At 36.7% G+C, this 144,179-nt stretch overlaps 2 protein-coding genes across 2 annotated transcripts; both read left to right on the top strand.

The window, feature by feature from the left end:
• Nucleotides 1-34,921: 34,921 nt before the first annotated feature.
• LOC131162718 (uncharacterized) lies at nt 34,922-35,308 on the top strand. Its single transcript, XM_058119322.1, has one exon. The coding sequence runs from the start codon at nt 34,922-34,924 to the stop codon at nt 35,306-35,308; it is 387 nt and encodes a 128-aa protein (XP_057975305.1).
• A 26,291-nt stretch (nt 35,309-61,599) lies between these two features.
• LOC131161273 (xylulose kinase 2) lies at nt 61,600-115,728 on the top strand. The gene is made up of 11 exons (XM_058116916.1): nt 61,600-61,889; nt 62,204-62,858; nt 63,064-63,152; nt 66,111-66,175; nt 107,285-107,340; nt 109,545-109,665; nt 109,763-109,837; nt 109,922-109,975; nt 114,612-114,706; nt 114,806-114,980; nt 115,280-115,728. The coding sequence occupies exons 1-11, from the start codon at nt 61,813-61,815 to the stop codon at nt 115,510-115,512; spliced, it is 1,695 nt and encodes a 564-aa protein (XP_057972899.1). The 5' UTR covers nt 61,600-61,812; the 3' UTR covers nt 115,513-115,728.
• Nucleotides 115,729-144,179: the final 28,451 nt, after the last annotated feature.

Below are 144,179 nucleotides of genomic sequence, written 5' to 3'. Positions count from 1 at the left end.
TGAGAAAGATGATGTCGCAGATGGGAAAGAATTGCTAGGTAACTAAGGAATGATGGAAACAATGCCAGAGCTGTTGCGGGTACCGAAATTGAGAGTTGCAACTGAGAGATAGCAGAATGGACGGAGAAGAAGAGAGTCTGCTAGAGATGTTTGAGAGATGACGAGCCGAGAGAGAGGATGAGATACTATAAGCGTCAGGAAGGAACCAGCCGAATGGAACTAAGAACAGAGAGCTGCGAGAGAAGATGCCAGAACAAAGAACGACGCTGCCGTGACTGCAAGACAGTCGGGATGGCCAACCAAACAGCTGGAAAAAACAGGGAGAGAAGAGAGCGAGAGGACCTTCAAAGTAGAGAGAAGTGGCGAACTGGAAAGAAACAGAAAGGAAGGTGGTGCTAGTGTTGCACACCTGAGAAGACAAACAGATTGCTGAAAAGAGGAACTATGTAGATCTCTGCCAACCTGCTCATAGGGTAGCTAATTTTAATAGGCAGAAAATAAGTCGTCCTTGTCAGCCTATCAATAATCATCCAAATGGTATTCTGACCATGCATTGTCGGTGGTAGCCCAGTAACAAAATTCATGGATACGTGGTCCCATTTCCACTCAGGAATAAAAAGTGGCTGCAACTGCCCAGCCGGCCTCTAGTGCTCAACCTTAACCTGCTAGCATGTCAAGCATTGTTGTACAAATTCTGCAATCTCCCTCTTCATGCCACTCCACTAGAAATACTCTTGCAGATCCCTATATATTTTCATACTGCCAGGGTGAACAGTATATAGAGATATGTGAGCCTCTTCTAGAATTGTTCTCCTAATGCTATCATTCGTAGGCACGCACAATCTAGTGCAAAATCTCAAAGCCCCATTGTCAGAAATGCTGAATTCCTCTCCTTAATCATCTTGTATTCTGGCTATTACTTCTGCTAATTTTGGATCATTCCCTTGAGCAGTTTTAATTCTTTCCTAAAGTGTAGGCTATACAACTGGACTTGAAATAAACGCCTGAGGATTATCTTCAACTAATTCCACACCGAGCCTTTCCAAATCCATCTAAATTGGGACTGAATCACTGCCGCTGCTAACTGTGTTGTATCCTCTAATTTAGGACTCAGTGCATCAGCTACCACATTTTCTTTACCTGGGTGGTAACTGATGGTGCAATCATAATCCTTGATGAGTTCCAGCCATCTCCTTTGGTGCATATTCAACTCTTTTTGTGTAAAGAAATACTTTAGACTCTTATGATCAGAAAATATCTCACACCTCTCACCATATAGATAATGCCTCCAAATCTTCAGTGTGTGAACCACTATAGCCAATTCCAGATTGTGAGTAAGGTAGTTCTTTTCGTATTTTTTCAATTTCCTGGAAGCATATGCTATCACCCTACCATGCTGCATCAGTACACAACCGAGCCCTTTCAAGGACGCATCAATGTAAATTACAGAACCATCCCCTCCTAATGGAATCGTCAATACTGGTGCAGTTACGAGCCCCTGCTTTAATTCCTGAAAAATTTGCTTGCATTCTTCATCCCACACAAATTTGAAATTTTTCCTGGTTAAACGTGTGAAAGGCCCTGATAAAGCAAAAAAATCCTCGACAAATCGACAATAATAACTGGTCAATCCCAAGAAACTTCTGATTTCCTGCACATGCTTCAGCCTGGCCCAATTCACCACTGCATCAATCTTGCTGGAATCTACTGAAATACTATCTCGTGAGATTACATGGCCTAAAAATGCAACCTTCTCAAACCAGAACTCACATTTACTAAATTTAGCATAAATCTTTTTCTCCCTGAGCATCTGCAGTATCTGTCTCAAATGCACCTCATGATCCTCAAAACTCCTCTAGCACACTAGTATATCATCAATAAAAACCACTACAAACTAATCTAGATAATAGTGAAAGACTCTATTCATCAAGTCCATAAACACAGCTAGAGCATTCGTCAGACCAAACGGAATAACGAGGAATTCATAGTGCTCATACCTATCCTAAAAACTATCTTCACAACATCCTTTGCTTTTACCCTCATTTGATGATAACCTAATCTGAGGTCAATCTTGGAATATATCCATGTACCCTAAATCTAATCAAACAAATCGTCTATACGGGGTAGAGGATATTAGTTCTTAATAGGGACCTTGTTTATCTCCCTATAATCAATACACATCCTCGTAGTCTCGTCCTTCTTCTTTACGAACAACACTGGAGCTAGAGCATTTGTCAGACCAAACGGAATAACGAGGAATTCATAGTGCTTATACCTATCCTGAAAACTATCTTCGCAACATCCTTTGCTTTTACCCTCACTTGATGATAACCTGATCTGAGGTCAATCTTGGAATACACCCGTGTACCCTGAAGCTGATCAAACAAATCGTCTATACGGGGTAGAGGATATTAGTTCTTAATAGTGACCTTATTTATCTCCCTATAATCAATACACATCCTTATAGTCCCATCCTTCTTCTTTACGAACAACACTGGAGCTTCCCACAACAATACACTAGGTCATATAAATCCCTTATCCAGCAAATCTTGCAACTGATCCTTTAATTCTCCCAATTCAACTAGAGCCATTCTGTAAGGAATCTTAGAGATCGGTGTTGTCCCTGGAGGTAAATCTATAGCAAAATTCACCTCGCGTTCGAGAGGAAGCCCTAGTAGCTCTTCTGGAAAAAAATATGGAAATTCTCGTACCACCGAGGTACCATCAAACTTCAATTCATTTTCTGTCGCCTCTTTTAAAAAAGTCATTAACCTCTGACTTTTTTCTAGGAGCAATCTGCTTGCCTGCATAGCTGACACCAACTGCGACGGAGCACGTATATGTGAACCAACGAATCTGAATTCCTTCTCGCCAGAGGGTCTGAAAATCACTTCTTTTTTATAACAATCAATACTAGCGTGATTTACTGTCAACCAGTCTATGCCCAGTATTACATCAAATCCACATATATCTAACACGATTAGGTCAGCTGGTAGCACTCTCTCCTGAATCTCTATTGGATAATCTCTTATTACCCTTTGACATCTCATCATTGACCCTGACAGTGTAGCTACTGATAATTCTATATCTAATGTCTGGGTCTCACTCTCAGATAATTTGATATAGGATGCAGAGACAAAAGAGTGAGTAACACTTGAATCAAATAAGACAATAATTGGATATGATAAAACAATAAGAGTACTTGTCACCACATCCGTGGCAGCCTCCGCATCACCTAGCGTCAAAGTGTAAACCCTCGCCCGGGCTATATTCCTTTGCTGGCCTCCACGAGGCATCTGGTATCCTCCCTGATGGGGCCAGGGAGCTAGAACCTAGTCTGGCGGTCCTAGACATGCATGTGCCATATGGTCAGGTCTCCCACAATGGTAACAAACATCTCTCCCTACCTGGCACTCCCCCAGGTGACGTCTCCCGCATGCCTGACATACTGGGAAGGTCTGCATACCTTGATTCTCCCAAGGTCCTGTCGTCCACCTCTGATCTCCCCTATCACGGCCTCCTCTCCATGGGCCCCTGCTAGAACCAGCCTGAAAACTCTGAGGCGTAGGCCTCTTCCTCTGACTCTGGGCTGGTATACCTCTCTGTATACCACTCTCGATAATAACAACTCTGTCTACAACCTCTACAAATGTCTAAGCCTTGAAACTAATCACCTGCTCAAACAAGATCTACAGCAAACCCTCTTCAAACTTCCTTGCCTTTTTCTCTTCATCTGGTGTTAGATGTGGGGCAAAACGCGACAACTTGATAAATCGAGTTACGTACTAAGATACTGTCATCTGCCCCCATACCAAATGCATAAACTCTATAGCTTTCGCGCTCCAAACAATAGTAGGGAAATATCGCTCAAAGAACAGCTCCTTGAATTAGTCCCACGTCACTGGCACTGGAACTGGCCTCTGCTCCTCTATTAAACGTGCTGATCTCCACCAGCGCTTCGCCTTCCCTGTTAGTTTAAATGCGGCAAATACCACTTTTTGCTCATCCGTACATAGAAGCACAGCCAATGTCTCTTCAATATCCTGAACCCAATTTTCAACTATAACTAGGTCATCTCCTCTAGCAAAAGATGGGGGCTTCATCCGCGTAAACTTCTTGATCGTGCAGCTACGCTCCCCTAAGCTCCTGACCATCTTAGCCATCACCTGCTAGGTGACGCTACGCAGTACGGCATCAGTATCTCCACCTCCCATACTAAAAGGTCTTGGTTTTTCTTCCCCAACGTTCGTGCCACTGCTTCTTGGATCCATCCTGAAAAACAAAGGACACACTTTAAAACCTTATCTCTCCTGCAAACCTATTCTATTCCAATTCATAATTAATTACCTTCCCTAATCTTAATTCAAAATCCAGTTCTGCAACCTAGACACACGACCCGATAATAGTTTACTATGATTTTCTTGAAATCGTCGCCATGGGAAAAACATAGAAACCACCACGGAAATCCTATATCCCGACTACAGAACAAACCTTAAATCCTTTCCTATACTCTGGTATTGCTTCTTCTGTACTCTAAAGTCTACAAAAAATAACAAACTAGGCTCTAATACAAAACTGTAATGACCTACTTCCTACTATTTTTTTTATATATACTAAAATTTACACTGCTCTGATACAATTTAATCCAAATAAAATCATCAACCTAGCAGTGAGAAGCTGAATTCATAAAACTGAAACCATGTATATACAATACCAGAGTGCCGGAATATCCCCAAAACGTACATAAAAATAATTCTCAAAAATACCCTCAACTGAAACTGGGGCTATACAAAAAAAGCTCCAAAAAATACTCACCCTACTAATAGGGCAGTACAGTAGCCCCTCTACCTGCCAGTCCGATCCGCTCACCTAACTGGTTCACTTGAAAAAAAAAATGTTAAAATAATGGGGTGAGTCAACACTCAGTAAGAAGAAATATACTATCGCTAGTGTGTGGCAAGTGAGTTACATGCTTGCAAATTCTGACTAGGTAAATGCCATAACTAACAAAGCTAAGTCAAATTCGTATACTTGTTGCAATATAAATCATACCTATGTTGCTTAACATAAATTGATTTTCTTGAATATTTATTCATAATACTGCTAATATCTATAGGTATGACTACTTTCTGTAAATCTGATCATACATTTATACAATAACTAAAAAGGTTCCCTGGATGGATAACTAAGAGTTGTGATTTAACCCCTCATAATAGGGTTGTGCGGCCCGAAGGTGGAACCTAACCTGGCTAGCCGACCAGGGTAAGTCAATTGGATTCTGACAGTCAGATCGGCCCCCTCAACCCATATCTGATGGGGAACCTGTCCACAGCATAGGCACGATCGACTTCTGAATGCCATATACTATCTAAGTAGTGGTTGCACTCTGAACTGAATATAGCTAGAGTACCATGCTCTGCTGGCTGAATATGGTCCATCAGGGTCTGATACTATATATATAACTGATATTTCTAAAATACTGGTTTTACCATGATTTCATAACAACTGAAATAATCATAACATTATATAAACTGATCTGAATAAACTGTAATAACTGAATATTTGCGATATCTGCATAGCTGAATAACTAAAATATCTGGTTAATTGTATCTGAATGTTATGATTCTAAGGTTTGTATATCATAGTATTATGAAAATACTGTAAAATACAAGCTTCTGAATGTTTACTATAAATCATGGTATTCTGAAAATTACCTAAATTATGTGTTGATCTAATATTGAACTCATGCCACACAACTAAATATCAATATTATCAGGCTCTGAAACTATACATATGGTCTGAATAATAATTTGCTAAAAACATATAATTAATACTGAATCATAATAGAATTACCTAGCATAGCATATTTCCCTTACATGTTCTTGCTAAAATCCTCTACTATGATGGGTCCTACACCTGCAGTGTTCCCCACTCAACACCCTGAAAACAATATTTACCTGAACGAAATATCACTATTTATTCGACTACTACATTTCCTACAACTGTTGGAAAGCCAAATATTGCATAAAAAACCATACCCTTAACTTGGGATGAAATTCAACTCCGTCCCACCAACGATCCGCTCCAGCAAACTTGGAGAGAATTTTCCCAAGAGAGTCGTGGTGGCCTTAAATCGTCGATCCGGCGACTAACAAGGCCAAAATCGAAGAGGGAAGAGGGAGTAATCATAGAGGAGAGAGAGAGGGTTTTCTGCTAAAAATTTCTGCGTAAAATCTGAGTTTAACACTATTTATACACTGGCCTTCATCGACAAACCACGTTACCTCGTTGACGACGTCAAGAAGGCAACTCGTTGATGAACTCCCCCCCGCCCTCATCGGCGAAATTCAGAGTCACCCAAGTATCCTCTCGGTATCGACTCGTCGACGAAGCACACCCTCGTCAACGAGCCCAAAGTGCAACGTCGACAAAGTCTGTTGCCTTCTTCTGTTTAGTTTCCATTTCCCTCTCTCTTTATTATTTAAATACAATTAATCTTCAGGTCATTACATTACACTTCCAACATCTTTGCTAGTTATACCTTACCTTTCAGGCATAATCATGAAAAGCCACCAAATAGGTACTCTCCATAAATTGAGGAACGAAGGTCAAGGTATCCAATTGCCAACTATGTATCTACAAAGAAACTATCTTAACCCATTAAAAAATTTGCACACGAACTTTCCTCGTACCATGTTCCCACTGATGTTCAGGAAGCTCTAACAGAGTCTAAGTCACCCAGACTATAAAGGAAGAGATAGACGCATTACTAAAGAACAAAACATGGGCTCTTGTGTCATTTCCTAAAGGAAAAAGGACGGTGGGGTGCAAATGGGCGTTCTCCATCAAACACAAGGTAGATGGATCTATTGAACGATATAAAGCAAGACTGGTGGCAAAGGGCCATACACAAACATATGGCATGGACTATCAGGAAACATTCTCACTAGTAGCCAAGTTGAATACAGTTAAGGTCTTGTTATCTCTAGCAGCAAACCTCGACTGGCTGCTGCATCAATTTGATGGAAAGAATGTCTTTCTTCATGGTGATCTTGAGGAGGAAGTGTATATGGATATTCCACCAGGCTATATGGCAACCTCATTGACTAAGGTTGTGTGTAAATTACAGCGCGCACTGTATGGACTAAAGCAATCATTACGAGCATGGTTTGGGCAATTTAGCTTGACAATAAAGAAATATGGTTTTCAACAAAGCAACTCAAACCATACACTCTTCCTGAAGCATCAATTGGGCAAGGTAACAGCATTAATAATCTATGTATATGATATGATCATTACAGAAGATGATCTAGAAGAAATAACAAGACTTCAAGAGCAATTGGCGACAGAGTTTGAGATGAAAAATCTAGGAGGACTCAAATATTTTCTTGGAATTGAAGTTGCTAGGTCTACATAAGGCATATTTCTTTCCCAATGAAAATTTATCCTAGATTTATTATCATAAGTTGGGTTACTAGATTGTAAGCTCGCAGATACACCAATAATCCAGAATCACAAGCTTGGAGAGTACCCAGACCAAGTGCCAACAGACAAAGGAAGGTACCAGAGATTGGTTGGGAAACTTATTTATCTATCCCATACACAGCTTGACATTGCCTATGCAGTAGGTGTAGTAAGTCAATTCATGCATTTTCCAAGTGAAGATCATATGAATGCTGTGATTCGAATTCTTCGATACCTAAAGTCCTCCCCTAGAAAAGGACTTATGTTCTCAAAAAACAACCACTTAAGGGTTGAAGGTTATACAAATGCAGACTGCGCAGAAAATATTTTAGATAGAAAATCCACCTTAGGCTATTTTACGTTTGTTGGAGGGAACTTGGTTACATGGAGAAGCAAGAGGCAAAAGGTGGTAGCATTATCAAGTGTTGAAACTGAGTTTCGTGGGATGGCTAAAGGTCTGTGTGAGCTTCTTTGGCTTCAAAGACTATTAACTAAAATTGGCTTTGCATCAAACAACGAGATAGACTTATTTTGTAATAACAGAGCTACTATTGACATTTCTCATAATCCAATTCAGTATGATCGGACCAAACATGTGGAAGTAGATCAACATTTCATCAAACAAAATTTTGAGGCCAAGACAATTCGATTTCCATTTGTTAAGTCCGAAGACCAGTTGGCAAATATTCTTACAAAAGTTGGGTACAGCAAGAGCTTCTACAACTCACTTGGCAAGTTAGGCATTAGATATATGCCCCAACTTGAGGAGGAGTGTTGGCATGATTGTAGGAGGAAATTTTGGATAAGTAAATATTGTAATATATATTCATTCATCTTGTACAAGAAAAATTGAAGAAGAAATATACAAAATTTTATTTTCCATTTTCTGTCAAATACAATAAAAATTTGTTTTAATATGACTAAAAATAAAGAAAAACTAAATATTAATGATGTGTAAAATCAAAATTTTGTTCATAAATATGATATATTTTTTGTTTTCTTTCCCACCTTCTTTGATAACAAAATATGAAAATTGGATTCTTTGATATTTTCCTTTCATTTCCGTAATATTTTATGAGTTTTAAATGGAGCCAATGAAGCTGTAATTCCCTTGCCCATTGTGTGGCAAAATATGCTATGGTTGTGCTCAAAAACTTTGTTGGACACCCCGGCTTTATATTTTTGTTTGTAATGACAACTTTAACCTTACCTTATGGGTAAGGATTGTATCTCTTTGTACTTGTAATGAATTCCCCTATTTTTCTAATGTCCATTTTGGAACTTGAAAAGTCTTGAAAAGGAAAGGAAAATATGATGAAATCTACATTTTCATGGTTATCAAAAAAATAAAAAATAAATAAAAAATATATCAAATTAATTAATAAAATAAAAACTAAATTAGTTTTTTTTTTTTTTTTTTTAAGAGATCTAATCACCACTCAATTCTAACAATTAAGGCTGTGTTTGAAGGATGAATTTCAAGACTTTAATTTTAATTCGTGTTAATTTATTGAATTTTAATATAATTGTGTATTGTATAAATTCACTAAAATTCAAAGTTTAGGTTTAAATTTCAAACTTATAAAAGGGAAATGAAATCCTCATAAAAGGTTGATGGAATAGATGCAGTTAATTTAATTAGATACGACGAGTTCATTTATTGCTGAACGAAGATCAGCTTGAACTAATCAATATAAAAACAAACCAGATCAATAGCTTTTGCTTGATTTGCCCATCCAAGTCAAAAGAGCTTACGGCTTCCTTATTCACGCGGGTGCCTGGGAGGAGGGAGGCTGTACTGCGTCTAGTTCTCAATTCTGCTGTATGCTTTGGTTTAGGAGTGTTCAACAACTTGAACAATCTGTGTCAATCCAAATCGAATTGACCCGAAAGATCGATTTGAAATTGTTTACGAGTCGGTTAGCGGTTTTCCATGTTGCATAACCTGATTATATGATTTGATTTATGGGCTTAGCATCAAATCAAACTGCACTCTCAACAATTAGAACTAAACCAGACTGCACTTTCAACGGCTTAACTTACGATTAGCTTCTTACCAAATCATTAGATGGACTGAAATTTTAGTTTGAACCCAATCCAACTCGATCCATGAACACCCTACTTTGGTTTCAATTCAAATTTGGCAGCCATGAACTGAAAATGACCAAAGGAAGAGAAAAGTACTGGTTGCTATGGTTGCATGCCTTATGTTTTAGTTTCAGCTTATGGGATGTATTGGCTATGGATTCTGCTTCTATATATACATGGTCTTTGGATTTGGAACATAAAAAGTCTCAGGCATTGGTATAAAGCCCAGAGTCCACCTTGGAAAACGTGTAGTCCACTCTGCAAGATGAGTTTTAGTAATGAATTTGTAAAGTCCAAACAAGTAGCATATGTGCATCTGTAGTAGCATATTCAGGATCTTTTGCGCGAGAAATTATTAGCTAGATTGAGCCTACTATGTCATAAATAGACAAATCTAGTAAAGTAATGACAACACATACAATAGATCGTATAAATAAAATATAATTATCTATCTTTCCAAAACAAATGAAAAAAAAGATCATGATTAATTTCCCTTCAAATAAAAATTAAGTATAAGAAAATTCATCATTAATTTCTCTTCTTAAAACAAATTACAAAGAAATCATGGTTAATTCATGGCTAAAAATTTAAAAAAACAACTCATAGTTAATATAATTATTTAACAGAAGGATTTGAGATTTTAAGTATTAATTTCATTAGTAGTTTTAGTAGATTCATTGATTGCGCATTGAAATATTTGTACTTTATTTAATAGAAATGTTATAAAGTTAGTATGCTAACTTTTGTTATAAAAAATTACTGAATTTATTCAATTTTCATAAATTTTAATCATATGTTTATTTTGAATATATTTTAATTTTTTTGGCCTAACCATAAAATTTTATAAAATATAGATAAATAATAATATTATACTTTTCATACAAAAGAAATATAGTCTTTAAAAATATAGATAAATAATAATGTTATAGTTTTAATACTAAATCTATCATTCATAAACTAGTGGCAATTCTTACACTAGACCATATAAGTAGAACAAAATTAACTTTCATTTCAAAACAAATAAAAAAAATCTATAATTAATTTTCCTTCCCATAAAAATTAAAAAACAAACCCATAGTTATTTTTTTTTTCCCAAAACAAATTATAAAGATATCCAAATTAATTTATGGTTAAAATCTACAAAATGAACGACATAGTTAATTTTATTTTTTAAATAAATATTTTTTTTCTATTATTCATTTTTGTCCATACAATTTCATATTAAAAAAATAAAATGTGTTATTATTTAACAATTATTTTACCATTATTATTTAGAATGAAATATACTATTATTTATCTATATTTTATAAAATTTTATGGTTAGGCAAAAGAAAATGTTAAAAATAATTAAAATAATCATATGATCAAATAATTTTTTAGATGTCAAAAAATTAAATAAATCCATTAATTTTTCTATTAAAAAAATTAGCTTAGTAACTTTATAACATTTTTTGTTAAATAAAATGTAAAAGTTTCGATGAACAACCAATGAATCTACTAAAATTACTAATAAAATTAACACAAAATCTCAATTCATAATTATATTAAATATGAGTTTTTAAAAAAAAAAATTAACCATGAATTAGCTACAAATATCATTGTAATTTGTTTTAGAAAGAAAAACTAATTTCGGATTTTTTTATACTTAATTTTTATTTGCAGAAAAATTAATCATTTTTTATATACTTTTTTTAAATAAAGTTAATTATGTTTTACTAATGTGGTCTATTGTATGTGTTGTCTTTATTTTATTGGATCTATTTATCGATTATTTATAATAATAAATTATTATAAGTAATATCAATTTAGACATAATATTAGAGCTCTAATGAAAGGAAAAAAATCCAAACTTTCATTACATTGGATTTCCTCCTTTGCTTCTTTATTTTTTGTTTAAATTTTGAAATAGCTCCCCCAAATTTTTTTTATTTAAACTTAGAAAAAAATAAAATAAAAAAATAGAACGTGCTTTGAAAAAAATAAAATGATTAAAAAGACAATTAAATTTTAATTTTTTTATCTTATATCTATAATATTATATTAAAATAGGATCATGTGATTCCCTTTTAAGACTCCCACTGAAATTGTATGATAATTTTGACCTTTTAAAATAAAAAATTTCAGTTGGCATTGATTTGTTGGTTCTTAGTGATTAAAATTAATAGAAAACCAAATGAGAAGAAAGATTAATTAGTTTTTGATACTAGAAAACATTAATTTATTTTTAGTTCATTTTTCAAAATTATTAGGGGTGGAACTTAGCCAAGATAAAATTAGAGACTCAAAGGAACAAGTTTGCTTTGGGCAACTCGTCTATGCTCAGGTCACATGAAAGAGATGGGAAGAGCTTGAATAGCAAGCATGCCTTGTGTAACTTACTCATGTGAAGATTGTAAGCAAGAGCGGGTTGGGTATGGGCAACTCATCCAGATACAAGTCACATGGATGACTTGGAAGAGTAGCTAGGTTGGTTTTGCACAACTCACCAACATGCAAGTCATGTGGGGAGTAGGTCTACTCTGCATAGTTTTGCGATGCCTAACTTTACTTTGTATGACTCAACTATGCTCTTTACTTCCTACTTCTACTTGATGCAACTCTACTCTACGTTGTGTTGTACTACTTTATGGTTCTTGATGCAACTTTGTGTTGCTCTACTGCTTTAAGGTGCTTGGTGTAGTTTTGCAGCTCTACGACTTTGTAATGTCATAGCTTTGCAGTTTTGTGATGCTCTACGACTTTGCAGCTTAGCGTTGCTTTATGCAGCTTAACTCTAACTCAGCTCTGTGTTGTTCTACGTTGTATTGCTCCACACAACTCACTAATGTGAAAGTCATATGGCAAAAACATATTAGCTTTGTGCACCTTGCCTATATGATGGTCATGTGGATAGCAACTCAACTCTAGAAAATGTGAAGAAACCAACTATTGGCCATGATCAAAGTAGTTATAACCTCACACACAAAATAATTGCGTATGAGTAGTTATTAACTCACAAGTAACCATCCACATTAGGAATGGAATGCCCACATATAAGTGGCAGTTATATCCTCTTATGGGAGCGAGCCACGTAGGGAAGGACTAAACTATAAGAATGGGAGGAACTCTTTCCTTCAAGGTAAGTAAACTCAAGGATACTCATGGATTTCTCTCTTTAAGAAGTGTTTCATTTGATCAATTCTCCAAACAAATCTACTTAGGAATCGAGAAGATCCCTTAGAAGCTACCTGGGACCTTCCAAGAACCTTATTTCATCTTGTAGATGTTATATATAAGTGATGACAAGTTTCACTAACCACTCAAATCACCCATCTCATCAACCTTTAAAGTGATAATCCATGTTTTGGCATCAACAACCATTATTTTTCCTTTTTCTTCCTTTTAATTTTGAAGTTTTTCTTGCACAAAAAATTTCACATGTATACGGTGATGTCTTTCTTTTAGGATTTTTGCCATCCAAAAAGCTACCATTTTTAAATGAACACCTTTCATTAAAAAATTAATTAGTATGTTGAAAAAGAAAGAAATGACATGTGATTTTTTAAAAAAAATAATATTAAAAAGGAAAATTAAATTATAAACTTTCCTCTTATGTACGAAAAAATAAATTCATATCATACTAATGCATTTGGTTATTAAAAAATTAACTATTTAGACTATAAATATTTATTTCAAATCTTGGTTCTCTTTTAATATACTCTTGGTCCATAAAAGTATTAAACAAGGCAACTCAGAGATTCGAGCTATCATCGATTAATCAACGTAACGTGTGGTGATTAACTCAGCAAATTTCTCTCCAACAGACACATAGTTTCCTTTCATGATTGTATCTCCTTTTTTAGAATACGTCTATAGCTAGCATGTTGTTGCGCTTAAAGACTTTCCTTGTATGTCGCGCTTATCAAGTCTTTCCTTGTATAGTTTTCGATTACTACACCGTGTTTGCACAATCTTTCATGGTATCAGAGCCTACAGGCCAACACTCTTTCCTATGTACTTGTACACTTCTGCAAAAATGTCTTCCTCGTACACCACTTGTAATCCCCCAAATATTGGACAACTAATTTCGGTACAGATGGATGGAACGAGACACGCCTCGAATCGAACAAGGTCTAGGGTGTTACTTTCTACAAATAATTCACAACAGAAGTAAATAATCCTCAAATATTTTTATACTAAAGCACTAATTAACTTCATTACAATTGTATCTCAACTACAAAAATTAACATTCTTAAAAATTCTAAAATATACAAACATAATCAATTGATTTAATACTAATTTTGAGATCTACTCTATTCTTTCTATTTCTCGCTCATGCACTTGCTACGCCTGATCTCTGGTATGCTCCTCAAAATTTTCTGTAATGTAAAATAATATTTGGGGTGAGACGACGCTCATTAAGTAAATGAGATTATTATTAGTGTGTGGCCAAGATAGTTTACACAATATTACAATTTCGTAAAATAACTTTTAATATTGTAACTTCAAAACTGCATTTAAAATAAAAGTAAATTTAGAAATTACTGCATACAACTTTTACCATCTACTATACCAGTAAAATTTTATAACCATACACTATAACTATTAAACTCAACTTGTTATCTTTTAAAACTATAACTATAATACTTACTTATATATATACACTTTCCTTTATGTCTTTCGCATAAATCATCATTCATGCCCTTTTAAATATAACCATGTTTTCATAAATATTCACATATATTTTCTTTACTTGGTAGAAATATCTCTTAGGCTTGTTAGATGTAAGTCATTTTTACCCCCATGACAGGGTTGTGTGGTCCGAAGACTGGACTTAACTGGCTGGCCAGTCAAACTAAATCAAATTGTAATCTGTAAGTGAGATTTTCCCTATTAAATCCTGACCCGGGACCAAGTGTGCACTCAAGAGAAATCCACTATTTTGTACCACACTATAAACAATGTGAGTGCACTCTGATCCCTTTAAACTTTAAGTTACGATATCGAGCATTTGTAACTTTGAACTTTCTTAACCATAAAGGTTTTTAATACATACTACTATATAATTTGTACATATCAAAGCACTCACTGGAGTGGTTGTCCAAGACTCATTTGCCAAACTAGTAAGCCCCTGGGGTAAAGTCTCGAGGATTGGGGCTATCCAAGACTCATTTTCCCCTTTACTCTGATACTAACAAATTTACTAAAACAAACATCCTTGTAAATATACTTTATGCAACTAAAACAACATCATAAAAATTTTACCATATCTTAATAGTTTGTAAAACATGCAACTTAATTTAACAAGTTCATGTCACATGATTTTTATGTTAAAAATATTTTCTTGAGTAGAAAATAATAATGATATAAATTACTCGAGGGATTAGAACATTTTTTAACCCAAAAGTAAACGCAAGTGTGTTAAAAATAAAATCAATCAAATATACATAAAAATAAAATCAGGTCAAATTTAATAAAAGTCTAACATAACGAAATTTACTTACTCTAATTTAACCTTATGAAATGGTTACAAGAAACTTTTAACTAATGAGATTAGAAAAAGTGGAGGAGTAAGAATTTTAAGTATAAAAATTCTCTTTCTACCACTAATCATTTCATTCACTTTTTCTTTTAAAAATATTTTTCACGTAAAAGTTGTGAGATTTCAGTAGAGAGAACATTTTTATTTATAGGCAGCGGGGAGGAACCAATTTGAAATTTAATTTTTCTGGTGAGGGGGCGGCTGCAAAATTGCAAAGGGGACTACGGAAAATTGAGTAGAAGAAGACAACACAATTAATGGGTATGAGGAAATTGATTGGAGGGGAGTGAGGAGAGATGTGTTGTAGGAGAGTCACGGGAAACCAAAAAAAGAAGTGACTGGAAGGTGTTTTGTCCCCTTCCTTATTATTATTATTTTTTTTTATTTTTTTTATTATTATTTTTTTTTATTTTTTTCCAATAAGCTTTCCTTCATATTATATTCTATTATTAAATTAATATATTTAATTCACTCTTTAGCCACAAACTTTGACTCTCTCTTCTTCTTCTTCTTCTTCTTCTTTTAAAAAGAAAAATTATAGTATATATTATATTATTTTATATTATAAATACATAAGTTAGCCAACAACTCATACATGCATACCTACAATTTATATATATACATATATATATATATATATTAAAATATTATTATTTTATTATTTTCTTAAAATGGTGCATGAAAAACTAAAAGTGGTAATAGGCTTTTAATAAAATTATTATTATTATTATTATTATTATTATTATTATTATTATTATTATTATTATTATTATTATTATATGTGTATGTGTGTGTGTGTGTGTGTGTGTGTGTGTGTACTTATATGCACTCATTGTGTCTACTCTGTTTATTTTATAAAATCCACTTTGACCAGGTCGACCTCTAGGGTGCGATTGAACCGCAATAGTCTTTGAGCATTCACTTAAACAAGGTCTTTCTTATGCATCAAATTTGAACTCAAGAATCCTAACAAAAAAGCACCTTTGTATAAGTTTACATATTTTGTACATTTAGGCTTCTACTCATAATATATTTTTGGGGTCATTACATCCTCTCATCCTTATAAAACTTTTGTCCTCGAAATTTGTTAGATAAAATTCTTAATTAAAATGAGTACCTTACAATATGTTGCGCTCTTAGTCTATCCTTTTATCGTTGAAAAAGTGCGGGTATTTTTGACATATCTCTCTTTCCAGTTCCCATGATGCTTCCTCAATGGCATGGTTATGCTAGAGCACTTTCACCAATGAATCTTCTTTGTACGTAATTTTTTATCATTCATGTCTAAAATCTGGATTGACACCTCTTCATATGATAGAGTATCATTGACTTCCAATGATTCATAGCTTATCACATGAGAAGGGTTTAGAACGTAATTCTTCAACATTGAAAAGTGGAATATGTCATGAATTCTCGACAGCGCAGGAGGTAGGGCTATTCTGTAAGCGACTGGACCAATCTTCTCCAATATCTCGAATGGTCCAATATACCTGGGGCTTAGTTTACGTTTCTTCCCAAATCTCGCGATTCTTTTCATTGGAGCAACTTTTAAAAATATATTATCCCCACTTCAAACTCCAACTCACACCGATGGGTGTCGGCATAATTCTTTTGCCAGGTTTGAGCGATTTTTATTTTGTCCTAGATGAGCTTAATTTTCTCAGAGGTCCTTTGTATCATCTTAAGACCCAAAAGTTTCCGTTCACCAACCTCATCTCAATATAATGAGGACCGACACCTCTGACCGTATAATGCTTCATATGGTGTCATCTCTATGTTTGATTGATAACTGTTGTCGTAGGCAAACTCAACCAACGACAAATATTGAATCCAGCTCCCTTTGAAATCCAGCACATATGCTCGTAACATATCTTCCAATATCTGAATGGTTCTCTCCAATTGTCCATCAGTTTGAGGATGAAATGTCGTGCTGAAAGTAAATTGAGATCTCAAGGCCCTTTGTAAACCCTTCCAAAATTAAGATGTGAATCATGGATCTCAATCCGATATAATAAACATTGCCACGCCTTGTAGACTAACTATATCCTCAACATACAACTCTGCAAGCTTGTTCATAGAGTAGTTAACTTTGATTGGAATAAAGTGAGCAGTTTTTTTTAGACAATCAACTATTACCCAGATGGCGTTTTGCTCATGGAGTGCTAGTGGTAACCCGGTTACAAAATCCATAAAGATGTGCTCCCATTTCTACTCAGGAATATGGAGTGGTTGTAGTGGCCCTACTAGCCTTTGAAGTTCAGCCTTCACTTGTTGACAAGTAAGACACTGTTCCACAAATTATGCAAACTCCATTTTCATATTATTCCACCAAAAATATTTTATCAAGTCCCAATACATCTTCGTGCTTCTCGGATGCACCATATAAAGAGATCGATGAGCACCATATAAAGAGATCGATGAGCCTCTTCCAAGATTGTTCTTTTGATATCTTTGTCATTGAGCACACACAATCTGATTTGGAATCTCAAAACCCCATTATCTGAAAGGTCGAAATCCTCCTTCAGCCCATTCTGTACTTTATCCATAATCTTTACCAACTCTGCATCTTTCATCTATGTAGCTTTAATTTTCTCGATCAAGGTTGGTTGGATTACTAAACTTGTAATAATAGCCTAATGATTTTCTTCCACTATTTCAACACTTAACCTTTCAAGATCTATTATGATTTGATACGGAGTCACGATTGCCTAAATTGAAGCTTTCAATGAATTTCGATTCAAGGCGTCTGCTACCACGTTGGCTTTTCCAGGATGCCGGTTGATGGTGCAATCATAGTCTTTAATCAGCTCTAACCATCATCTCTATCTCATGTTCAATTCTTTTTATATGAAGAAATACTTAATACTTTTATGGTCCGTGTAAATATCGCATTTTTCACCATATAGATAATGTCTCCAGAAGTTTAGCGCGAACACCACAACTGCTAGTTCCAAATTGTGCGTAGGATAATTCTTCTCGTACTCCTTGAGTTGTCGAGAAGCATATGTGATGACCTTTCCATGTTGCATTAGTATGCACCCAAGCCCTTTTTAGATGCATCATTGTAGATTGCAAAACCACCTTCTCCCGAAGGAATGGTTAGCACCAAAGTGGTAATGAGTCGTTACTTTAATTCCTGAAAGCTCTCTTCACAATCCTCGATCCACTCAAACTTGAATTTCTTTCTTGTCAACATCATTAGTTAGACCGATATTTTGGAGAATCCTTCCCTAAATCAGCAATAATATCCGATAAGACTTAGGAAACTTTTGATCTCATAAATACTATTCGGCCTTGCCCAATTTGCCACAACCTCTATTTTACTTAGATTTACCAAAATACCCTCTTTGGATACCACATGTCCTAAGAATGCAACTCTCTTTAACCAGAACTCACATTTCTTAAGTTTGCCATAGAGTTTCTTTTCTCGTAGGACTTGAAGTCCTTAAATGATTTTCATGTTCTTTTATGCTCCTTGAGTAGATCAAGATATCATCAATAAAGACTACAACAAATAGATCTAGATATTCACGGAAGACCTTGTTCATAAGGTTCATGAATACGGCAAGAGCATTGGTCAACCCAAATGGCATGACCGAAAATTCATAATGGTCATATCTAGTTCTAAATACGGTCTTTGGAACGTCCTCCATCTTTATCTTTAGCTGATGGTACCCTAATTGAAGATTGATTTTTGAAAAGACTTGTGTTCCTTGGAGTTGATCAAACAAGTCATCTATGAGCGGTAGTGGCTACTTGTTTTTAATTGTCACCTTATTTATCTCCCGATAATCAATGCACATTCTCATTGTCCCATCCTTCTTTTTGACAAATAAGACTGATGCTCCCCATGGTGACACACTAGGTCTAATTAACCCTTTGTATAGCAACTCGTGTAACTGCTCCTTCAGTTCTTTCAACTCTACTAGTGTCATTCTGTATGGAGCTTTGGATATCAATGCCCTCCCTAGTAGTAGGTCAATAGCGAACTCGATTTCGCAATCAAGGGGTAGCCCAGGTAAATCCTCAAGGAATACATCCAAGAATTCCCTTACTATTGGGATATCCTCAAGCTTTAATTCTTCCTTTGGTACCTCCAGCACGTATGCTAGATACCCCTAACATCCATCCAAGAGTAATCTCTTCACCTGGATGGCTGGAAGTATCTACGGTGTAGAGCGTACATAAGTTCCATTGAACTTGTAATCTTACTCTTTAGGAGTTCTAAACACCACCTCCTTATTATAGCAATTTATACTAGCGTAGCTAGAAGCTAGTCAGTCCATTCCAAGAATTACATAGAGCTCGTGCATATTGAATACTACCAAGTTGGCAGGTAGTATTCTTTCCTCAACACAATTGGGTAACATTTAAGTATTTTTCTACATATTACCGAGGTTCCCGTTGGTGTAACCACAAATATCTCAATTTCTAATGGTTGAGTCTCAACCCCACACATTTTAACATAAATCATAGAGATAAAGGAATGTGTGACTCCAAAATCAAATAATACTACTGCTTTTTGGAGAACATGGGAATAATACCTATCACCACATCGTTAGCATTTTCAGCATCTTCTGGAGTGAGGGCAGAGACACACGCCTGAGCGGTATTTTGTTGATTGTTGCTCCTATGTGTCTGGTTGCTTCCCCTATAATGACAGGCTTTACCACATTGATAACATACCCTTAATCCGGCCTGACACTTACCCCAATGCATTTTGTTGCATTTCGGACAAGGGGTGCCTCGTGCATTGTTCGGATTTCTCGTTACTTGTCTTTGCCCCAAATTATGGTTGTTATTATTGTTCTACCAAAGTGAAACCCTTGAAGCATGGGCCTCTTTCTCTAGTAAAACATGTCTGTACTCCATTATAGACTTTTCTTTACTATCGTTGCTTTGTCTACCAACTTGGAGAAGTTTTTGACTTTGAGTACCACCACCCATTCATAAATACTCGGACTCAAGCCTTATTCAAATTTTTGAGCTTTCTTTGATCGCTCAAAGAAGATCTCCTTGAAGCTTTCCAACGTAAGAGTTGTTGGTCCTCACTTTTGATTTAAAAGAAGTTTCATTGAATTCCACCCGTGTTTAGCCTCATCGGTCATTTTAAAAGCAACATACAACACTTTCTGCTCGTCCGTGCAGCGTAACACTTCTAGCAACTCCTCCATTTCCTGGATCCAATTCTCCCCGATGATTGGATCAGCTTTTCCTTCAAAGGTTGGGGGGTTCATACGATTGAACTCTTAATTAATTATACAACCCTCATTATTGGGTGGACAATTCCGTCTCCTAGAACTTTGCAGAATTTTTGCCATAATTTGTTGTGCTACTTCTTATAGCACCAATGTAGTGTTGACATCTTCTTCATGAAAGGAATCCACAATATCCTGGTTTCGTTTAGTATGCACTTTGTTGTTCATGCCTTCTTCGTGGGAGGAATCCACAATATCCTCGTACACGTTGTTGTTTATGTCTTCTTCATGGAAATTATCCACAATATCCTTGTTTCCTTCAGTATGCACATTGTTGTTCATGGGGTACACTTTGAAAAGGACCAAACTTGTTTCAAAACCATAATTTTATCCTAAAGTTTAATCAAAGTAATAGGCACAAGAAAAAAATCTTAACCTACCCGATCCTACCCACCTTATGTTTAATGCCTATGCTCTGGTAAAAATTATTTACTAGAGTCTACAGAATCTATAACATATGCTCTGATACCAAGCTAACACGCCCTGAACTCGACAGGGTCTAAGGTGTTACTTTCTAAAAATAATTCACAACGAAAGTAAATAATCCTCTAATATTATTATACTAGAGCACTAATTAACTTCATTACAATCATATCTCAAATAGTAAAATTAACATTCTTAAAAATTCTAAAATATACAAACATAATCTAATTGATTTTATACTAATTTTGAGATCTACTCTGTTCTTTCTGTTTCCTGCATATGCACTTGCAACGCTTGATCTCTGGTATGCTCCTCGAAATTTTTTATGATGCAAAATAATATTTAGGGTGAGACGACGCTCAGTGAGTGAATGAGATTATTATTAGTGTGTGGTCAAGATGAGCTTATACTATAACTTCAAAACTGCATTTAAAATAAAAGTAAATTTAGAAATTACTGCATACAACTTTTACCATCTACTATAACAGTAAAATTTTAAAACAATACACTGTAACTGTTAAACTGAACTTGTTAACTTTTAAAACTATAACTATAATACTTACTTATATATATACACTTTCCTTTATGCCTTTCTCATAAATCATCATTCAGACCCTTTTAAATACAGCCTTGTTTCCATAAATATTGACATATATTTTATTTACTTTGTAGAAATATCCCTTAGTCTTATTAACTGTAAGTCATGTTTACCTCCATTGTAGAGACCCGAAAAATAAAATAATAAAACAAATTGGGAAAAAAGAGGTTCTTGGCTAGGAGAGGAGAAAACTGGCGACGGTTTTTTCTGGAGTGGATAGAAAACCGTCAACGGTTATGGGGATTTACCATGGAGCGGTAACAGGTAAATGGTAAAAAATGAGCTGGTTAAATAGAAAATCGGCGATGGTTTTCTGATGGTCAGAGAAAACCATCGACGGTTTTCTTTATAGTGAGCGAGATAAGAAGTCCCGCAAGCTCATTTTTCTTATAACAAAACAAAAAACCTTCTCTCTCTCTCTCTCTCTCTCTCTCTCTCTCTCTCTCTCTCTCTCTCTCTCTCTCTCTCTCTCTCTCTCTCTCTCTCTCTCTCTCTTTCGTAAACCCATGGCTCTCTCACCCTTCTCTCTACAATTCCGCTTTGATCGTAGTCCGAATCAACGATTCGGAACCACCACGAGGTTCCTGGGAAGATTCTCTACAACATAGACAGAGCAGATTTTCAAGTTGGGGTTCTAGGGCACCACTCCAAAACGAAGGTAAGGGTGTTAAATATTAGTTCTAATGGTTAAATTGGAGTGTTTGGGGCCTAGGGAATATTCAATTAAATATATTTTGGGATTTTAGTTGAATGATCTGGTGTTAATGCAATTTCAGCGTTTTTGTGTTGCAAATGCCATGGAGCATTGGAATTTGGGTATTTTAGTGAAATCTCAATAAGCCAAGTAAGGGGAATAAATTATAGCAATCTTTTCTGAAAAATTATTGGTTGAGAAAATATGAGAAAATGAAATATGATATTTTACCTGAAATTTATTATGATATGAATATTAGATGAAAATTTGTGTGGCATATGATTTATACTGAAACGTAGTTAAAATTGAGTTGAATGATTTACATTAAGAACAATGAAGTTATGAAATTTGAATTGAGATATGAGATTTGAAATGTGAAAGATAAGGAAAAGTGATATGTACTAAAAAGTACCTTTTAAGAAATGATGACATATGAGATATGGAAATGTTTTATTGAGAAATGTGAACAATGTGAAATGAGATATGTATATGTTATTATGAGATAAAATGAGTATTGAATTGATGAAATATCAATGAGAATGATGAAACGTGAATATTGAAATGTGAACATGAAAATGTGAACATTGCAATGATAATGCTGCAATGAGAATGATGAAATGTGAGTACTGATATATGATTATGAGAATGTGAATATTGCGATGTAAATACTGCAATATGGATATTGAAATGTGATTATGAGAGTGTAATTATTGCAACGTGAATACTCCAATATGATTATGAAATGAGAATACTGGAAATGTGAAAAATTGCATTGTGAAATACTGTAATTGTGAAATATTGAAATGTGGAAATGAAACCTTGATGGATGGATGTGTTATTGAAATGAGCGTGGTACCATTGCTAATGATGATTAAGTGCAACCACATGGGCTCATGAAACGTATGGCATGACAGTTCGAATGAGCCAGTGAGAAGGCTTGTTTTGCCCTTGAGTCCGGATCAGGGTATATGGCAGGTCATTCGTACTATAGACGAGTATATGGTATGATTATTTTGATCTAACTGGGTAGGCCAACAATGGTTAGGTCTAACCTTCGAGCCACACAACCTTGACCATGGGGCAAGCATGGCATGGAATATGGAGAGCGACCTCACCCATGGGGTGAAGCATGGCATAGGAAATATCATCAGAGCAACCATGAGTTACAGAAGCGGATGTAACCGAGGATACTCATGAGCTAGTTGTGAAATGAAAATGGAAATGAAAAATATCCTCAGGGCAGCCATGAGTTATAGACGCGGATGTAACCAAGGATACTCATAAGCTAGTTATGAAATGGAAATGGAAATGAAAATTGATATGAAATGGAAATGAGAAATGAAATAGCGTAAGTTAATAATATAAATAATTAAAGCGAACTAAAAGACTTCGCCTGAGGGCTTACTGAGTAAGGTGAGTGCCTTGATAAGTATCAATTGTAGCCGAACCCGAGTTAATGGTGTTGGATTACAAACAATATCAGAGTAGAAGGGAGCTACATGTATGAGCGTGTAATCTCCCCTATTCTCTTCGCTGGTAAACATGGGTTGCGTGAGTATGGATCTGAGAATGAAGTTAAAAGCTTATGAAAACTTGTGTTTTATATCTATATGATTATGAATGTGGAATTGGTATATTTTTCTCAAAAGATATTATCACTGAAATGAATATATGTTATGATATAATGAAACTCATACTGCCACACACTATAGATAATGTATTTCGTCTTATTGAGATGGGTCTCACCCAATCCTTTTAAATATTTCAGGAAACTGAGATAGACCTAGTAACAGAGCTCTGAAATAGAGGGGAGTTGATACCCTAAGTAGACAGGGTGAGTGTTCTAAACTAGAGATGGAGGATTCCCCTAGAGTATTTTGTATTTCTTTTTGGAAATGTGTTAGACCTGTATTATGGATGAAATGGTACTCTGCTATGTGTATTCGCTATGGTATGTATGTATATATGATGACTTCCGCTGTTAGATTTGTGTACATGAGAATGACAATGTACCCGGTACCCACTTCGGGTCGGGTTATGTTTAAACAGTATGAAAGATGTTGACATGGCCGATGTGTAATTTGAATATTGTTGATTTATTAGAAAAATGGTATGAAAAATTAGGGTGTCACAGTTTGGTATCCGAGCCTAGGTTGTTAGGTCTTACAGACTTTAGTAAACAGCGAAATACAATACCAGAGTATAGGAACGATTTTGATGAGATATGAGTTAGTTATTGTGAGAGGATGAGATTGGAATTTAGGGTTCTATCTTGCGACGTGGAGGTGGGAATTCCGTGGTTGTTTTTGTGTTTTTCTTGAGGTGATGATTTTAGGAAAACCATAGATACTATCACCAATTCTTGTTTCTAAGTGGTAGGATTGAATCTTAAATGGGGATTGAGTATGTTAAGAGAAATGTTTGTAGCAGAATATCTTGTGAATTTTAGTATGCTGGGTGTGTTAGTGGGTTATGATGAAAGAGTTCTAAAACCATTTGGTTTTATACCATTTGCAGGATGGATCCAGGGAGTAGTAGTGCACATGCTGGGGGTGACGATGCAAGGTCTTGCAGTATGGGTGGCGGAGATCCTGATGTTGTACTACATAGTGTCACTCAGTAGGTGATGGCAAAGATGGCTAGAGGTTCAGGGGAGCAGAGCTACACAATTGAGCAGTTCACGCGTATGAGACCTCCATCATTTTCTGGAGAAGTTGACCCACTTGTGGCTGAGAACTGGGTTTAGGATATAAAAGATATGTTGGCAGTTCTTTGGTGTACGGATGAGCAGAAAGTACTATTTCTGACATTTAAGTTGATAGGGGAGGCAAAGCGCTAGTGGAGATTAACGAAAATGTTAGAAGAGCAGAGACTTGACCCTATAGTGGTGACATGGAGCTATTTCAAGGAGATCTTTTTCAAGAGATATTTCCTCGTTACTATCAGAAGTGCGAAGGTACTGGATGAGGAAAGGAAAGAGAGGAAGTTCGAGGAGGGCCTAAGAGAGAGTTTGTTTGAGCAGGTTATAGGTTTTTAGGCCCAAACATTTGCAGAGGTAGTGGATAGAGCTGCAGTGATTGAGAGTGATCTTCAAAGAGGCGCTGCAGCACGGAGTCAGGGGAAGAGGTTCGTGCCTTCAGATTTTTTAGGCAGGGTCCAATTGAGGGCCTTGGAGGAGGCATGACAGTAGAGGAAAACAAAGACAGGTAGTGGGAGATTGGACAGTGTAGGGCACACAGATGCCCCCTTCTTGTCTCATATGCTATAGGAGACACCCAGGAGAGTGTCGGGTCAGGGGGATGATTTGTTATCAATGCCATCAACCTAGGTATATGGCAAGGGACTGCCAAGCACCGCTAGTTATTGCGCCTGCTTATAGACCATATCGAGGAGGTCATCAGGCACACCGACATGAACAGTAAAGGAATACTGCCCCAACACGAGTTTACATGCTAACACTAGGGGATGCTGAGGCGGCAGGAGATGTTGTGATAGGTACAATTTCAATTTTATCATTTACAGCTACTACTTTGTTTGATTCGAGGGTGACTTTTTTTATCGCTCAAGAGTTTGTTAAATTTTATAGGTTAGAAACATAGAAGTTGAGTGTCAGTTGGTCAGTGGCTATGCCGACAGGGGCTGTGGGGATGTGTAAAAAGGTACTCGAAAATTGTCCAGTATGCATTTAGGAGAGGTCTTTATTAGCTAATCTAGCGGTATTGGATATGCTTGGGTTTGAGGTGATACTGTGGATGGAGTGCAGATTTGTGGGGTCTTGTGTGCGCACCCTACCACAGTTGTTTTCCACCATTCAGGCAAAGCTATTGTTGTTAGAAGGTTGTCAGGGATATGTGACTTGTGTGAAGGAGATATCATAAAGGGAGTTGAGGTTAGAGGATATCCCGATAGTGATGGATTTTCCTAATATTTTTCTTGAGGAGTTGTTGGGACTACCTCCTGATCGTGAGGTAGAGTTTACTATTGATCTAGTTCCAGGGACAGCGCCAATTTCGAAAGCACCATACAGAATGGCACCAACAGAATTAAAAGAATTGAAGGACCAACTGCAGGACTATTAGACAAGGGATTTATTTGGCCCAACGTGTCACCTTGGGGAGCACCGGTATTGTTTGTGGAAAAAAAAAAGATGGGTAAATAAGAATGTGCATCAACTACCAAGAAATTAACAAAGTGGCTATTAAGAATAAGTATCGCTTCCCCGCATCGATGATTTATTTGATCAGTTACAGGGGACACAAATTTTCTCGAAGATAGATCTGCGGTCTGGGTATCATTAGGTGAAAGTTAGAGCAAAGGATACTCTAAAGACAGCATTCAGAACTCGGTATGACCACTACGAATTTTTCGTTATACTGTTTGGACTGACAAATTCTCCTGTAGTGTTTATAGATTTGATGAACAAGGTTTTCCACCAGTATTTAGATCGGTTTTTGGTGGTGTTTATCGACAACATACTGATGTATTCAAAGAGCCCAGAGGAGCATGAGGAACATTTGAGGATAGTACTACATGTGCTGAAAGAAAGAAAATTGTATGTGAAACTCAAGAAGTGCGAGTTCTGGTTAAAGCAAGTGACCTTTCTTGGACATGTGATATCCAGGGATGGTATTTTAGTAGATCTAAGCAAGATTGAGGTGGCAGTAGACTAGGTACGACCGAAAAATGTGCAAGAAATCAGAAGTGTCCTGGGATTGGCTGGATACTACCGCATGTTTGTTGATGGTTTTTCTAAATTGTCGAGTCCTTTGACTAAACTGATCAGGAAAGGTGTAAAATTTGAGTGGACTGATGAATGTGAGCAGAGCTTCCAGGAGTTGAAGCAGCGGCTAATCGCTGCACCAGTGTTGACAATTCCTTCAAGTGAAGAGGGTTTCGTAATTTACAGTGATGTGTCACATAAAGGATTCAGTTGTGTTATGATGTAGTAGAGGAGAGTGATAGCATATACCTCTCGACAGTTGAAAGAATATGAGAATAATTACCCTACCCATGATTTAGAGTTAGCAACAGTGGTTTACGCGCTGAAAATTTGGGGACATTATCTCTATAGAGGTAGGTGTGAAATTTTCACAGATCATAAGAGTTTAAAATACTTTTTCACACAGAAAGGGTTGAACCTGAGGTAGAGGAGATGGTTGGAGCTGATAAAAGATTACAACTGCACCATTAGTTACCACTCGGGAAAAGCTAATGTTGTAGCTGATGCCTTGAGTTAGAAATCAGTGGGTGCATTAGTATTTGTAGTGGCGATTCGACATTCGGTCCAGATGGATTTGGAGAGACTTGGGATAGAACTTAAGAGGGTGATCATCAGGCATATATTGTCAATCTAGTGTTGTAGTCGACTCTACAGGAAAGAATTAAAGTGGCTCATAAGAGTGAGGCAGAGTTAGTGGAGCTTATAGAGAAAGTACAAGATGGTTAAGAGGCAAATTTCTATATCTTAGATGATGGAGCCTTAAGGTTTCATACCAGACTGTGTGTACCTACTGACTCTGAGATTAAGAAAGTGATTCTGGAGGAAGCGCACTAATCCCTGTATACGGTATATCCTAGTAACACTAAAATGTATAGAGATCTTCTGGAGTCTTTTTGGTGGAGTGGAATGAAAAGAGAGATTGTCGAGTTTGTAGCACAGTGTTTGACATGCTAGCAAGTGAAAGCTGGGCATCAAAGACCGGTGGGGTCATTGCAGTCGTTGTACATTCTTGAGTGGAAGTAAGAACATATAGCCATGGATTTTGTCACAAGATTATCGCCGGAACTTCATGGACAGGACGTCATTTGGGTAGTTATAGATCAATTTATGAAGATTGCCTATTTTTTTTCCTATCAAAGTTAATTATTCCTTAAACAAATTGGCATAATTGTATATACAAAAGATAGTTAGAATGAATGGCGTGCTAGTGTCCATAGTTTCAAATCGTGACCCACGGTTCACCTCCCATTTTTGGAGGAGTTTGTAGGAAGCCATGGGTTCTCAGTTGTCATTTAGTACAACATTTCATCCTCAAACTAAATGACAGACGAAGAGGATGATACAGATATTGGAAGATATGCTACGTGCATGTGTGCTGGACTTTGGAGGCAGTTGGATACAGTATATACCACTAGTTGAGTTTGCGTATAATAACAGCTATCAAGTCAACATTATGATGGTTCCATTTGAGCCATTATATGGCAGGAGGTGTCGGTCCCCATTATATTGGGATGATATTGGGGAACGTCAGATTTTAGGTTCAGAATTGATACAGCAGACTCAGGATAAAGTCAGACTCATCAGAGACAAGATCAAAACATCACAGAGTCGCAGAAGAGTTATGCAAATATCACCGACGAGAGTTAGAGTTTGACACTGGGGATCACGTATTTCCGAGAGTGGCACCACTGAAAGGAGTTACGAGGTTTTGGAGGAAGGGTAAACTGAGCCCTAGGTATATTGGATCATTCCAGATTCTTGAAAGAGTTAGACTAGTTGCCTACCGGTTGGCTTTACCGTCGATTTTATCTAGAATTCATGACGTATTTCACGTTTCCATGTTGAGGAAATACGTCCCAGATCCCTCCCATGTGATCAAATATGAGGCACTGGAGTTGGGTCATGCTTTGTCATATGAAGAAGAGCCAATACAGATTTTGGATCGGAAAGAGTAACAGCTACGCATGAAATGCATACCACTGGTAAAAATTTTGTGGTGCAATCATGCAATAGAGGAAGTTTCTTGGGAATTAGAGGAGCAGATGCGCCAGAGATACCCACACCTATTCAGTAGGACTCAAGGTTGAGGTATGTATTTTGATTTAAATAAATATAGTATAGTATAGGTAGTGTTTGATTTAGTTTATGAATGGTTTTGGGAAAGTTTATTTGGGTTATTGTAATCTCCTAGAACTATAAATGTAACTACGGTATTCATCCTTTTTTTAAGTGAGGGAAATTAATAAAATGGTGGTATTTTTCTTTAAGAATGGAAATTTGATGAATGACAAATTTGGAGGACAAAATTTTATAAGGAGGGGAGAATGTAAAGACCCAGAAAATAAAATAATAAAAGAAATTGGGAAAAAGAGGTTTTTGGCTAGGAGAGGAGAAAATTGGCGATGGTTTTCTAAAGTGGATAGAAAACCATCGACAATTATGGGGATTTATTGTGGAGCAGTAACAGGTAAACGGTAAAAAATGAGCCGATCAAATAGAAAATCAGCGACGATTTTCTGAGGGTCAAAGAAAACCATCGATGGTTTTCTCTCCAGTAAGCGAGATAAGAAGTCTCGCGAGCTCATTTTTCTTATAACAAAACAAAAAACCCTCTCTTTCTCTCTTTCATAAACTTGTACAACTCTCTTTCCCTTCTCTTTACGATTCCGCTTTGATTGTAGCCCGAATCAACGATCTGGAACCACCACGAGGTTTCTGAGAAGATTCTCTATAACTTAGTCGAAGGAGATTTTCAAATTAGGGTTTCGGGGCACCACTCCAAAATGAAGGTAAGGGTGTTAAATATTAGTTCTAATGGTTAAATTGGGGTGTTTGGGATCTAGGGAATATTAAATGATAATATTATGTGAGTTTAGTTAAATGATCTAGGGTTAATACTGTAACGACCCGAAGAATAATGGTATTTAAATAATAAATAGGGAGAGAAATGGAAATAGTAATAGAAGGAGGCAGCCAACTTCGTCGATGACGTTGTACTTTGGGATGTAATGACTCGAGAAAATTTATCATGTCCTCGTCGACGAACACAGGGGATTCGTTGATGAGGGCACAAGAGGGCCTCGTTGACGAAGACAAGTTTAGTCGACGAGAAGATACCGAGAAAGGATTCTTGGAAGTATGAAATTCGTCGACGAGAGTGTAGGTTCGTCGACGAACTTTCTACAGGACTAGTTAACGAGGTGACGTGTATCGTCAATGAATTCGGCTCTATAAATAGCTAAAACTCAGATTTTTACGCAGAAAATTGACAGAAACTCTCTCTTTCTCTCTCTCTCTCTCTCTCTCCTCTCTCTATAGTCTCTCCTTCCTCTCTCTTCAATTTTGGCCATGTTAGTCACTGAATCGATGATCTAAGGCCACCACCACGCTTCTGAGGAAGTTCTCTCCAAGTCTGTTGGAGCGGATCGTCGGTGGGACGAAGTTGGATTTCATCCCAGATTCAGGGTAAGACCTTGTGTTGAAATGTGACTTTCCACCAGTTGTAGGAAATGTTGTAGATGTAGAAATAGTAATATTTTGTTCTGGGATATATGGTTTTCAGGATATTGAGTGGAGAACCCTGCGAGTGTATGACCCATCATAGTAGGGCATTTTTAACAGGAATCGAGTAAGGGAAATATGTTATGCTAGGCAGTTCTAGAATAATTTTTAGTATGAAATGTATATTTTTACCAGATTATTATTCACAGCAGAACTTTATACAGTTTTTCAATTATGTATAATATGTTTTAAATTACTGTGTGGTTTGAGAATATAGATGTAATACAGAAACATGCTTTACAGTATTTTTCAGAGTTATGTTTTATAGAATATACAGATAGTGGATATGCTTTATAGTAATTATAGAATACCATGATTATACAGTTTTACAGTTCATTTCAAAAACACAATTGATATAGATACAGTTTACTACAGCGTCATGGTTAATACAGTTATTACAGAATCCTGGTAAAGCAGATAGTTGTATATAAAGATGTATTATATAGTATCAGACCCTGATGGACATTACAGATACAGTTTACAAAGCACGGTACTGTAACTATATACAGTATAAAGTGCAATCACCTATTCAGATAATACGTGGTATGTAAGTCAATCGTATAGAGCCCACATGTAGACAGGCTCCCCATCAGATATGGGTTAAGGAGGGCTAATCAGACTGACGAAGTATAGTGGTTTATCCTGGTCGGCCAGCTAGGATAGATCCCGCCTAAGAGCCGCACAACCCTGTCATGAGGGGTTAAATCATGACATACAGTTATCCATCCAAAGAAGTTTTCAGTTATTATTATGTATGTATAGTTTCACAGATACATGGAATATACGTATATATATTAAAAGTATTATATATAGAAACCTAAAATACAGATATGTTAAGCAACATGGAAAAAAGGGGGTGGTTTATATTATTTGTACTGCATTATAAATTCAGTTGTTCATGATTATATAGAAATAGATTTTCATAGTATTGTAACTCATTTGTCATACACTAGCAATAACATATTTCGTCTTACTGAGCATCGTCTCATCCCATTAAATTAATATTTTTCAGGTGATCCAGCTAGGCGAGTAAATCAGGCTCGCAAATAGAGGAGGTTACAATTCAGACCTGTCAGTAAAGTGAGTAATCTAGGAAGATTACTCAGTTGAGGGTATTTTGGGAAACAGTCGTATATGTATATTTTGGGAACATTTTTTCACTCTAGTATTGTATATTTTCTTGATTGTGTTTATATGAGTTCCGCTTCCCGCTACTTAGGTTGATGGTTTAGTTTAATTTAGTAGGTATCAGAGCATTATAAATTTCACAGTATATAAAAAAAAAAAAAAAAAACACAGATCTGAAAAATAAATAGTAGGTCGTTACAGTTTAGTATCAGAGCTTAGGTTGCTAGGTTCTGTAGACTTTAGAGTGCAGCGGAAGCAATACTAGAGTATAGGAAAGGATTTGAGGTTTGTTCTGTGGTCTGGGTACAAGATTACAGTGGTGGTTTATGTTTTTTTCCTAGGGTGACGATTTCAAAAAAATCATAGTAAACTATTGTTGGGTCGTGTGTCTAGGTTGCAGAACTGGAATATTGAGTCAAGGTCAGGAAAGGTAGTTAATTTTTAATCGGTATAGGATAGGTATGTGTAGGAGATAAGGTTCTTAAGTGTGTTACTTGTTTTCAGGATGGACCCGTAAAGCAGTGGCACGAATGTTGGGGAGGATAGGCCAGGTCCTTCCAGCATAGGTGGAGGAGATACAGATGTTGTACTGCATAGCATAACTCAGCAGGTGATGGCTAAGATGGCTAGGAGCTCTTAGGAGCGTGGCTGTTCGATCGAGCAGTTTACGCGAATGAAGCCTCCATCCTTTGTTGGAGGAGATGACCCAATTGTAGTTGAGAATTGGGTCTAGAACATCGAAGAGACGTTGGCAGTGCTTCTTTGTACGGATGAGCAGAAGGTGGTATTTGCAGCATTTAAGCTGACAGAGGAGGTGAAACACTGGTGGAGATCAGCGCAATTGATAGAGGAGTAGAGGCCAGTTCTAGTACCAGTGACATGGGACCGATTCAAGGAGCTATTCTTCGAGTAGTATTTCCTTGCTATCGTTCGGAGCGCGAAAGTAGCAGAATTTATGCACATGGTGCAGTGGCAGATGACCGTATCTCAATACGCGATTCGTTTTATCGAGTTGTCGCGTTTTGCTTCACATCTAGCACCTTATGAAGAGAAAAAGGTAAGGAAGTTTGAAGAGGGACTGAGGCAGAACTTGTTTGAGCAGGTGATTGGCTTTAGAGCTCAGACATTTACGGAGGTTGTAGACAAAGCTGCGATCATTGAGAGTGGTATTTAGAGAGGTTTAGCAGTTCAGAGCCAGAGGAAGAGGCCTGCGCCTTAGGGTTTCCAAGATGGCTCCAATAGGGGTCCATGGATAGGAGGTTGTGATAAGGGAGATCAGAGGCAAATGAGAGGACCTCGTGGGAATCAGGGTACGCCGATTGTCTCGGTATATCAGACGTGCAGGAGATGTCATTTGGGGGAGTGTCGAGTAGTTAAAGATATATGCTATCGATGCAGGAGACTTAGCCACATGGCACATGCATGCCCAGGTTCGCCACACCAGGTCTCAGCACCCAAGCCCTATCGGAGAGGATATCAGGTGCCTCGTGGAGGTTAGCAGAGGAATGTGGCCCCAGCGAGGGTTTAAGCGTTGACGTTAGGTGATGATGAGGCTGCTACGGATATGGTGATAGGTACTTTTACTATTTTATCACATTTCGTTATTGTTTTATTTAATTCAGCTGCTACTCATTCCTTTGTCTCTACACCGTATGTTAAATTATCTTGAAGTGAGACTCAATTATTAGATAGAGAACTGTCAGTAGCTACATCGTCAGGGTCAGTGATACGGTGTCAGAGTGTGCTCATAGGTTATCTAATAGAAACTCAGGAGAGAGTGCTACCAACATACCTGATTGTGTTTGAGATGTGTGGGTTTTATGTAATATTGGGTATGGATTGGTTGGCAGTTAATCACGCCAATATTGATTGTTATCAAAAGGAAGTAATTTTCAGACCCCCTGGTGAGCAAGAATTCAGATTTGTTGGTTCTCATGTACGTGCTCCATTGCAGATAGTATCAGCTATACAAGCGAGTAGATTACTACGACATAGAAAGTCAGGGATTTATGGCTTTTGTAAAAAAAGCATTAGAGAATGAATCAAAGCTCGACAGTACCTCGGTCATACGAGAATTTCCAAATGTTTTTCCAAAGGAGCTACCAGGGTTGCCTCCTGAATGCGAGGTGGATTTTCCTATAGATTTGCCTCCAGGGATAACGTTGATCTCTAAGGTTTCCTACCGTATGGCTCCAGCTGAATTGGAAGAATTAAAGGATCAGTTGCAAGATTTGCTGGATAAGGGATTTATACGACCCAGTGTATCGCTATGGGGAGTTCTAGTGTTGTTTGTAAAGAAAAAAGATGGGTCTTTGAGGATGTGTATTGATTACAGAGAAATCAAAAAGGTTACTATTAAGAATAAATATTCTCTACCATGTATAGACGATTTGTTTGATCAGCTCCAAGGTACACGGGTGTATTTCATAATCGACCTCAGATCAGGGTATCATCAAGTGAGAGCAAAAGTAGAGGACGTCGCGAAGACAGCTTTCAAGACCAGGTACGGGCACTATGAATTTCTCGTTATGCCTTTTGGTCTGACGAATGCCCCAGCTGTGTTCATGGACTTAATTAATAGAAATTTTCACCCATATTTAGATCAGTTTGTAGTAGTTTTTATTGATGACATACTGGTGTACTCTAGGAGTTTTGAGGATCATAAGGTGCATTTGAGACTGGTTCTGCAGACACTCAAGGAGGAAAAACTTAATGCCAAGTTTAGCAAGTGTAATTCTGGCTTGAGCAAGTTGCATTTTTAGGCCATGTGATCTCAGGGGATGGTATTTCAATGGATCCCAGTAAGGTTGACGTGGTGGTGAATTAGGCCAAGCCGAAGAACGTGCAGGAAGTCAAAAGTTTCTTCGGACTGGCAGATTATTATCGTCGGTTTGTTGAGGGGTTTTTAGCTTTGTTAGGGCCTCTCACACGTTTGACCATGAAAAATTCCAGATTTGGGTGGGATGAAGAATATGAGCAGAGTTTCCAGGAACTAAAGCAGCCACTCGTCACTGCACCAGTACTGATGATTCCATCAGGAGGTGATGGGAATGTAATTTACAGTGACGCGTCTTTGAAAGGGTTCAGTTGTGTACTGATTCAACATGGTAAGGTGGTGGCGTATGCGTCCAGGCAGTTGAAAGAATATGAAAAGAACTACCCTACTCATGATCTAAAATTGGCTGTAGTGGTGCGCACACTAAAGATTTGGAGACATTACTTATATGGTGAGAGATGTGAAATATTTTCTAACCATAAGAGCCTAAAGTATTTCTTTACACGGAAAGAGCTTAATATGCGGCAAAGGAGATGGTTAGAACTCATCAAGGATTATGACTGCACCATCAGTTACCACCCAGGTAAAGCAAATGTGGTGGCTGATGCTTTGAGCCGTAAATCAGAAAATACAGCACAGCTAGCCGCAGTAGTTTAGCACCCAATTCAGATGAACTTGGAAAGACTCAACATGGAACTAATGGAAGATGATCCCCAGGCGCTCATTGCTAGTCTAGTTGTACAGCCTACACTATATGAAAAGATTAAAGCTACTCAGGGGGATGATCCGGAATTAGCAGGAGTAACAGCCAGAATACAAGATCGTCAGGGAGAGGAATTTAACATTTCTGACAATGGGGCTTTGAGATTTCGCACCAGATTGTGTGTGCCTACGGAGGACAACATCAGAAGGACTATTCTAAAAGAGGCACACAGATCTCTATACATTGTTCATCTTGGCAATACAAAAATGTATAGGGATCTACGGGAGTATTTCTGGCGGAGTGGCATAAAGAGGGAAATAGCAGAATTTGTACAGCAGTACTTGACGTGCAAGCAGCTTAAGGCTGAGCACTAGAGGTCAGCTGGTCAGTTGCAGCCATTTTTCATTCCTGAATGGAAGTGGGATCATGTATCCATGGATTTTGTTACGGGATTACCACTGGCGCTGTATGGTCAAAATGCCATCTGGGTAATTGTTGATAGGTTAACAAAGACAGCGCACTTTCTGCCCATTAAGGTTAGCTATCCTATGAACAGGTTAGCAGAGATTTACATATAGGAGATTGTTCGACCCCATGGAGTGCTGGTATCCATAGTCTCGGATCGTGATCCAAATTTTACATCGTGGTTCTAGAGGAGTTTGCAGGAGGCACTGGGGACTCGGTTAGCATTCAGCACCGCTTTCCATCCTCAGACAAACTGTAGTGACCCGAAGAATAATAGTATTTAAATAATAAAGAGGGAGAGAAATGGAAACAGTAATAGAACGTGTAAGAAGTTGCATTTTTAGGCCACATGATCTCAAGAGATGGTATATCAGTGGATTCCAGTAAGATCGATGCGGTAGTGAATTGGGCCAGGCCGAAGAACGTGCAGGAAGTTAGAAGTTTCTTGGGACTGGTAGGTTATTACCATCGATTTTTGGAGGGATTTTCACCTTTGGCAGGACCACTCACGCGGTTGACTAGGAAAAATGCCAAATTTGTGTGGGATGAAGAATGCGAGCTGAACTTCCAGGAATTAAAGTAGCGGCTTGTCACTGCACCAGTACTGACGATTCCATCAGGAGGTAATGGTTATATGATTTACAGCGATGCGTCTTTGAAGGGACTCAGTTGTGTACTGATGCAGCATGGCAGAGTAGTAGCGTATGCGTCCAGGCAATTGAAAGAATATGAAAAGAACTACCCTACTCACGATCTGGAATTGGCTGCAGTGGTGCACGCACTAAAGATCTGGAGACATTAGTTATATGGTGAGAGGTGTGAGATATTCTCTGATCATAAGAGCCTAAAGTATTTCTTTACATAGAAAGAGTTGAACATGCGGCAGAGGAGATGGTTGGAACTCATTAAGGATTACGACTGCACCATCAGTTACCACCTAGGTAAAGCAAATGTAGTGGCTGATGCTTTGAGCCGTAAATCAGAAAGTACAGCATAGCTAGCTACAGTAGTTCAACACCCAATTCAAATGGACTTGGAAAGGCTCAGTGTGGAATTAGTAAAAGATGATCCTCAGGTGCTTATTTCCAATTTAGTTATACAGCCCGCACTGTATGAGAGAATTAAAGTGGCTCAGATAGATGATCCAGAGTTAGTGGAGGTACTTGCCAAAATACAGGATGGTCAGGGAGAGGAATTCTGTATTGCCGATGATAAGGCCCTCAGATTTTGCACTAGATTGTGTGTGCCTGCGGATGTCAGCATCAGAATAACGATTCTAGATGAGGTACACAGATCTCTATACACTATTCATCCTGGCAGTACGGAAATATATATGGATCTACAAGATTATTTTTGGTTGAGTGGCATGAAGAGGAAAAATAGCAAAATTTATGCAGCAGTGTTTGACGTGCCAGCAGGTTAAGGCTGAGCACTAGAGACCGGCTAGTTAGTTGTAGCCACTTTTCATTCCCGAATGGAAGTTGGATCACGTATCCATGGATTTTGTTACTGGGTTGCCGCTGACGCCGCATGTTCAGAATGCCATTTGGGTGGTGGTTGATAGGTTGACGAAGACAGCTCACTTTCTACCCATTAAAGTCAGCTACCCTATGAACAGGTTAGCAGAGATTTATATACAGGAAATTGTTTGACCCTATGGAGTGCCGATATCCATAGTCTCAAATCGTGACCCTCGTTTTATATCACGGTTTTGGAAGGGTTTGTAGGAGGCTTTGGGGACTCAATTAGAATTCAACACTGCTTTCCATCCTTAGACAGATGGCCAGACAAAGAGAACAATCCAGGTATTAGAAGATATGCTTCGTGTTAGGAATATACGAACAAATTCCCGAAACCTGTGAGAAACAAATAGAGAAAGAATAACGGCAAAGAAAATTTCAATCACACACACAAGACAATATTTACGTGGTTCGGCAATTTTGCCTACGTCCACGGAGTTGCAAGGATTTCAATATTATCAGGAAGAAAGCACCGAGAGTGCGGCGATACAATTCTCTCGCTCTCGCTCTTTCTCGCGGATACAACCACACAAACCCTAATCACCTGAAAGCACCCTTTTTATATGTTGCGCCTAGGGTTCCGTTCCGAATGTGCTCCAAAAAATTTTTCCTGGGGGCGTTGTCCCCGGACCCCCACGAGTACGGCTTGTACGGCCCAAGCCTTCGCTCCATGGACTAAGCCTTAGGATAGAAATCTCTAATTAAACAGAGGTCGGGTCATCATCCAAATTAAGACACAACTAGGCTCCACAAAAGCCCAACACTTCGTGCCTGTGTGCTAGACTTTAGAGGTAGCTAGATTCAGTTTTTGCCGCTAGTTGAATTTGCTTATAATAATAGTTATCAGATTAGCATCGGCATGGCACCCTACGAGGCATTATATGGTTGGAGATGCCGATCTCCTCTTTTCTAGGATGAAGTAGGTGAAAGGCGAGCTTTGGGTGCAGAGATAATTCAGCAAGTGTGTGATAAAGTCCGACTTATTCAAGACAGGATCAGTGCGGCGCAAAGTCAGCAGAAAAGCTACACGGATACTCGCTGCTGAGAACTGAAATTTGAAGTGGGTGATCATGTATTTTTGAGAATAACTCCACAGAAGGGGATCTTGAGATTTGGGAAGAAGGGTAAGTTGAGCCCTAGCTTTATTGGCCCATTTAAGATACTTGAGAAGATTGGGTCAGTAGCTTATCGATTAGCTTTACCACCATCTCTATTTCGAGTTCATGACGTATTTCATGTTTCTATGCTAAGGAAGTACATCCCAGATCCTTCCCATATCATCAGCCATGCAGAACTGGAAGTCAGTGAGGCTTTAGCATATGAAGAAGCGCCAGTACAAATTTTAGATAGAAAAGAATAGGAATTGTGTAATAAAAAGATACCACTAGTAAAAGTTCTGTGGAGGAATCACGCAATTGAGGAAGCCTCATGGGAGCTCGAAGATGAGATCAGACGGAAGTATCCCCACTTGTTTGATGAAGTATAGTATTGATGTATATGCTAGGATGTTAATTTTATTTTGTTGAGTCCAGTGTAATTGTAATGTAGAGCATAGGTTAGGTAGTATTTTGGTTTTGGGCAAAATTTTCTTTAATGGTTGTAATATCCCAAGACTACCCATGTAACCACGATATTCCTCCGCCATAAATAAGGGCAAGTAATAAAATAAGTAGACCATTTACCTTTGAGGAGGAAGGATCATATGAATAAGTGAATTTCAAGGATGAAATTTTATAAAGAGGGGAGAATGTAGTGACCCGAAGAATAATAGTATTTAAATAATAAAGAGGGAAAGAAATGGAAACAGTAATAGAAGAAGGCGGTCGACTTCATCAATGAGGGTACAAGAGGGTTTTATCGACGAGGGCAAGTTTTGTTGACGATAAGATGTCAAGAGAGGATTTTTGGAAGTTTGAAATTCCTCAACGAGGGTGCAGGTTCATAGACGAACTTTCTACAGGACTCGTCGATGAGGTGGCATGGCTCGCCAATGAATCCCGCAGTATAAATAGCCCTAAACTGATTTTAATCGCAGAAATTTCCACGAAGATTCTCTCTTCTCTCTCCTCTACAGCCCTTCCCCCTTCTTTCTTCAATTTCGGCTTTGGAAGTCGCCGGATCGATGATCTGAGGTCACCACGACGCTCCTGGCAGAGTTCTCTGCAAGTCTGCTAGAGCGGATCGTCGGTGGGACGAAGTTGGAATACATCTCAAATCCAAGGTAAGGTCTTTTATTTGGAATTTGACTTTCCAGCAATTGTAGGAAATGCTGTAGACATAGAAATAGTAACGATTTATTCCAAGATATATGGTTTTCAGGGTGTTGAGTGGAGAACCTTGTGGGTGTAGGACCCGTCTTAGTAGGGGGGATTTTAGCATAAATCAGTTAATGGAAATAAGCTATGTTAGGTAGTTCTAAAATGATTTCCAGTATGAAATGTATATTTTTACTAGGTTATTATTCACAGCAAGACTTTATACAATTTACTAATTATGAATATTATGTATTAAATTACTGTGTGACTTGAGAATATAAATATAGTATAGAAGCATGTTTTACAGTATTTTTAGGGTATGTTTACAGAATATACAGTCAGTGGATATGTTTTATAGTAATTATAGAATACCATGATTGTACAGTTTTTAGTACCATGATTATATAATTTTCAGTACAATGACTTACAGATTATAGTTCAGTTCAGAAATACAGTTGACACAGTTACAGTTTATTTTAGTGTCATGGTTGATACAGTTATTTCAGAATCATGGTAAATCAGATAGTTGTATATAGAAATATATTATATAGTATCAAACCCTATTGAACCATACAACAGAGCACGGTACCATAGCTACAGATATTCAGTTCAGAGTGCAACCGCCTATTCAAATAATACGTGGTAGTGGGTCGATCGTGCCCAGACATGGACAGGCTCCCTATCAGAAATGGGTTGAGGAGTGGCTGATCTGACTGAAGGAGTATAGTGGTTTACCCTGGTCGGCTAGCCAGAGTAGATCCTGCCTACGGGCCGCACAACCCTATCATGAGGGGTTAAATCATGACACACAATTATCCATGGGGAAGTTTTTAGTTATTATTATGTATATACAGATTTATAGAGATAAAGAATATACTTATGTACATTAGAAGTATTTTGAATAGCAACCTAAAATACAGATATGTTAAGCAACATGGAAATGGTGGTGGTTTCTATTATTTGTAATGTATTTATAGATCCAGTTATACATAATTATATAGAAACAGATTTTCATAGTATTGTAACTCATTTGCCACACACTAGCAATAACATATTTCGTCTTACTGAGCATTAGCTCATCCCATTACTTTAACATTTTTCAGGTGATCTAGGTAGGCGAGTAGACCAGGCTCGTAGATAGAGGGGCCTCAGTATTGCCCTGACAGTAGAGTGAGTATTTTTGTAAAACCCTAGCCAGTTGAGGGTATTTTAGGGAAACAGTCATATATGTATATTTTGGAAACATTTTAGCACTCTAATATTATATATAATTACATATGGTTATGTTTATTTGATTTATGCTTCTTGCTGCTTAGGTTGATGGTTGGGTTTAATCTAATTTGGTATCAAAGCATTGTAAATTTTACAATATATATATAAACCCAGTTAAATAGGAGGTCGTTACACAGACGATCAGACAGAGAGAACTATTCAGGTACTTGAGGATATGTTATGAGCATGTATATTAGATTTTGAGGGTAGCTGAACTGAATATATGTCATTGGTGGAATTTTCCTACAACAACAGTTATTAGGCTAGCATAGGCATGACTCCTTATGAAGCACTTTATGGTAAGAAGTGATGTTCCCCTCTATATTGGAGTGAGCTGGGTGATAGGCGAGTTTTGGGGTCAGAGATAATTTAACAGGCGTACGATAAAGTCCGACTCATTTGAGATCGAATCAGTGCAGCACAGAGTCAGCAGAAAAGCTACGCATATACTCGCTGTCGGGAACTAGAATTTGAAGTGGGTGATCATGTATTTCTAAAAATAGCATCGCTGAAGGGAGTCATGAGGTTTGGGAAGAAAGGTAAGTTGAGCCCTAGGTTCATTGGCCCATTTGAGATACTTGAGAAGAATGGGTCAGTCATCTACCATATAATGCCTCGTAGGGTGCCATGCCGATGCTAGTCTGATAACTGTTATCATAAGCAAATTCAACTAGCGGCAAGAACTGAATCCAGCTACCTCAAAAGTCTAACACACAGGCACGAAGCATATCTTCTAATACCTGGATTGTTCTCTCTGTCTAGCCGTCTGTCTAAGGATGGAAAGCAGTGTTGAATGCTAATTGAGTCCACAAAGCCTCCTGCAGACCCTTCCAAAATCGTGATGTAAAATGAGGGTCACGATCTGAGACTATGGATACCGGCACTTCATGGGGTCGAACAATTTCCAGTATATAAATCTCTGCTAACCTGTTCATAGGGTAGCTGACTTTAATGAGTAGAAAGTGCGTTGTCTTCGTCAACCTATCAACCACCACCCAAATGACATTCTAACCATGCGGCGTTGGCGGCAACCCAATAACAAAATCCTTGGATACATGATCCCACTTCCATTCGGGAATGAAAAGTGGCTATAGTAGACCAGCCGGTCTCTGGTGCTGAGCCTTAACTTGCTGGCACGTTAAACACTACTGCACAAATTCTGCTATTTCCCTCTTTATGCCACTCTACCAGAAATAATCTCATAGATCCTTATACATTTTCGTACTACTAGGATGAATAGTGTATAGAGATTTGTGTGCCTCTTCTAGAATCGTTCTTCTGATGCTGACATCCGCAGGTACACACAATCTGGTGCGAAATCTGAGGGCCCACCATCGGCAATACTGAATTCCTCTCCCTGACCATCCTGTGTTCTGGCAAGTACCTCCACTAACTCTATATCATCTCTCTGAGCAGCTTTAATTCTCTCATATAGTGTGGGATGTATCACTAAACTAGCAATAAGCACTTGAGGATCATCCTTTACTAATTCCACACCAAGCCTTTCCAAGTCCATTTGAATTAGGTGTTGAACTACTGAAGCTAGTTGTACTGTACTTTCTGATTTACGGCTCAAAGCATCAGCCACCACATTTCCTTTACCTGGGTGGTAACTGATGGTGCAATCGTAATCCTTAATGAGTTCCAACCATCTCCTCTGCCGCATGTTCAACTCTTTCTATGTAAAGAAATATTTTAGGCTCTTATGATCAGAGAATATCTCACACCTCTCACCATATAACTAATGTCTCCATATCTTTAGTGCGTGCACCACTGCAGCCAATTCCAGATCGTGAGTAGGGTAGTTCTTTTCATATTCTTTTAACTGCCTGTACGCATACGCTACTACTTTACCATGCTGCATCAGTACACAACCGAGTCCCCTCAAAGATGTGTCGCTGTAAATCACATAACCATCACCTCTTGATGGAATCATCAATACTGGTGTAGTGACGAGCCACTGCTTTAATTCTTGGAAGCTCTTCTTGCATTCTTCATCCTACACAAATCTAACATTTTTCCTGGTCAACCGCATGAGTGGTTCTGCCAAAGCCAAAAATCCCTCTACAAATTGACGGTAATAACCTACTAGTCCCACTAAACTTCTGACTTCCTGCACGTTCTTCGGCCTGGCCCAATTCACTACCGCATCAATCCTGCTGGAATCCACTGATATACTGTCTCCTGAGATCAGGGTTTCCTACGGGTGTAAGACTAGTATTATAGAGGGGCTTTTCAGTTGCTAGGTAAGGGGATAAATTAAAACAGTTATTTTCCTTTAAAATTATTATTATTTAATAGTTGAATAATTTTCAAAAAGCATGTGATTATATAGGAGTATAATTGAGGAAATGTATTTGGGAAAATACTGCAATTGTACAGGAAATGTGTTTTCAGAATAGAATATATGGTTTCATTAAATTCGTGTGGCATGAATATTATTATATATATATATATATATTATACCATGTTAAGTTAGATTTACAGAATAAAGCATGTTGACAAATATTTTCTAGAATAACATGATAAACACAGTAAATTATGATTTTAGAATATATGATATGTTCGACGCAGGGCCATAATTAATGATCAGCACAAGGCCACAATTACTCATGTTATTCGACGCAAGGCCGCAATTATTCATATTTTCAGCGTGATGGTGTAATTATTATGTTAATGTAGGATTCATAAATGCTATTATTTGATTTACGATAAATAGTGTATGTTTATGTACTATATGTTATCAGAACCCGAATGTTAGTTTAGTATAGTTTCAGGAGCACGGTACCATAGCTTATAGATCATATAACTATGATTAGATTGGTGCTAACCACCCCACGAGGGGGTGGGAGATGGATAGTCGATGTGGCTTTCAGTGTAGAGTTGTAGACGTTCGCCTGGCAGTCCAGACTAGAGTGTGGCGGGTCTATCATACTTACATACATTTTTAACTCAGCAGTGGTCAGCCAGCCATTGTCAGGTCTTGCATTCGGGCTGCATAACCCGTCATGGGGGGTAATACATGACACCAGCTAACTATACATCCTAGGTAGTTTTCAATATTATAGATTATATCAGATAATACATGATTAGTATGATTACTTGGAAGTATGAAATTATATGTTTATCTAACCATATTACGATTTATGTTTTATGGTATGTGAAATGTACAGTATATGTATTACAGCATTAAATATTCATGTTACCACACAGCTGATTTTAATTTATCTACCCTTACTGAGTGGTGTCTCACCCCCGAATATTAAATGATTTTTAGGAAACCCGGAGAGACCGGAGGGTCAGGGCTGCCATTGAGTGAGTTGAGCTTCCCTGCTAGAAGGGTAAGTTTTGATCTAGGATCAGGAGATTTTGTTGTAAGATCCTAGGTTTATTTCGATGTTTTGGAGATTGTATATAAACACAGTATCTTTGGGAATCTAGTAGACTCTGGAATTATGTAATTTATGGTTGATGAATGTAATTTACATTTACTGCTGCCTAGGTTCCGCTGTGTATGACAGGTGTCCCCGCTACCCACTGGTTCGGGTTGACTATTTTATTTGTTATGTTTTATTATATATTAAGATAAGCATGTCGTTACACGTGCGGTCTAACTTGCCTTAGCCAATAGGTATGCCTCACACTCCTGTTCTTACATTAATTACCTAAAGCACTAGTTACAGTCTTTAAATCAGGAAGGGAAAAATTGCAGGGAATATCTTCAAGATGCAAAGTTATGGGCAGATCAACTGGCTGTAGCTGAACAACCTGTAAAGGATGATGATTTAATTCATCACATTCTCAGTGGTTTGAATTCCTATTTTTCATCCTTTTTGATCTCCATGGGTGTTGTTTTGCGTGACAAATCAATAAGTTTTGATGGTTTTTCCTCTGAGCTATTGTCTTGTGAAATTCGAATTCAAAGCTAGAGACCTATGCACGTTCCACAGCTGCATGATGAGGGCACTTTTGCTATGATGGCTCATCGTCTTGGAGGCCAAAAGAAGCAAAACAAACCGTTTCAACCCATGTTTCCCAATCCTCCTGTACAAAATTAAAATCAAGGCCCTCCTCAATTCCAAGGCAATAATAATAAGCAGAAGAACAATCAATTTCAATTTCAAGGGAATTTTTCAGCCATTCAAAAACAATCAAAACCTAAATGGTGATGTTTTTAATCCCTATGCCTGCCAGATTTTCCAAAAGGAAAACCACACTGCCTTGGATTACTTTCATAGATTCGACTATAACTACCAAGGTCGGCATCTACCCACTCAACTTGCCGCCATGGTAGCTCACTCGAACTCTCTGCTGGAAGATTAGACTTGGTTGACTAATAGCAGGGCAAACAGGCACATCACTAATGATAGTGGTGATATGGCTTCTCTAGCGACTTGTAATGGTTCAAACACAGTTTCCGTGGGTAATGGTAATGGTTTGCTAATTTTCAGCACAGGTTCCTTTACCTTAAATACTCGTAGCTCCAAACTTTCTCTCAATCATGTCTTACATTGTCCCAATGCTCTAACCAAATTGATGTCTATTAACAAATTTTGTGTCGATAATGATTGTTATTTTATCCTAACCAGTTCCTCTTATTGTGTGAAGGATCGCAAAACCAGACGCACATTGCTGGAAGGGTCGAGTGAAGGAGAACTTTATCCCATTCGTTTGTCTTCTAATTCTGCAAATAAAACCCAAACTCCTGTTGCATTTGTAGGAATTAAAACTTCTGTTGATGTTTGGCATGCTTATCTTGGTCATCCATCCCTACAAGTCACCAAGAGCACCATCAATTCCTTTGATCTTCCCATTACCGACACTACTCATTGCGATTTTATTTGGTCATCTTGTAGGCTGGGCAAGAGCACTCAATTGCCCTTTGTTCTCTTGAGCAGGGTTTTTGAATTTCCTCTTGATCTCATTCACTCCGACATATGGGTATCACTAATTGTGTCTAATGGTGGGTGTCATTATTATGTTTACTTCATTGACGATTGTTCTAGATTCACTTGGTTGTGTCCTATTGCAGATAAATTTGAAGTTTTCTCTTGCTTCATTTGTTGGAATTGGTGTATTCCCAAGAGGGGGGTTGAATTAGGTATTTAAAAACTTCTTCCTAGGTTAAACCAGATATCAGTAATACACAACCTAGGGTCTTCTTATGTAATCCCAAATGCACATATAAGTATAATGTGCGAAAACCAAATCATGCGCAGCATTCACAATATTTCAAATATAACATACATGTGCAGGAATTTAAGAGTAGACACAAGATATGTTATTGGGGTTTGGCCAACTATGCCTACGTCCCCGCCTCGGCTCGCAAGCCCGAGGATTACCATTATTGCTTACTTAATGGGTGGAGTGACACCGGTTACATCCAGGTTAAATTACCAGGGCTGATCTCAACCTTTACACACTCTCCTTGCGGGGCAGAGAAGGCCATAACTCAGGACACGCCTGAAATACAACTGATCCTTACGAGCTAGATCAATACCCCCTCAGGCCACACCTGAAATACAACAATGAATATAAAATTTTGTACAAATAAAAGTGCTTCTAACACAAGTAGATTTGTATCGATACATACAAGCAGTAAACAATGCACTTCAAGATGATGGGAAATATAAGCTCAGTGCTAATATGTGAAACAACACTCAAGACAATGTCAATAAGCAATCAAGGTGTGAGAGTGTATTATCAATCTATCTTTGAAACAATATATAAATATATATCAACCACAAATAGGGTTTCAAAGATTTCCAAAAATATAACCAAAATATCTCAAAATGATTTTCTCAAAGTTTAAGCACAAGAGATATTTTCAAAGCAAGCTTGTCAAAAAGTTTTCTACAAAACACAAGATAAGCATAAGAGTCTTGCAATAAACAATGCAAAGACTCACAAACTAATGAAAGGTTTTACCCATAAAATGAATATTGATTAACTCAAGGGGGAAAGCTTTTGGGCTTAACTCTTAATAAAAAATCAACAAGAAATTTATGAGTATGAGAGTTTGAGCAATAGTAGGACTAGTAGGATCACTTAGAATACTCAATCAAAAATAGTTTGCAATAGGATAAGTAAAGGAAGAGTATATGGCTTATGTGTAAAGAAAATGCTCTCAAAATTTTAGAGGAAATTTTTATTAATAAAATTGCTAATTAGGTTGTTAATCTTAGTGTTGTTACGTGTAAGGACCTAGGGTCTATCTAAGGTCATTTTGAGCTTAGAGAACCTACCATCCATGCTATGCATTAATTATTACAGAACTTGAATAACTAATATTACAGACCTGAATGAATTGAAATATAAATTACAACAATAAACACTTTGGGTCTTCATTTCCCTTTAAGTCCATGTGCACCATATGATACTGCAATTGATCCTGCACACAAACTCAAAATACACAGATGAGATAATGTGGTTTTTCATAATCAAAATAGAGATCGGACTCAAAAAGTCAACATCATTCATTTTAAATTGCTTGTTGAAAAATTACTTTCTTGCAAAATCAAAAAAATTCAAATTGATAATGGGGGAGAGTACATATCCGGGCAGTTTAAAAATTTTTTAACTTCAAATGGGATTCATCATCGACTCACGCGTCCTCATACTTCCCAAAAAAATGGTATTGCTGAAAGAAAGCATAGACATATAAAGGACATGGGGCTGTCAATGCTAGGTCAATGTAATCTTCCTAAAAATTTTTGGGTCGATGCTTTTTACATCAGTGTTTCTAATAGATCGTTTCCCAACAACTGTGTTACAAAATAGATCTACTTTCTATGTCCTTTTTGACAAAACACCTAATTATACTAAATTTCGTGTTTTTGGATGTGCCTGCTATCCTTTGCTTCGTCCATATGCTCATGACAAATTAGTCTACAATAGAAAATTATGCATTTTTCTAGGCTATTCATCTTAGCATGATGGATATAAATGTTATGATCCTATATCCAAAAAAATCTATTTTTTTAGGCATGTCGTATTTGATAAGAATGTCTATCTTGCCTGAGAGTCCTCTGTCACCCGATCTTAAAGCAGTGTTGTAGCTAAACAAGATTTGTTACTCATTCAACCTCAATATGAACCAAGACAATCCCTCACACAGCCCGTCACGATACCTATCCCCCAAGTTCTTAATAATCTCATTATCTCATCACCTGAACCCGTCACGATACCTGATCCTTTGGACCTAAATCACATTGTCCGTCTCCTTAGCCTTATGAAGCCCCCTCTCCACTTAACCCACCTATACAAAATTACCCTCAGCTTGACCCATCTCCTACGTCATAACCTGTGCCTCTTGAACCACGTATAGTCACTAGATCCCGAATCGGCTCCTCTCGTCCCAAGCAATAAACAGACTATCATCTCTTTTATACCTCTAAACACCCCATAAAATCTTTTCACACCATGCTTGAAATTTCTGAACCATCTTGCTACTCACGAGCTATTGTGTCTAGTGATTGGCACAGGGTAATGCACGAGAAGTATCAAGCGTTGATGGACAATGGAACTTGGGTGTTGGTTCCCCGACCTCTCAATAGAAAAATGATTCTAGTGCGCCGGGTATACAAGATCAACCAAACTTCATTTGGGGCAATTGAATGATATAAGGCAAGATTAGTGGCAAAGGGGTTTCATCAAGTTTCTAGGGTTGATTTTACTTAGACATTTAGTCCTGTTATGAAGCTAGCTATAGTTTGAATTATGTTGACACTTACAGTGCATTTTGGGTGGCAAGTTAAGCAATTAGATGTTTCTAATGATTTTCTCAATGGAACTTTATAGGAGAAAGTTTATGTTGAGCAACCACAAGGCTTTCAAAGCTCAGAATTTACAGATCATGTCTATTGCCTTCGAAAGGCATTGTATGACCTTAAACAGGCCCCTAGAGTGTGTGCTTGCATCTATCACAAAGCTTACTAGAATTGGGTTTTGTTGCCTCACAAGTGGATACGTTTTTGTTCACCTATCAAAAGCATAACATACACATCTACTTTCTTATCTATGTAGATGATTTGCTTGTTACTGGAAATAATTCTGTCTTCATTGAGGCTTTTGTCACCAAACATTAGGTTGAATTAAAAGTTAAAGATCTAGGTTCCCTCGGTTATTTTTTGGGAATAGAGGCAAGTCGAGATAATATAGGTTTGCGTATAAGGCAAACCAAGTATATCTTAGACATTTTGCATCGCAATAGGATGGTGGGGGTGAAGCCTTATAGTACTCTAGGTGTCTCTTACTGCAAGTTGTCCACCCTATCAGGTGATCCTCTCCATGACATTACTGATTATTAACAACTTATAGGAACACTTTAGTATTGTACACTAACTAGGCAGGACATTGCGTACACATGAATCAACTGTGCCAACACCTTCATGCTCCAACTTCTAAATATTGGAATGCAGCAAAATGAGTTCTTAGATATCTAAAGGGTACGACTGATCATAGATTATATTTCACCCGTGGTGCACTTGATCTTTGTGCTTTTTGTGATGTTGATTGGGCTGGAGGCCCAGACGATTGGAGATCACCTACGGGGTATGGAGTTTTCCTTGGTTAGTGTTTAATTTCATGGTGTACCAAAAAACAAACCATGGTGCTTTGGTCTAGTGCAGAGGTAGAATACCATGCACTTGCAATGGTAGTTGTTGAGTTATATTGGATTAGAATGGTGTTATGTGATTTACAAATTGTTCTCCCTAGGCGTTTGCTATATGATGTGACAATGAAAGTGCACTTGCTCTTGATGCTAATCCAGTGTTCCATGCACGCACAAAACACATCAAGGTTGACTACCATTTTATTCTTGAAAAGGTGGTTAATCAAGATGTTTACCTTTAATACATACCATCCAAAGATCAAACTGGCGACATTTTCACTAAAGGTCTCACCTCGAATCGCTTTCAGTTTCTCAAGTCCAAGCTCATGGTGCATGAAACCCCCTTTCGCTTGCGGGGGAGTGTTGAACAAGACAACTCAAAGATGGGAGCTATCATCAGTCAATCAACATAACATGTGGTGATTGACTTGGCTAATTTCTCTCCAACGGACACATAGTCTCCTTTCATGATTGTATCTCCTTATTTAGAATGTGTCTATAGCTAGCATGTTGTCGTGCTTAAAGTTTTTCCTCGTATATCGCGCTTATCAAGTCTTTCCTTATATGTAAAACTTCCTTGTATAGTTTTTACAATTCTATAAATGAGGCGTGTAAAGAATGGTAGGCATCAATTACTACACCATGTTTGTACAATCTTTCAAAAAGATGCTAACAATTAATTAAAGCACGAGGAATATTAAATTGTGGGTTGCTATTTGTGCAAAATAGAATTTTTGTTTAGATATTTCAAAATACAAGTGTTATATTTATTTCATAAATATTACAATTGCACTTTGTTTTACTTATTGTTTGTTCTATCGTACTATGTGTATGACTTAATCATATAAAAAAAAAAAAAGGTAGTGGATAAGTATAAGTGTGATATTATAAATGGTAAGTGTAACACTATTGTACATCAAAATTGAATTTTTTGATTTAATTATATTAAGTAATTAATTTAAATTTTTTCTAGTCTATTCCATACACTAATCGACACTTGTTTTGGAAGAACTCAAACACACACACACACACACACACACACACACACACACACACACACATATATATATATATATATATATATATATATATAAGTTAGAGAACAATTATAAGAATTTAACAAGTTACCTACATCTATCATTACAAGCAAAGAGAACAGTTATAAGAATTTAACAAGTTACCTACATCCTATGAGTTTAGTTTGAGCGCCAATAGTTTATAGTGGAGGATAGTCTTAGGCTTGATAGGGAAGTTTTCAAGCACAAGAGTTTCTCAACTTCCACAGTTTATAGTTGTTAGTAGCCAAAACCAACTTTGAAAACCCAACCAAAGTGCTATAATTGATTAGTAAAGATACCCCTCTAATTTTGTCCTCCAATTTGGACAAACCATATGAAATATATATTTTAAAAAATTTTTGACACTTGATTAATCCATTAGAATAATGTGCCCATTCCTCTATTATTTTTCACTTAAGTACCAAAGCATCATCTAAAATGAAAAGTTCTAGACTGAAAGACTCGAATTTTAAAATTTTAACTAGAAAAGATTTCAGTTTACCACCTAAGAAGGGAACAAACCAAATGAAATATTAAAAACAACAATACTCTACTTATAAATTGGAGCATTCAAATAACAATTAAGTGTGTTTTACACTTTGCATCAAGTCTTGGAAGAAGTGGCAGAGAGTGGGGAGGTTGCCATAGAACAAAAAAAAGTGTTTGGACAACAAAGCTCCATTGGAGAGGAGAAAGCTTTTCATAAACAACAACAACAACAAAACCAATCCTTAGTCCCATTAGGTAGGGTCAATTATATGAATCATGTTGATTAAGGTGTAATCCCAAGAGGGGGGATGAATTGGGCATTTTAAAATTATTTGAATCTATTTACCACTTAATTCCTACTTGTATATTTAATCCCTACAAATTCAATTTACCTATGAGTCCTAATTACCCACTTAATTGTGTGCAATGTTATTCAACCTACACATGCAATATGAACAATTTAAATATAGTGCTGAAAGTAAATAGAAAAGGAAAGAGAGAAGACAAACGCGGTTTTTATAAGGTTCAGCCAACTCAGCCTACGTCCTCGCCTTGAGCAACCACTTAAGGATTTCACTAAAATCTCTGCTCCCTAAATTGGGACGAAGCTTCCCTTACAATCCACTGCTTACAAGAGGCACAGCTCCCTCCTACTCCACTGCTTATAAGAGAAACAACTCTCTCCTCAAACCCCGGTTCACACACCGAACCGTGAATACAATATAATTTGTAAAAACACTCAAAAATGCTTCCAAACAAAAGCTTGTGAGTACAATTCAAATTCCTAATACATTAACATATGATAAAATCTGAAGTTTAAAATGTATGAAACGATATAATTGTTTATGTATGATATGCTTTAACACACAAACCCCTTTTTATCAATTCTCCCAAAAATGTTTGTATAAAAACAATGTTTTGGAGATCTTAGGTTAGATCTTTGAATATAAAGATAACTTTGTAGATTGCAAAGATGCTAAACACACTTTGTCAAACAAACAATATTTCTCTAAATATTTCAAACTCAATGTGATCTTGATAATATTGACTTAATGTGTGTGTGTGTGTGTGTATATATATATATATATATATATATATATATATATATATATGTATGTATGTATCTCTAAGATGATAATGCCAAAGATCAACAAACTTAATATTTGATTTTCAGAAAATATCCTTCAATATGTATATAGATAGTTATGCACTTCTAAGGATATATGTATATTCAAATAGTTTAGATGTATTCAAAAATATCAACCTTAAACTAAGAATACATTTGAATAAAGAAACTTTAATCAATGGTCAAATACAAAACTTTCTCAAGTATTGAGTTTGTAAAAAACGATTGTTATATGAATGCGAAAACTCAATATCAAGCTTCTTTAAAACTATCAAAACAGATGGTGATATGAGATTTTCTAACAAAACAAAATGTAATAACCAAACCTCAAACCAAGTTGAAGCACAAAATGTATAATAGAGATCCCTTTAGATTTTCTAAGGTGATTTTCCCAAAGATGATGTGTAAAAACTAAAGCGTAGGCAGACGTACGGCAATCAGTTCAAGCATCTTAGTTTTTTTTTCCAGCAAGATGTGTTCTTCGCTTTTCATTGATCTTCTTATGCTTTGCTAAAGTACTAGGGTTTAGATATCCCGTATATATAGTGTCTTACCCTTAGAATTGATCTCAATCGTTGGATCAATAAGATAGCTCGCGAGTTCTATTAATAAAAATTAAATTTTTAAGTTTTCCCGCAAGTTCAGACGATTGAGGTCAAGAGCCCAGACGACTGAAGTCATTTTATCTTTTGAAAAAATAGCTTGAACACAGGGTCAGACGATTGAGATCAAGGGTCAAAAAATCGAAGTGTCAAGTACAGACGACCGAAGTGTCAAGTTCAGTCATCTGAGGCGCTTCTTCCAGTTTATGTTTTTCACCCATAAAACTTCAGATGATTGAGCTTATTCTTCAGATATTTGAGGAAATTCATTAGTCAACTGAACTTAAAGTTCAGTCATCTGAAGTTCCCAATTTTTGCATATTTTCTTTCTAGTTCAAAAATCTATTTTGCTTTCTTTCTTGGCTCTTTTATAAAAACATTTTCCTGGGTTTTGACATTATTTCTAACTCCATGAATGTCCCCTAATGATGTTCACAAAATGCATAAGTCCTAAAATCATTTTAAGGTATATGTTGAGCCTCACATTGAATCATACGAAAATGTAATTACATGAGGTCTAAGTACCCATTCCCAAGATATGCTTGAATTTTGCCGCTTGCATCTTGATTCTTGTACTCTTTGAGTTCCATGGATCTTGCCAAGATATGTGTACTTTACTTTAAGGCTTCCATGACTCGTTATCCTTCCGTGCATGCTTAATATGGTTCCTATTCACAAACTCAACGCACATATCAAATACTAAGTGATTTTTCATTATCAAAACTGGATTAGACTCGTAGAGTCAACAATCTCCCCCTTTTTTATGATAACAAATGCACTAGCAAAAATATATATAATGAGTTACGCCAAACAAGGCTCCCCCTCAATTAATGCATAAAATATTCAATGAATGACAATATGCTCATGATGTTTCAACAATTTTTGTTATTATACTTCTCCCCCTTTTGCACAATTAGTTTTACCAACAGTTTTTGCTCCTGATATTTCTCCCCAATAACAAGTGTTAATTTTTGCTCTTTTTCTTGATTTCTCTTATTTATGCTTTTTTTTCTTGAATTCTATTATTTTTGGTCCTAATTTTCTCCCCCTTTTGACATCAACAAAAAGGTGTAAAATAATAAAACATGAGTAGACGTATCCTTATGTTCTTCTCCCTTTTAGAAATCTTAAGGTTTCAAACATGTTCAACCATTAGGTAAAAAAAAAAATCCTTCTCATGCTTTTTGACATCAACTATCCCCCTTGTTAACGTATAAATTTCAAAGATTACATGAGGATACCAAATGTTGATTAAATGTTATGTCAAATTTTTGATACCAATTGTGGATTAATGCAATACAGAAAATTTGATTAATATGATACCAAGTGATTACATCATAAGTGACATTGCTCCCCCTGAATTATATTATCTTGTATAATTCTAAGTAACGTCTCGACTATGCATCAAGCCTAATTCACGTCTAATTTGGATAAATCTATCCTCCGCAAATGGTTTCGTGAGTATATTTGCCCTTTGTTCATCCGTGCATACAAACTCAAGTGTCACATCCCCTTTTTGCACATGATCATGAAGAAAATGATGTCTTATCTCTATATGTTTAGTTCGTGAATGTAATATGGGATTCTTTGAAATATTTATTGCACTGGTATTATCGCATCTTATAGGGATTGATTCATAGCTTAATCCAAAATCCTTCAGTTGTTATTTCATGTATAGCGTTTGAGCACAACAACTACCTGCTGCTATGTATTTAGCCTCAACTATGGAAAGAGCTACTGAATTTTGTTTCTTGGAAAACCAAGAGACTAAGGAATGTCCTAAGAAATGACAAGTACCACTAGTGCTCTTCCTATCCACTTTGCTACTTGCAAAATCAGCATTTGAATAGCTGATAATCTCAAAAGATGTGGACTTAGGATACCATAATCCAATTTCCACGGTTCCTATTAGGTATCTAAGTATTCGTTTAACGGCTAACAAATGTAACTCTTTTGGTGCCACTTGAAATCTTGCACAGAAACATATGCTAAACATTATATCAGGTTTACTGGTAGCCAGATATAATAAGCTACCTATCATTCCACGATATAGCTTGATATCTACTAGTATATCTTGTTCATCTTTGTCTAATTTCAATGAAGCGCTTATAGGTGTACCTAGTATTTTTCCATCTTTCATATTAAAATTTTTGAGTATGTCTCTAATATACTTCGATTGATTTATGAATATTCCATATTTTTCTTGTTTGATCTAAAGTCCTAGGAAGAAATTTAGTTCACCCATCATGCTTATCTCAAATTCATTTTACATGGTATTGGCAAATTCATCACACAATTCTTGATTCGTAGCGCCAAATATGATGTCATCTACATATATTTACACTAAGAGAATGTCATATTTCTTAGACATAATGAACATGGTTGTATCTATCTTTCCTCTTATAAATCCATTTTCTAATAGAAAACCGCTTTGCCTTTCATACCAAGCTCTAGGAGCTTACTTTAAACCATACAGGGCTTTTGTCAATCTATACACGTGATCTGGATTCTTATGGTTTTCAAAGCCAGGGGGTTGTTCTACATACACTTCTACATTTATGTAGCCATTTAAAAATGTGCTTTTGACATCCATTTGATATAACTTGAAATCCTTAAAAGCTGCATATGCTAAAAGCATTCGAATGGCTTCCATTCTAGCTACAGGTGCAAATGTTTCTTCAAAATCTATACCTTCTTCTTGATTATATCCCTAAGCTACTAATCTAGCCTTATTTCTCACAACTACTCCATGTTCATCTTTCTTATTCTTATATATCCATTTGGTTCCTATGATAGACTTATCCTCAGGTCTGGGAACTAATGTTTATACTTTTTTTCTCTCAAATTGATTTAATTCTTCTTGCATAAACAACACCCACGATTCATCCTCTATAGCTTCACTCACATTTCTAGTTTCTTCTTGAGATAGAAATGCAAAATGACTAATCATATTCCCAAGAGAGGATCGAGTATCTGCTTCATGTAATGGTTCACCTATTATTTGATCAATGGGATGATTCTTTATATATTTCCATTTTTTAGGTGATTCATTAACCTCATTTTTAGTTTGATCAATTTCAATGGATGGTTCCTTACATTCATTCTTATTTTCTGAATTATTCTCAATGGATGGTTCTTCAAATTCCTTATTTAATTCAATTTCATCTTCATCAGTTCTTTTGGAGAAGGGATTTGATTCATCAAACACTACATGAATTGATTTTATGATTGTCAATGTTCGTTTGTTATATACTATATAGGCTTTACTATCTAATGCATACCTTATGCAGATACCTTCATCATATTTCACATCAAACTTTCCTAAGTGTTCATTGTCTCTAAGCACAAAACATTTACAGCCAATAATATGAAAATATGATATGTTTGGTCTATGACCATTCCAAAAATATATGAGGAGTCTTATTAAGTGATGGTCTGATCAATACTCTGTTTAGAACATAGCAGGCGGTATTCACTGCCTTAGCCCAGAAATACTTAGGTAGTTTATGTTCGTTAAGCATAGTTCTGGCCATTTCTTGTATGGACCTATTCTTCTATTCAACTACACCATTCTGTTGTGGTGTTCTAGGTGCTGAAGAATTATGGACAATTCGTAATGAATTACAATAGTCTTCCATGCCTTTATTTTTAAATTCTCTACCCCTATCACTTTTAATTTTAGTGATTGTATATCCCTTTTCATTTTGGATTTTCTTGCACAGGTTTATGAATTTTCACTTGCCTCATCTTTGTGGCCTAAGAATAGTACCCATGTATATCTTGAAAAGTCATCAACAATGACAAAGGCGTATGATTTTCCTCCTAAGCTCTGAATTGGGTTTGGACCAAATAAGTCTAAGTGTAGCATTTGGAGTGGCCTAGTAGTGGAGATTTCTTTCTTCTTCTTAAAGCTTGTTCTTGCTTGTTTTCCCAGTTGGCATGCATCATAGATTTTATCTTTCACGAATTTAGTCTTAGGTAGCCCCTTAACTAATTCTTTCTTAACAAGTTTTGAGATTAAATCCATGTTTGCATGTCCTAGTCTCCTATGCCAAATCCAACTTATTTCATTCATAGCAGAGAAGCATGTCATACTCTGTGAGGTTAAGTTATCAAAACTTGTGGTATATACGTTTTCATGATGCTTAGCAATAAACAATATCTTATTATCCGTTTTGTGTTCAACTATGCACTTGTCATGATCAAAAGATACTTTGTAACCTTTATCGCATAGTTGACTTATGCTCAATAAGTTGTGCTTTAAACCTTCAACTAATAAAATATCATCTATAATGAGTGAGGAATCATTACCGACTTTACCTACACTTGTGATCCTTCCCTTAGCATTATCTCCAAAAGTAACAAACTCTTCATCCTTGGGTGTGATGGATGTGAACTTCGATTTATCCCCGGTCATGTGACGTGAGCATCCGTTATCCAAATACCATTTGTCTTTTGAGGATGTTGATCTTAAGCATATCTGTAAGACACAATCAAACAACTAGTTTTGGTACCCAGATTTTTTGGGTCCAAGGGGTTAGTGCTAGATTGACCTTTAACCTTCCATACTTTCTTAATTTTTACTTCTTTATTTTTGAAAGGATAGTCGAATTGTATGTGACCCAACCTTCTACATTTAAAGCATGTAGTATTTCTATAATAATTCTTAGTTGGAACATATGACTTTGACTCTCTTATAAAATAACCCATGTAAAAGTGTCTATTCTTTAGATTTTCCCTCCCATTAAAGTCAAGCCCTTCCTTTTCTAGGGAATTTTCTTTGAGATATTAGGAACTTTTCAAAATTATTTTGTCCCTCGGTAAATTTGCAAATAATTTCAGATTTATCTTTCAAATCCTTTTCTAACTCATCAATTTTCAAATCTTTATCTTTTATGAAAGATGCATAAGATTCATTTTGGCATTCAATTAGCCTTGAAAGTTCTTTGACTTTATTTTTTAACTCAGAAATTTTCTTTGTTTTCTTCTCAAGCATTTTAATAGAGTATAGGTATTCTTGTTTATGTTCATCATATGAAATCAAGTCATTTTCATTTTCAGACTCACTAGAATAATATGAAGAGGATGAAAATGATGATTGTACCTCAAGGTCATCATGTGCCATTAGACATAGATTGACAACCTCGTCGTCACTGGATTCAAATTCTGAACAACTAGTGTTGTGTGTATCCCAGCTGACTTCCAGCGCCTTCTTTTTTTTCTTTAAGGCTTTCACTAGTTTAGGACACTCAGGCTTGATGTGTCCAACCTTTCGACAGTTGTAGCATGTTGGAAGATCTTCTTTCTTTTTCTTTATGCTAGACTCTCCTCTTTTTGATTTAAAGTTCCGAAATTTTTTATTGAACTTCTTATTCTTTTTTAGGGACTTTACGAACTTCTTTGTAAGCAAGGCCATCTTGTCATCTAATTTTGAGCCACTTTCCTCATTGGAGCTGTGAGATGTTGCCTTAAGTGCTGTGGTTTTCTTGGCTTTGCTTTGCTCATTCTTCCTCTCATTTATTGCCAGCTCATAGGTGATGAACGATCCAACGAGTTCGTCCACCGACATCTCCTTAAGATTTCTCCTTTTTTCTATTGTTGTAGCCTTTGCTTGCCACACTAGAGGTAATCCCCTGAGTATTTTCCTGATTAACTCATAAGTAGGGTAAGTCTTTCCAAGTGCATTTAAGGAATTAATGATGTGTGTGAATCTAGTGTATATGGATTGTATGGATTCATTAGTAGTCATTTTAAATCCTTCATATTCACTAGTAAGCATGTCTATCCTACTATCCTTGACTTCCTTAGTGCCTTCATATGTAACTTCTAATTTTTTCCAAATTTCTTTAGCTGAGTTACATGTCATTACCCTATTAAATTCATTGACATCTAATGCACAGAAAAGCAAGTTCATGGCAGTAGCATTGATTTGTACTGATTTCCAGTCTTCTTATGTATACTCATCTTCAGTTTTAGGTACATTAATCTTATCAATTACTTTCATAGGAATGTGATTTCCCTTAGTCACTATTTTCCAAACCTTCCAATCTATGTTCAATAGATATATGCTCATCTTACGTTTCCAATAGGTGTAGTTTACACCATAGAAAATTGGTGGTCTAGCGAATGAGTGTCCCTCACCGAATGGAGTTACACCAATATGTGTCATGTGATCATTTTACAAATAAACTATTAAGCCTGTGTATACCGTCTCTGATACGATTTGTTGATTAAGGTGTAATCCCAAGAGGGAGCGGTGAATTGAGTATTTTAAAATTCTTTGAATCTATTTACCACTTAATTCCTACTTGTATATTTAATCCCTACAAATTCAATTTACCAATGAGTCCTAATTACCCACTTAATTGTGTGCAATGTTATTCAACCTACACATGCAATATGAATAATTTAAATATAGTGCTGAAAGTAAATAGAAAAGGAAAGAGAGAAGACAAACGCGGTTTTTACAAGGTTCAGCCAACTCGGCCTACGTCCTCGCCTTAAGCAACCACTTAAGGATTTCACTAAAATCCCTGCTCCCTAAATTGGGACGAAACTTCCCTTACAATCCACTGCTTACAAGAGGCGCAGCTCCCTCATACTCCACTGCTTACAAGAGATACAACTCTCTCCTCAAACCCCGGTTCACACACCGAACCGTGAATACAATATAATCTGTAAAAACACTCAAAAATGCTTCCAAACAAAAGCTTGTGAGTACAATTCAAATTCCTAATACATTAACATATGATAAAATCTGAAGCTCAAAATGTATGAAATGATATAATCGTTTATGTATGATATGCTTTAACACACAAACCCCTTTTTATCAATTCTCCCAAAAATGTTTGTATAAAAACAATGTTTTGGAGATCTTAGGTTAGATCTTTGAATATAAAGATAACTTTGTAGATTGCAAAGATGCTAAACACACTTTATCAAACAAACAATTTTTCTCTAAATTTTCAAACTCAATGTGATCTTGATAATATTGACTTAATGTATGTATGTATATATATATGTGTGTGTGTGTGTGTGTGTGTGTGTGTGTGTCTTAGATGAAAATGCCAAAAATCAACAAACTTAATATTTGATTTTCAGAAAATATCCTTCAATATATATATAGATTGTTATGCACTTCTAAGGATATATGTATATTCAAATAGTTTAGATGTATTCAAAAATATCAGCCTTAAACTAAGAATACACTTGAATAAAGAAACTTGAATCAATGGTCAAATACAAAACTTTCACAAGTATTGAGTTTGTATAAAATGATTGTTATGTGAATGCGAAAACTGAATATCAAGCTTCTTTAAAACTATCAAAACAGATGGTGATATGAGATTTTCTAACAAAACTAAATGTAATAATCAAACCTCAAACCAAGTTGAAGCACAAAATGTATGATAGAGGTTCCTTTAGATTTTCTAAGGTGGTTTGCCCAAAGATGACGTGTAGAAACTAGAGCGTAGGCAAATGTACAACAATCAGCTCAAGTATCTCAATTTTTTTTTTTTTTCAACAAGATGCATTCTTCGCTTTTCGTTGATCATCTTGTGTTTTGCTAGCGTACTAGGGTTTAGATGTCCAGTATATATAGTGTCTTACCCTTAGAATTGATCTCAACCATTGGATCAATGAGATAGCTCGCGAGTTTTATTAATAAAAATTAAATTTTTAAGTTTTCCTGCAAGTTCAGACGACTGAGGTCAAGAGCCCAGATGACTGAAGTCATTTTATCCTTCTAAAAAATAGCCTGGACACAGGGTCTGACGACCAAAGTGTCAAGTTCAAACGACCGAAGAGTCAAGTTTAGTCATCTGAGGTGCTTCTTCCAGTTTTCGTTTTTCACCCATAAAACTTCAGATGACTGAGCTTATTCTTTAGATGTCTGAGAAATTCACCAGTCAACTGAACTTATAGTTCAATCATTTGAAGTTCCCAATTTTTGCATATTTTCTTTCTGGTTTAAAAATCTATTTTGCTTTCTTTCTTGACTTTTTTTATAAAAACATTTTCTAAGGTTTTGACATTATTTCTAACTCCATGAATGTCCCCTAATGATGTTCATGAAATGCATAAGTCCTAAAATCATTCTAAGGTATATGTTGAGTCTCACATTAAATCATACAAAAATGTAAATACATGAGGTCTAATTACCCATTCCCAAGATATGCTTGAACTTTGCCGCTTGCATCTTAATTCTCGTACTCTTTGAGTTCCATGGATCGTGCCAAGATATGTGTATTTTACTTTAAGGCTTCCATGACTCGTTATCCTTCTGTGCATGCTTAATATGGTTCTTGTTCACAAACTCAACACACAAATCGAATACCAAGTGATTTGTCATTATCAAAATCGGATTGAACTCGTAGCGTCAACAAATCCTTTTTTGCCAATTAATGTGATAATGGACCATTTCTTTTGATAGATTCAAGGATATTAAATCCTTACTCACTATCTCCTTCTAAATTATTTTAGGTTTACCCCTACCCCTTTTACTGCCCTTCACAATAACTAAGTCACTCTTTCTCACTGGTGTACTACATGATCTACGTTACAAGTGTCCATACCATCTGAGTCGTCTCTCCTTTATCTTATCTTTTATAGGAGCTACACCTATAATGATTATCGTGATTCCATTTAATCTTTTTTTTTTCTTCTCTGTATACACTTCTTTATTATTATACTCACAATTATTGAAAATTAAGAAACACATGTCATTGGCTAATTTGTAACATATATTAAAAGTGGATTTGAGTCCTTATTATAGGTGTCAAAGATATGGGTTTCCTTTTTAGTACAATTTTCTTAAACAGTTTTACAATGAACTAATTTTAATAATGTGCATATATATGAAATTTATTTATAATTTATAATGTAATTTTCAATGCATTGATTTTTTCTCTCGTCATTTACAATTTATTATTTAATAATATCTTCAAAACATAGGTACATAAATAGGTAATTTGACAACTTAATTTCAAATTTAAATTGTAAAAAATATCTTCATAACTCTAATTTTAAATTTAAGTTGTTAAAATATCTTCATAACTCCCAAAATTTTCCAAATCAATTTAAATTTTAAGACATCCCCACCACTTTTTATTTTTTATTTTTTATTTTTAAGGTTATAAACCACGCAGCATTTTTTTAAAAAAAATGTTCGCGCTGCACTGCACGCACCTATCATCTTGCCCCACGTGGCAATCGAGGGAACTTGAAATGGAATGGGAGTTGACACTATAAAAACTCAGAAAAAAAAAAAGAAAAAACCGTGAGATTCGTCGGATACAACGAGGCATCTTTATCCAAATCCTTAATTCGTTACTCATCTCTCCTATGAAAACGGGTTTTGTGCGGCTTGCTTCTAAGTAAGTTCCTCTTATGATCATCTCTCCAATTTCAAATAACAAGCAGCTCTGAAGAGAGTAAACAGTGCCAACAGCCTTCAACCTCGTTTAAGAATTCACTATGGGAACTGCTGCTCCAATGGATGATTGCTCTCTTCCTGATGATTCTCTTTTCCTCGGCTTCGACAGTTCTACACAGTGAGTATCTCTTCTTCCCCAAATTCGATTACAGCTCGCTGGTGAGAAATCGAAGTACCCACATAGCTATTTCGGGATTTTAGATTGCATATGTTTGTGCATTCTTGTGATTCCATCGAATTTTGTCGATATTGAAACTGGGTTTTGAATTCCAATCCCCAAAACAAGTCAGGATTTTTTTTTTTTTTTTCTGGTTATGGTTTCAGTTTGATTTTTTTGGATTGTTTTTCTTCTTTCAGTTTTTCAATTGGAATGGTGTTTTAATTACCAGGGTTGGCATTTGACAAAATTGCATGAGATTTTAATTTTTGTAGGTCTTTGAAGGCGACTGTGTTGGATTCCAATCTCAACATTGTTGCTTCTGAAACAATTCATTTTGATTCTGGACTGCCCCACTACAAGACCAAGGATGGAGTATATAGGGATCACTTGGTTAACGGAAGAATAGTTTCACCCACATTGATGTGGGTGGAAGCTCTGGATCTCCTCCTTGAGAAACTCTCCGCATCAAGATTGGATTTTGGAAAGATAGCCGCACTTTCTGGTAGCGGGCAGCAACACGGTAGTGTGTATTGGAGGAATGGAAGTAGTGCTAAATTATCGTCCTTGGATCCTAAGAAGAGGTTAGTGGATCAGCTAGGTGACGCCTTCTCCATTGGGGAATCACCAATATGGATGGACAGCAGCACAACTGAACAGTGTAGGGAGATAGAGAAAGCTGTTGGAGGGGCATTGGAGTTATCTCGACTTACTGGCTCACGTGCGTATGAAAGATACACAGGGCCGCAAATTCGGAAGATATTTGAGAGAGAGCCAGAAATTTATCATAATACCGACAGGATCTCCCTCGTTAGCTCCTTCATGGCTTCTCTTCTTATTGGGGCCTATGCTTCTATAGATGAAACTGATGGTGCAGGAATGAACTTGATGGATATTAAGCGAAGGGCCTGGTCTAAAATAGCTTTAGAGGTCATTTCTTTGTACTATCTATGCTTTCATGATTAGTCTCTCATTATTCTTGATCGATTATTGTTTGCTATATTTTGATGTAATGCTTTGTAGTTTCATGATCAATTTGCTGTTTTTTGTCTAACTGGTAATTTGTTCTATGCTGCCAAACTTATAGCATCAGTGATCAATCTCATGCTTCTTGTTCAATTGATATTTGTCATAGGCTACTGCTCCGGGTTTGGAGGAAAAGCTTGGAAAGTTAGCTCCTGCCCATGCTTTTGCTGGTTTTATTGCATCCTATTTTGTTGAGAGGTACTATCAGACAAGGTTTTAAATTTCGATTCTGACAAAAATTTCAAGGCCTTGAAAACATGAAAATTCCTATTTCAACCAAGTAATTTTGTAATGAAAATTTGGAAATAGACATAGTAAACTAGTAATGAACAATGTAGAATTAAAATGTCGATATCAAAAATAAGTATGTGATATGTAGGAGCAATAAACATAATGAACAAGATATTAAATATTTTCAACAGTTCAAGTAATATAAATGAAATTCATCAACTAACTATTATTTTATATGCAAATACAACTAATTAGAGTTTTGGTTTTCAGTTTTAAAGGTGGTGGTAAGTGAAAAGTTCTATTGAAATTTAGATAATTTCATGGAAATTTAAGACCATGGTGGTAGGATAGTGTTTGCAACTTCCATATTCCATAATAGTCTGTAGACGCAGTACAATTGGCAAAGCTTTCTTATATACTTTGAGTTATTTGTAGCCTGAATAAATTACAGTTCTTGATGGACGGCAAGACTTGGCCCAACGGTAAATGTGCTACCCCCAAACCTAGAATATTAAGAAGAAGAAATATGAGGAGTGTTAGAAATCCTCCTTAGAATATATAAGAACCGAGAAAAAAAAAAAATCAAAACTGCAAAGCCAACCACTCACGCTGTAGATCAGAAAACGGAACCTCTTTGGAACATACAGCAAAACAACAAAAAACCAAGCCACTAGGTGGGGTCGGTTACATGAATCATTTTCCGTCAATTTATGCTATCATGCACAATTTCTTTTGAAAAATTCAGGGCTATAAAATCCTTATTCACTATCTTATTCAAAGTTATTTTAGATTTACCTCTACCCCTTTTATTGCTCCTCACATTAACTAACTCACTTTTATTCACTGGCACATTATGTGACCTACATGGCAAGTGTCCAAACTATTTAAGTCGTCCCTTCTTTATCTTATTTTTTACAGGAGCTACGCCTAACTTACCACGAATATGTTCATTTCTTAATTTATCTTTTAAAGTTATACAATTCATCCATCTAAGCATTCTCATCTCCGCAACTTTTACTTTTGCACCCTTTGGAACATCCAACTACAAAAACCCACAAGGAAGCTAGTTACTTAATTCTATCCCAAAGTATAATTTAAGATGACCTCTTCCTGGTAAAATACGAGCATCATGGTTTTAAATCGCGGTAGCGGGTAGCATAACGTAACGGTAACGGGTGTAATGGGAAGTGGGAGTAGCGGATGTTACATAACGGGAAGTGGGTGTAACGGCCGTGAATTTTTTTGAAGCACGCACAACCTTGTGCATATTAGCGTATTTGAATGTTTTAAGCTTTTAGCCCTTCTTAGAAAGAGTTTTATTGTATTTTGGATACTTTAGTTCGTGTAATTAAGTTATTTGGTAAGAGCAACAAGTTTACATTTGTTTTAAACCACCATTGATAGAAAAATTATGTGTGTGTGCGTATTTATACTTCTCATTGTTCTTATTTGTGATAAATTCTTATGTGTTAATTAATTAATAAAACAAAATACATTATACACTCCATTAATCTATTAGACACATAAGACATACGAATAATACAAATATAAAATAACTAGAAAAGAAAGAAGGTTGAAGTTGAAAAATATAGAATATAAATATCACATTACTAATATTATCAAAATAAAATATTTTCCTAATAAGTTAGTATTTTCAAATTGTTAATTAATGCATCTATTGTGAGTATTTAAAGAAATAGTAAATTTTGTATCATTGCCATCCTCATTGTAATCTTTTCCCCCTCTTGCCACTAGTATTTTGAGAATGATATATGAAAGAGAGGGAAAATGTGAGAAGAAAAATTAAAAAATAAAATAATTTTTTGGTGTAACAGTCCTGTAGAGGTTATGTAACAGCCATAGCGGCCTTTACGTTACGGTCGCAGTCTGTAATGGCCACTACGGCTGTGATTTTTCTTCCCACCGATTTCGCGGTGTGTAACGGTATCGGTAACCCAAAAAACCGTTACGTAACGGCGTTACGTAATGGTCGCAGCCTTTATTTAAAACCATGACGAGCATTCCTTTCCAACCAATCCCCCACAAAACTGCATAAATTGCACTCTTCCATAGTGCCGAAGCATACCCCAGTACCCCTTCAAAACCTGTAAAATAGACGGTCGATAAATCCTCCAATGACTTTGGACATGCACAACTCTCTCCAAATCAGCCAAAAAAGTTTCCACTCCCTCCAATAAAAGGAGCAACAAAGGAATAGGTCAGAAGCAGATTCTGAACTTTGAGGACAAAGAGAACAAATATTGGGAGGTAGAGCCTTGACAAGCATCCTTTTCTGCAATAAATTGTTAAGGTTATTCAGTGTCATGGAAAGTGCCTCTCCCAATATGGAGGTATGGCTGTGACATTGTGCCCTCCTCAGACCCTCTATATGATGTTGGAGCCTTTTGCATAAGTGTCACATACATGTGCTTAATGACCGGGACAAGAGGCAACACTTGTGCCATAAACCACAATTTATGAACTTCATTTAGCTCCTGTATGATTTGTCTCAAAGCGCCAATAATGTATAAAAAAGCAAAGTAACTTAGTGGCCACTGAGGTGGTGGTGACCTAGGAGCAAGAGTTTACGTCAAAGTGGTTTGGAGGATGATAGTTCATGAATTTGAATCAAGGGGAAGTGGCATGATTGAAATTTATTCCAAGACCTTGATCTTAGGTCTTTGATATGCTACAACTATGCCCTCAATGAGGCTAGGTTTAGGCTATGGTGCAATAATCTTGAGGTAGCAATTGCTGCTCCATGGCAAGCCCCCAAGTGTTCAAAAGTCCTTGAGCTTGCTTAAAATGTATGCCTACTGTAATTTTTTTGAACCTATTCACTGTTGCATTCGTGTATACTTGGCATGACTTATGTTTGGGTTTTGTTGAGATTTAAAGCTAGTGACCTTGTTTAATTTCTTCTAGGTTTCACTTTAACAAGAATTGTTTAGTGATTCAATGGTCCGGGGACAACCCTAACAGCCTGGCAGGTGCATGATTTTTCGTCATTTGTTACTTCTTTCATGTCTTTCTTTGATCAATATCTCAATTGCACTCTCTTTATGTTTGTCTCATACTATTGTACATGCGAAGGCTCAGTCATGGTTTGCAAGTTTGGGAAGGGGGTGTGGTATGAATTCAATACAAAATTTTGATGTCTATTGTTTCACACTTTCTTTACATTCTTTCTACAATTTGATGGGTAGGCTATTATTTGGAACTAAGGCATGCATATTTACATATAAAAATCATTTAAAATTTTTATTTATTAGAAAACATAAACATTAAATAAAATATAAATATGATTTTAGAAGGTAAATACTAAATAATCTTAAGTTTATTTGCAATACTAATTTTTCCACTTACATGTACTAAAATTTCTGTTTTCATACTCCAGGGCTTCTTGATAATTAATACATGATTAAACAACTTAAAATAAGTAGCATTAGTTTGTAAAAACTAAAAAATTAAATATAAAATAGAATTATAATAAATAGAAAAATGAACAACTGAAAGAGTCAAGTATCTATAGTGTAAACTTTGGAAAAAAAATAAATTAAATAGTTGAATAAGAACTAGGAAGATTGGACATAAAATAAACTTGAGTACTTGATGTGGGAAAAGACATGTTATCGAAACTTAACTTTATCTAGATGTTTAAAAAGTCAATTTTTATGTGTAAAATAAACATTTTGAAATGATATTTCATTATTATTAGTTAGTCAACCACCGATAAATTAGAATGGCTTGTTGCTGTTACGATGTGCACAAAACCCAATCAAAATAATTTTTCTTTTGGTTTAAAAGAAATGGAGTTGTAACCAATTTTTTATTTTTTTTGTCCTATGTGTTCTTTTTTTAATTAATCCACTGAAATCTTTAGGTTTAAACTAAATTCATTACAAAGCTCAATTGTGCTATGTGACTGGGCCCATGATGACATGGGCCCGCATCACTCAGCATTTTCCTAAAAAGCTAAGCTGCCATTTGGTATCACTGCAAAAAATTATGAAAGCTGAAAATGAGAAACAAAAACTGAAAACCCTACTCTGAAAATTAGCAACTTCTTTATTTAATATTCCCCAAAACTAAAACAAATTAAAAACCTATTTAGACTTATGTTCCTTTTTGTCCTTGAATCAAATAACAATTAAAAGTATGATTAAAATAATGAAAATGCAAAAGAATACTGATTCAAAAATATGACAAGGAAAAATAGAAATTAAATTTAGTTATTTTATTTAATTATTGTATTTTTAGAACAATTTTTTAGTGCTCTAAGAGCAATTATACTTTACATGACAATTAAAATTTGGTAAAAAATATTTTTTGAATGATTTATTACTATTTTTTTTTTCAAATTTTTAGAAATGTTATGGATATTTCTATTATAATTATATTTAAATTCTCATATTAATTTTAATTTCATTTAATAATTTTGTATAAAATGAATGATTTAATCCACAATAGTCAATTCTGGGTATTGAAATATTATGACTAGTTGCTGCAAAAAAAAAAAAAAAAAAAAACTGAAAATCTTAAAATCTACTTTTACATTTTTACCAAAATTATTGAAAATCGACATCCGAGAAAGAAAAAAAAAAAAACAATGTAAATAAACATGTTGTCATAACTTTTTTATTCATTATATAGCAACAAAAATAGAAGACAGAAATGTGCCTTCAGTATGCAATAGTAAGTATTGGGAATTGGGAAATACAATTACACATTAGGGTGTTAGCACCCTCATGGTGCCCATTCCATGAATGAACCAATTAACTGCAAATTGTGACTTAACCTTAGCAAAACGTTCATCTTTATTTGACTATTGATGCATCCTCAGACTCTTTTGGTACTCTATCCAAGTAGAAAGGGTTTTGGCACCTCTATTTTATCAATGGGATCATTAACGTTGTACACTAGAATGGTTCCATCATTGAATTATTTAAATCTTAGAAAAAAAATGCAGATAATAGTAAAACATTAAACTTGAATTATCCACATACTTAAAATATTTGGATATCAATGTTAATTATTGATGATCCTAACACTCGAGTAGTAAAGATTGTCTCACCTTAGGACCAACCTTACATTGCCATTTAGTGGCTCATATGTAAAATTAGTTTTGACAAAACTACTATTCAAAATTGGGGTACTAGCGAGCTCCCTTTCATGACCCTCGTAACACTTGATTAAATCTTGAAGTTTACTCCTTTAGGATTGCTTTCTATGGGACAGTTGTCACTACCACAATTCTAAGGTTACCTAGCGACATAGATCCTATCCTTTGCTGTGGACTAAACCGTGAAGCATGGAGGAGCGCTAAGGTGGGCCCACATCACCCTGGTGGAACCAATAATTATCTAATCTAAATATCCAAACATTTGTCAAAAATAAACAATCTAACATTTTTCGAAGTTAAATAAACTCAATATAAAACCAATTCCTGATTTATGAAAAATAAGTTGTATAAAATTTAAAAGAATAACTTCTGTTAATTGCTTAGCACTCCATGCAGGCCTACAAAGCACTGACTCAAATAGGGGGTATTGGAGATGAACATGCCTCTAACATGCCATATCTCATGAGCATCGTGCTTATTTATTTATTTATTTATCTTTAAATTTTGGACAAGTGTTAGGCACAACAAAACTAAAGTGGTTGACACTTGCATGACATGGCCAGTATTATTATATGAAATAAAAATCTTGAGGGTATGTTTGTCATTCTCAAATTTTGAGCAATTTCTTATATATTGTTTTAAAAGAAGATATTGTGCATAAATCAAGAGAACTTTTAACTTGCATCAATCACATTACCCAAAAAAAAAAATAAAAAAAAAAAATACTTATATCAATGAAGCACTCAAAAATCAAATGGGCCATATTTATCAACCTTAGATGCAATTGGTTATGCTGTGCTGTTTTTTTTTTCCCAAACGGATCATATTTGGATTTAAAAATGTGTTATTAACATGAAATATAAATAACATAATTTTTTAACCCTGTTTCCTTGTTGTGTTTTGTATTGAATTTTTAAGATTTGGTATGTCAAAGTATCAAACATATATCATGTTAGACACCTGTGTCATGTCTGTCCTTCATAAGTGCTCCTATACTCGAAGCACTTAATTTTTTTTTTTTAATTAGTAAAGAGAAATTATATTAAAAAGAGGCATCAAGGGGTTGCCACCCAATTATAGAGGAAAACAACAAGAGAGAAACATCCCTTACTTAGAAGTGTCAAGAAAATCAAAGATTACAAAGGGGTTCCTTCCAACCAGCCTAGAATGCCAACTAGAGATCATAGCAATCCAATGGTCCATGATAGCCTGAATAGGAGAAAATAGTTCCTTCGAAGGCTCTACTGTTCTTTTCTCTCCACACTGCCCAAAAAATACAAGAGGAACGAGGGAGAGAGATCTTCTTCCTTATTTCTGATCCCTTTCCAAGCCCACAGTTCACCTTCCACCATAGCTGCGGTGTTTCACTTATGTTTTACGATGAAGATGGCTAAGTTCCACAATTTCTTGGTCCATGAACAATGCAGAAGGGCGTGATCAATTGATTCCTCCTACTCCAGGCATAAAAAGTATTTATGGACAAGAAAGAAACCCTTTTTCTGAAGATTGTCCATGGTAAGGATTTTTTCAAGAGTAACTTCCCATGTGAAAAAGGCAACCTTTGAAGGGGCTGCCGTTTTCCAAATCAGCTTCCAAGGGGAGTTAGTGCTGCTCTCAGCTGGTGAACTAAGGTGTTTGTAGAAAGAGCTGACAGTGAAGTTCCCATCTATGCTTAAAACCCATTTGGGCTCATCATAATTGGCCTGACAATGAGTCTTGTAGTGACTGCCGAAAAGAAAATATAAGAGTTTCAAGTTCCCAATTGAAAGCATTCCTATTCTTAGGAATATCCCAAACTATCCCTTGACTGCTGAATTCCATGTGTTGGCAACTGAGGGCATCATTGTCACATGCAAGTCTGAATATGGAAGGGAAAGAGGAGCTGAGTTGGGAATTGCCACACCAAATATCATGTAGAAGAAAATCTCTCTCCATTCCCCACTTGAAAGTAGATGAGAGGGAAGAAAATCTTCCATCCTCTTCTAATGTATCTCCAAATACCTGCACCGTAAGCTTCCTTCAAAACTTTTGAGATCCAACCATTATGATGGAGACCATACTTGACAGCGATCACTTCCCTCCTGAAGTGAATTTTCTCTATCATGAATCTCCAAAGCCATTTCTTCAAAAGGGTCATATCAAAGATACTAAGAGATTTGAGGCCAAGTCCGCCCTTACGTAAAGGTTGTTTAACCACTCCCCATTTAACAGGATGATATTTGAAAACCTCCCTTGTGTTCCCCAAAAAGAATCTTCTTTGGATGTCCTCCAATCTCTTGGCAACTGTACTAGGGATAGGGAAAAGAGACATGAAGTAAACTGGAAGATTGGATGGAGTACTTTTAGTGAGAGTGAGTCTGCCACCTTTTGAAAAAAATTTCCTTTGCCAACCAGCGAGTTTCTTTTCAAACTTACCAACAATGTCAAATACCCTTATCCTTAAAGTTGGCTCCTAAGAGGAGGGTGAGATAGGTAATAGGGAAGGCTTCGAGCTTACATTCAAGGACACTTGCAAGCAAAGGACCACAATAACAATTCCCCATTGGAATGATTTCACATTTGCCTAGATTCACTTTTAAGCCTAAAACCGCTTCAAAACCAGGAGGATGCATCTTAGATTAAGAATTTGCTCTGGCTCATCCTCACAAAAGATGATAGTGTCATCTACAAAAAGGAGGTGGGCGATGTCCATAGTCATTGGTCTTTCCAACTTCCAATGCTAAGTTCCTTAAGAAGACTGCCTTCATTTGCATTTGTTATCATAAGACTCGACATTTCCATGACATTGATAAACAAAAGGGGGGAAAGGGAATCACCTTGTCTCAAGCCACGAGATGATCTGAAAACCAAAGGGCAGCCATTTACCAGAACTGAAAAAGATGGGACTGAGATACACTGATGGATCCATCTGCACCAAGGTTCCTTAAAATCCATTCTTCTGAGAATGTACAGCATAAAACTCCAGTTAACATGGTCAAAAGCCTTCTCCTTATCCAACTTGCACAACGCTTCTCTTTTCCCGCCCTTAATGTCACCTACAACTTCATTGGCAATCTGAGCAGCATCCATGATTTGCCTACATGCAATGAAGGTGTGCTAGTGCATTTTGACAACTTCTGAAATTGCATGATTGAGCCTAGCTGCTAGGAAATTGGATAGGATTTTGTATCAACTGCCAACCAAGCTGATCGGGTGAAAGTCTTTGATGTTGCAAGCCCTCAGATTCTTAGGAATCGAGATAAAGTTTGAGTTGATACTAGATAGAAAATTGTTGGTTCTATGGAAATCTTCAAAAACCCCAATGATATCCTTCTTGAGAAAGTCCTAGTTTCTTTGGAAGAAAGCCATATTAAATCCATCAGGACCGGGGGCTTTATCCCCATTGCAGCTCTTAAGAGCCTTCCTCTTCCTCAAAAGGCCTCTCAAGCCATTGAGTTGTGGAGAGGCTTAGGTTTTAAACATAATTCCATCAACTGTTGGTCTCCATGGCTCTGGTTTGATGTACAAGACTTTGAAGAAGTTGCAAATGCCACTCTTGATTTCCCCCTTTTCCACCAACATCTCTCCCTCCACTTCTACTCTCCACTTCTACTTTGTTAATCATATTAAATCTATGGTGCACATTAGGTTCACGATGGAAGAAATTGGTTTTTCTATCCCAAGAGCCCTAGATTTTTGCCTCCTAGCCATTTCTTTGAAGGAGATGATATGTGCAAGATCTCTTGAGAGCAAGCCTTCTAGACTTGTTTTTGGCATTAAGGCCCTCATTCATTTCCCTATAATCCAGCTCCTTCATGTTGTCAAGGAAAACCTTTTTCCTCAAAGTGATGTTGTCATGTTGCCAAAAACATTTTTGTTCCACCATTCAATTTTTCTTTGAGCAATTTCAGCTTTGAGGCAACGACAAAGTTGGCCTTCCCTTCAATTTGCAGCTCCAGCCACCATTTCTTGAGCTGTTTATCAAACCCTTCATGTTTAAACCATATGTTCTCAAATTGGAAAGGGGTTGGCCCCCACTTGATTCCCCCTGTGTCAATAAGGATTGGGAAGTGGTCTGGGATAGGGCAAGAAAGCAAGGATTGGGTAATCTTCGGAAAGTATTCCTCCCAATATGAGGAAATTAATAATCTATCAATCCTTGAGCCTATGTTTGGTTCGCTGAATGTTTATTCCTAGCATAGGTTAGTTATTATAGGTTAGTTGTAATTAGTTATATGAATAAATGTGTTGATAGAATAAAGCAAATAAGGATGTGAAACATTTTATGAGTCCATAACAAGGAATGGACAAGGAATAACTATTCCCAAATTTCATTATGGAAATGTTTATTCCTTTCTTATTACATGTTGAATTTAATAATAACAAATGTACAAGGAATAGATATTCCCTAAGTACCCCAAAATTTCACTATATTCCATCTTCTTCCAATGAATAACTATTCTGCGAATCAAACAAGCCAAGAGTGTGACCTTGAGTTTGACCACACAAAAGGGCCGCCGATGAGAGGGAGGTCAATGAGAATGTAAGCATTGACGAAATCTTGAAATTCTTGCATGCAAGTATATTTAGAAGAACTCCCATCCTTTTGTGAGGATAAAGGATCATGTTGAAATCACCCTCAATGATCCACGGATTATCTCGTTTGTCTTTATTTTCTGCCAGTTCTTTCCACAAAAGTTGTCTAGAAGGCCCTTCACCTGGGCCATAGACCTTGGTAAAGCTCCAAATGAAATCATCTTCAAGACTCTTGAGCAAACAAGTGACTGAGAAGGCATTGCTGGATTGGTCCAGAAATTCCACAGCCAAGTAATTCCAGATAATGACAATATCTCCCACATTATTTGTTGTGTCAATGCAATCCGTTTACAACTCTTAACTCCCCATAAACTGTTAAGCAACTTTCTATCCATGGAATACCTTTGTTTCTTCAAAGCAAATAACCTCCTTTTTCCAGTCATTGAGAAATGATATTACAGATCATTTTGTTTTGTCATTTAAGTCCACTCACTGCCTCACATTCCAAGAGATTAACTTCCTCAACATAGGATCAGATCACCAACCCGGCTGCTTCCAGCCTCTCCCAAATTAGATTACCCTCCCAGTTTGTTATAGATCACCAAGCATTCCACTTTCTTTAACTCCCTAGTTGTGCCTTTCAAGTGGCTGCTGGCTTGCAGTTTTTTCCCAGAAGATGTTCCTTCTTCTCTTCTTTTCTTCTCTATTTCCTCAAACAATTGCCTCACTCTTTCATCGAAGCCTTTGAAAGATACTTTGATAGTCTTATCCACCAAATTCTTTTTGCTTAGCTCCCAATTATACACTTGTAGATTGAAATCAGTGCTGTCATGTCCCAACTCATTAAACTCCCTCAAAGACGGAGAGGGGTATTGTCATCAACAATCAACAGATCTGTGGCTGCTGCAGGGATGATAGCCATACTATCCACCTCAAAAACTGGATTGAGAGGCACACCCAAAGAGTGGTCACCTGCTAGAACAGGGCAGGCCTGCTCCATTGGTTCTTGCCGGACCTGCTGAAGGTTAGAAGACCCAAAGAGGACCTGTTGTGAGCCCAAAGGACCAAAAGAGTCACAGCTGGAAGGAAAGGGGTGAAGGCAACAAGCTTAACATGCCAGAGGGCGGAGGGCGACCTTGAAAGCACTGAATATGTTAATGTAATAAGGAATCAATTCCCAATTTTTACAAAAAGTAAATAGCACAAAAATTGAATATTGAAGAAAAACTTGCCTTAATTGCTTGAGGCTCCAAGCAACACTTTTGTGCACCTCAAGCACATAAGAGGTAAATAAACATATCTAGCTCACTTATTTCTGAAGCTTTTAGAGGCAAGCCTCATGCTATTAAAGCCAAGGTCTTAAATTTTTATTTTGGCTAAAATTCGAGGCTTCAAAGTACAAAAATTTTGATGTTAATGTCAATTTTTATTTACTAAAATGTTATAAACAAAATACATTGAGAATAGGTATGTGGCGTAGAAGGTTCAATAACATGAACATAATAATCGTAGTAAACATATTTGAATAATATAAATGAAATTCATAAATTAGTTAATTATTATTTGATATAAAAATGCACAAAATTTAGACTTAGTGAAAAAAAGGTGTATGCGAGAGGTATATCGATATCATTAAAGAAATGTATGATAGAGTAATGACTAGGGTTAGGACTACAGGTGGAGTATAGGGAATTTTCAATCACAATAGGTGTACATAAAGGATTTGCTAATCTTTTTGCATTAGTGATGGATAAACTTACGAGGGGTATCCGTAATGAGATTCTAGGTTATATGTCGTTTGTAGATGATATTGTTTTGAACTCTTGATTGATGAAACTAGGGGTGGAGTATAATCTAGAGGTTTTAGGATAAGTAGAAATATGAAAAAATAAATGAAATGTGATTTCATGTTAGGAGGAATATTGAAGAAAAGATTAAACTTGATGGTCAGGAAATTAATAGCACTAGTAGATTTTGATACCTTGGATCTATCATGGAAGCTAAAGGAGAAATCGAAGAAGATGTAATGCATAGAGTTAAGGCAAGTTGGGTAAAATGGAGAAGTGCTTGTTGTGTGCTTGTAGAATACCCTTTAAAATCAAAAGAAAAGTTTTATAGGATAGGACTAGCTATGATTGGGGCAACTAAGAAACAACATATTAAAGAAGTAAAAATTGTCGAAATAAGAATGCGAAGGTAGATGAGTGATATAATATTAAAAGATAAATTAAGAAATGAACATATTCACGGTAAGTTAGGCATAACATAGAAGATACGATAAGGGAGGGGTCGTTCACATGGTTTGGCAATGTGCAATCTTGGCCAAATAGCACACCAACAAGGAGGAGTGAGCTAGTTGCTTGGTGATGGTAGTAAAAGGGATAGGGGTAGACCTAAAATGATTTTGGAATGAGACAGTAAGGATTTAATAGCCCTCAAATTGCCATAGGACAATTGTGTAAATTAACATAAATTATTCTTGTAGCCGACACCCCACCTAGTGAGACTCAAGACTTGGTTTTGTTATTGTGTTGTACATAATTTAGGGATAAAAAGTCAAAGAAAATGTTGTAGCTAATATCTAAAGTTAATTTTTCATATAATTTCAAAAGTCTAATAGCTGTAATTCCTATCCTTCTTGTGATAATCTTTAGTTTCACCATATCAAAAGATAAATTAAGAGAGAAATTTCAATTTGGATCTTGAATCTTAAATTTGAATTTTGGGGAAATCAAATCTTTAATTAAATTTTAAAAAATTTTGCTGAAATTTCTTGATTTCAATATTTCAGAGGATTTATGGAGATTTCAATAAAAAAATTTGTAAAATGGAAATTGATTGTGGAAATTTAATTCCATGTTAAGAACAAATGAAAGGGCCTATAGGCCTCTAAATTGACCAAATGGGAGGTTTCGGGTTGAAAAATTAAGAGAGGCTAATCCTAATGTGTAGCCCAACAATAATAGGCCTTTGAATTGACCAAAAAATGAAATTGGGCGGAGGGAAATAGTGGAAATATTAGTGAAAAAATTTTGATCTCATTGGTAGTTAATTGAAATTGACCCTTATTCCAGTTACATGTGAAGAATGGCTCCTTATATAGAGATTTGCTTGAAGAGGTGTGTATGGAACAATCTCATGGGTATGTTGCTTAGGGGGAGGATTGTAAGGTATGTAGGTTGCTCAAGAACATTCATAGTCTCATGCAGTCTTCTCGAGTTTGGTTTGACAAATTTAGTATGGTGTCTCTATGTTTGGTTTTATCCGATGCTACTCTAAATGTTCCATCTTTGTCTGAAAAAAGAGAGGCAAGTGTAAGACTTGTAGTAGTTTAGGTTTTTATTTATTTATTTTTGTTGGAAGACGAAGAAACATAATATCCAAAAAGTAAAAGTTGCCGAGTTGAAAATGCTTAGATGGATGAGTGATATAACATTGAAAGATAAATTAAGGAATGAACATATTCGTGGTAAGTTATGTGTAGCTCCTATAGCAGATAAGATAAGGGAGGGACGACTCAGATAGTATGGACATTTGCAACGTAGACCACATAGTGCACCTGTGAGGAAGAGTGACTTAGTTACTGTGGGGGGCAGTAAAAGGGGTAGGGGTAAACCTAAAATAACTTGGGAGGAGATAGTGAGTAAGAATTTAATATCCTTGAATCTATCAAAAGAAATGATCCATGATCGCATATATTGGCGGAAAAAGATTCATATAGTCAACCCCACTTAGTGGGACCAAGACTTAGTTTTGTTGTTGTTGTTGTTAGGAGAAGAAGGCAATATTACTAAAACTGAGAATCATAGTACATGGTTTAGAGGACAAGGAGTCTTCCCTATCAAGCTAGGAATATAAAACTATAATATAGAAAAGAAAGAACAGGAAAACAAAAAACAATATAAAAACCCATTACAAAAGCGCTGCCCTCCAATCTCTAATGAGGTTGGACTGCGAAAGACCCCAAAAAATCCTAAAGAGTGCACCCACAAGGAGGTTGGGAAAGTTGCTCTAACCCATAAAAGTTGTGAGCAGGTTGATTGACCTTTAAAAATCCTAGTGTTCCTTACTATCCATATTGTCTAAGGATGGAGAAAACAACCGCACACCAAAGAGTTCTGCCACATTTATTATTTCCAAAACCCCTTAACCAATTACAACTCTCTAACATTTCGTGGAGCCACCCACTCTACCCCTACTAGTGAAAAAAGGGCATTCCTAGAGCTGTAATGCAACCTTGCAATGCACGGAAAGATAGGCATCTGTCCATTGCTTTCACAACACATGAAACACATATGAGGACTGAGAGCTTATAGGGTCTTCTCCTTTGAAACAAAGCATGCGTGTTATCTTTTCCAGGATAACTTTCTAGCCAAAAGCTCAAATATTCCCCATCACCTTAGCCCTCCAAAGAAAGTGGTTCCAAGGAGAAAAGGTTAGGTGTGTGTTTTTAGAAGGTGAGAGAGGAAATATTTGGAAGTAAACATACCTGAAGAGTCCTCCCACACTTTCTCATCCTTGCTTGAAGAGGGAGTGTGCTGGTCCAACAAGGAAATAAGGATAGTGTCTCATCGACCTCTCTTTCATCGAGATTCCTGAAGAAATGGAAAATCCAAAGAAGAGGGACCCCCTTAGAATAAGTAACAGAGTTGAGACAATCATTATGAAGGCTTAAAAAGATTAGGAACCTTTTACTCCAATTAAGTCTTCTTCACCCACACATCCTCCTAGAAACAAACTGTTGGTGCCAGAGGAGTCCATGAGTGGGCTTGGTACTTATGAGTGAGCATCAACTTGACCCAAAAGCTTAAGCCTAGTGGGTCTTGGGTCCAACCATGTATATAAGCACCCATCATCCACTTAATTTTTCCAAATGTGGGACAAACTCACAAGTGGAATTCTCAAGCCCATCTATGGACTCCTTCGATGCTAACAAGTGGTATCAGAGCCAATGGTTTGTAACTTTGGGTGAGTGACATCGTAAAAAAAATAGTTGATGCATGAAACTAATTTTTTTGACATGTTAACAGTTGAAAAACCAAGTGTGACTAAGGCTAATAAGGATCATCTAGGCCTGAAAGATGGATCCGAATAGGGACATGACATGGGAGGTAGGATTAGTTTGGAGGCATGTGGAATGCAATCCAAGGCACGTAAGGTGCGATGGTAAGACCCACTTGAGCAACTGTTGGAGAATTGGGCTTACTCCCATGAGGGAGACGAATTCCGTTCAAGGGGGCGCAATTGGAGCTCACTAGTGAGGGGGAGATTGTTGAGAATTTCACTTGTGAGTTTGTCCCACATTAGAAAAATTGAGTGGATGATGGGTGCTTATATACATGGTTGGGCCCAAGACCCAATAAACTTAAGCTTTTGGGTCAAGTTGGTGCTCACTTATGTGTATCAAGCCCACCCATGGACTCCTCGGGCGCCAACAATTGGTATTAGAGCACTACAATGTTTGATTTCTTCTGCGAAGTTCGACATGGTCAAGTTTGATGGATCTGAAAATTTTCGGATTATGGCAGAGGGTCAAGGATTTTTTAGTGCAGTAGGGCATGGTGAAGGCGTTATATGGAAAGCAGTCAGAAGGCATGGACGACATAAATTGGAAGGAACTGAATGCGAAGGTTGTGACAACTATCAGACTTTGTCTGGTTGATGACGTGATGTATCACGTCATGGATGAGGAATCATTGGCGGTATCTTGGTTTGAAATTGGAAAGTAGGTATATGTCTAAGTCGTTGACGAACAAGCTTTATCTTAAGCAGAAACTGTATTGTCTTAAGATGTCAGAGAGCTCAGATCTGAACCAACACATCAACGTGTTCAATCAGATCATCAGTGATTTGAAGCGAGTTGATGTGATTCAAATACGAAGACAAGACGTTGATGTTACTGAATTCCCTACCTGCTTCTCCGACGTACGAAAATTTGGTTACAATTTTGATGTGGGGAAAAGAAACTCTTGAATTGGAGGAGATCACAACTACTCTATTAGGTTTTCATCAGAGGAAGAAAGCCAGTGATGAGAATTTACAAGGTGAAGGGCTTGTGGTGAGGGGTAACTAGGAATGTGAGAGAAACAAGTCCCGGAGCAGATTGAGTAACAATAAATCTCGGTCTAAATCCAGGAAGAGGAAGGACATACAGTGTTATAAGTGTGGTAAAAAGGGACACATAAAATGAGATTGTCTAAAGAAAGAGAAGGGATTGCAAATGTAATGGAAGAAGAAGACTCAGAGAGTGGTGACAGGGATATGCTTTCTGTTTCATCTAGTTCAAGTCATCTTACATATTCTTGGATTCTGGATGCTCCTATAAGATGACATCCAATAAAGATTGGTTTGACACCTACATGTTAGCAAATTTTGGTTTTGTTATGATGGGTAACGATGCATAATGCAAATTTGTTGGAATAGGAAATATCGAAATTAAAATGTTTAATGGTGTTGTTAGAACGTTGTGTGATGTTAGACATATATCAAATTTAAGGAAGAATCTGATTTCATTTGGCACTTTAGATAGTAATGGGTTTAATTACAAGTCTGTTAGTGGAGTAATGAAGGTGAATAAATGTGTCTTAGCAGTGATGAAGGGGCAGAAGTTAGCAAGGAATATTTATACACTGCTAGGTACCATAGTTGTAGATGGAGTTGCAGCTGTAGAGTCTGAGTCAGATAGTACACTTGTGGCATATGCTGTTAGGTTATATGGGTGAGTGTGGGATGATGGAGCTTCATAAGAGAAATTTATTGAAGGGTTTCAAAACATGCAAGCTTAATTTCTACAGGTATTGTGTTCTTCGGAAACAGATTAGGGTGCAGTTCAAGACAGTTTGCGGGCTAGTAAGGGTAGCATCACGGGGAGGACATACGTATTTCGTGAGTTTTATTGATGACTACTCATGAAAGGTTTGGGTGTACTTCATGCGGCACAAATCAGAAACGTTTGCCAAGTTTAAATTGTGGAAAGCTGAAGTAGACAACCAGATAGGGAGGAAGATCAAATGCCTCATGTCCAACAATGGTACTGAGTACACATATTCAAAGTTCACGAAGTTGTATGAGCAGCATGGGATTAAAAGACACTTCACAGTAAGCAAGACACCACAACAAAATGGTGTAGCAGGAAAAGATGAATTGAACAATAGCTGAAAGAGCTCGATGTCTTAAGTTGAATGCGGGGCTTGCAAAGAACTTATGGGTAGAAGCAATGAATATGACATGTTTCTTGATTAACAAGTCACCTAGTGCAGCACTAGATGGGAAAGTGGCAAAGGAGGTGTGGACAGGCAACGTGGTAGACTACTTTGCTTTGAGAGTGTTTGAATGTTTAGCCTACGTGGATGTTTCTAGTGAGGAGAGATCGAAACTTGATGCGAAGTCTAGACAGTGTATCTTTCTGGGGTATCAGAAAGGGGTGAAAGGTTTCAAGCTCTGGGTCCGAAGGCAAACAAGGTGGTGATTAGTATAGATAGTGGTTTTTGATGAGAAAGCCATGTTGTAGCGTACTCAGAAAGAAGAGAAATAGGTGTCAGAAAATTGCAGCAGCAATGAGCATGTGGTGTAGGTGGAGCTAGAGACCCATGCTAGAGAAGACAATGTTCAGAATGCAGCGAGTTCTAGTTCAGGAAATCAGCAGCATCACAGAATAGCTATAGATATGCCTAGACGCACTATCAGACCACCTACTAGGTATGGTTTTGAAGATTTGGTTTCTTATGCTCTCATTACTAGTTGTGGGGATTCTACTACTTTTCAAGAGGCAGTATGCAACCAAGAGAAGAGTAGATGGATGGGTGTTATGGTGGAGGAGATGGAAGTCTTTGCATAAAAACTAGACATGGGAGTTGGCGGACATTCCAGAGGGGAAGAGAGCAATAGGATGCAAATGGGTGTATAAGAAGAAAGAAGCAGTATCAGAAAAAAGGGAGAAAAATTCAAGGCTCGTCTAGTAGCAAAGGCTAACTCACAGAGGAAAGGGGTTGACTATGATGAGATCTTCTCCCTTGTGGTCAGACACACTTCCATCAGGATAGTGTTGGGTTTGGCAGTGCATTTTGATATGCATTTGTAGCAGATGGATGTAAAGACAACTTTTCTTTATGGTGCTTTAGAGGAGTTGATTTATATAGTACAACCAGAAGAGTTCAATCAGTCTGAGCAGGAACACTTGGTCTGTAAATTGAGGAAATCACTTTATGAAGCAGTCTCTGAGGCAGTGGTACAAGCGATTTGACTCCTACATGATCCGAATTTGCTACAGGAGATGTGAGTATGATTGTTGTGTTTATGTGAAGAGCCTTGATGATGATTCATTTATTTTTCTATTACTTTATGTGGATGATATGTTGATTCCAGGTTATGTTTTCTTTTTCTCCTAAGGGGTGAATATTCACCAAGGTGGAGATTGTTGTAGTATGTGACTCATATCGAGTGGAACACGTGTACAGAGAAAGCAGGCTGAAGAAAACTAGGAAGCTGGCCTGAAGAAAATTGTCGACGGTTTCATCAAACCATGGACGATTTTCTTTAGGCCAACTTCCTAGTTGGCTTCTAAAAGAAACTGTTGATGTACCTATGGAAAACTGTCGATGGTTTTTTTCAGGCCAACTTCCTAGTTTTCTTCAGCCTTCTTTCTCTGTACACGTGTTCCACTCGATATGAGTCACATACTACAACAATCTCCACCTTGGTGAATATTCACCCCTAAGGAGAAAAAGAAAACATAACCTGGAACTCCACTTGGGACAATTCGTTAGGACGCCTTCCATCTAGCATCTGGAGACGTTAATCAAGCCCAAGCAGTGCTTGAACTTATCTGTTGTAACAAGCTTTGGCAACATGTTTGCTGCATTCTTAGAAGTGTGAATTTTCTCAAGCAATTGTTCACCAGAAGAAACCAATTCCCTGATCCTGTGAAACCTCACATCTATCCGCGTGGTCCTCGCATGATATACCTGGTTCTTTGCCAAATAAATGATACTCTGACCGTCACAATGCAACTGAACTCCACCTTGCTGAATACCCAACTCCTTGATTAATCCTGTAAGCCACAAAGCTTCCTTGGCAGCCTCAAACATTGCCATTTACTTTGACTTAGTAGTAGATAGTGCAACTAAAGACTAAACCATGAACCTCCAACAAATAGCGCCCCCCCCCCCCCCCCCCCCCCCAAAAGAGTGAATACATAACTTGTGGTAGACCTCTTGTCATCCAAGTCCCCTGCATAGTCTGCATCCACATATCCACAGCTGAAGGATCACCCTGTTGTCTCCCAAACATGATGCCATAGTCTGTAGTACCCCTCAAGTATCTGAAAATCCACTTGACTGCATCCTAATGTTGTCGTCCCGGATTTGATAGAAACTTGCTCACCACACTGACAGCTTGTGCCCAATTCGATCTTGTACAAACCATAATATACATCAAGCATCTCACTGCACTGGCATGTGGAACCTTTGACATATCTTAAACTTCATCATTAGTTTTCGAGCACTGGGCAATAGACAATTTAAAATGATTCGTTAATGGTGTCCTCACTAGTTTTGCATTATCCATGCTGAACCTCTCCAATACTCTCTCAACATAGCTACGCTGAGATAACCATAATCTCCTGGAAGCTTTGTCCCTTCGAATCTCCATACCAAGAATCTTCTTGGTCGTACCCAAATCCTTCATGTCAAAGTCTTTCCTCAACAAAGTTTTCAACTTGTTGACCTCACTCATACTCTTCGCAGTAATCAACATATCATCCATATAAAGTAATAGAAAAGTAAATGAATCATCATCAAGGCTCTTCACATAAACACAACAATCATACTCACATCTTCTGTAGCAATTTTGAATCATGGAGGAGTCAAATCGACATACTCGGAGATTGCTTCAGCCTATAAAGTGATTTCCTCAATTTACAGACCACGTGTTCTTGTCCAGGCTGATTGAACCCTTTTGGCTATACCATGTAAATCAGCTCCACCAAATCACCATGAAGAAAAGTTGTCTTTACATCTATCTGCTCCAAATGCATATCAAAATGTGCTACTAAACCCAACACTGCCCTGATGGAAATGTGTCTGACCACAGGAGAGAAGATTTCATCATAGTCAACCCCTTTCCTTTGTGAGTAACCCTTTTCTACTAGACAAGCCTTGAATTTTTATCCCTTTTTCTTTTTTTTTTTTTTTTTTATGATACTGCCTCTTTCTTCTTATACACTCATTTGCATCCTATTGCTCTTTTCCCCTCTTGAAGCTCCACCAACTCACATGTCTGGTTTTTATGTAGAGACTCCATCTCCTCCACCATAGCACCCATCCATCTACTCTTCTCTTGGCTGCGTACTGCCTCTTGAAAAGTAGTAGGATCCCCACTACTAATAATTAGTGCATAAGAAACCAAATCTTCAAAACAATACCTGGTGGGTGTTCTGATAGTGTGTCTGGGCCTGTCTGTAGCTATACTATGATGTTGCTGATCTCATGAGTTAGAACTCCCTGCATTCTGAACATTGTCTATTCTACCATGGGTCTCTAGCTCCACCTGCACCATATGCTCATTGCTGCTGCAATTTTTGTCACCTATGTCTCTTCTTCTTGAGTACGTTGTAACATGACTTTCTCATCAAAAACCACATCTATACTAATTACCACCTTGTTTGCCTTCAGATCCCAGAGCTTGAAGCCTTTTTCACCCCTTTCTGATACCCTAGAAAGATACACTGTCTAGACTTCGCATCAAGTTTCGATCTCTCCTCACTAGAAACATGCACGTAGGCTAGACATCCAAACACTCTCAAACTATAGTCTACTGTGCTACCTGTCCACACCTCCTCTACTACTTTCCCATCTAGTGCTGCACTAGGTGACCTATTAATCAAGAAACAGGCCATATTCACTACTTCTGCGCAGAAATTCTTTGTAAGCCTTGCATTTAACCTAAGACACCGAGCTCTTTCAGTTATTGTTCTGTTCGTCCTTTCTGCTACACCATTCTGTTGTGGTGTCTTGCGTACTGTGAAGTGTCTCTTAATCCCATGTTGCTCACACAACTCTGTGAACTTTGAATCTGTGTACTTAGTACCATTGTCAAACCTGAGCCATTTGATTTTCCTCCCCGTCTCGATTTCTACTTCAGCTTTCCACAACTTGAACTTGACAAACATTTTTAACTTGTGCCGAATGAAGTACACCCAAACCTTTCGTGAGCAGTCATAATTAAAACTCATGAAATACGTATGTCCTCCTTGTGATGCTACCCTTACTAGCCCCCAAACATCTGTATGAACATAGTCAAGAATTCCTTCTGTCTTGCGTGTGGCTGTCTTGAACTACACCCTAATCTGTTTCCCAAGAACACTACCTGTAGAAATTAAGCCTGCATGTTTTGACACTCTTCAGTAGATTTCTCTTATGAAGCTCCATAATCCCACGTTCACCCATATGACCTAACCGCATATGCCACAAGACTATACCATCTGACTTAGACTCTGCAACTGCAATTCCGCCTACAATTGTGGTGCCTAGTAGTGTATAAATATTTCCTGCTAATTTTTGCCTCTTCATCACTGTTAAGACACCTTTACTCACCTTCATTACTCCACTTGACTTCGGACCACAAGAAATCCCTCATGATTTTCTCAATCTTCTTAGCAATGCCCACTGGAATCCTGAAAACAACAAATAATTTAATAGGATACCAGATAAGTAGGCTTGGTTAAGGGTGATTGTACCCCCTAAGGAAAAAAGTGCCCCTTCCAACCATCAAGCGTCTTAGCCACTCTCTCCACTATAGTATTCCAAAAATCCGCACATGTAGTATTGACCCCCAAAGGGATTGCTAAATAAGTTAGAGACCACTCCAAAAGACCACAGCCCACAACAGAAGACTGTTTCCTAACTTGTTCAACAAGCACATTAATATTTTCTAATCCACTTTTCCCCATATTTTTTTAAGCATTGATATTTTCTCAAGGACTTTGAATATACCTAGAACACAACTGAATTAAGGGTTGCGATCCTCTAAAAATAAAATAGTATCATCCGCAAACTGAAGATGAGAGATCACCACTTCCTCTCTCCCCACTTCCTACTCCTTCACCATCCCCCTATCCATGGTCCTATCCACCATTCTACTCAACACATCGGCTGCTAAAACAAACAAAAAAGGGTAAGTGGATTGATGTAGGATGGTTCTAAGTATCCCTAGTCCTACGGTTGACCCTCTTTGTAGCACACGCACAATATCACAATCTATGGGAAGAATTGAATTAATCAAGCATGAACATCACAAACATATTCTAATGATCACAAGTTGTTGAGATTTTAAAAACATATATGATTTGGTTTAAAAACCCTTAGTTGATCAATTCATTCAAGTAATCAAGTTCACTTTAAAAGATGTTATATTAGAGGTCTTAGATCACAAGTCCTAGCTTACAAATCAAATATCCCTAAGCACAGTACTAACATGCATGTTCATGTTGAAAATCTAGGAAGATTGAAATAGAATGAACAAGGTTTCTCAATCAAGGATTCAGGTAGAGTTTCAAGGCTTAAAAGGTACTTTTAGGAGCTGTTTTAGATGGTGACAAACAAAAAATTGAAATGAGCTTACCAAAAGGTTCAGAATAACAAACACCAAGACATGCGAGTACTTGATATCACCACGAACAAGCTTGTTGATCCTTAGGAATCTTGAGACAAGAATGAAGTTTGAGGAAGGTTGTGGCTGTGAGCTATGAAAGAAGAGTGGGCGCGTAGTGTTGATGATGATGTTGATGTTGCCGTGGTCTCTCCCAATCTCCAAGGAGACGAAATGTAGCCTCACACTACTCACTCAAAAGGAGAGGAACAAGATTCACAAGTTTAAGCAAAGGCTTCCTTTTTAATTGATAATGCAAAGATCCCTTTTACAATACAAGTGATGGCATATTTATAGCCTTACATGAGCATGCACAAGACTTGCACATGACTTCTTAAGAGATTAAAGAAAATACAAAAGTAAAATAAAACATTTTAAACATGGGTAATGAGGTTCCTAGGAAATAATTTGTCATAGGAAGTAGGTGCCTAGGAACTAGAATAATTTTGATATCGGAGTCTAGGAACTTAAAATGAAATAAATGCTTCTTGAAAAACGAGACTATTTGACTTGCAAGTTGTCATGCTTCTTGAAAAACCAAGACTCTTTGACTTGCAAGTTGTCATCCTCTTTTCAAGATAGTTTCCAAGGAAAGTTTCAATTGTTGCAAATAAAGTTCACATCCAATGGTGGACTTCGGGTGGCTGTCCACGTGTCACAATATCCGCAAAAGATACTCAAGGTGCATGTTGATCTCCATCATCTCTTCCCGACCGAAAAGAATTCTCCTTTGGAGAATTATGTCGAAAGTACTCGGTATACAGCTCTGGGTTGAGACGAAGGACATCATCTTTAAGAATCCAGTTGCTTTTTGATAGTGGCTTCCCTTTCCCTTTGACCAGAAACTTTTGGTACGTTCTAGCTTGTGTGTTTGTTGTTTTAACATCTAGAATGTCTTCAATTTGCTCGAGTTTCTTTGGTGGGACTAATGGTGGTGGTAAAGGTAAATTTGGATTTTTGGTGCTATTGGAGTTATGAATGGAGTAGGTTCATCTGCAGAGTTAGTAGGGCTAGGTTAATTAGCTTCCAAAAAAGGCGTTACATCTTCAACATTAAATACATTGCTTATACCAAAACCATCAGGAATATCTAACATGTAAGCATTAGAACTTATTCTATTGAGAACTTTGAATGGTCCCATCTTTTTGGCATGAAGCTTTCTTACCTCTCCTGAAGGAATCTGTTCGGGGCGAATTCGAACCATAACCATATCACCTTCTGAAAATTTCTGCAACCTGCAGTGTACATCAACAATAAAATTTATAATGCTCATTTCTTAAATTAATTTTCATTCTTATGTGAGAGTGTAAATCATGTATGTGCTTTGTAAATGAATCATCCTGCTCGCTCACTCTAGACTCAAGTGGTAATGGAATGAGATCTACAGGCTTTCTAGGACTATATCCTGTAACAACTTGAAATGGGCTAAGTCTTGTGGTCCTATTCACTAAACTATTGAATGCAAACTCGGCCATAGGAAGGCATAAGTCCCAAGCCGTGATGTTCTCACCTACCAAACATCTCAATAGGTCCCCAAGGCTCCTATTTACCACTTCAGTCTGCCCATAAGTCTGTGGGTGATATGCACTAGAAAATTTGTGCTTGGTACCTAGTAATGCTAATAATGTTTTCCAGAAGTTGCTCACAAACTTCATATTCCTATCAGATTGAGAAGACCATGAAGTCTCACTACTTCCCTAAAAAATATATTGGCAATCCTGTAGGCATCATGTGTTTTATTGCATGGAATAAAATGTGACATTTTTGAAAATATGTCCACAACAACGAACACTGAATCATTTCCCTTGGCAGTCTTGGGGAGGCCTAACACACAGTCCATACTGATATCCTGCCATGGGATGTGTGGCATGGGCAAAGGGGTATACAATCTTGAGTTATGTTTCCTACCCTTCACTGTCTGACAAGTATGACATTGTGAAACAACCCTAGCAACATCTCTCTTCAGACTAGGTCAGTAGAACCTATCCTCAATCATAGCTATGGTCTTATCTTTACGGAAGTGACCTGCAGCACCTCCAACATGTAATTCCCAAATTAGCTGGTCACGTAGAGATGTGGATGGGATACACAGTTTAGGTCCCTTTAAAAAGAGATCCATCATGAATCACAAAGTTTGGGTGAGATTTAGGAACCCCCTGCAGCAAATCGGAAAAGATATCGCATAAGTCTTGACACTGAGAGTACTGTTGCTTGATGCTATCGAAGCCAACAACTTTCACCTGAAGAGTTTGTATGGTCGCTACAACTTGGCTCAAAGCATCAGTAGCCTTGTTCTCAACACTAGCTTGGTGTTTGAGTACAAAGGTGTACAGTATGTACTCGATCCATTTCATATGTCTATGCCCTATCTTCTTCGGAGTATGTAAATACCTAAGGGTTTGGTGGTCTGAGTACAAGACAAACTCTAGAGGAAGGAGGTAGTGTCTCTAGTGTCGCAGTCACTGTACTACAACATAAAATTCCTTGCCATAGGTAGAATACCGTTGTTTTGCCTCATTCAACTTCTCACTAAAGAAGGCTATGGGGTGTCCCTCCTGACTAAGTACTCCTCCAATGCCTACACATGAGGCGTCACATGCAACCTCAAATAATTTCTGGAAATTTGGGAGGTGTAGCATGGTGCCTTAGTCATCAAATCTTTTACATCCAAAAAGGCTTTTGTCGCAGATTTCAACCATGTAAATTCTCCTTTCTTGAGGCAGTTTGTAATGGGGGCCATGATGGTACTAAGTTCCTAATGAACCTCCTGTAGAATGTGGCTAATCCATGAAAACTCCTCGCATCATGTATGTTCCGCGGAGTAGGCTAATCTCTAATGGCTCTGACCTTATTAGGGTCAACAGAAGCACCATGCTCAGACACAACAAAATTAAGGAAGATGACGTGTGTAGTCATGAAAGTACACTTCTTTAAATTGGCATACAACTTCTGCTCCCTCAAAACCTTAAACACTCTCCTCAAATGGACAAGGTGCTCCTTCCTAGTCTGGCTATAGATCAATATATGATCAAAGTAGACTACAAGGAAGTGTCCAATGAAAGGCCTTAATACCTGAGTCATAACTCTCATGAAAGTGTTGGGTGCATTAATTACCCCAAATGGCATGACTAACCACTCATATAACCCCATCCTTCGTCTTGAAGGCAGTTTTCTACTCATCTCCCGGTCTGATCCTAATCTGATGGTATCCACTTTTAAGGTCTATCTTTGAAAAAATTTTGGATCCTACCATTTGATCAAGCATATCATCTAGTGTAGGTATGGGAAACCTATACTTGACGGTAATCTTGTTGATTGCTCTACTATTGATCCACATCCTCCAGGTGCCATATTTCTTGGGAGTGAGGAAAGCAGGGCATGCACATGGTCTCTCTTCTGAGTAATGCCCCTTTCTCACAGTTCATTTACTTGTTTCATCAACTCCCCATGTTCCCTCGGGTTCATTCTATAATGTGTTAAATTAGGCAGAGATGAACTAGGAATAAGGTCAATGACATGTTGAATATCTCTTATGGGAGGTAACTCACTAGGTGGCTCAGAGATGGCATCCTCAAACTTGGAAAGTATGGGTGATACTTCTAGTGATGTTTCTTTCTCAGGAAGGGGCGCCTCAATCTCCCTAGTAACAACCACATACACTACTTGTGTATGTTGACTCTCATTCTTAAACTGCTTTTTATTCATGATATTCAATGATTTTTCACTAGTTTTTGCCTTTTCCTTCTTTTTCTCACCTTTCGGCTCAAGTGGACTCAAAACAATTATTTTGCCATTACACCTAAAGGAATAAGTGTTGGCACGCCCATTATATGAGACATCTAAATCATACAACCAAGGTCGTCCTTACAAAATATGGGCAACGTCCATGGGAAGGACATCGCACCAAATCTCGTCCTCATAATCACCAATCTTAATGGGGACTTGGCATCTATGGCTCAGGGACATGGTAGTGGCATCAACCCAAGCTACCTTATATGGTTGTGGGTGTGGCTCAACTTTCAATCCCAACTTCTCAACTGCGGATTTAGACACAACATTCATACAACTACCACCATTTATGATCATCTTGCAACTTTTACTACCACACTTGATGTAAGTATGGAAAATAGAAGTGCGACACTAGTCCTCCTGATCCTTGGGAATGATCATAATGCGTCTCATCACACTCAACTGGGCAGTCTCATATGGCTTACTTGACAACTCATCCTTACTCGGTACAACTTCAGGAACATATACTTGATCCTCCTCAAGCTCGTCCTCACCATCTTCCCTATCAAGTGCAAAGTTCCTGGTGGGACATTGTTTGGCAAAGTGTCCTTGTTTATGACACCTGAAACACACTGCATTGCTAGAACTCTGGCTAGAGAATCCAGTCATGGGTCCTTTTCCCTTGTCCATAGGCTGCTGGATTGTGGGATTGCTCCCTCGGGAGGTGACTTGACCTGATTGCACTGGTTGGGACTTGTCATACTCTGTACCTTTTGATAGTATGCCTCATTTAAAGAGGTACCAAATTGTTTTCCCATGGGTCCTTTATTCATTTGCTCAAAGTCATGAGCTAAATTATAAGCCTGTTCAAGGGACTCAATGTGATGGGGAAACAATTATCTCCTCAGTTTAGGTTTTAATCCTATGCAAAATCGGGAGATCTGCTGACTAACAGTCTCATAGACACCACATCTTATTGACAAGTCATCGAATTGACTCATGCATTCTGACACGGTCATGCTACCCTAGTGCAAATTGTAGAGCTGATTCATAAGGCACTCTCTATAGCTTAGGGGTACATACTTCTCTCTCAACCTATCCTTCATTAGGTCCCAATGCTTAGTGGGCTATGATCTAACCTCGCCTCTTGCCTCTTGACATTCAACCAAGGGAGCTTGGCTTGCCCCGTCAACCTCATTTTTGCAAATTTAACTCAATGAGGGTCAATCATCCTATGCTAGTCAAAATAGGAATCCATTTCAGTCAACCAATCTTGGAAGACTTTAGGGTCCATCTGTCCATCCATAGGTGGGGGTCTCTATCTACACTTACCTCATCACATCCTCGTAAGGATCATGACGGTCCCTATGGTAAGATCTCCTACCTTGAAAGTCATCAATGCCATAGTCCTCATCACCCCAATGTTGGGCATAGGGCTCATGACATGGGGGTCTCCTAACAAAGTCATCTTGGTGATTCACTCGCCTTTGTGGAGGAAGAGGAGGTCTTTCTCTAGGAGGTATAGGTGGCTCTCTAGGCTGTTCATCATCATTGCCTTGCTCAAGGGGCGGCTTTAAATTGTCTTGTGGTGGGTTATGGACTAGCTGGACTTCCAACCGATCTAGTCTTTGGCGAGTCTCAACTAGCTCTTGATTCAAGTCATGGATTTGATCTTGAAGCTCATCTATTGAGGCATCTCTCTCAATATCAGTCCTATGACCTTGGTAAGGATTCTTGGCTTGAGTAGACATCCTAGGGGTTGGGGAGGGATTCGGCCAACACTAGGACAGCCCTTTGGAATGGTGTTTGGTCACACAAAGTAGGGTCAAATGTGAACCTAACCTAGGCTTTGATACCAATATGATGTAGGACGGTTCTAAGTTGCCCTAGTTCTACGGTTGACCTTCTTTGTAGCACAATCTATGGGAAGAATTGAATTAACCAAGCATGAACATCATAGACATATTCTAATAATCACCAGTTGTTGAGATTTTGAAAATATATATGATTTGGTTTAAAAGCCCTTAGTTGATCATTACATTCAAGTAATCAAGTTCACTTTAAAAGATGTTATATTAGATGTCTTAGACCACAAGTCCTAGCGTACAAATCTAATATCCCTAAGCACGGTATTAACATGCATGTTCATGTTGAAAATCTAGGAAGATTCAAAGAGAATGAATAAGGTTTTTCAATCAAGGATTCAGGTAGAGTTTCAAGGCTTAAAAGGTACTTTTAGGGGCTATTTTAGATGGTCACAAACAAAGAATTGAAACGAGCTTACCAAAAGGTTCAGAATAACAAACACCAAGACACACGAGTACTCTATGTCACCACGAACAAGCTTGTTGATCCTTAGGAATCTTGAGACAAGAATGAAGCTTGAGGAAAGTTGTGGCTGTGAGCTATGAAAGATGAGTGGGCGCGTAGTGTTGATGATGATATTGATGTTGTCGTGGTCTCTCACCCCCCAATCTTCGGGGAGACGGAATGTAGCCTCACACTACTCACTCACAAGGAGAGGAACAAGATTCACAAGTTCAAGAAAAGGCTTCCTTTTTAATTGATAATGCAAAGATCCATTTTACAATACAAGTGATAGCAAATTTATAGCCTTACATGAGCATGCACATGACTTGCACATGGCTTCTTAAGAGATTAAAGAAAATACATAAGTAAAATAAAACATTTAAAACATGGGTAATGAGGTTCCTAGGAAATAGTTTTCCATAGGAAATAGGTGCCTAGGAACTAGAATCATTATGATAGTGGAGTCCAGGAACTTAAAATGAAATTAATGCTTCTTGAAAAAACATGACTCTTTGACTTGCAAGTTGTCTTGCTTCTTGAAAAACCAAGACTCTTTGACTTGCAAGTTGTCATCCTCTTTCCAAGCTCGCTTCCAAGAGAAGCTTCAATTTTTCTACAAATAAAGTTCACATCCAATGGTGGACTTCGGGTGGTCATCCACGCGTCACAATATCCACGAAAGATACTTGAGGTGCATGTTGATGATCCCCATTATGGATCATCTTGCCTCTCGAAGCCCTAAATCAGGACTTAGGTTCCCCCTTCACTACTATTGAGAAACACACATTAGACAAGCAACCCTTGAACTGCTTGGGCCAACACTCACCAAAATCCTTTCTCATAAAAATTTTATCCAAAAACCTCCAACTAATTCTATCACGAGCATCGACATTGTATCTAAGATTTTTCTATGATGGATAAAAGCAGATTGTGTCAAGGTGATAGTGCCCCCACTCTAACTGTATTAGGGAGGACTTTAGACAGGATTTATGTAGGCTAGTAACAAGGCTGATTGATCTAAAATCCCTGATTCTTCTTGCTCTTCGAAAAATTTTAGGAAATCAGCTTCCAACACTCCCTAATTTTCTTGAAAGAATGCCATCGAAAAGCTATCTGGGCAAGGGGCCTTGCCTCTGCTTAGATTGAAGACTATTTTTCTAATTTCCTCAACCTCAAAAGGCCTTTCCAACCACCAAGTAGAGTTCTCCTTAATGGGACTTCAATCAAGGCCATCCACTATCAATCAATATCTTTGGGGATTCCTCAGAAAAAAAAAGAGACTTATAGAAATTAGTCATCTTGACTCTGATATGATCTTTACCCCTCACCACATGTCCAAAGTCCAAGATCATCTCTTTGATATAACTTTTCCTTATCCCGTTTGCCACCCTATGGAAATAACCATACTTGCAATCTCCCTTCTTAACTAATTTTGCCCTAGACTTTTGATACGAACACATGTCTTCTCTTAATAAGAGGATTTCTAATTCACTACTAAGATTGACCCTCCTATTCCTACCCTCTTCCTCAAGATCACTTTCTTCTCCAAAGCAGCAATATTGGAAAGGGACAGAGGGTTCTATTTTTTGCAGTTGTGACATTACCAAAAGTCTTTGAATTCAAAACTTCGAATTTAGATTCTAGGAATTTCACCTTCTTTGTGAATGTAAGGCTTTCCCACCCCTCCACTTGACGCTCACTCCACCAACTTCTAACCTTCTCCTAGAGGACGGATGAGTTAACCACATGTTCTCGAATCGAAAAGGAGTGGGCCTCCACTGCATCGGGTTGGGTTCTAACAGAAGAGGATGGTGGTCAGAGGTGGATTAGGGAGGATTTGCTAAACTACATGTGGAAGTTCATTCTCTCACTCATTAGTGAACAAAAATTTATCAATACATGAGCAAGCCTTTCTATCCCCAAAAGGCCCCCCCAAGTGAAATCATTATCTATTTAGATATCTCTAAGCCCCCAATTCAGATAAAACAATCAAACTTCCTCATGCTCATAGAGGTCCTAAGGCTCTCAAAGATTTCTCTAGAACTGTGAGCCACATTGAAATCCCCTCCACCCCCCAATGAGGGCTACACAAACCAAAAACCTCTCCCAACTCCTCAAGGAACTAAGTCCTTAAAGAGACCACATTCAATTCATAACACAAAGGTGAACCACCACTTCCCTACACCTCTAATGTCAAGGAGAACAAACAAGGTAAAGGACCCCTCAACAACTTTCTTAAAATGTGTTACTTTAGAGTCACGCACAATAATCTCACCCCATATGACTTCACAAAGGAAAACACAACCAATCTTTATTTCTATTGTCATAAAGAGTTTTGATCAAGAAGGAATCAACATCTCTTACCTTAGTTTCCTAAAGGAATAGCATATAATGAATGGCCTCTAAAAGAAGCTTTTCTATTACCCCTACTATCCTTTCAGCTTCCAAGAAAGGGAGCTTCATTTTGTATGAAAAAAGGCCCTAGATAGAATTTCAACCTTGTCGTACTTAACGATGATGCCAACCTCCCTAGCTTCCTCCCTTAGTTTCTTATCTTCTTTCTATGCTCCCAAATCCCCATTGCTAAGCCTGATTCTTTCCCCCCTTGAGTTAACCAAAGTTAGGTAAAACTCATCCCACAGATCTTTGGCATCTAGGTCATCTCTCTCATCCTCTAATAGGTACAAGGAAATAAAGCCCTCCTCCAATGGAACAATTGGATTACTTACAGCAGTTTTAGGTCAATCCTGCATGTCCTCTAGAACATTGTGACCTAGACCACAAAAGATCTGGTTGGGAAATGAATGTGGTATGGTTGAAGACTCCAAATTTCAATTTTAAAAACATGGGTCAAGGGGACTCTCGGGCTATGGTTCTTAGGAGAGAGGACCCTATTTGGATTCACAATACCGTGGAAGGAAGACTCACTAGGTTTTTAGAAGATGGAATCCCTAAAGTGGGGCTATCCAAATCAGTGCACCGTTGAGATCTTGGACAGTGCTCTTCCTATGAAGACTCATATAAGGAGCCATCGTTGTTTGATGAAAAACAACAAAGATTTTCTTCTTCATCCTTTGAAGCTTACCCTCCAATAGGGCGATTTGTTCATCCTTATTCTAATGAGATCCGTCCCTCATAGCTGAGCCTTGAATATCCTACAAATTTCCGATAGCCTTTACAACACATCCTCGCTTAATTTGGTTATGGACAATGGCAAGGGAAACTTACTTCCCACCCTCTTGGAGCTGGTGCCTTTGGTATTGAATTTGGGTTCTTATGCAAGGATGCCTTCTACCTACCTTGCATGAGGGCATCCTTGTAGGAATGGAACTCATTGAAATAGGCCTCAAGTTTCAGGCTTAGGCTTGGGGGCTCAGATGAAGACTTTTTGAGCTTCATGGCCTTCATTTTGAGAAGGCTGATCCTTATGCTTTTGTCTAGTGGTGCTAGTCTTGAGAACGCCGATTTTATTGCATGGAGGCTTGCATGGTTACAGGTGTTAACAAATCCACATTCAAGACATCTCAATCGCTGGTCTTTAGTGCCTTTTCCTCTACCTTCGAGCAATCCCTAATTACTTCCCAAAAAAATCTCCAGCCCAAAGCCTCCTTGCCATTTCGTATATAGATTGTACTCAAAGCCCCTCTATGTGGGGTTTTCTGCATCGATATAAAGTCATTCACCCTTAGGCGAAGCAAAAAAATGTAGTTTGGAGCTATGTGGATTCTTGTTGGGTGTGTTCATGGGGCAGATTGGGCCTAAAATTCCAAATGATCTGTTCTTGTTGGTTTTTCAAAAAGGCAATGCTATGTTGAACCAACGAGGATGTGGTTTGGGTCGGTTTGATTATTGGGTGGGTTGAGTCAGGTTGGTGGTTTAACTTGTTTAAAGGCGAAGTAGAAAATAAGGGAAAAAAACCCTATAAGGAATATGTGTGGAAGTTTTGCCAAACATAACATATGTTACATTGAAAACATTGCCATACTAGTGTCATTCAAGTTAAATAGGTTAGATTAGTAGATCTATCTTTAAATAAAAAATAAAAAAATAGCATCAATGTAATAGGGTGATGTAACATAACAGTACTTTACAATTTTCAATTTTGTATTGATATATTAACACAATATAAAGAAGGTTCTGAAAGTAATCAAAGAAATATTGTCTATTGTCTAACATGCATACCATCAACCACATTATATCATAAAATGCAAAATATGTTCGTTGTCTTCCAAAAGGACCAAAATAGCATATCCATGAACATTACTAGAATAGAAAGAAAGATTGAAACATAAAATCTAACACATTTCAAAATGTGCCAATCCCATATTCCATCCTATGCATTCTCAAGCTTCCAAGTAGATTTGCTTCCAAAATCCTACATAGAAAAATTACAAGTCGTCACAATTAAAAGTAAATACTTTCTTTGGATAATTAAATAAGCACTAACATAAATTGACCTAGGAAATTTCTTACCAACAAAGCATGCCAACATTTAGCATTGTCCATATAAATAGGTTGGATGTTTGACTTTGAACTTTGATATCTTGCTAATTCTAATAAAGTCAAAAAAAAAATTATAGAAAAGTAAACACAAAGGTAGATTAAGATTTCATTATACTTTAAATGACATAAAGTCAATGTAGTTAAGGAAATGAAACTTTACTTGACTCAATTCTTTTTCATTCACTTCAATGTCATCCAAAGCATCTTGAATATTGTTTTGATTCCTACAAGAAGATCGAAGCCAATGTTGAGTGCATATAGGAGCTTCTTTCATAAAAGGAGACAATGAGCTATGGAATTAGGTTACTACCTCTTGTGCTAAATGCGGACTCAGAAGCAATGGTAGAAACCGAAACCCCAACACATCCTGTGTTACTTTGGGAAGAATTGGATACTTGGTAGAGTTGGTTTCCCACCATGTCAATGCATTAATGTCTTGAACTTTGGGATTCTCTCATCTTTCTTAGTTTCTCCTAAATATCTATCCATCACAGATTTGGTTCCTATTTTTTTTCTTTCTCATCCAAGTACTGACTAAACTTACTAGTAATAAACAATTTTGCTTCATCACAATCCTCATCAATCTCCCTGTCAGGGGTGAGGCATATATTTTTTCCCTCACACTTGGAACTTCATTATGTGAAAATAATGTTCATAAAAATGAACAAAAGCATTCTTCACTTTTTTTGGTTTTTTTAATTGCTAAATCATGATCATACAATTGTGAGAAATTCCAACTCACATACCTCAATTTCTTTTGAGGATCAAGTACCACAGCGATATATAACAACAAATTACAATTTTCATGACTCCAATACTTGTCAAACTTTCTTTATATGTTTGATGCCATTGTACTCCAGCTAGCGTCCTTATTGTTACACAGTCGGAGTATCTTGGATTTTACTAAAAGCTCCTCCAAGAAGGCATTTGATGTAACATATATATAATGATCCAGAAAAATGTAAGGTCGCATTATAAAAAAGGCTTTAGAAACGTGACATACAACCTAACTTTTTTCCCAATCCTCATTTTATGGTGGACCCTAACAATTATCCTCAACGTTGCTAGAAAGGAAATTTAAGTCATCCTCTTCTAGTTGTTCAAAGGCTTTTTGAAACTTTACGGCCACATCAAGCATTGTATATGTTGAATTCCATCTTGTCGGCACATCTAAGCATAAATACTTTGACATTCAATTTTGTTTTCCTTAACACACTTCTTGAATCTTTGCAACCTTGTAGGTGATAATCACAGACATCTCACTACATTGCGCACTTTAGTTATAGATATAATAGTGTCCTTCGAATCATCACCAATAATTAGATTGAGGATACATGCACAACATTGAACAGGAAGAAACTCAAGCCCTTTAAGTTGTTCTTCAATTTTTCTTCTGTTCCATATAAATTAAACATCCCTAGCAATTGTAATGTGCAATGGGATATTTCAAAATTGGGTTGCAAAACATTACAGAATTTCCAAAATCCTAGCCTTGCCACAAATCCAAATGGCAACTCATCTTGAGTGATGATTTCAGTAAAACTCTCGTATAGGTTTCTACATTGAATGTCATGGCTGCTAGATTAACCCCACTTTGCCAATTTTATTTTATTTATTTTTTGATTGAAAATGCAAAATGTTTTGCTCTTTTTCATCTTTCAAGCTATATGGGTATTTTATACATTGGGAGTTCAAATGAGTTAACAAATTACTAGTGACATATTTCTTAGATTCACAAAGATACCCTTCCCACAATATTTGCAAACAGCCTTTCGTTTTCCATCTTCATAATTGTTGACTTTATCAAAATGATCCTATGCAATGGACCTTTTTCTAGGTACTTTTTTTGACTAACCTTGGTATCACTTACAAGTAATATTTTCGACTAAACGGACTTCTTTGATAAGTGCATTGGTGGAGCAATAGAATTGCTTTCTTTTCCTTTTAAATAATCCATCGCTACTACTAATAATAATAAGTAATTTAATATACCATTTTGAGCATTTTGGCCCTTTTCTAAATTTAATTTTTTGTTTCTTTATCTGAATACATTTGATTGTCTTGTCTCTTTAAAATTAATTAATTAATTAAATATTCAAGTGGTCCTTATCATTCATTGTGTGATTTCCTTAAAATTAATTTATTATACATTCTAGTGGCCCCATCCAATCCATTATACAATTGTAATAACAATATATAAAGTGTTATGATTAAGCCTATTGAGGACGAATTGATTCAATTGAATTTTTCCACTTTCTAGTTTCCATTAACCATAGCAATAATAATAATAATAATGTAATAACAAAATAAAGGAGTGAAATAGGAAATTAGGAATTGTATTATACTATTATGTGTGGGAGGGAGGGAGTAAGGGAGGGCTGGGGCTGAATGGAGGTCTTTGGGTCGTGACACATTAGTCATTATACAATTAACAGTAGTAAAAATTATTAAAGAGGGAGAAGGGGAGGGCACTGAGTGGGGGTCATTGGGTCATGACACATTAGTCATTGTACAATAAATAATAGTAAAAAATATTAAGGGGGGAGGGAGGAGGGAGCACCAAGTGGGAGTCATTGGGTCATGACACATTAGTCATTGTACAATAAACAGTAGTAAAAATTATTAAATTAGAGGCTAAAGACTGGCGCTCACTTTGTTGGCTGTGGGGAGAGAGAAAATGAGAGTGAGAAAGAACCACTTGCTAGCATGGGCTATGGTAAATTAATGGCTACGCAGACAGAGGCTCATGGGCACAGCAAGGGGTGGCTAGACAGTGAGTACGTGAGGCAACATGGAAGGAGGCAAGGTAGTGTCGGCATGGAAAGCTGAAGGCTTAACAAGGATTGAAGTCTAGACTGTGAAAGGGGAGTGGAAGGAGGCGAAGTGGCGTGGAAGTCTGCTACCCTAATTCCATATCAATGATTCAATATCGAAAAATGCTGAGTATTTTAGGCTCTTATTATTTTTTTATTTTTTTATTTTTTTTACATATATGCTAGCAGGTGGCTAGAGTTGGGTCAGGCAGGTTAGACACTAAACCCACAAATCGACCTATATGGTTGAGTTATGCTAATTGAGAAATTGTTAACTGATCTATAAACCATTTGAAACCAATTTCTTGGGTTGGTCCATTTCAAGTTGGTCAGGTTGGACATTTTATTGAACACCCCTAATTCTTGCTTAAGGGTTTGATGTCTTTATGAAGAAAAAAGGTAGAGTTCATGTTCAAGCAAAATTCTATCGTCTTCAGAAATGGATAATGAGAATTAGTGCCATTTGGTCTGCTCAATGATGTGCCAAGCTTTACTTTTCTCCTCGAAAGAGAACCACTTCTTGTGGAGCGAGATGGTGGAATCTATTCAAAAGTTAAAAAGAAAACAAGGTAAGGATCAAGGCTGGATATTTGGATATTGTGTAGAAAGGTGAAGATAATGATGTTAGTAAGAAAGAAGGTTGAAGGTTAGGGTTGTCACACCCCCACAACCGAAAGAGTCACCTTTTGTACCTCAACTAGGGATACTTAACTAGAGAACAAGTCCCTTTGAAAGTGAATTCCTTTAGGGGTCTAGGTGAATTATTAAAATAAATTTTCCATTTGAGTTGGTTCGGATCACAAGAATTATCCTTCTTATGTTTTTGCCAAATTAAATTTTTGGTTCAAAATAAAAAGCCAAATTTACAACAAAGTTTACAAGCTCAATTTGTCTGAATCACCTTAACTTTTCTATGTTTGCAAAACATCATGAGTCTTATGTCACAAAGGTAATACACATTTTGTGTAACCATTACACTATATACATTATAAGATGCTTTTAAACATTTCGTCTTGCAAAATAGTAGGAAGGAATGAGCAACACTAGCTTAGTAGGTCGTTCTAGAAAGTATTTACCTTCTCGATTGTTTTGAAAATATTATTGGTATGTACATGCATATATAAATATTTATGAAACAAATACTTATATATATATACTTCTTCTTGGAACAAAACAACTCAACAAGTAAGAAAAGAACCAGATAAGTCTCGTATAATACCCATAAGGACATGTGTTATTCTAAAATCACACATTAATTGAATAAACCAAGTCATTAGGAGACTACAAAACTAATCATTTGTGCACCCAAGAGAAAGTCGACTTTTCAACATTTGCACATCATTCATCATATTATCACATCGCTTGTTTTCATTTTCTTTTCTAGCAAGGGGCCTCTGAAAAAATGGAAGTTCCCTCAGGGCAGCCCATTCTAGACATCTCTTGCCCCATTACGCCCTACATATTTCCTGAATACTAAACCTAAATGTGAACTAGTCAACATCGACAACTTCATATCAATCATCAATCATCAATCAATGGGTAATCCATTGGATTCTCCATGAGATCACTTTCACTCCAATCGGAGTCCGGCAGGTCCCCGTATGCTAGGTGGCTAAATTATTGGCTTTTCAAAATTAGTTCCTAACCAAGGGGTGAACCAATCAACGACCATCACTAATCATCATTGTGAACCAATCAACGACCCCATCAACCATTGTGTTCATAATTGAGGGATCAACCCATCAACAACCCTATCTGATCATGATCGTGAACTAATCAACGTCCTCATCCATCATTTCTTTCTAAAGTTAGAGTTTTTAAGTACGATGTACAAAAATTGTAGGAAAATAAAAAAATGAATTGGAACCAAATGGGAACTTATTTTAGTTTGGTTGTTCGGTCCTCCGTTTTTTTTTTTTTGTTTTGTTTTTTTTTTTTCTCAAAAAAAAAAAAAAAAAAAAATCAGTTTTGGTTTCAAGCCAAAAGCCAAACTAGAGAACTAAAAACAGAATTGATAAATAATATATGTATTAATATTATACTTTATATGATGTATTTATTATGTTCTGGTTTAATGTAACATAGTGACTTAAAATAGAAATATAAATTAATTTTCACTTATGCCTACTTTCTCGAAGTTAGCTCTATAGATTGAAGGAAGGCAAGGGTATAGGTTTTATAGGGGTGGGGAGGCTCTCCCACCTTTTGAACTTTTGATGTGGGACAACCAAGCATCCTTGCTTGTGTGTCACGAAATGGATATTTCACACCTTTTGAAGGGCCATGTTGCACTCATTAAAGCACTCTTGTTTAACTAGTATATTATTGTTGTTTACCACTAGAACATTCACAAGTAGTTGAATGTAAAGTAAGCTGAAGCAGTAAGCAATTCATGAAAACAAATGACAAGAAAGTTGTAGTCTTTGTCTGACTAGTTAAACAAGAGTGCTTTAGCTAGTGCTGCACGCCTTTCATAAGGTGTGAAATATTTGACCCATGACAATTAGTATTAGAGCTTGGTTACTTGCTATGTGAATTCAATTGCCTTCATTGTGAGATTGTATTAAGCATTGGTAAAAGACCATGCCAACTAATATCTAGAGAATGGAAGCGCTAGAGGCGTAAGTTGATACAATGAACAATGTGGTCATGAAATGGTCAAACTTGCTAAATGTGTTGATGCTTTGGAGGGATTGCAAAAACATCAACAAAGTTTGGAGATGCCAAAGGACCTCCATGTAATAGTAGAAACTTTACAAGCTCAGACGGCAGAGCTGATTGCAAAGCTAGACCTAATGGTTCTTGCTATAGGAAACTTCGATGCTATGGCCAAGGTGCTAGAACCCAAAATGTGAGGGTGTCTGTGATGTTAAGGAGCTAGAAAACTTTTATTTGGCATGGAGCAATACTTTTGTGCGATGAGGACTGATTTAGAACTGGTCAAAGTAAATACGACAACAATGTACTTAGTGACGCTAAGTTATGGTGCCGTACCAAGTATGATGAAATTGAAAATGGATGTTATGTAGTTGATTGTTGGGCAGACTTGAAGGGAGAGCTCAAGGTGCAATTTTTTCCTAAGAATGTTGAGTGCAATGCTTGACGTAAACTGAGAGACCTTAAACACAATAGCTCAATCAGGGAGTATATGAATCAATTTTCTGCTTTGATGTTGGATATTTGGGACATATCAGAGAAAGACAAGTTGTTCTATTTTCTTGAGGGTTTGAAACCGTGGCAAAGACGAACTTCATCGACAAAAAATTTAAGACTTGCCTACCACAAGTTGCAAACGCTTGACTGACTATGTTAGAGAGTGTTTCATAATGTCTGAAGAGAGTGGCGTGGGTGGAAACAATAGAAAGTCTTTCAAGAAGGGCAAACCCAAAAGTAAGGGAGTTGTCAACAAGGCATCAACTTCAAAAGAAACTTTGTTGTCTCATTTAACACCCCCAATGGTAAGGGTAAGAATCATAAGATGGCATGCTTATGATGTCGAGGCCCTCACAAGGTGGGCGATTGCCCTCAAAAGTCTTCACTCAATGCCTTGCAAGCTTCCATTGCAGAGAAGGCATTGTAAGATGATTAGGATGAGGAGGAAATCCTAAGGATGGGTGCAATGCGGTTAGTCAATGTGTTGGAAAAGCATACTAAAGAGACAAAGTTGCCTAGGCTAAAGGGTTAATATTTGTGAATCTACGAATCAATGGGAAGAGCACTTGTGCTACGTTTGAGATCGAGGCTACCCATAACTTTGTTTCACAAGTAGAAGCACAGAGACTCACTTTTTAGAGAAGGATTCAATACGCATGAAAGCAATTAGCTCCGCAGCTCAACCTACCCTACGAGTAGCCAAGTAGTGGGCGAGATGTGCAAATTTCATAGGTGTGCCGTTGGACTGGGATTCTTGATGGAGGCTAAGGTGGTATCAATGTCGTTCTCTTGTTCCCATTGTTTGATAGGAGATGACTCTGCATGATGCAAGTGGTTGAGAAGTAAGGAGACGATGAAAAGTTTCTTTTTGTCATGCAACTCAAGAAAGGATTGAGGAGGGGGTGAACAGACATCTTGCTACGCTGGTGGTATATGAAGATGTAGACCAAGAACGGGTGCCTACTACCATCTAAGTTTTCTTAAGCTACCTCACAACTTGCCTCCACGATAGGGTGTGGAGAATGAATTCGAATTGTTACAAGTAGTGAATTCGTTTGTTAAAAGGCCAACTAGATGGTGCCTCTAGTGAGCAAAGTTAAGGAAATATCTTGATGGGTTATTGGAAGTGGGCTATATGTCCTTCCAAAGAAATGTTATGAGCACCGGTGTTGTTTCAAAGGAAACATGATGGGAGCATGTGAATGTGTGGTGACTACTAAGCGCTCAACAAGGTGACTGTGTGCAACAAGTATCCTATTCAACTGATTGCTGATTTGTTTGATAAGCTAAATCATGCAAAGTACTTCGCCAAACTTGACTTGCGATTAGACTACTATTTGGTTAGGATAGCAAATGGGGATATATCGAAGATGAATTGTGTGAAATGGTATGGGGCATATGAATTCTTGGTGATGACATTTGGTTGACAAATGCGCCAATGACATTTTGCACCTTGATGAACCAGGTATTTCACATGTACCTTGACAAGTTTGTTGTGGCATATACCTAGATAATATTGTTGTCTACAATTCCACTCTTGAGAAACATAAAGTGCATTCTACTGCAGGTGTTTGATTGGCTGAAAGACAACAATATTTATGTGAAGAGAGAGAAATGCTCTTTCGCTCAGCTGAGCATCAAATTCCTTTGTCATGTGATCTAGCAAGGTTATATCTAGATGGATATGGAGAAGGTAAGAGCTATTTAAGACTGTAATATCCCAACAACAATGAAGGAGTTGCGTTCCTTTTTTGGACTTGCCAACAATTACAGAAAGTTTGTGGAGGGGTATTTGAGGAGAGCTGCTCCTTTGACAGAATTGTTGAAGAAGGGTCATAGGTGGAACTAGACAAAAAAGTTTCGAGGAGCCTTTGACAACTTAAAGGATTCCATGATAAGGGATCTAGTACTTGCCCTTTCAAACATCATGAAACCATTTGAGGTACCAAATAGATGCATCAAACTACGCCCTGGTGGAGTCTTGTTACTGGATGCACATCTTGTTGTGTATAAGAGTCAAAAGCTTAATAAAGCAGAGCAGAAGTAAACAACTCAAGAGAAGGAAATGCTAGCGGTGATAGTGTGATACATTGCCTTCACGCATGGTAGCGTTACCTACTTAAGTCGAAAGTTGTGTTGAAAACAGATAATTCGACTGTTAGTCACTTCTTTACAAAGCCAAAGTTATTAGCCAAGCAAGCCTATTGGCAAGAATTCCTAGCAGAGTTCGATTTCGTATTTGAGCACAGGCGGGACAGATGAACCAAGTTGCAAAAGCACTAAGCTGAAAGGCCGAGCTTGCAGCCTTACAAATCGTAACTCACTTGATAGTAAGGTTACCACGATAATGTCGGAGCACATTAAGGACAACTTTGCCAAATATCCAATTTCTTGAAACCTTATGAAGTTGGTGGAAGGGGGGGCAAAGCACACCTTTTTTGATTAGAAGATGGATTGCTAATGACACATGGTAACTGACTCTTTGTGCCTCAAGTTGGAGATTTGAAGACACTACCGAGAGAGTGTCATGCCACCATGTGGGCAGGTTATCTAGGATGACATCACATTTTGGAATTGCTGAAGCAAAGGTGTTATTGGCCACAAATGTGTGATGATGTGGTGCTAGCAAGACAAGGTGGTGCGGAAGAAGATTGTGGTGCTACTAGAGCCCCTTCAAGTACCCAAACATATCATGGGAGAATGTCTTACTTGACTTCATCACTAGCCTACTAGAGTGGGAGACACAAGGTCTTTTTGGTCATAGATAGGTTTTAGAAGTACAATATTTTCAGCAAGGAGACAACACTATTGTTTTGTTGAACATATTTTAAAGTATTGGGGTATTCTCGAAGACATTGTCAGTGATCGAGGCTCAAGATTCCTTGGCAACTTCTGGATAGAACTTTGTAGAATCCTCGGTTCATAGCTTGACATCGCTTTGAGTTACCACCCGCAAATAGATGGTCAGAAGGAGAGATTTAATAGGCTACTAGAGGAGTACTTGAGCGCTATTTCGTCCCTCCAATAAAAAGAATTGGGTGCAGCTACTTGATGTAGCTTAGTTTTGTTTCAACACCCAAAAGAGTTCAAACAACCAATAAGAGTCCTTTTGAGCTTGTTACTAGCCAGCAACTGCTATTACCTTACAAAGTGGATGAACTGTATAGAGAAGAGTCTAGGAGCATACATCTTCACTAAAGAATGGAGACAGAATGCAGAGATTGCCCGAGCCTATCTAGAGAAAGTTTCAAGGAGATGAAGAAGTGGGTAGATCAGGGGAGAATATTGTTGCACTTCAATGTGGGTGACATGGTGCTTGTTAAGCTCCATCCTAAATAGATTGGGTCACTATGGGGTCAATATAGGAGACTACTTCGCAAATAGGAAAGACTAGTTCCTGTATTGGCTAAAGTCACAAAGGTCTCTTACAAGGTTGATCCTCTGGCTTGGATGAAAGTGCATCTTGTGTTTTATTACAGCTTCCTCAAGCCATTAAACATTGGCACTAAAGATCCAAGTAGAAGTTAGTTAATAAGAGCACCAAGACAACACAACATGACAGAAGAGAAGTTGAAGTCATCCTTGCGGACAGAGAATTTACTTCATCAAGGAAGAAGTAACACAAGTTCTTAGTGAAGTGGAAAGGCTTTGGAGGCAATGAAGTCAGTTGGATTTCAGTGGAAGACATGCAATCGTTTGTGGACAAAGTTGAAGAGTACCTTGTGTCAAAGTCTATAGGGATGTTGTCCGCATAAGTGGGGTAGAATGTCATTAGGCGAGCTTGTTCAGGGTATTATGGTTGCCTGTGACTGTTTGTCTTGTGTGCATGGTATGGGTTACCATAATGTAAATAGTAGTATAGGTTTTATGCTTTTAAGTGTAAGACTTAGTGCAAAAGGGGGGGTATGAATCCTGGTAATTTGATGTTTCCTAGAGTTGAAATAGCATATAAAGATTTTTTGGGGAGGGTGAGTGTTCATGAGTCTTATAAAACTCACTAGATTTTGTAAACCTGTTTAGCCTACTTGCCTCCCTCAGCTAAACACATGTTGCTTATAGAGGTGTAGTTAATGAATTACGTGTTTTCAATGTTTGCCACTTGCTTGGCATTTGCTTTCATGAATTGCTTACCGCATCCACTTAAGATTTCATTCAACTGTTGTGAATGTGTTCTTGTGGTAAATCATGATGATTTTTTTCCTGACTAGTTAAGCAAGAGTGCTTTGGTTAGTGCCACATGACCCTTCACAAGGTGTGGAATATTTGGCTTGTGAGACCACATGCTGCTGTGCAAGTTTCAATTGCTAGCCCTACCTTGTAAACTTCGCACATCGATTGTCCAAGAAAGGGGAATAGATTTGCATCTCTATAAAAGCCAACTCCATCCCACTCTTCCATCTATCACAATATTTGGTTGTTTGGGCATTAGGCCTTGAAGCCCAATTAGATCTATTACATCTATGGTCCAAGTTGGTTTAAGCCCAACATTTTAAGTTTGAAATTTAAATAACCTAATTTAATCGAACCGAATCGTTTAACCGTGTGGTTTCTTTAAGAACCTATGGTTGGTGGTTTGGTTGTGGTTCAAAGAATTAGAGAGAAATTTGGTCTTACACCCCTATTTGCAAGTATAGAATTTCCAATGTACATTTTTTGTCATTCATTCCAATGCTTTTCATTTTCGTTGTGTCTCGGTGTGTATGTACACACACCCAAAAGTTCTCTCTCATGACATATTTGACCAATTGCATCTTTTAGAAAATCATTTGGCTGTTTTAGTTGCTTATTTTTTGTATCATTTGGCAATGAATTATGCATTCAATTTCATTATTTCCCTAGGCCGAGGCATTCCTTGATGGGACAAATTCTGGCATAAACACTAATTTTAAAGCTAAAATAGAAGCATATCAATATCTAAAATACTGATGCCTATGAAAACTAAGTTATACATCTAGTTAAAGTGCCTAATGCAATGGGTATAATTTTCTCTGAGGCTTGGCTTGATATTGTTTTTTCAGTTGGCTTGCAATCATCCAGCTGCCATTTTTGAAATTTTATACTGTTGCTTTCTTCTTAGGAAATCTCTGCTGCTTGTGCGTTTTCCTATTGTTCATTATGTATTGTTGAATTTGCATCCAGTAGATCATTCTATTTACATTTGGTAGGGTAAGGTTTTGGGAATTAGATGATAATTTCTCCTTGTCTCTGCTTTCAATAATCTGAGCTTTAGCTGGTAGTAATCGTTAACAATAATATTCTATATTCTTTTCTAAAACTGCACATCTGTGAATGGAATTTTGTCCCTGCAGGTTTGACCCTCAACACACCAGGAGATCTGGCTATTAGTCTTGGCACTAGTGACACTGTAAGCATGAGATCTTGGTTCTGGGACTTTGTAGATCTACCCTAGAATGTTGGTATCAAGTGTATGATAGACAGAAGCATCCTTTTTATAGCTTTTTGGTAGTCCATCTATGGTATTATTCCATAACACCACAAAAATATTATGGATTTGGTAGCAGCAACCTTTTAGAGTCAACTTGTCATTTAAGATATTAATTTGGACACATTCATTGCTGGGACCTACTAAAATGGGAATTGCTTCTATATAAAACTGCATTACATCCTCGTTCTCTCTCTCTCTCTCTCTCTCTCTCTTTCTCATCTTTTGTGTTTTAAAAGTGGGTGGGGAATGTGTTTGAGAAATGATATGAAGAGATCAAATATAATCACTTGATAATCCATCACTATATAGAAGTTCTTCAATCACTATATAGAAGTTCTTCAATTTGGAGTTTATGGGTTTGGATGCGTTTGACATGGCAAAGCCTGTTTTAAAGAGTAATAGCATCTACTTTATGAACAAATGCTACCATGATTATTGTCAGATTTATTAGACATTTTGTTTGCAAGCAGGAAATGTGTTGCATTCATTTGACCCCTTCCAAAATAAGCGTTGGGAAATTTTCAAATGTTGCTATCAATTACAAGCACATAAGATTTCTTTCTAGGTTTATCATATTCAAACTGTTTTACAACTTCTCATTTTCCAACATTTCTGGGTCATGTCTTTCCATCTTATGTTGTTTCCTCTTTTAATTTCCAAAGTATGATTGTGGCTTGAGATCCAATTGAGTGACCAGGATGTTGCTTCATATATTGTGCCCTTCTAACCAGGTACAGGATGCATCTGGGGATATAAGGACTTATTGTGGAAATAAAAATACTTTTATTTGTCTATATTTCCACTCTTGGATCTATAACAAGCAAACTGTTGGCGCAAAACAAATTTGCAAAATTTAAAAGTTCTTTTCCCGAATTGCAAGCACATATTGTACTTCTTTTCTGATGTGTTAGATTTTAAGAAAAATAGAATCCATTGATACTGTATGTCAGAACTAGAAGTATCAGGTTAATTTATAGTATATGCTTTATCACAGCAAAGTGTTATCAATTTGTTTACAAAAATATCTGGAGTACACATTTCTAGGGAGAAAACTAAAAGGTAATGGTGAAGAGTTTGTCTCAATGAATCACACTTAGAGATATTAATAAGACACAGGGTTAACGGTATTTCATAATTAATCAATATAGCAGTCGCTCCTAAACAACTTTCTATTTTTTTTAATCCATTTTACAAAAGAAGTCCACCTTATATTACCAGTTTACGTGTTTTGATTTTTTTGGTAGATTTGATCATTGTAAAAGAAATATAATTTGGTTATTTGATGAAATTAAAATATTTTTTTCCAGAATCAAGTGAACATATCAGGCTTCACTTCAAAATTTTAGTTTTGAGTTATTCATATAATTAAACAAGAAAGCATTAAATTTTATGTATTAATCAATGGTATTTATCCAGTTTGATCTCTACAAAGTTAGTCAAAAATATTGTTCAAATTTCATGCCAATTAATTTCTTTTTGAAAATATTTTCAAGTACAGCCTTAGTTATACTATTTATTAAAATATATTTATTTATAAGTTGAATAATTCTGCATATTAATTCATATTATCTATTCATAAAATCTTTTGTGCAGATGACAAATTTACTAGGTTTTATATTTTTTGCTGCCAAGTAAGGAAGTACAGCCAGGAATAAACAACCATGAAACAGAGCAGGAACTGAATTGAGAAAGAAAAAAGAAAAAATAAAGAGCAACTAACTAAACTCTTGAGGAAAGCCTGCAGAAGGAGAGAAGCAAAATATCCTGACTGCTGAAAGCCCCTTTAAAGTTGGGAATTTGCTAGTTAATCCGAGAGTTGGTTTGCTCTAGTTTTGACTTGATGTGGAATTGAGCCTGAAACTCAAGCAACATTTATTGAACTTGGGTTGTTTGAACTGATGAATGGTCTCAAATGAGCCTAATAAGCCAAGCTTGAGCTGTTCTAGAATTATTGATTATATGCGGGGGAAATGCAACTTTTATATTTGTGTTGTTAATGTATTTGCAATGTCCTATTAAAATTACTTTTTGATTTTAACCTAGTTAACTTTTAATCTTCCTTTTTTTTTTCCCCTGTAAGTAACTATTCATTTAATTTTTGATTGTGTTTGTTTATTACATAGGTATTTGGAATTACAAGTGATCCTAAACCGAGCTTAGAGGGACATGTTTTCCCTAATCCTGTGGATACTAAAGGTTACATGGTAATGTTGGTCTATAAGAATGGGTCCCTAACTCGCGAAGGTATTGACGTTTCCTAATTTATAACTCTATGGATTTCAACTAAGATTTTTTTTGTAATACCTTTTATTGATAATACATCTCCAATCCTTGGTACTAGATGTGCGTAATCGCTCAGCAGAAAAATCTTGGGAAGTTTTCAATACATTTTTGCAGCAAACGCCTCCTCTAAATGGTATGCAAAAATATATGTGTAACTTTGTTGTTTGTATGGGTTTTGGTTATTAGTTGTCTAATTCTCATATGCATTTTGCGATAGATGGAAAAATGGGCTTCTACTACAAGGAGCATGAAATACTTCCTCCCCTCCCAGGTGAGTTTATGGGTTCTCTTTCTGACAGATCCTATGATTGTTTGGCAACATAATTAGTTTCACTGTACAACAACAACAAACCAAGCCTAAGTCCCACTAGGTGCAGTCGGCTACGTGAATCCTTTTCTGCCAATTTGCTACTAAATCTTTATTATCTCATTCTAAGTTATTTTAGGTCTACTCCTACCTCTTCTACTGCTACTAGTAGTAACTAGCTAACTCCTGGCTAGTGCACCATTTAGCCTACATTGTAGGTGCTCAAACCATCTAAGCCATCCCTCTCTTATCTTATCTTCTCTGCTATGCGTAATTTATTGCTAGATATTCATTCATTAATTTATCGTTCACCGTAATACCATTCATCCTCCTTAGCATTATCATTTTGACAACTTTTACTTTTAGATTTGTTGTTTCTTAGTTGCCTAACATTCTGGTCTGTACAATATGGCTTAGTGTTTTAGTTGTCTTATAAAACTTTCTTTTTAATTTTAAGAGTATTCTACAATCTCATGACATGCTCAAAGCATTGGCAACTGTGACTTTTGGATATGTTGTTTCTAATTAGTTGCCCAACATTCTAGTTCGTACAGCATGATTGGTGCTTTAGTTGTCCTATAAAACTTTCCTTTTAATTTTAAGGGTATTCTATGACCACACAATATGCCCACAGCATTTCTTCATTTTACCCGCCCTATTTTAACTCTATGTATAACATCTTTGATTTCTCCTTCAACTTGCATAATAGATCCAAGATATCGAAAACTAACGGGGCTATTAATTTCTTGACCATGAAATTTGATATCTTTTCCAATATTCCTCCTACCAATGAAATTACATTTCATATGTTTTGTCTTATTTTTACTTATCTTAGAACCTCTAGATTTTAAAGTTTCTTTCCATAATTCTAACTTAGGATCTACTCCAATGCGAGCTTCATCAATCAAGATAATATTATTTTATTTGCAAAAAACGTACACCATGGAACCTCATTCTTGATACTCCGAGTAAGTTCATTCATCACTAGTGCAAAAAGATAAGGGCACAAAGATCCTTGATGTACACCTATTGTGAGTGGGAATTTCCTAGATTCTCCACCTATAATCCTAATGCTAGTCATTGCTTTATCATACATATCCTTAATGACACAAATATACCTACTGCATACTCCTTTTTCTTTTTATTTTTTCCTTTACTTTTTAAAAAAAAAAAAAATCTAAAACCCATTATTAAAGCTTGATATACATTGCTAGCCCACAACTTAACAACTTAAGCTTTTAGGTGAAGTGGTAATTTAACATGATATTAGAGCTAGGTTGTTAGGAGGACTTGGGCTTTAGTCTTGCTGCCTGCCTTTATTGTTTATTTGTTAAAAATTATCTTATTCCCTATAATGGGTGTTGTTTATCATTTGTTTCTCTCTCCACATGCTACTAGGCTGCATGTGCAAAGGAGTGTTAAGGCCTGATATGCATTGTTGGCCCACAACCTATCTACATAAGCTTTTAGATAAAATGGTCATATAACATCCACCATAAAACTTCCCTAGGTATCCTGTCATGGGCTTTCTCTAAGTCAATAAAAACCATATGCAGGTTCCTCTTCTTTTGCCTAAACTTTTTCTATTAATCTTGTTAAAAGATATATAGTGTTAGTTGTTGATCATCAAAACATAAAACCATATTAATTTTCTAAGATGCTTGTTCCTATCCTTAAGTCTCTATTCATTTACCCTTTCTCACAGTTTCATTATATGATTCGTAACTTTAATTCCATGATATTCATTACAATCTTGAATATCTATTATATTTTTGTATTAAAGTGCTTTTATTCATCTAACATTTTCTTTGTTTTTATAATTGTGTTAAATTAATTAGTTAACCATATAACCCCATTATCACTTGGCCATTTCCAAACTTCATTTGGGGCGTCATATAGTCCAATAGCTTTTCCAATTTTCATCATTTTTAATGCAAACTTAATCTCATTAACTCAAATTTTGTGAATAAATATCAAATTTTTAGCTTTTCCCCCATTTGTCAATTCTATGTTTAAGCCTTCTATGTGATTTTCATTGAATAGCTTATCAAAGTAACTCTGCCATCTCTCTTCGATATTTTCTCTTTTAACCAAGACACTATCATCCTAATTTTTTATTCATTTTACCTTACCTAAGTCCTTACTCTTTTCTTCTCAAGCTCTAGCAAGTTTAAATATCAATTTATACTTTTCAAAATTATCCATGTTTATAAAATTTTGCATGTTTTATATCGAATTCTTTTTGTCTTAATTATTTTTTCGACACCTTGATTTTCCATCAACTTTCTTTACTAGCCGAGAAGTTTCCTCTAGATTCACTTAAAATCTCTTTTGCTATCTTTTTAACAAAGCTAACTATCCTACTCCAAAGAGTGTTTGCATCGACACTATCCCTTATTGTCCAATCACCCTCTTTGATCATTTTATGTTTAAATTTTATTATATTTTCTCCCTTTTGGTTCTACCATCTAGTGCTCTTGGATTGTTTCTCTTCCATTTTTTAATACATATATCTAACACTAGAACTCTATATTGCGTAGTTACACCTAGGATAGCTTTACAATCCTTACATGCTAAATGATCTATCCTCTTAGGAAGATTTTTCTTTTATTATTTTATATTTTTTATTTTGTCCATTCTTGAAGTTTGTTAAAGTGTTCTTCTCTCTTCTCAAAACATGTATTCATTTTAAGAAAATTATATGATATGGCGAGTCTAGGATCATATTTCTGGACTTATCTCCATATCAATGTCCTCTATGTATCTTCTCATAAACTTTATTGTCCTTTTCAATGTGTTCATTCTGATCGACTCCTATGAATATTTTCTCCATCTTTGATATCCCTGGTATAGTTATATCTATATCTTCCCAAAATTATCTTTTAAGGTTTTCTACTAAGCATATTTGAGGAGCATAAGTACTAATGACATTTATTATCTCTTGACCTGCCATCTTGATTTTTATGATTCTATCCTCAACTCTTTTAACATCTACAAATATCTTTTATATCTTTGACCATAATGATTCCCACCTTAGTCTTATATTTTTCTTTTCTAGTTTACCAAAATTTAAATCTTAATTTTTAAATTTCTATAGCTTTCTCCCTTACCCACTTAGTTTTTTGAAGGCAAAAAGGCATCTCTTGGCTACAAAGGTTTCCACTTTGCAAGGGTAGGGGGAGGGTCATCACAGTTTACGTAGCATTACTCTTGCTTTTGTACGAAGAAGTTGTTTCCTTGGTTTGAACTTGTGACCAACCAATCACAAAGGAGTAACAATACCGTTGATCCAAGGCCATATATTAACTTCTTTACTTGCATATTAATTTTTCTTCTAATCATTGTGTCATCTATCTCCACTCTTTCACTTGTAAGTGTCCCTTATTCTAAGTTGCTACTCTATTCTCCTGAACTAACTTCTTTATTTGTCCGTGTCCATAACTAATGCGGGAATTCTCACATATTAGACAACATATTGGGGTATTGACATGGTGCGTGACTTTGGGGCGATGACCTAACCCACCCTTGCCCATTTTTAGCTACACCTGGGTTGAATAAGTGCAATGCGTCACTCGTAGGGGACGCCCCAACAAATGATCGGCAAGAATTCATATCATAGAGACCTAACAAGTTTTATGTTGGTTTTCAATTACCTAACACAGCCCTTGTCCTATACTTGGGTTTGAGACCAAGCGTGAAAAGATTTAGGACTTTTTGAGTCCATCATAGATAGAGTTAATAGGTTTCATTCTATTTATGCCTTTTTAGACGGGGTATGTTAAGGCATCTACATTTGGTGTGGTTCACATCATAGTATGGAACGCATCAAAGGCAGCCAGAGACACCTTTATTTAGTTATTGCCTGTTGTAGATAACTAGTCATGTGCACGCCCTCCACAACTCTTTATTTTTAAAATTTTTTTAAAGCTTATAATGAAAACAGTCAAGAATTAAAGATTATTTTATTTTTTAATTTTATATTTATTAAAAATATATTTTTTTTAAATTATAAGGGTGTTTTGGGATAGTTATGAGTCGTTACAAGGGTGTTTTGGGATGATTATGAGTAGTGATGAGGATAACTTAGATGTAAATTATAAGGAAATCTTGGGATAATTAATTAAAGGATTGTTTTGGAATAATCATGGATAGTTATAGGAATAAATTTAACATTTTTGAAAAAAAAATACCAAAAGGGAATTCCTTTTATAGTATTAGAGGTATGGGAGAAAAATTGGTTGATATGCTGGCTCTTTCTTATCCGACTAATTCCTTGAGTGGGTCAAATTTAAAATTGCCAAAATAACCTATACAGAATTCAAACAACTGGATGGAAAGAATGTGCCAATCTGAGTAGTTTATGATAACATACTTCGTAGCACCATCAAATAAGTTCTTTTCCAGCTGCTCATATTGTGTCGCAAACAGTGTTCCATCCATTTGCTTATATTGTGTGGCAAAACCAAGTGTCAGATATGCAGTTGCCCTTACTTGACCATGAATTGTTTTACTTTTTTCCTGAAGAAGATAAATTGTTGTTTTACTCTGTTTTCTTCAAATGAAACCATCAAATAATAAGCACAAATTTTTATGAACTCAGTTGGTTTCCATCGTTATGTCCTCAAAAATTTTATGGGCGACACACCAGATGATCTGGATGAACATGAAGTTGAGGAGTTTGATCCTCCTTCTGAGGTCAGCACTTTTAACTAAAGACATTTTGTTTAGTTGAAGCTAATGAGATTCTATGCTCCCATAACAAAACTCTTAAAAAATATACAAACTGAACTGCAGATCCGAGCTTTGATTGAGGGCCAGCTCCTCTCAATGCGAGCCCATGCAGAAAGATTTGGAATGCCATCTCCTCCCAAACGGATTATAGCAACTGGTGGAGCATCAGCAAATCAGAGCATTTTGAGCTCAATAGCTTCCATCTTTGGCTGTGACGTCTACACAGTCCAAAGACCTGGTATGTGTAACATTCATTAATTTTGATGACATTTATCTTCTGTTTTTTAACTGCCAAATTTTTTGAATGAAATTGAATCAGGCATTAAAACATGACCTTATTTTACTTGAACACATTCCATTGCATCTGTTGCATTAAAAATTCACTTCTTCACCCAAGCTCAAGTGTGTCCACACTTGAATTAATTGACATCATAATCAAGGGAGTTTCAAATTTTCAAATGCCATGTTCTGTTAGAAACCTTTTCTTTTTCTTGTGATAACTAGCCTTTGCTTATGGATAATCCTTCTGCTCAACAGATTCAGCTTCCCTAGGGGCAGCATTACGGGCTGCCCATGGTTGGTTGTGCAACAAAAATGGTAGTTTTGTTCCCATTTCATGTTTGTACGAGAACAAGTTGGAGAAGACATCTCTCAGATGCAAACTCTCAATGGCTGCTGGTGACCAGCAACTTGTCTCCAAGTATGCCTTGTTGATGAAGAAGAGAATGGAAATAGAGAACCGCCTTGTCCAAAAGCTGGGGCGTAGGTAATTCTAGAACAAGGAAGTGCCATGAGATACCACAGTTGAGGGGTTACTACTGCAGTGATACTTCACAAAATAGTTCCGAGTTAACTGAACCAGCTGTAAATTTTTCATTTCAAACATATTTATCTTTCTTTTGATGAGAAGATGAATCTCTATGACAAAACAATAATTATATTAAATTTGTTAATATCAATAAAGTAGAGTTGTGGGTTTTGATTAATTGCATTGGATTTATATGGTTTTCTTCTTGTTTCTAATTTTACACAAATATTTTGAGTGAAAATTCTATTGACATATCTATGTGCAAATGGGTGTCAATTGGGTCAAAGGGGTAGGCTAGAAATGTAGGATCTGGGACAAACCCCCCCAAGGTGACATAAGCAGGCAAGGGAAGACATTTTGAAGAATATTTATGGGGGGCAAGGCCCATTGCCGTGATGCACATGGAGTGTGAATAAGTAGATCTTGAGTAGATAAAAATAGATTAGGTCTTGGTCAATCTTGGAAGATGATTTTATCAACAAAAGTGTTCTAAGTGAATTTGAAATTGTTATAATTGGTATTAGAGGAATCTTGGGGGTACTCTCCTAGTGTCATTTGGGTGAATCTAGCATAGACATGTAGACTACTTCGATGAAGACATTATAGATCAAATGAATAAAGTATGTCATGATCATAGTTCAAGTGCAAACAAAAAAGATTTTGACATTATAAGAATTGGTTAGGTCTTAAAAGTTCATAAGACACTTTTTATGGAGCCAAGGATAGGATCTGGAGAAAAATATTGCTAAAATTGCTCTGAGACCATCATTAATACCCAAATAGAAATGGCAAGTGGATGCCCTATGCCTAGCTTCAATTCCAACCATTGCCAACAAAACCACAAGTAGCAAATTACCTATCATAGCCACGGGTCTGACTTCTCATTTTACCTGAAGTTTTTCTTTCAATAGCGAGATATTTTGAGTGATGGGTCCTAAACAACATCGGATTCATGGAAAAAGGAACTTGGTGCAACTTCGTTATAGTCCAAATGACATAGGAATTGATAGCCATATGCTATTCACAGGAGAAAGGAAGGCAAAGAGTCCACTTTTGAGTGGTAGATTTAGGAACAAGCATTTGAATATGAATATTTACAATTAGGAAAAAGGGCTCGGAGGGGATGGAAGATGGAAGATAGAGAACAAGACAAAAGAAAAGAGATAGGATATTGACCAAACATCATTATCCTAGTGGAAATATAGATGTTTGTGGAAAGAGGAAAGAGTCTTAGGGAGTCCATAGTTGAGAGATGAGGAACAAAATGATCCACAAAAGCAGAGCAAAGGTCTATGGGTGGCTTAGAGGTCTATGAATGTCCTCTTCAAGCTGAAGCATGTTATTGCTTTGGAATTGGAAACTTTTTAAGTTTCAAAAAGAAATATAATCATTTCATTTAAAACAACCATTACGAAAACATAGAGAGTACATTTTATTATTTGGGGTATATTTAAAGAAAACATAAAAGGGGGGGGGGGGGGGGGTGGTGGAGGGAAGCTACTAATTGGCAATGTCTATGTCCTTACCCAAAGGCTCCTCCTCTTCCGCCTTGTCTTCCTCCTCTTGAATGGGACTAAAGTTGTCCAAGCTAGTTGAATTGATCCTAAAGGTCCCAAGATCAGGGTGCTTTAGTTTGAATTGGTCCTTGCGTTGTTGGAAGACCGCACGATAGGTACGGTAAGCGTACTTTATTGGTGCCTTCTTATATTCCTTCGAGGCTTTGAATTCCTCAACCTCTACTTGTCTAGCCTTGAGAATTTCCCTCTCCAAATGCCTTTATTAACTAGAGTCTTCTTCTAAGGCTTAATCATGGTGAAATCCTTATAATTTTGCTCTTCTATAGGTTAACTATTTGGCTCATGTAGTCCAACATTATCTAGTGCATTATCTTGATCTTGTCATTAAGGGTCAAACTCATGTTGTCCAACTACAAAGAAAAGTGAGAGAAGGGGAGTTGGTCTGCATGGACTGAATAAAAATAAATGGTAAAGAGTGGAGTTGAGTTCTATAATTAAAAATCCTTATGGTGCAAAGAAGAGTTAAGGACCTCCAACATCACCAGAATCAACTCTCTCTAGTCCTCTTGAGGCAAGGCATAATGCACATCACACTGGAAGATATAGAGGAGTCATGGAGAGTGAACAACAAGGGAGCTAGGAAATGCACTCCTTGGGGATCTCAAGATGAATAATCTTTTATAAGGGGGCAATAGAAGAGGATGAAGAGAACTCTTATTCGTGCTAGAAGATTCTCATTGCTTCTTCTTTCACAAGGCAAGGGAACAAGGGCCATCAAACTCTAGTGGGTTCGAGATGTCTAAATCAAGAGTAAGAACCACTTGTTAGTACATGTGGATAGGTATATGCATACCACGTAAATGTAAAAGATTCAATTATGGGGCTAAGATCGTAAGATGTGGGGTTAGATTTAAGAGTAAGTTCCTAATACTAGATAACCTATTGGTGGATAGCTAAGTACTACAGTTTATTGAGCACTACAATCTTCGCTAGACTCTAGCAATGGGTAAGATTCCTTTCCTAAGTTGCAAAAATAAAGGAATCCGGATAAATGATTGCCTTGAAGAAAGGATAAGGAAAATAAAAGGGTGTTCAATCACTTTGCAAGGGGAAGACCATGTCTAGGGCCTATTGATGTCTAGAGCATTGGGGACAAAGAAATATCTGCTCTGCCACCCATTGGTAGAAGAATGCCTGACAAAGAAGATCTTGCATCTGGAATAGCAAGGTGAAGTGCCACCACCTAGTTGGAATGCTTAGGGATGTAAACGGATTTGGGTTGGGGGATATCCCTCATTGATCTACTCCAAATTTCAAAGAAATAATATATATATATATATATATATATATATATATATATATATATATATATATATATATGCATGTACATCCTTGGGGTGGGAAAAGATGGTTGTTTCTTTTCTCTTAGTGCAAGTTTTCAGCTATGAATGTGGCGTGCACCAACTGAATGATTCTCAAGATTTTTTGTTTTTACGGCCAATTTGAAGATTATTGTTCTCCTTTTTCCAATTCTTATATCCTGATTGTTTCTTTTGATTCTTCAATTGCTTATGGGAGAATACTAGCTTGGTTATGTGAGTTTTCAAGAGAACTCTAATTTGGGTTTTTCTATAAGAACTATATATATGTAATCTAGGGAAGGTAAGTTGGCTTTTGTCTCTGTTTTAATGGAAAAATTCTTTTGAAAGTAAAATTTCACACTAGATAACACATGGATGAGATTTCCATTTGTTTGAAGGAAAAAGATATTATAAAGATGATATTAAGAATAGCAATGAAAAGAACTATAATAGTTTGTTTAAAGATGATGAAGATTTTGTTAATGAATTAAAATATTATTGGCCACATACTGTAAATTGATGGATTCTTTTTGATCCCCCAAATAATGTGTTTTGTGTTATTCTTGTAAATGGAATAATGCAATTATAGGGAAGTTTATTGGAAAGATATTTTCATTTACATATGTATGGTCGGTTATTGATAAAATTTGGAAAAGGATTGGTCGAGTCGATATATTCTCACTTCCATTTGGATATATTTTTGTTGAAATTTGCTAATATGGAATACAAAAATTGGATTATTGGGGAAAAAAAAAAGTTGGTTTATTGGTTATAATCCTATGTTTCTTTTGCATTGGAGTCCTATTTCTAATTTAAAATATGGAAGGTTGATAAAATTCCATTGTGGGTTAAATTCTTCAAAATTCCTTTTATGTAATGGATAGCGGATGGTCCGACTTACACACCTAGTGTTGTTAGAAAGCCTCCATACTTTGATTTTGTACCAGACAAATGAAGAACCTAACTTTTGCCAAAATTTGTGTCAAGATAGATTTAAATGGTGAGCTCCTTATTGTATAGACGTAGAATTCCAACTAGTGGTTTTCTAAAGATTGATCTTGAATATGCTTGGACTTCTCTCAAATGTGATAATTATAAAGTTTTTGCTCATTTAACCAGAAGTTGCAATGTACTCAAAAAATGGATTTTGAAATATGGAACAAACAATAAGAATCATGAATTAATGGATAAGAAAGTGGAAGTCAAACAACACAATTCTTTTGATGTACTTAGTTCTCTATTAGATGAATCTGTTAAAATCTTTGTTGCTTTAAAGGGAAATCAAGAAAAACTTGGTGATATTGATATTGCATCAGATGGTAAAGGAGATAAAGAGTTGGGAAACTTGTAGCTAATGGGGATGGAAAGAGTAAAGGTTTGAATGGGGACAAAGAAGTTTGTACTTTTGCAAATGTTAAGATGAACAAAAAATTGCTTGCAACTTCAATTAAGCTCTTCCAAACTTTCAAATAGTTGTAGTAGTACATCTTTACCAGCAGGTGAAGCAAAGGGAAAAGGCCAAATAGAGGAAATAAAAGGAAGGAAAAAGGGGAGGTCTCCAAAGAAATAGGGAACTCCTGAAGAATATTCAATCTCTTTTGCTAAATGACTACTATTGGAAGTTGGGACATTAGGGGGTTAAATGAATCTATTAAATAAAGAGAGATAAGAAGGTTCATATATGCAAATATCGTGCAAATGTTGGGTTTGTATGAACAAAAAATTAAGCGTAAGAATTCTAATAAGGTTTTTAATAAATTGTTTAAGGAGTGGATTTTTATTCACAACTATGATTCTGGGAGTGATCCTAGTAGGATTTGGGATGGATTTAATCCAAAAATTTTCAACATTGAAGAAATTATCATTCAAAAGCAAGCCATAACTTTACAGGTTTATATGGAAAGTTTGTCTTGCTATTTTATTTTTGTCCATGATTCAAATGACTTGATCAAAAAAAAGGGATCTCTAGAATGATTTAAAGAAAGTGGCAATCAAACTGGGGGATAGATCTTGGCTAGTTATGGGTGATTTCAACATTGTTAGAAGCTACTAAAAAAGTGGCTCTCCTATTCAGGGAAATGATTTGATTAGTATGAATGACTTCAATGATTTTCTATTTTTCCTAAGTTAAGGTTTCGGAGGTTGAGCAGCAACTAAAGATAGCTTGATTGAATTTGTTGGAAAAGAATGGAGACCTAGAGGAGGTAAATAGGAAAATGAGAAATAATTTATTTCTTTTGAATGTGGATGAACACAACCTACATAAAAAAAGCTAAGAAAAACTAGTTGAAACTTGGTGGTAGAAACAATAATATTTTTTTCCCTATGATGGTTAATCACAAAATCATTAAAAAATCATATTGGTTCACTTAATGATAGTAATGGTAGAATTGCTACCTCTATGGAGAGATTGAGGCTTGTAACTCTAAGTTTTTGAAGAACTTGCTAAATTTTAGTTAGACTAAGGCTGAAAAAGGATTACTAAGTAAAAACATTGATGAACTAGAAATTAAAAGGCAATGTTTTCTTTTACAAAAGACAAATCTCCTAGTCCGAGTGCCTTTGATGCTGGTTTTTTTTTTTTTCTTCCCCAAAATGTGTTGGTAGGTGATTGGAAAAGATGTGATTGGTGCAATACTTTCTTTCTTTGAAGATTCTCAATTACTCAAGTAGGTTAATGCTACCATGTTAGTTTTGGTACCTAAGGCCCTTGTCACCTAAAGATTTTAGACCTATTACTTATTACAATTTGGTCTATAAATGCATCATTAAAATTTTAGCAAATAGACTTTAGAGATGTCTTGGCTCTTTTGTTAGTACTAATCAAACAGTTTTCACAAAGGCATAAATATCCAAGATAACATCCTCTCAACTCAATAGATTTTTTATGATTATCATATTGATGGAAACTCCCCAAGAATGACTATTAAGGTTGATTTGATGAAAGCCTTTGATTTAGTTAATTGCGGGGGGTGTTCTGATTCATCTGTTAAAATGTATTGGTATCCCAAAGGATGTTGTTGGTTGAATTAAAGAGTGTATTTTTACTCTTATCATTTTCAATCATGATTAGTAGTTTTACAAAGGGTTCTTTAAAGGTTAGAGGGGCATAAGACAAAGGAGACCCAATTTCTCTTTAATTATTTGTATGGTTATGGAAGATCTAACTAAGCTTCTCCAATATGCTACTTCTAAATGTGCATTGTATTTCCATCCTTATTGTAAGAAATTAAAGATGCTTAATTTCTAATTTGTTGACTTTGACAAGGGGTGATTTGAAATTTGCTAAGGCAACTAAAAATATTTTATATATATATAGCTACTTAAAAATGTCCGGACTCAAATGTAGTGAAGCCAAACATAAGTTTTTCAACTTTGGGATTCAACTTGATATAGTTAATGCCATTTTTAAAGAGATTCAAATATCAAAGGGTTAGCTAGTAGTAAACCACTTGGCACTGGTTACAAAGAGGATAAGGAAAACTGATTGTGATCTCCTTGTTGAGAGAATTTCAAGGAGAACACACATTCTTGGACTCACAAGTTTAATTTTATTCGGATAGATTACAACTTATTAAATCTATATTGCAAAACATCTACGGATATTGGGTCTCAGTCTTATTTCTTCCTACAGTTGTTTTAGCAGATTTTGATAGGAAATTTAAAGCCTTTTTATGGAGGGGTACTTAGAATGATACATATAATTGCATAGTTAGTTAGAAAGATTCTTGTAAACCTCTAAATGAAGGAGGCCTTGGTATTCAACTTCATAGTGAATGGAGTATGATTACAATTGTAAAGTTGCTTTAGTACATTTGTTCTTTCAAATCTTTTTTTGTGGGTTGTGTACGTGCATAATTACAAGTTGAAAGGAAGAAGTATCTGGGCTATAAAAGAATCTCCCAGGAATTCTTGGATTTGGAAGAAAATTATAAGCGTAAAGGAGTATACTTATCCTCATATTTACAAAATTGGTGATGGTAAAATGGTGAATCTTCCTCATGATAACAACTTAATTATAAAGCATTACAATTCTCATTTTTTTGCTGAGTTGGGGGTTCATAATAATTCTAAGGCGTATGATATCATTGTTGATAATGCTTAGAAATGGCCAAGAAGGTTAACTATTAATGTATTAGCATCTAAGGTCTCTTTGAATTTCTTCCCAAATAGTAATAAAACTAATAAAGTAAATAGGACTTAGCGGCAAATGGTTCTTTAACATTTCATTCAGCATGGGATTGCATAAGGGAAAAAAAGAGTCCATTGTTGTGGACTAAAGTAGTTTGGCTAAAGGTTAGCATTTTAAAGGAGGCATTTGTTACATGGCTAGTTGTGTTGAATAGGTTGATGCAAATGTAGTGATGCTAAATGCATTATGTGTGTAGATCATTGAGTTAAGAAACCATTTATTCTTTGATTGTTTTTTTTTTATTGCTCAAGCTATCTAAAAGCAAGTTAGAAGCTTAAATTGCAAGGGGCTATTTTGAATTGAGATGATAATTTTACTAGACTTATTGTTATGGTTAATTTGAAGCTCGATACTATTACAAAATTGATCTTGATTGCAATTTTCTATCACTGTTGGAAAGCAAGGAATAAGCTAATCTTTGAAGGAATATTAGTATGCCCATATTTGATTGTGAGTTTAGCTCTCCATGATGTTAAAACTATGTGTGCTAGTCTGAAAAGGTATGAACTCTTAGAAGATGAAGGAAATTTTCTCTCCTTTTTACTGGAGGCTAACTCTGTTATGATCTGAGAAGGAATCCTTAGAATATGAAGGCAGTTTTGAACTCTCTTTTCTAGAGAGCTTTCAAATTCTTATTCTCTATTTGTTCTTATATTTTAGTTGAACTATTTATATGGGTTTGCCAATTCCAGCTTAATTAATTGATGGTTTTAATTCTTCCTGTATATATACACACAAACACACACATATGCACACACATATAAATATGTGGGAGTATATGTATATATAAATATAGTATTTTCATTAATTTTTCATAGCTTTTTAATATTTTATTTTATTTTTTTTATATAGAAAGATTATATTTTCCTTGCAACATAATTATATTTGATATAACCTAAAATAACTCCAACATTGACTTGTAATAAAAAGAGAAAGAAAGAAACAACATCAATGATCAAGACAAAGTTAGTGGCAACCGATAATTAGAGGCAAGGATATGATCCTCTTTAATAAATGGTGACAATCAAACCATAACCCCCACAATCCTAATAATTTTACATTAATGGATAATTCAATTAGGATATGCCTCAAATGCCTATAAAAGGGATCCCATAAGAAAAGTAGGCCTGCTCATTTTTATTTAATACTTTTACTATTGCAATCATACAATCCTTCTAGATTTCCTAACTTAAATATCGGAATGATCCCCCAGAGTACACCCTAGATCCTCCAAGCCATTTATTTTTCCTTATATGTAGGTGGTCAAGGCCATGGTTGATCCAAATTTTTTGATCAAATTATAGTAGAAATAGTTGGTGTCATTAGTAGGAACCTTCAGAAGGATTTATTTCTTTGATCTTGGTCATAACTACATCACAAAACTTTGAATCAGGGCCAATTTATGGGAATCATTCACTCAAGTTGGTCCACTCCCTACCACTAGGAAATTTGCCACAAACTATGCCCTTAAAATAACTTCTAGCCTTCCAAAGGAGGGTAGAAGACATGTTCAAAATGATCCTACAACAGAAAAATGATATAGCAGAATCTAATCAAAAAGAAAATGAGACAGAAATGGCATCGAAAGGAAAATAGTAGTACCATATGAAGCAGCCTTGAAAATTTCAACCATGAAAAAAAAATGTAGAAGATGCTGACAGTGTAGGCATCAATAAGCAACAATCTCAAAAATTTGAAGAACAATTCAAGAAGATTGACCAGTTGTAGAAATTAATGAAAGAGACAGGCAACCAGCCCCTGATAGGGGAATCTTTAGTCAAACTCTTAAATCTCCCTTCCACCAAGGAAGTAATGGAGATCCTTTGCCTGATAAATTTTAAATGCCAACCATAGAAGGGTACGATGGATTGTTGAATCTCCTAGTGTAACGCCCCGAACCCTTAAACCCGGTCCGGTGCGTTATACCTGATAAAATCCTAATAATTCATAAATCAATATGCAGCGAAAAACATAAATATAATCTCCACAAATATAATACCAGAGTTTACTATTCCTATCCATAACCCAAATTAACTATTCACCACCTGTACTCACATATATACATATCTCAAAAAACATTCAATATTCACAACTAACCATTTCCTCAGAAGACTTAAAACATAAGACATAAAACATAAAACATAAATTTTATACATCCCAAAATATCATCAACATTATACCCTTTATTTCTATAACTCAAAAAAAATGTTATAATAACCTCAAGCTCTCTAAGCTCGATCACATGGAAGACCTGAAAAAGATGAATTTATATTCGGGTGAGACATATCTTAGTAAGGGAAGAAATAATATATTAAAACAGCGTGTGACTAACATGAGTTCATATAACAACATAATATTTAACATTTGAAAATCGTTAACATAATTTCTGAAATCATTCTCTGAACCTAATCAATCACATGCAAAAGATTTAACCCACGAGATTATCCAATGATAGAGGTGATTACCCACTCATACAAGTAGCACCCCTCTACTCTGATACTTAGGCAACCCTAGGGTCGCTGTTGAAGCATACTAGGGCACTCACCTTACTCAGTAAGCCCTCAAGTATTAGATTGATTTCGTACTTACACAGTTTAAACACAAGTTTACTAGCGAAGGCCCCAATGATAAGGAAATCTACCCGTCCATACAAGTAGGTTCCTTTTGCCCTAGTACGTTATACAACTACTACCACATATGAAGTTACTAGTGCACTCGTCTTTCTCAGCAAACCCTCAGGCGAAGAGTACGCCCCGCCCAATCGTAACATGTTCTACGAGCATAGATACTTCTAATATCATAATACATTATTCTTTCTATTATTATTCAATCATTCACATCTGTTCATGTTCATAACTTTAACATTTCATTTATTCACTTTAAGTGACTCTTTCCCATTTTACATTGTTCACATTTCACACTTTATTTTCGTTTCATTCATTTTCATTTCTCATTACATACCTAGCATTTTCAGCTGTTTTACCCAAAATTTTTCAGTTGTTTTACCCAACATCTTTCAACAGTTTTACCCAACATTTTTCAGCTGTTTTACCTAACATCTTTTAACCGTTTTACCCCGCATCTTTCAACTGTTTTACATGGTTACATTAACACTCACATACAATATATTTTATATCATATTTCATTCTTAATGCTTTACTTACTTAGCCTGCATCTCATACATTTAACATATATTTGCACAGAACTTACATTTACTCATGCCACACAATTTAGTAAATACATATTCCTTATAAAATAAGTACCCACATTTAGCATTTAAATACTAAAAATAGTATTTCAATTTCTTACATAATTATCTTGAAAATATTTCCCATTTTCATCAGTTCATTTTCGCATATACGTATCTAATAAATAGCCCTTAACTCGGAAAAACATAATTTAAATGGTTGGCATTTTAAACTCATACCGAAACATATACACGTATATATAACAAAATTCATTTTTCATTAAATTCATAAAAATTCTAGTTTAATATGTATTTTTTCCCTTACCTGATTTTTTGAATTACGCCAACAGGGATCCCAAAAAGATGTCCGCGGCGCTCACTTGGACCCTAAATCAAAAATCCTAATTCCATTAAATTAACCCTAAATAAAATATTATTTTAAAATTTCATAGGGTCATAAATTCCAAATAAATGCCCTCAAATATAACCAATTCACCTAATTTCTCAAATCTCACTCTCGCTTTGGAGTGGGGCTTAGAAAACCCCAATTGAAAATTTAGTCATGCCAAAATGACGAAGATTACGACTAGGACCCCGTAGTGGTGTTTGATCGTTCATTTAATAGTAGATTAAAGGAGAAATTAAGGATTTAGAGGAAATATACTTTTCTCCATGAGTGGTGCCTACGCCGCTCCCACGACAAATCCGCTCCAATAAAAATGTTGGTAGCGGAGTTAGGAACCCAACGGTACCTTCCGTTTCTCGATCAGTCGAATATCTGCCGAAAAATTGAGAAGAGCGAGAGACGGAAACAGAGGAGTGGACGGATGGAGAGAAGTTGAGAGAGATGCAGAGAGGTGGAAGAAGATGGATTGGATTTCAAATTGAATCATATTATATTTAATATATATGATTTTAATATTTTATATATATATATATATATATATTTATATCTACTTTAACTTATATTATATAATAACTTTATATATGTATTTATATATCTTTATTTCAATTTTTTTCTTTTCTACACTATTCATTTTATTTGTTTATTTAATTAATTAATTTAATTTAATAATAATTCATTAGTTAATAATTATTATTTTTTAAATTTTTTTCATACTATTTTTTTATTTGTTTATTTAATACATTAATTTAATAATGTTTAACTAATTAATTGATTAATAATTTTAATTAATTATTTTTTATTTTTTTCGAGTTATTACATTCTTCCTTCCTTAAAAGAATTTCGTTCTCAAAATTCGCTACTCGATCATTTTTCACATTTCTAAAATTTATTAACTAACTATCTCACACAATCTAATACATATCATTATATAGATTTCTACATTATCCAAAATTAAATAAAACTATCATTTATCTTAGACATAAACTTATACCCACTCATGCTGGTTCGCCTCTTTCTAGTAGTATTTATTGTTTCCCCCGATACCATAACCTCTAAAACCAACTAACCAATCTCATACCACACATTTTCATATACTCCAATTTAAATATTAAACACCCAATTTGACCACAAACCAATTAATCACATCACCTAAATTATTCTCCTTGAAAGGTTTTTTTTTTTTTTTTTTTTTTTTTCAGGTTATTACACCTAGACCATCTTGACACCTTTAAGATGTTGATGAAACTAGAAGGCACATATGATTCCATAATGTGTCTATTGGCCTAATAAAGTTTGATCTCATTTTGATAATGACAAGCCAAGACATATAATTATACTATCAAGTGTATTTACAGGTATTACTATATACATGCATAATAAAAGATGCATAATGGAAAGACATGAAGAACACAAGTACATGAAAGATGGTTGTTAAAGAAAAGCTTGGATGAAGACCAAGATTAAGGATACGAAGACATAGTTAGTTTATCATGTGTATTGTAAACTAGATTTTATGTAAGTATTTCTCAATTGATTTTTGTTATGAAGCTCTTAGGTTATTAATTTGGACCTAGATACTTGTAAAGTCTTGAAAAATATTTTCACAAAGTCAAAATGTTATTTCAAAAGATTAAAATCATTTTTGAAATTTAAAATATTAAGGAATTTTAAATTTTTGAACAAGTTGGTTTGGCATCAGGGAGTTCGGGCAACCGAACCTCATGTTCAGTCGATCAAATGGCTACTGCCATGGTTAAAGTTCTAGATAGTGTTAGTTTGGGCGATCGAACCTCATGCTCAGTCGACCAAAGCATTGCGATAAGTTTCGCAAATAGTTGAAAATCTTCTCGATTCTTAAATATTTTGTTATCAAAACATGTACAATGGCTATAATTCAAACCTACATGTAAATAGCTAACCCTAAACGTGTTTTAAGAGATTACACCTTTCATTGATTATTAAGTGTGATTTGCGTCATTCATAGTTGAAAATTTTTTTTGAGTTCGTTCTTCAAGTTTATAGCTTTTCAAAACTAGAAAACCTAGCCTAATCTCTTCAAGCTTCATAGCAATATCATTTTGAGAGTGCATTAGTGTTTAATTATGTATAATCTGCTAGCTTTTTCTTGTACAATTCTTCTATTACTTACTCTTTGTAAATCGATGACTCTGGTATCGAGTTGTTGACAAGCGAGATGATTATTTTCACTTAATAGGTAACTCCACCTAAGTAAAGGAGAGAGGCGGCTTGGCCTAGTGAAGGAGTGGGGTTCTCCACCAAGAAAAGGAGAGAGGTAACTCCACCTACGTAAAGGAGAGAGGCGATTCTGCCTATTGAAGGAGGGTTTGTAAAAGGCATCTTCGCCTACTAAAAGAGAGAGATTTCTTTGCCTATTGAAGGAGGGATAGTAAAATCCTCATAGGGGGTGCTTGAGGCAAGGACGTAGGCATGGTTGTCAAACCTTGTAAAAACCTGGTGTTCTTATATACCCTAACTCCTTATTTAAAGCATATTCATATTGAACTGCTGTGGATGTTGTTAATATTGTCTAGTTTAGGATATTCATATTGATATTGATCTGCGGTGAATATTATTAATATTGTATAGTTAAGAATATTTATTTCAATATATATATATATATATATATATATATATTCTGTGAATGCTAAGAATCCTCTTACTTTTATTGTGTTGATTGGATTAATTGCTGGAATCATTGCAACAACTCAGTTGTAGTTGAGCATATTTTTATTGATCAAAATCTGTTGTAGCTGAACATAAACTTTGTATGAATTTTTTTGTGAACACTATTGTTTGTGAGGAGATTAATTACGTATTAAAATCTCAGCTTAAACTCTTTCGTATTTAGGAATATATAAATTGGTGTAGTTGTTTTCTGAGAACACTTCTGTGGTTATTAAGAAGTTGGAGTACTTGTGAAAATCATAAGATTTAAAATTGGTTAAGCTTTCACGCATAAAATTTTAAATACCCAATCCACCCCCTTATTGGGATCACACCTCGACTTTCAATTGGTATTAGAGCATAGGTTGTAATAAATCCTAATAAGTAGTTACACAAAGATCTAAATGACAAATCTAGGTGTGCCCCTATTTGGTGAAGGTCAATCCTCCACAAGGCCTCCAATATTTTATGGTGTTAGCTACACCTTTTGGAAACAATGGATGAGAATTTTTCTACAAACCATAGATTGGAGAGCTTGGAGAGTTATTGTCCAAGGCAATTATGTGCCTACGAAATTCACTGCAATAAAGAAGCGCCCAAAACTAAAAGTGAAATGAGCGAAGTTGACATGAAGCTTATGAAAATAAATTCTAGTGCCATGAATGCAGAGGCCAAAAAATTTTAATGAATGAAAGTAATAAAAGAAAAGAAATGAAAGAGAAGGGAAAAATGAAAAAGGAGGATTAGCAGGGATTTGTAGACGAACCTAGAGTCTTCGTTGTCGAATGCCCCTATAGTTCTCGTTGACGAAGTACACGTGTATCGTCGAAGAGAAGAAACCAAGAGTCTGAAAATTTCAGAGAATTTCAGGTTCGTCGACAAACCAGCCTCCTCGTCAATGAATTACCTTCGTGGGCTCGTTGACGAATCACTTTAACTTGTTGATGAATGACAGCCTATAAATAGTCATGAAACCCTATTTTTCAGCATTATTTTCTCTCTCCTCTCGCTCTCTCTCTAAGCCTACAATTTTCCCTCTCACTCACTCACTCTCTCTCTCTCTCTCTCTCTCTCTCTCTCTCTCTCTCTCTCTCTCTCTCTCTCTCTCTCTCTCTCTCTCTCTCTCTCTCTCTCTTCGATTGCGGCTTCTTTATAGTCGAGATTGAAGATCGGGAACTGCCACGAGGTTCATGGGGAGATTCTCTACCACTTTGAAGGAGCAAAATTTCAATTTGAAGTTTCGGGGCACCATCCCAAAATCAGGATAAGTAAGTTATTTTAGGGTTAATAGGGTATTTGGAGTATTCGAAACTTAGGAAGTGTTAAATGGAAATCATTCTGGGAAAAATAATTTTTAGGGTGTTTAGTTTCGGACGCCGCGGGGATAGGATTTGGGCTTTTAACAGACCTCTCAGTAAACTAGGTAAGAGGAATATATTATAATAGTTATTTTGAGAATTATTGGTTGAATTAATATGTGAAATTGTGAGTGCAGTATTTTTCCTGAAATTATTATGATATGAATATCAGATAATATTTGTGTGGCATATGATTTGTTCTATGGTGGGTTTTAGAAAAAAAGGGTGTATGTTGTAGGTATACCAATGTCATTAAGGATATGTATGATAGAGTAATGACTAGTATAAAGACTATAGATGGAGAAACTAGAGAATTTCCAATTACCATAGGTGTACATCAAGGATCTGCTTTGAGTCCTTATCTTTTTGCTTTAGTGATGGACCAATTGACCAAGAGTATCCAAAAGGAGGTTCCATGGTGTATGTTGTTTGCAGATGATATTGTATTAATTGATGAAACTAGGGATGGAGTAGAGGCTGAGTTAGAATTATGGAGAGAAGCTTTGGAATCTAGAGGCTTTAAGATAAGTAGAAATAAAACAGAATATATGAAATGTAATTTTAGTAATGATAGGAGGAATATTGGAGACAAAGTTAAACTTGATGATGAAGAAATAAATAGCACTTGTAGATTTTGATACCTTGGATCTATTATGCAAGCTGAAGGAGAAATTGAAGATGATGTAATGCATAGAGTTAAAGCAGGTTGGGTAAAATGGAGAAGTTCTTCAAGTGTTCTATGTGATGGTAGAATACCCTTAAAATTGAAAGGGAAGTTTTATAGGGCAGTTATAAGACTAGCTATGCTATATGGATCAGAATGTTGGGCGACGAAGAAACATAATATCCACAAAGTAAAAGTTGCCGAGATGAGGATGCTTAGATGGATGAGTGGTATAACATTGAAAGATAAATTAAAGAATGAACATATTCGTGGTAAGTTAGGTGTAGCTCCTATAGAAGATAAGATAAGGGAAGGACGACTCAAATGGTATGGACACTTGCAATGTAGGCCTTATAGTGCACCTGTGAGGAAGAGTGACTTAGTTACTGTGGGGGGCATTAGAAGGGGTAGGGGTAGACCTAAAATAACTTGGGAGGAGATAGTGAGTAAGGATTTAATATCTTTGAATCTATCAAAAGAAATGGTCCATGATCGCATAAATTGGCGGAAAAGGATTCATATAGCCGACCCCACTTAGTGGGACTAAGGCTTGGTTTTGTTTTGTTGTTGTTGTTGTTATATATATATATATATATATATTGAAAGACTGTATGCAGAAATGAAGATAATGGAAACCAATTATATTTTACATACTAAACTGAGATAATATGAGATTGAAAACATGGAAAATGTTGAAAGTGAAATACATAACTGTTTTATTGAGAAATGTTGAAATATATGAAATGCGATATATACCATTATGAGATGAGATATGAATAATGAAAATGTGAATATGGGAATGTGAAAGTTGAAATGTGAATACTGGAATATGAATATGAAAATGTGAATAGTGTATTGTGGAAGTTGAAATGTGAATACTGGAAGTGTGAAAATTGTAATGAGAATTCTGCAATGTGAATATTGAAAATGTGAATGTTGCAATGAGAATACTGCAATGTGAATACTGAAATGAGAATATGAAAATGTGAATATTGCAATGTGAATATGAAATGTGAATGATGAATTTTGGAAATGAGAACCTTGATGGACGATTGTTGATATTGAGCACGGTATCGTTGCTAGTGAGATGTTAGTGCAACCACACAGTCTCGTGGTGAGTGTGGTGTTGGGAGTTGATTGAGCCAGTGAGAAGGGTAGTTTTGCCCCTGGGTCCATACTAGGGTTATGGTAGGTCAATCATACTACAGACGTATGGATGGATTTCCTATTTTAATCTAACCGAGTAGGCTAACCACGGTTTAGATCCAGCCTTCGCACCGCACAACCTCGACCATGGGGGAAAGCATGGTGTGGAGAATATCTTCAAGGTAGCGCAACCTTGACCATGGGATGAAGAATGGCATGGAGAGAATATCCTTAGGGTAGCCATGAGTTACAAATGCCGATGTATTGGTTACCGAGGACTCTCATGTGCTAGATGATGAAATGGAAATGAAAGAGAAAAGAAAGAGTGTGAGTTTAATAACATAAATAATTAAGGTAAAGTAAAACTCTCCGCCTGAGGGCTTACTGAGTAAGGTGAGTGCCCTGATAAGTATCAGTTGTAGCCATACCCGAGTTAATTAGGTAAGGTTACAAATGATATCAAAGTAAAGGGGAGCTACATGTATGAGCGTGTAATCTCCCCTATCCTCGGGAACTTTCACTGTTAAATATGGAATTGCATGTGAATTGGTTGGGAAATGAAATTGTAGCTTTTAAAAGCTTGTATTTTATATCTATATGATGATGAGTACAATTGGTATATTTTCTCAGATGGTATTATCACCGAAATGAATGCATATTATGATATAATGAAACTCATATTGCCACACACCATAAATAATTTATTCCATCTTACTGAGATGTGTCTCACCCAAATATTTAAATATTTTAGGAAACCGTGACAGGCCTAGAGATAGAGCTCTGAGATAAAGGGGAGTTGATACCCATATTAGACAAGGTGAGTGTTTTGAGCTAGGGATGTATGATTCCCCTAGAGTTTTTGGTTATTTTAGGAATGTGTTAAATATTTATATGTGTATGGATGTTTAGTACTCTAGTTATTTGTATTCTGAAGGTATGTATATATGGACTTCCACTATTAGGTATGTATTCATGTGATGGATTGATTACCTGGTATTCCACTTTGGGTCGAGTTGTGCTTAAATGATATCAAAGTTTTGACGTGGCCGACGTTTGATGGTTTGATTATTAATTATTTTTTAAAAAAATGGTATGAAAACCGGGGCATCACAGTTTGGTATTAGAGCCTAGGTTGTTAGGTTTTGCAGACTTTAATAAATAGCGGAATACAGTACAAGAGTATAAGAATGGATTGTGATGAGCATAGGAGATGGATAGATTGAGATATGAGTCAGTTGTTGTTAGAGGATGAGATTGGAATTTTAGGGTTCTATCTTGCGACCTAGAGGCAATAGTTCTGTGGTTGTTTCTGTGATTTTGTTGGGGTGACGATTTCAAGAAAACCATGGATACTATCGTCGGTTCTTATTTCTAAGTGGTAGGACTGAATCTTAAATTAGGATTGAGAATATTGGAGATTGATGACTATAGAGGAATATTTGATGAGTTTATTTTGTTGAGATAGAGCTCTAAAACTATTTTATATTATTTTCAAGATGGAGCCTGGGAGTAGCAGTGCATATGCTAGTGGTGATGATGTAGGGCCTTCCAATATAGGTGGTGGAGACCCTGATGCAGTACTACGTAACATCACCCAGCAGGTGATGGTGGAGATGGCTAGAGGTTTAGGGGAGAAGAGCTGCACGATTGAGCATTTCACGCGTATGAGACCCCCATCGTTCTTTGGAGGAGCTAACCCACTGGTAGTTGAGAATTGAGTCCACGATATAGAGGACATGTTGGTAATTCTCCTATGTATAGATGAGTAGAAGGTTCTATTTGCGACATTTAAGTTTATTGGGGAAGCAAAACGTTGGTGGAGATCAGCGAGACTACAAGACGACCAAAGACCTGATCCTGTAGCAGTGACGTGGAGCCGCTTTAGGGTGATCTTTTTTTAGAAATACTTCCCCACTACTGTTAGAAGTGCGAAGGCAGCTGAGTTTTTGCACTTGACGTAGGGGCAGATGACGGTACAACATTATGCAACTAGATTTATTGAGCTATCCTGGTTTGCCCCATATTTGGTGTCGAATGAGGAAAAGAAGGCGAGGAAGTTTGAGGAGGGCTTGAGACAGAGTTTGTTGAAGCAAGTTATAGGATTCTGGGCCCAGAATTTTATAGATATAGTGGATAGATTTACAGTGATTGAGAATGGCCTGCAGAGAGGCGCTGCAGCATAGAGCCAGGGAAAGAGGCTTGTGCCTCCAGATTTTCAGGCAGGGTTCAGTCGAGGGCCTTAGAGGAGGAAGGATTACAAAAGAGGACGAAGACAGGGAGTGGGAGATCAGGTAGTGTAGGGCAAATAGATACCCCCTCTTTGTCCCATATGCTACCAGAGACACTCAGGAGAGTGTTGGGTGAGGGAGACTATTTGTTATCAATGCCATCAACTTGGGCATATGGCGAGAGACTGTCGAGCACCACCATCTATCGCACCTATTCCTAAACCATATAGAGGAGGTCAGCAGGCACCCTGAGGCGGACTACAAAGGAATACCGCTCCAGCACGAGTTTATGCACTAACACTGGGGGGTGCTGAGGCAGTAGGAGATGTCGTGATAGATATTATTTCAATACTGTCATATAAAGCTACTGCTTTTTTTGATTTAAGGGTGACTCATTCTTTTATCACCTGGGAATTTGTTAAATTGTGTGTGTTAGAAACTCAGTACTTGGATGTTAGGTTGTCAATGGGTACGCCAACAGGGCCTATAGGGATATGTAGGAAGGTACTTAGGAACTGTCTAGTTTGTATTTAGGAGAGGTCTTTATCAGTTAACCTGGTAATTTTAGATACGCATGGGTTTCATGTAATTCTAGGGATGGTTTGGCTAGCACCCACTATGTTAGTATTGACTGCCATCAGAGAAAGGTAGTGTTCGGACCTCTACGAGGACAAGAGTACAGATTCATGGGGTCATGTGTGCGCACCCATCACAGTTGTTATCCGCCATTCAGGAGAGGAGGTTGTTATTAAAGGATTTCCAGGGATATTTGGCTTATGTGAAGGAAGTATCAGAAGGGAAGTTGAGGTTATAGGATATCACGATAGTGAGGGATTTTCTTGATATTTTCCTCGAGGATTTGCCGAGACAACCTCCTGATCAAGAGGTAGAGTTTATTATTGATCTAGTTCCGGGGACATCACTGATTTCTAAAGTTCCGTATAGAATGGCACCAGCAGAGCTAAAAGAGTTGAAAGAAGAGTTGTAAGAACTACTAGATAAAGAGTTTATTCGGCCCAGCGAGTCACCCTGGGGAGCGCTGATTTTGTTTGTGGGAAAGAAAGATGGGTCAATGAGAATGTGCTCCCTATATCAATGATTTATTTGACCAGCTACAAGGGACACAAATTTTCTCAAAGATAGATTTTCAATCTGTGTACCATCAGGTGAAAGTCAAAGCAGAGGATGTTCTGAAGACAGCATTCAGAACTCGGTGTGGCCACTACGAATTATTGGTAATGTCATTTGGACTGACCAAAGCTCCTACAGTGTTTATGGATTTGATGACTAGGTCTTCCATCAGTATTTAGATCAGTTTTTGGTGGTATTTATTGACAATATACTGGTGTATTCAAAGAGTCAATAGGAGCACGAGGAACATTTAAGGATAGTGTTTCAGGTGCTGAAGGAAAGAAGACTGTATGCGAAACTCAAGAAGTGCGAATTCTGGCTGGAGCAAGTTACCTTCCTTGGACACGTGGTATCCAAAGGTGGTATTTCAGTAGATCCAAACAAGATTGAGGTTGTAGTAGACTAATTACGATCGAAGAATGTGTAGGAAATTAGAAGTTTCCTAGGATTGGCTGGGTACTATCACAGATTTTTTGAGGACTTTTCTAAATTGTCAAGTCCGTTGACTAAATTGACTAGGAAAGGTGTAAAATTTGAGTGCACCGAAAAATGTGAGCGAAGTTTCCAGGAGTTGAAGCAACAGCTCATCACTGCACCTGTGTTAACGATTCCTTTAGGAGAATAGGGTTTCGTAATTTACAGTGATGCGTCACATAAAGGACTCGGATGTGTGCTGATGTAATTGGGGAGAGTTATAGAATTTGCCTCTCGATGGTTGAAAGAATATGAGAAGAATTACTCTACCCATGATCTAGATTTAGCAGCGGTGGTCTATATACTGAAAATTTAGAGACCTTATCTCTATGGGGGTAGGTGTGAAATTTTCATTGACCATTAGAGTTTAAAATATTTTTTCACATAGAAAAAACCAAACATAAGGTAGAGGAGATGGTTCAAGCTGATAAAAGATTATGACTGCACCATCAGTTACCACCCAAAAAAAAAGCCAATGTGGTAGCTAATGCTCGAAGCTGAAAAACAGTGGGAGCAGCAGTATTTGAAGGGATGATTCAGCATCCAATCCTAAGGGATTTGGAAAGACTTGGGGTGGAACTTTTATAGGGCGATTATCAAGAATTCATTGCCAATCTTGTGTCAACCGACTCTATATGAAAGAATTAAAGCGACTCAGAGGGGTGATGCAGAGTTAGTAGAGCTTATGGGAAAAGTACATGATGGTTAGGAGGGAGATTTTAGCATCTCAAATGATGGAGCCTTGAGGTTCCGTACTAGGTTGTGTGTACCTGCCGACCCTGAGATTAAGAAAGTTATTCTGGAGGAAGTGCACCGATCCTTGTATATTGTACACCCTGGTAGTACTAAAATATATAGGGATCTCCAGGAATCTTTTTGGTCGAGTGGTATGAAAAGAGAGATTATCGAGTTTGTGAATCAATGTTTAACTTGCCAATAGGTAAAAGCTGAGCATCAGTGACCGGCGGGATCACTACAACCACTTCACATTCCTGAGTGGAAGTGGGAGCATATAGCGATGGATTTTTTTATAGAATTACCACCAGCACTACATGGACAGGACGCCATTTGGGTAGTCGTAGATCGACTTACGAAGACTGCCAATTTCTTGCCTATCATAATTAACTACTCCTTCAGCAAACTAGTAGATTTGTATATACAGGAGATAGTTAGAATGCATGGCGTGCCCGTGTCCATAGTATCGGACCGAGACCCATGGTTTACATCTAAGTGTTGGAGGAGTTTGCAGGAGGCCATGGGTTCTTAGTTATCATTCAGCATGACATTTCATCCTCAGATGGATGGCAGACGGAAAGGACAATACAGATTCTAAAGGATATGCTACAAGCTTGTGTGCTAGATTTTGGAGGCTGTTGGATACGGTTCATACCATTAGTCGAGTTTGCTTATAATAGCAACTACCAGGTCAGCATTGGGATGACACCATATGAGGCGTTATTTGGTAGGAGGTTCTGATCCTCGTTATATTGGGATGAGATTGGGGAAATACAGATCTTGGGGTCAGAGCTGATACAGCAGACTCATGATAAAGTCAGACTTATTAGAGATAGGATTAGAACAACATAAAGTTGACAGAAGAGTTATGCAAATACTCGCCGATGAGAGTTAGAGTTTGACGTAGGGAATCATGTGTTTCTAAAGGTGGCACCGTTAAAAGGAGTTATGAGATTTGGGAAGAAGGGTAAGCTGAGCCCTAGGTATATTGGACCATTCGAGATTCTTGAAAAAGTGAGTCCAGTTGCCTACAGGTTAGCGTTACCACTAGTTTTGTCTAGAATCAACGATGTATTTCATGTTTCTATATTGAGGAAATACGTCTCGAATCCCTCCCATGTGATTAGTTATAAGGCACTGGAGCTTGATGATGTCTTATCTTATGAAGAGATGCCAGTGCAAATATTATACTAGAAGGAACAAGAGTTACGTACAAAAAGAATTCCACTAGTAAAAATGCTATGGCACGATCATTTAGTTGAAGAAGTTTTATGGGAATTAGAGGAACTAATGGGCCAGAAATATCCGCATCCCTTTAGTGGAGTTTAGAGCTAAGCCGGTCAGAGTAAAAGTTAATGTTAAGGTATGTGTGTTGGTTTGAATAGTGTGATGTAGGATAGATAGTGTTTTTGGTTTTAGGATAAGAATGGTTTTGGGGGAGTTTTTTTGGGTTATTGTAATCTCCCAGGGCCATAAATGTAACCATGGTATTCCTCTGCCATAAGTGAGGGTAATTAATAAAATTGGGATGTTTTTTTTAAGGATGAAAAGGAGATGAATAGCAATTTCGAGGACGAAATTTTTTATAAGGAGGGAAGAATGTAGAGACCTAGAAAATTTAATTAATGAAAGTAATAAAAGAAAATAAATGAAAGAGAAGGGAAAAAAGAAAAAGGGGGGATCAGTAGGGTTCGTCGACGAACCTAGAGTCTTCGTCGACGAATGTCCCTATAGTTCTCGTCGTCGAAGTACACGTGTCTCGTCGAAGAGAAGATACCGAGAGTGTAGGGACCCAAAAATTTATTTAGGAAAAAATAATAAAGGAAAAAGGAAAAGGATTTTTTTAGGGAGTTAGCGGGGATTTGTTAATGAACCAACTGGCTTCGTCGACGAACATCCTTCTTTAGCCCGTTGACGAAAACACGTCTTGTCGATGAAGAATTACCGAGAGAGGTTTCAGATATTTCTAAGATTCATCAACGAATTCATGGCTTTGTCAATAAACGTTCTTCTTGGGCTCGTCGATGAATCTACGTGTCTCGTTGACGAAGCCCTGCCTATAAATAGGGTGGCTTTTATTTTAAGCGAGGATTTCTCTCTCTTCATGTCTCTCTCTCTCTCTCTCTACCCTACGCTCCCTCACTCTCTCTCTTCAATTTCGTACCCATTTCAGCACAGTTTGATGATCAGGAATTGCCATAGAGATCTGGGGAAGATTCTCTACAACTTAATCAAGACGAATCGTTGATTTATGGTTTTGGGCACAATCCCAAATCAGGGTAAGTGAGATATTTTAGGGTTTATTTGTGTTTTTGGAGTATGCTAGCCTAAGAAAGGTAGTAAATGATTTTTATACTGGGTTTGAGTTGATTTTATTGAGAATAATGTAATTTCAGGGTTTGGAGTTTTAAACGCCTTGGGTGTAGTTATAATTTTAGCAGGCTTCTCAGAAATCAGGTAAGGGGATTAAGTTAAGTCAAGATTTTTATTAAATTTGAACCGATTAAACTGGTATATATTTATTTATTTATTTATGAGTTCAAATGCTATTTTGAAAACCAACTGTTCAATAGGGATTTTACGAACCTATAATATATGGTACAGTATTTTTGAATATGATGAACGGTGGAAAAACTGAGTTATTTTACAAACTAAAAATACTGTGTAACTTTGGTTGTCCCCTGGTCTGTATTCAAATATTGAAATTGCATGGTAGGAAAATGATTTTATGGTTTATCGTGAAACCAAATTTGAGAATGGTTGTGAAACATACTGGAACTTCTTGTGAATAATGCAGGGATGAGATATGATGGTCAGGGGCTGAGTTTTATATGATGGCAAGGGGCCAAGTTTTATTTGACAGCTATGAGCCGGGTGTACTGACGGCCGGGGGCCGGGTGTTTATTAAATGGCTATTGAAATGAAATGATTTATGCTACTGTTTTATTTACTTAAATTGCATGATATGCCTTTTGGAACCCTAGGGACCAGTGTATTGTGAGCACGGTACCATTGCTAATGATTAATTAGTAAACCATGTGCACCCACACTGTTCTAGATAGAAGTGTAGGGGGTCTCAGCTGACTGCTTGCGTGAGGTTGAAGTAAGGGCGTCGGACCTGTAGCTTGATTGTGGATGCCTATAGACGTACTTGTAGAGGATGATGTTTTGACTTTGTTTTGGGCTGATCACCCAGGCTTAGTCCAACCTTCGGGCCACACAACCCATGCCATGGGAGAAGTAAATGACATTAGTCACAGGGAGTTGTCTTATATGCATATGTGTGGATTTATGTAAATGGTGTTAAATATTTACTGAACTGGTTTATATTGTGGAAAAGAAAAAGAATATTTTCAACTGTATGAAACGACTATGTTTTTAAATGATATTTTTAGTTAAATGAGGAACTGATTATTTTCAGTATACACTAAAATTCATGTTGGCCACACATTGATTTAACTTAGTCTTCCTTAATGAGAAGTGTCTCATTCCATTATACAAATTTTTTTTCAGGAAATCCCAAGGAATGTTCTTAGCAGGCTAGAGGGGCTGAGACGATTGTATAGTTTTTACTACATGGTGGATATAGTTTGAATTGGTTTTTTTATGAGTATAGTACGTTGGTTTGTAATAAGGATTTTGGAAACTTTTGTATATATAAAGGTCGTATAGAACTCTGGTAATGGATTTTGGAGATTGTATCTTTTATTTCCATTGCATTTTATGTGATGAGTTTGGTATCAGGTACAAAAATGTCACTAAAGTAGCACCCCGGGCCCTACGTGGCGGGTCAGTGCATTACAATTGGTATTAGAGCCAAGTTTGCTTGGTTCTGAAGACTTCGATGATTAATGATTACCAGAGTAAAGGTTAAGATAGGATAAGGAGTAAGAGTCGGTAGGTTAGGTTGGGTTTCGGTTTGGAAGCTTGGAGGTGGAGTTCATTTGACGTTTTTTTTTTGTGTTCTTCCTAAAATGACAATTTTAGGAAAATCATGGTAAATCCATCGATGGTTTGGTTTCTGGGTTTGAAAATTTAGGTTGGGTTGTTAAGATGGTCGAGTATGTGTGTAACATACTAATAAATACTAAGAAATCTCACTGCTCCGTTATTTTCTAATTAATATAACATCACTAACCTAAGCAACGAGAAGCTGAAATCATATAACCATAATCATATATATACAATACCAGAGTGCCAGAATATTTCCAAAATATACATATACAACTATTCCAAAAATGCCCTCAACTGAAACTAGGGCTATTCAAAAGTACTCCCTTCCCCAAAAATACTCACCCTACTGACAGGGCAGCCATGTAGCCCTCTATCTGTCAGCCTGACCTGCTCGCCTAACTGGATCACCTAAAAAATGTCAATTTACTGGGATGAGATGACACTCAGTAAGACGAAATATGCTATTGCTAGTGTGTGGCAAATGAGCTACATGCTTGTAAAATCATATAAAATATGATTTAGAAAATATCCATAAATAACACAACTAAATAAAACTTGTATACCTATTACAAAATAAATTGTACCTAGGTTGCTTAACATAAACTGATTTTTTTCTGAATATTATTTTCATAATACTGCTAATATCTATAGGTAAGACTATTTTCTATAAAGCTGATTATACGTATATATAATAACTGAGAAAATTCCTTGGATGGATAACTAAAAGTTATGATTTAACACCCCATGACAGGGTTGTGCAACCCAAAGGCGGTACCTAACCTGACTGGCCAACCAGGGTAAGTCAACTGAACTCCGACAGTCAGATCAGCCCCCTCAACCCATATCTGATGGGGAGTCTGTCCACAACATAGGCACGATCGACTTTTAAATACCACATACTATCTGAGTAGTGGTTGCACTCTGAACTGAATATAGCTATGGTACCGAGCTCTGCTGACTGAATCTGGTCCATCAAGGTCTGATATTATATAGGTAACTAATACATCTAAAATACTATTTTTTACCATGATTTTGTGTTAACTGTATTAACCATAACGCTAAAATAAATTGTATCTGTATCAACTGTATTTTCTGAAATCAACTGAAAATTTGTATGTCATAGTACTGAAAAACTATATAATCATGGTATTATGTAAACTGAAATTACATTTCCCTGTCTGTATATTTTGAAAATATGTTCCTGAAAATATTGTAAAACATGTTTTTGTATACATATTGTAAAACATGATTATGTACTATATTCATATTCTCATGCCACACGGCAGTTTTAAACATCTTAAACATAATTTATAATCTATATAAATTCATGCTCTGAATAATCAACTGGTAAAAAAACATATAATTTATACGGAAATCCTACTAAGGTTGCCTAGCTTAGCATATTTCTCTTACCTGATTCCTGCTAAAATCCCCTACTGTGACGGGTCTTACACCCACAGGGTTCCCCCCTCAACACCCTGAAAGCAACATTTACCAGAACAAAATATCATTATTTCTTCGACTACTACCTTTTTTACGACTGCTGGAAAGCCAAATATTGCATAAAAGGCCTCACCCTGAATGTGGGATGAAATCCAATTTTGTCCCTCCAACGATCCACTTCGGCAAACTTGGAGAGAACTTTCCCAGAAGCATTATGGTGGCCTCAGATCGTCGATCCGGCGACTAACGGAGCTAGAATCGAAGAGAGAAGAAAAAGAAATCGTAGAGGAGAGAGAGAGAAGAGATTTTATGATTTTCCTGCATTAAAATCCATGTTTAATACTATTTATATCATGGGCTTCGTCGACGAGGTCAAGAAGGCATCTCATCGACGAACTCTCCCCCTCGTCGAAGAAATTCAAATTTTCCAAAAACTTCATGTCAGTATTTTCTCATCGACAAAGTGTACCCTCATCAACGAGCCTAAAATACCACGTCGTCGATGAACGCGAAGCTTTCATCGACGAAATCTACTACTGCCTTTTTATTATTTCCATTTTTCCTCTCTCTATATTATTTAAATACAATTATTCTTCGGGTCATTACATTCTCCCCTCCTTATAAAATTTCATCCTCAAAATTTACTATTCATATAACTCATCATCCCTTAAAAGCAACACGGTCTACTTATTTTACTACTTACCCTCACTTATGGCGGAGAAATACTGTGGTTACGTTCCAAGTCCTAGGAGATTACATAAGTAAAATAAAATTTCTCCCAAAACTAAAATATTACTTACTAACTAAATTATTACATATACCTGCAAAAGAAACATTATACAATCACTTACATTTTCTGGATCAAGACTGAATCTCTTGGAACAACTGCGGGTATTTCTGTCTGATCTGTTCCTTGAACTCCCAAAAAGCCTCTTCTACTGCATGATTCCTCCATGAAACCTTTACCAGAGGAATCTTCTTGTTACGCACCTTCTATCCAGTATCTGTACTAGTACCTCCTTATATACTAGTGAATCACTAAGATCTAATTCACCATAACTGATAATATGAGAAGGGTCTGAGAAGTATTTCCTCAACATAGAGACATGGAATACGTCGTGTATCCTAGATAGCACAGGTGGTAAAGCTAACCTATAGGCAACCGGTCCCACTTTCTTTAAAATCTCAAATGAACCGATGAACCTAGGGTTAAGTTTACCCTTCCTTCCAAATCTCATAACCCCTTTTAACAGAGCTATCTTCAAAAATACATAATCACCAGTATCAAATTTCAAATTCCTACACCGATTATCAGCATAACTTTTCTATCGGCTCTGAGCTGCACCGATTCTATCTCTAATGAGTCGAACTTTATCGTACACCTGCTGCACAAGATTTGGTCCCACAACTCGCTGCTCACCCATCTCGTCCCAATATAAAGGAGAACGACATCTCCTGCCGTATAAAGCCTCAAACGGTGTCATGCTAATGCTAGCCTAATAACTGTTATTATATGCAAACTCCACCAGTGGCATGAACTGAGTCCAACTACCCCCAAAGTCCAGTACGCACACTCAAAGCATATCTTCTAGTATCTGTATTATCATCTCAATCTGCTCATCTGACTGAGGATGAAATATCATGCTAAAAGTTAACTGAGACCCTAGAGCCTCCTGTAAACTCCTCCAAAAACATGATGTGAAACGCAGGTCTCCATCTGACACTATGGATACAGGCACTCCATGAGAACGAACTATCTCCTAAACATAAATCTTTGCTAAATGGCTAAGGGAGTAGCTGATCTTGATAAGGAGAAAATGGGCAGTCTTAGTCAACTAATCTATAATCACCCAAATCACATTCTGACCATGTAATGCCAATGGCAAACCTGAAACAAAATCCATGGATATATGATCCCACTTCCACTCTGGGATAAATAGCGGCTGCAACTGACCCGTCGGTCTCTGTTGCTCAGCTTTTACCTGTTGGCACATTAGACACTGTGCTACATACTCAGCAATCTCTTTCATTATACCACTCCAACAAAAATACTCTCGCAGATCTCTATACATTTTCGTACTGCCAGGGTGAACAGTGTATAGAGATTTGTGAACCTCTTCTAGAATTGTTCTTCTAATGCCATCATCT

This window comes from Malania oleifera, chromosome 8, assembly GCF_029873635.1.
Source record: "Malania oleifera isolate guangnan ecotype guangnan chromosome 8, ASM2987363v1, whole genome shotgun sequence".
NCBI lineage: Eukaryota > Viridiplantae > Streptophyta > Magnoliopsida > Santalales > Ximeniaceae > Malania > Malania oleifera.
The sequence above is the reverse complement of the archived record's forward strand: the minus strand, read 5'-3'. Positions and strand labels throughout refer to the sequence as shown.

Excerpts from the sequence above, each read along its gene's own strand:
- LOC131162718 (XM_058119322.1), top strand. The coding sequence starts at position 34,922 with ATGGAACTAATGGAAGATGATCCCCAGGCGCTCATTGCTAGTCTAGTT.
- LOC131161273 (XM_058116916.1), top strand. The coding sequence starts at position 61,813 with ATGGGAACTGCTGCTCCAATGGATGATTGCTCTCTTCCTGATGATTCT. Across the intron at positions 66,176-107,284 it reads CAACCCTAACAGCCTGGCAG|GTTTGACCCTCAACACACCA; the intron begins GTGCATGATTTT and ends TTGTCCCTGCAG. Across the intron at positions 109,976-114,611 it reads AATACTTCCTCCCCTCCCAG|TTGGTTTCCATCGTTATGTC; the intron begins GTGAGTTTATGG and ends TTATGAACTCAG.